Source organism: Rhea pennata, chromosome 7, assembly GCF_028389875.1.
Source record: "Rhea pennata isolate bPtePen1 chromosome 7, bPtePen1.pri, whole genome shotgun sequence".
Taxonomy (NCBI): domain Eukaryota; kingdom Metazoa; phylum Chordata; class Aves; order Rheiformes; family Rheidae; genus Rhea; species Rhea pennata.
Genome location: NC_084669.1, coordinates 17,317,005 through 17,454,079, shown reverse-complemented (window position 1 = coordinate 17,454,079; position 137,075 = coordinate 17,317,005). Strand labels below are relative to the sequence as shown.

The 137,075-nt window shown below is 39.9% G+C and overlaps 2 protein-coding genes and 1 long non-coding RNA gene across 7 annotated transcripts; 2 read left to right on the top strand and 1 right to left on the bottom strand.

Moving 5' to 3' along the window:
- The first annotated feature begins 23,048 nt into the window (after nucleotides 1–23,048).
- Nucleotides 23,049–59,940, top strand: ZNF518A (zinc finger protein 518A). Of its 3 annotated transcripts, XR_009958897.1 has the most exons (6): nucleotides 23,049–23,102; nucleotides 24,659–24,783; nucleotides 27,179–31,048; nucleotides 34,600–34,678; nucleotides 36,948–37,170; nucleotides 59,886–59,940. XR_009958897.1 is itself a non-coding variant. In XM_062579645.1 (3 exons), exon 3 carries the CDS (start codon nucleotides 27,295–27,297, stop codon nucleotides 31,972–31,974), a length of 4,680 nt encoding a protein of 1,559 aa, XP_062435629.1. In that variant the 5' UTR covers nucleotides 23,049–23,102; nucleotides 24,659–24,783; nucleotides 27,179–27,294; the 3' UTR covers nucleotides 31,975–32,841. The 3 variants fall into 3 exon arrangements, 2 of the variants coding, with proteins under 2 accessions (XP_062435629.1, XP_062435630.1); XM_062579645.1 differs by lacking the exons at nucleotides 34,600–34,678; nucleotides 36,948–37,170; nucleotides 59,886–59,940 and having other exon boundaries at nucleotides 27,179–32,841; XM_062579646.1 differs by lacking the exons at nucleotides 23,049–23,102; nucleotides 34,600–34,678; nucleotides 36,948–37,170; nucleotides 59,886–59,940 and adding an exon at nucleotides 23,545–23,791 and having other exon boundaries at nucleotides 27,179–32,841.
- BLNK (B cell linker) lies at nucleotides 37,573–136,100 on the bottom strand. 3 transcript variants are annotated; one of them, XM_062579647.1, is made up of 25 exons: nucleotides 136,085–136,100; nucleotides 127,296–127,358; nucleotides 103,797–103,843; nucleotides 67,753–67,818; nucleotides 62,157–62,213; nucleotides 60,153–60,202; nucleotides 59,170–59,210; nucleotides 58,107–58,263; nucleotides 56,774–56,943; nucleotides 56,170–56,251; nucleotides 55,410–55,493; nucleotides 54,008–54,033; nucleotides 53,448–53,476; nucleotides 53,077–53,163; nucleotides 52,240–52,282; nucleotides 50,357–50,384; nucleotides 49,966–50,038; nucleotides 49,359–49,389; nucleotides 48,263–48,305; nucleotides 47,477–47,555; nucleotides 47,011–47,042; nucleotides 44,199–44,278; nucleotides 40,745–40,828; nucleotides 39,559–39,714; nucleotides 37,573–38,237 (listed from the first exon to the last, which is right to left on the bottom strand). In XM_062579647.1, the coding sequence occupies exons 1-25, from the start codon at nucleotides 136,085–136,087 to the stop codon at nucleotides 38,118–38,120; spliced, it is 1,731 nt and encodes a 576-aa protein (XP_062435631.1). In that variant the 5' UTR covers nucleotides 136,088–136,100; the 3' UTR covers nucleotides 37,573–38,117. The 3 variants fall into 3 exon arrangements, with proteins under 3 accessions (XP_062435631.1, XP_062435632.1, XP_062435633.1); XM_062579648.1 differs by lacking the exon at nucleotides 136,085–136,100 and adding an exon at nucleotides 132,535–132,602; XM_062579649.1 differs by lacking the exons at nucleotides 103,797–103,843; nucleotides 127,296–127,358; nucleotides 136,085–136,100 and adding an exon at nucleotides 81,255–81,348.
- On the top strand, nucleotides 92,567–101,323 carry LOC134142517 (uncharacterized). The gene is made up of 4 exons (XR_009958898.1): nucleotides 92,567–92,730; nucleotides 97,559–97,637; nucleotides 98,217–98,344; nucleotides 98,938–101,323. It is a non-coding gene; the product is annotated as an uncharacterized LOC134142517 (long non-coding RNA).
- Nucleotides 136,101–137,075: the final 975 nt, after the last annotated feature.

The window sequence follows — 137,075 nt, the reverse complement described above, 5'->3', positions numbered from 1 at the left end:
ATACATACGTTTTTTTTATTATTAACAGAGATGGATATCTTTGCATGCAGTTAAATTTAAGTTGGATGATATAAAAAAGCCCACAAACATTGATATTGTCAAGTTTTGCTTATTCAGATAACTACTTTTAAAAGTGTTTTTAATTTTCTCTTCAATGTTTGAAAATCAAAACGTGAATGGTAGGGGAGGAAGAGAGAGGGAAATGTTTGCAAAATGAAAGAGACATCAAATATAAGCATTCTTAGTGTATTGAAAATTCTTCAGACTAGGGGTTTAAGGAGCTGGGAATAAGAGTCAGCGCTAGAGTCTATCCTCAGTTAATAGGTATGTTAAGTTGGTACAAACCGATGCATATTGTACCCTTATAATTTGCAGTAGATAAATCTCAATCTAAGACCTCTTTGGATGCATGCCAGTGCCTCAGAACTCATCCTCCTATTTTAGTTTGCCAATCTAGAAGGGATGTTTAGGAATAAGTAGGTATGGAAACTGAATTACTTTTTTACCTCTAGAGGGACCACCAGGATCAGAGATGAAGCCTGCTAGTAGGCTGGGAATGGGAGCTCAGACCATTTCTGTCTCTTTTTTACACTCTCTGCCAGAAGAAAGAGAACTTCAGGTTTTACCAGATCAATAATAATGACATAGTGAAGGGAGAGGAATTGCAAGAAGTGAAATTTTGACCAGAAATATACTGGCAGTATGCTGCCTGCAAACTCTGTGGAGCTGCAGTCAAGGGGCTGCACTCAGAGCAGCCAGAAATCACTCCCCACCATGCTCTTCCACATCGCCTGCTCTAAGAGGAAAGCACAGACAGGCCATTGAACTCCTGCCTTAGGGTTATTACTATGCATCATTGTGCTGCAGCAGTTCAAACCACTTTGAACTGCTGACCTTCTCCAGTCTGACCTATTCTACCACAGCAGAAGCAGAGTGAGCCCTTATGAAATTGTGAATTGCATGGTGTTTGGAGATTCCTGTACAATTTTTGTGTCTGTGTCTCAATGCTAAACACTTGCTCTGTGAAATTTCCACTATGATCAGTTAGAGGAGAAAACAGCATTTTCACTAAAAATGAGAAATTACTGGCTGGCTTCTTGTTAGGCATAAATCAAGGTCAATACAATCTCCTTGATTCCATATCTTCAAGCTAGTCTGGACTTGCTCCTCAGCACAACTGCACTCCTTCAAGCGAAGTTCTGCATAGTTTCCTTCTACTTGTAACCAAATGTGTCTTAAGTTCTTGATTTATTTACTTTTAATGAACCACTCAGTCTGAAATGCTTTGACTACATTTTCAACTTTTTGATCCTAAACATCCATAATGGGGAAGAAAAGGTTTAGGTACGCAAAGTAGGGATACGTGTAAAACGTCCATATTTGAACAGTCTGTAGCTAGTTAAAAGATTAAGTCAAATGAAATGTGCAGTGAACAGAGACCTTCCTTGTCAGCTCAAAGCTCCTGGTCATGGCTGGATGACTGTGCAATGTAAATTGTTTGGAATTATGTTCTGCTTGTTGACACAGTTGCAAGCTATCTGAGATGACTTAGTGTTATAGTTACTGATATTTAGAGAGCTGAAATTTGTTTTCTGTACATTTGGAAAGTGTAGGTTAGATATTCTTTAAATTTATATTGAAATATATATCTATGAGTTCTCATGTTAGTTTTTTTTTTCACCTCAGCTCTCCGCAGCACACTGTAGAAGAGAGAGGGGATACTGTGGAAGAGTGAAGAAACCTTTTACAGTTCACACAGATGAACATTGCCATGTTAATCAGGTATTGGACTGGTAAGTTGATGATTTGTTAGCTTTGCAAAATATCATTTACCTGACTATGGGCAGGTCATTTAATCTCTTTAAGGCTCTATTTATCACCATTGCAATGAAAGTAATAATGCTCAATTTCTGCCTAGTCTACTTAGGCTTTTAGGGTGCTGGTTGTCTGAGGTTGGTTAAACCTTGAGCTAGTATAGTCCTGCAGGCACGGCTGGGCTCTCAGGCCAGCCCTGTTCTGCATGCTTTGGCTATGCCTGAGGAGGAGAATGGAAAGTCATGAGAAAGTGTGACTTCCTGGCATGTTTTTATTCCCATTTCCTCACTGGATGACTAAATTTGTGCAGCAAAAGACTAATGCAACAAGTGGGCTGTTGAAGGCAGTTGCCTGTAGCAGGAGACTGGTTACCACTTGGTGGTGAAAAAAATGGATGAGCAGAAACAAACCAACCACAAAACACACAAGACCTACATTAAATTTAGGGGGCTTTCTGGGTTTTGTTGTGTGAATTATGAAGCCCAGCAAGTGCTCCAACATCTGTGAGTCTCTCCTGAGAGGGAAGCTAATATGTTTTTGCCAGCTTGGCTCACATCACTATGAAAACTTTCTTGCAGGTCTTTTAGGGGAATAGGCTGTGGGCTTGATCAGACACTCCTCAGCTGATCTCCAGAGGCAGGGGGCAAAAAGGGGGAGAGGGGGTAGTTACAAGGAGTAGAGGGGTGGCTCAGGTTGCAGGAAGGAGTTGACATCATCACCCTTTTTGCCTGCTTTGAGTTTTCTGCTTGGGCAATAAACTGAGGTCTGAGAGAGAATCATATTCAGGCAGTACGTATTCACAGTGGCAGTCCTTTTTGAGCAGAGAAATGAGCAAGCAGTTTACACATTCCTATGGCCTTATTTTTCAGAATGCTACCAGTAGTTATTCAGTGTTCCTGAAAACTAAACTAGTCATTCAGTCGTTCACTCTACAACCATCCAGACTGAACAGCCATTTTGTCTCCCTATAGGTATTAGATAATAATAATACAGTTCTGTTGTCTTTGTATTTTCTGTCTGTTGGAGTTCTTTTTGCAATACTTGCCATAGTCATGAGGCACTTGCTTTTCTTCAAGGCAGAGCCTGGAAATTGAAAATGCAGCTCAGTGATTAGTTGATGATGACAGGAGGAATTCCTACAGTCCTCCAAGAACAAAAGGAATCTTTAACATGGAAGTAACAACCCACCAGAAATGAAAATGTTGCATTTAGATCTCCGTGCATTTATTGTAACTGTCTGCAAGATTAGAAATGTTGTATGAATGCATGGAGAATGAAAGAGGTAAGTCTGCTTGAGAACTGTAGAACAGCAATTGTCTTGTAACAGTAAACCATTCACAATAGGGATTATTTAGTGCAATTTCCTAGGTATTGGTAAACAGGAATGAAAAGGCTGTGATGCTGAAGAAAAATATGTAGAAGGCGCATAAGTGATTAAAGAGCAGTTTAGGCTGCTTTTTCTGATAGGAAAATCAGTATATGTGAGGAAGTACTAAGACCTTGTGAGGACAAATGCAAAGTTTTTTTTGCACTTCTGAAAATCTTGTGCAAGTAGGTATTAAAGCACGCTGAAAGCTCCATTTGTAGCTTGTTTCATAGCTCATTTTTACTGCTCTTCACAATAGATTATTAACGTTTCTGTATCTGTTTTCTTCTGATTGGCTTTTATCTTCAGTAATGGCTGCTTCCAGTTCATAGTTATAGTGAAGGGTACACTGCCATGGCAAAATCTTTAAGTCTTGTAATGGTTTCTGTTCATTTGCAAATCTGAGCCCCATGTCCATGTATAATTGGTCTGCTACTAGTTTATCTTTTGTACCTCTGCTGATATCTGAATCCATAAAGAGTAAAAGCTTCGTTGTGTCCCATGCTAGTAAGGGGAGAGCCTCTTTTCTGTTCCTGCCTTGGCTTGCTCAGATTGACCGCTGCCTTTGAAAGGATCTGGGGAACACTCCTCTCTTTTGGCAACACATTTTGCAGCACTAACAGAACAGGAGGTTTTGCAAAATAATCTCTCCCTTTTTTGTCTGTCTCCAAAGCTGTTCATCTGGACTGTAGTATTGAATTGCATGAAATAAACCTTGTAAGGGGACCTAAAGAAAAAAGATTTTTCACTTAAAGGTAATGGGCTTTGCATAATGGTTCAATCTGCCCTTGCCCCTCTGGGTATCTGTGCTGTACACATGGAGTAGAGAAATACCAGACTCCTGAAATTCTCTGGGTAGTGTAACTTGACATCCAGCTAGTTCAGAACAGCTAGCAAGTTTCAAAATGGACAGAACTTTTTTAGTTTTCCTTATTTCATAAAACCTCTTTCACACAATGGGGGCTTTTTACTGACCACCTTGCTGATCTGTGATGCCATTTCAAACAGGGAATGATGCAGCTCAGCCTCTCTGCATGGCTAAGCGGTTTGCAGTTGCTCTCCAGTGAAACATGCCATGAGGTTATGAGATTTATTTTCCAGAAAATATCCAAAAATTGGTTAATTCCTTCTGTGAATTGTTTGGTGCTCTCTCTCTCTCTCTCTTTTTTTTTCTTAATTCTGGTCATAATTCCCAAGGGACTTCTTATTTTTGCAAGCATGTGTATTTCCCCTCCCACACTCATTTATAGTAACAGCTTAAGATTTTCTTGCTTGAGAACTGCATCTTCCCTTCCCTGCACTACCTCTTCATGTTCTAACAGTTAACTTGTAGACAGGGTGTTGCAGGTTCTCCCTCTTAGGAGAAGACAGTGGTGATGAAGGCTGTTGGGTGTTTTTTTTGTTTGTTTGTTTTTTGTTTTGGGTTTTTTTGGTGCAGTCCTGTTCTTGCATCCTGTAGATATAAAGTAACCAAACAACAGGGAATAGTTTCATGGCAACAATTACGCCTGTTTTGAGGTGATGCTTTGATATGAAAAGAAAGCGTCAGGGAAATTGCGCAGACAGCCTCTTGTAATAGCTTTGCTGTTCTGTTGGTGTACTCCTTGGGTGCATCTCTTGTTTTTATTTTTCATCCAATGGTGTCCTGCTATATAAAGCAGTCTTTCACTTCTCTCACCTATGTTAGACCCCTGGACAATACCCCACACAGCATAATTGTCCAGGTTTGCCAGTGACTTCCTCTGGGTTTTCCATTGTTTCAACTATTTTTAAGCAAAGGAGCCAGTACTCTCATTTAGCTGAGTGCAATGCAGGGGTCTCACCCAGAAGCTTCACAGAGGTGATATGATGGCATTGTTGCACATCTATCAAAATAGAACTGATATCAGTGTTGCCTAAATAACCTGCTTACTACTCTAGAGGGCTGAGATGTTCATTATCATGCACTGAATTTGCTGCCTGCATTGCTGAACATGCAGTTCATACAAGCTTTTACTTGTCTGAGTCAAGAACACTCCTATAAGCTTCTGCAGGAATGTGTTCTAAATCAGCTATATGTTCACAAAGACACGATTTCGCATTGTTACTGCAAAAGAAAAACATAGTCACTTCTGAGTGCTTTGAATTTTATTTGTTCTCATATTTAATGCTCTTATTTTGTGATCTTTCAGGCAAGATATCCAGACTGTGGTTTTTTTTTAATTTTACTTTTTATTTTTTTAAATTATTATTATTTTTTGTAATTTTCTTGCTACAAAACACTGCATGGAAGTTAATTTTCCTGCTGGGGTTTCTCAGCTCTAAGCTGCCAAAAATCATTGCTTACAAGAACTACCTATTTTATATTGATCTTCCATCTTTAGTACTTTTGCTGCTCTGGATACACAGACATCTCTAGAGGGATTAGAGAATTCTTAATGTATTTTTTATCCTATCTCCTCCTTTTTGCACTTCTATTAATTTTTCTGTACAAATCTAGATATATTTTTAATTCAAAGTACAAGTACAAAAGTACCTGAAAACTAGATTTCCCCATCTCCCCATCTGAGATAAGAAAATCTCTTACTACGCTGAAGAAGTCTCTTCATGTTACATTATTGCGCAGGATAAAGTCTTCCATAATTTATTCTTGTTCTAATAAGGCTGGCCTTACTTCTTGCCAGCAGGTTGGCAGAAATTTACCCTCCAAAGGCATCCTTACATCCTCTGCCTCTGAAATTGGAAGCAATGTTTATCAGGCTGCCTTGTATTGCACATCCCCATGATCAGACCTGTTTTTTTTCTTCCTCTGCAGAAATGCTACAAGATGGTACCGAATCAGCATACTTAACTGCTTCTTGGCTTCTGCTCTGAAAAGTTGTATGTTTAGAACTTATCTGAATGCTGCCAGTCTCAAACATTTTATCTCCGTTGTTGGTAAAAACTGTATTTTTTAGCACGTTCCCTTTCTTCTGCTCTTCCTGTCCATCAAACTCAAAAAAGGAAGCAGGACTGAATTCTAGAGGATTTAGCTGGCAGATTGAAAAATGCAGTCCAAATAGCTCTAGAGTAAATGAAAAGTAGTGCACTCAGTTCTGAACAGAAATGGTAAATATCAATTATCAGTCAACCTACAGAAATGTAGTAACTTGTCTCAGGGATCTCAACAGCTGCTGCTGCTCTATAATTTGGGAGGTCTGTAACATTTCTGGTTGCTGTATGAGATCACTGGTGAAACTACATTATATTTAAATGTGTGGCATTCCTAGAGCTGAGGGCCATCTGTTTGGGACTCTGAAGTATACTCATAACTCATAAAAATCCTCTGGTATGAGCAGTGCTGTGTCAGTGGTGTGTTTCAGTGATCTTGAGTTTTCACTGCTTTTCACCTTCTACAGACATTAACACTGGTAATCAAAATTCACTAATTTACATCAACACCTTTAAATTACTTTATACTCTTTGTACTTGCTGAGGGATAAATGTAATCTAGTATGTTTAGTATCCTGTAACACAAATGTTTGCATGATGTTAGATTGTGTTATGGTTGCTGATTTTCTTTTTCACAAAGAGGAGAGTATTTAGGTTGAATTATGGTGATTTTGTGTCCATTTTTTTTAAAATCCAATATGCAAAAGTAGATTGGGACTTAAAACTGGGCCTAGTGACTGTGGTGCTTATGTTCACAACTATAAAGTTATGTATATGTTTTATTGCAAGTGAAATTAATGGGTCATAGTCCGAAACATGGTATAATATTTAATATTCAGACTTAAGGCATAGACACACCTTTACTTCAAAAGTTGCTGCCATGCCTTACTGTTTACAGCTTTTCACTACTGCTCCCTTCCTACAGGGTATCACCTCTAAAACCAAAGTGCCAGAATGTACTGATGCAGATGAGTGTCAATCATCAGGTCTAGTTGTTCAGCCTGGGGGGGGGGAACAGTCCTTCCAGCAGGAGGGATTGGGGCTTACACTCTTCCAGTTAACTTTGCAGGGGGAAATCTAACTATACCCCTAAATTTTTGAGCCACTTTCATGCACTGTAAAATTTGACTCTATATTTTTAATTTAGGTTTTGGACAAGCTCACTATTTTGTTGTTGTTTATTATTTGTAACAGAGCATTGCCATGACAGGCTATGTAAGCTACAGAGCAGGATGCCATTATGCTAGGTACTGTGTAGATACAGGCTTGTTTGAAGTGTTATGATAAATTTATTTTTCCATTCTTGTAATTTAATCAAGTTATATCTTTACAAATAGAGAATGCCTGAAATCTGTAAAAAGCAAACTTTTCAAGGAAAAGGAGAGGAACTCTACAGCCTAAAATTTTCTCTTTTTATATAAAGCTAATGAAGTTAATGCAAATATATTTTCCATAGAGGAAGGTAGATTTACTTGATGTTTCCTGCTGGCTCTGTTTTCACATTGTTCCTGGTGCCCCTGTGCTTGTTTTCCATCTACTGCCTGCAGACTCCCCACTTAGGTTCTCAGATCAGCTTTTCTTTTGACAATTACATTGAAAGCAGTAGTCAAAACTTCAAGGTGAAAAGCATATATTGGGGGGTGAAAATGGAAGTGAACTGTATCTGGCAGAGGAACTTCAGGACACAAGCATCTGGATAAAAAAAGTAACTAGGATAAGGAGTGAATGTTAACTGTAATTAAAATGTCTGCTTTCCAGGTAGGTTCGAAGCAGATGATTTCTAGGTTTGACTATCAGGGGACAGCATCAATTTCTTTAATAGGTCCTAAAGGCAGCTGGGAACAGACCTCAGAGGAATAACACACATGTCCCTTTTCTCCAATTATATCACAGTAAGCAGGAGTGGTACCAAGTCAGTATATCAGCTTTATCCTGTCCAAGAGTTACGCTTGTAAAACATGAATTCCCACTTTACTGGCTAAGTCAGTTTTGTTCTTTTGTGCACTCATATCATAGCTTGTGAAAATGCATGAGAATTTGTACTGTGTGGAGTTGCTGGGTGATATTTCTAGTGCTGGAGAATCAGAGTAGAAGAAATGCAAGAAACATGGATCTGGAGAAGGAAACTCGCAATTTGTTGTGACTTACGAACCATCAGTCTTAATTTCTCCTATGTTTTTTTTTCCTTCAGTTAACTAATTTTCTGTAAGTGCTTTTTCCCTTGGTGCCCCTTGCATACTGGTGGAGCATCTAACTTCTTAAAACTCCCACACTGTCCTTCAAACAATGTCTGTGTACTATCTCTAGCCAACAGAACTAAGCAATTGGCATGTTATAACTACAGCTTACTCCCCTTGTGACTCTTTCTTTGTAACATTGTGCTTTCCCATGCAATATTTTTCCCTGCTTTGTTTTGTCATAGACTTAGGGTAAGTGTTCAGGGAAAGGGACCATCTTTCTGTTAGGTCTACAGGGGCTTAGAACAATGCCTATTGATGCAGTACTGCAACAGAAATAATGCACATTGAATGACAGAATGGTTGTAATCATAATGATGGGAAAGTACAGAACAGGAGAGGATCCTGAAGAATAAACAAACAAAACGAGGAAGCTCAAGAACCAGAATAAATAGAAAAAAAGAATACTGAAAAGGAAGAAAAAAAAATCTAAGAACACAATAGTAACAAGAACAGATGAGAAGTAATAAAATAAAAAGGAAGGGAAATTTTGCAGAAAAGTTGTAATGGCAGGAGAAAGAGCAAGAAAAATGCTTGAAGATTGGAACAACAACAAAAAGGAGATTCTGACACTTCCTACTCATGCAAAATTTACTGCTGTATTTCCTGTGAAAGATTAAGAGCCTGACTTTGAACTCTTCATACAGACCAAAGTAAAAAATTTCAGCTGAGGAGGGTAAATGCATGCAACAAGCACTGTTAATCTTTGGGGAATTTTTAGCATTAGTATTAAAAACAAAATTTTGTTTGTTTCTATGTGTATGTTTATGCACTTAACATGCTACTTCAAAACAATGTGTGAGGTTGCAAAGTCATGTTCTCTGAAGTTAGGAAATACCAGCTTTATAGCTGAATTTTCAAAAGACAGTCAGAAAGGTCCCTTACTAAAGCCTTTTAAAGGATATTGAGGTATCTGTACACAAAGATCTCATGCTGTTGGGTGACATGATAAAATGATGGCTGAAATTCATCAAAGACAAATGGAATGTAATGCATATGGAGAAAAACAATCTTAGCTTTAAATACAGTGGTGGATAGTGAGCGAGCTATTACTATTCAGAAAGTCTAAAAGGCAAGCTCATAAAAATGCAGACTTAACATTGAGTAGCCACTAAAAAGGAGTTAGAATTATTAAAGAAATACTGAAGAAGAAAATCGGAGGACATAGTTTTCCTGGTAGAAATTAGTGCATCAACATCTGGATGACTACTGGATGCAGTTCAGTTGTCCCCTCTCAAAGAAGAACAGAGAATGGTGACAAAGATGATCAAATGTATGGGATAGTTTGTATATGAGGAATAATTAAAGGCTGAGGCTATGATAATGACATTAGTCACACAGAAGAAGAGAAAATGATTGTTCTTGTCCAACAGGTAGGTGGCATCAAATAAAACTAGCAAATGATACATTCAGAACAAAACGAACGAGGTAGTTGTTTTCTGATAATGTGTAGTTAGGCTAAAACTATCCAATTTCAAGCAGTGATTGGAAAAATTGAATATTTTCATGGAATATGATAAAGCCTGTACTTAACTGCATGATCTCTGTCAGGGTATGCCAGCAGATAGACAGCGGTTTACACTAAATGATTGTGTTGGGAAGGTAAAATGAATCTTGTCTGGAAAAAGAAACACTGATGGCTGAAGAAGTGTGTAACAGAGGGATTAACAAGTGTAATGGTCAGCGTAGACCTGCCCATGGAATGGGCCACCGAAGTGGTGGAGGACAGGATCGGGGGCCACCAGCCAGTGAGAGGAAGATGTATTTCACGTCACTGCAAAGCTCCCTTGCCCTTGCAGCTGGGGAGATGCAGTGTGTGCCACCAGTGCCAAAGCCACTTTTTTACAGGGATGATTATCCTTGCAGGGCTGCCTGTTGATGTGAAGTGCCCTGTTGTGTGCATGCTGTACTGCCTCTTGATGGGCACAGTGGTGCTGGCAAAATTGGGATGTCAGATTGTAGCTCCTCTAACTCCTCACTGGTCATACTCAGCTCTGCTGGGGCCCTATATGTGGCCAGCCCACCTGGAGGGGCCAGTCAGGTTCGATGGGAGAAAGCTGGAGTGGGGCAGAGCTTCTTGTGCTATTACCCTTACAAGGAGGAATACTCAGGTATGCAACACTGGCCTGGGGGTAAAAATAACAAGGTAATAGTATAAGACACTGTTGGTATTGCAGACAGAGAAAGGAGAAAAGTAATGGGCTAACCCAGGACTAAACTAATTACAAGCTAATGGGAAAAACTACCAGACAAAAGATGTGAAAATGGAGTGTGGAGAACTTGTCTTGGTGAAAATTTGTTAAAGATAGTGGCAGGGATGTGCTGACTGAGACTGAAATAGCCAAGTAATGGCATCAAGTTAGCAAAATGGAGACCAATAGGGAAAGAGTAAAACATGGGAGGTTGTTTATTTAGAGCATAGAGAGAAATACATATAAAGTAACCTGATTGCCATGACCTTTCAAGGATAATCGAGAGTGGCTGCACAATGACATCCACCAGCTCCCTCAGCACTTTTGGGCATCCCATCAGGTCCCATGGACTTGTGTATTACGTTTAGATGTTCCCTAACCTGATTCTCATTTCCCAAAACATTCCGCCAAAGGCTGAAGCCTTCGTATCAAATGTGGATTGGCAAGTTATAACCAACTGAAATCTGGTATGATGGAAACTAGCTTGTAATAAGTGATGTTATCAGCATATAACAGGGTGGTAGGGGTGTGTGTATGTGTGTATTACAGTACTTTTAATCTATTAAAGGTAGGATTCAGCCCATGTACCTTTAGCTATCTACTGGTTAAATATATAATAAAAAATAGTTTACATTCCTTCTCTAGTTAATGGAGAGATAGGCATCTCCAGCTGATGACTCATTCCATTTATTTTGGATTAATTCTACCCTTGGTTTTCTGTAGCATGACAATTTAGTATTTTTAAATCTTCTAAATTTTATTACATGTCCTGAAAGGTCAATTCTACCCACTTAAACTTCAAGGACAGCATTTTATTTGGTTTTAATGACAGCAAGATCTCAGCATGCATGTTTTATTTTTCCAGCTATATTGTCAAAGGTTCAAATTCTTCTTTGTTTTAATCAGAGACATTGATTATGAATAAGGCACAAGTTCTTTCTGAGATTTTCTCATTCAGGTGTGGAATGAAGTGGAAAAACATGTATTTGAAAGGTGGAATAAATGCAGTCACAACTTAATAGATAGTAGTTGCACCTTTACTGACAAAAACAGTGTAATGCATGTTGAAATTTGGAATTTGCTGTGAACTGCATCATGACAATTATACAGTGAAGAATAGGGACTTTTAAAAGATGGGCTTTAGTTTGTTTTATTACCTTGGGTAAGTTCTGCTGGGACTTCTACATTTCAAAAATGGGAGATTATCCATGTTCCTGCTAGAGATCCTATGTTTGTAACTGCCCTTTCTCCATCGTGCCCTCCTCCCCCCAGGTCTTTCAGAAAGAAGTGGGAATATGCCAACACATTTTCTGTCTAAGATGATGCTATGTTGAGGTGCCAAACCTATAGCTGATGTGTGTTTTTCTGCAGAGCTGATCCTTGTAAAATTTTTTAGCAGACCCATCTAACTTGAGTAGTCATGGCATACAGCAAAGACTGATGATGCATAAGCTATACCAACTCCAGAAAAACTCTTATCAGACTGAACTTCTGGACATAATTTCTTCCCTACTTTGTTGGTGTAGCATTTTCAGCTGTATTACACCTGCAGCGTATTTAGATATCCTACATGTTGGCTAAACTGGCCAACACACAGAGAAGGAAAAGGTGAGGTCTTACGTGGTCCTGCATGATCCTTTAGAGATGTCCTCTTTGCCCATCTTCTAAGCTAAAAGAAATGATGTAGATGTTTAGCTTATATAGCTTTGTGTTTAGCCCAGATAACTATTTTAGCTACAGTTCTACTTAGAGAATGTTTTATCTTTTGCAGGGAATGAGGCAGATTTTATGTGATAATACAGAGCTGTTTCAGTTTTTGGATTTTCAAGTTGCTTTCATGGTGATGTTTCAGGCAGCTGATGTTCTTTCATTCACACTTGCATTAAACCACATCAGCCCTATAGTGGCAATAATGTATGAACGCACCCTTCTTTCTGTCTTCCTTTCAGTGAATTGTGAAGTCTAAGGATTATGTGGGATTCCATCATTTTATTGCCAAAGCGACTAAATGCTGAGCATTTCTCCACTACACTCCTTACATTTGTGGGTTTTGGTAAATAATACAACAAATGTTGATAGAAGAAAATTATCTAGACTCAAGTCAGCAAAATCCTCTAGCTGCACAAAAGGACTTAAGGATAAACTTGACATGAGGAATCCCTCTTAAGGATATAAAGCTACTGGCATAGAATCATGGCCAGGTGTGTTTGGGGTGAATGTGGCTAGAATCATACTTTATCCTAGGGATTGCCAACTGGGGGACTTGCCCTTTCCAGTTAGTGTAGAACTGACTCTGTATTAACAATCTGCAGCCAGTTCATCATGGATGCAGCTGCGATCTGGCCCTATAAATGTAATCTTTCTAAGCAGATAATCTGATAAATGTCCTTGCTGGAAGTGCAAGAGAATGCTGGGTGGAAAAGAACAGCTGGAATCCTTTTTATGTCTAATTGCCTCATGTGTGCTATCATTTTCTTTTATGATGTAGCCAAGAATTGGACATGAAGTGTAGTGCAGAGTCCATCTTTCAATATCGGTTTAGCTCTGCCAGGAAAGGGGAGGAGGTTCATTAATCCTTGACTATATTCATGTGTCTAACTCCCCACAATCATACTGCAAGCCAGCTCACCATTATTCTAGCATTTCTTAATTGAGAGGAGTTCAGCAGACATGTCTGGTATTCTCAGAGGTCCAGCTGGCATCCAATTTCCAGCAGAGTTTACTGAGAAAACACGAAGGTCAAGTAACTTCCCCAAGGTTGCACCATAAGTGGCTCAGCTGGGATTAGGACCCAGATTCTTCTTGCTCCTAATCTTTTGCCTTACTAATCATTGCAGCCTCTTTCTACAAATACATTACAAGTTCATATTTGTAGGCATACAAACACAAACCTAACTTAAATTTTGGGAAAAGATTTTGTGAGAAGGCAGTTAGTGAGATTGTTTTTTGTTTATATTTTAATTACAAGTTAACTTTGCTAACACTATCTTAATTATTTTATGGGAGCTGTCTTTTAATGGCAATATTGTTTCTCCTCTTGATTGCTCATTTCTTAGAGTTGTACCCATTTGACCACTCTCTCTCATCATTTTTCCCCTTTAGTATATATGCTATTGAGGAGAATGACATTTCCTGAACTCTCCAGAGTCTTTATTTACATTTATTTACCTTTATTTTATCTCCAAGAAATTGGCTTATTGGCTTTGCAGAAAGAAGCAGTAACAAGGAAGCTGTCACCTGCTGTTTGTCCTTAAGTAAAGCTCTCCTTGATATATATATGTATATATACACTATAGTGTTAAGGATTGTAAGATTGTTACAGTGTAGTTGTTCTACCCATCTCTTATGTGAGACTGAGTCCTCTATTTTTAAGAGGAAAACCAACAATGGGGTTTTTAGGTAGGAAGAGGAAATCCCCTCATTTTACATATCTTCAACTGAAAACCAAGATCAGTTTTATAGGGCATGAAACAGTTTACAGTACCAGCTGGTTTTAATTAAAGGCTTATTTTTCCCAATACAAAGTCACTTCAATACAAACGGACAAACATGTTAACACCATAGCAGTCGGCTCTGTTTCTGTAAACAGGAATTGGTACAATATGCATGTCTGGAAAACTGCTTGGAAAGCATTGTAAGGCACAAAACTAAAATAATAGCTAACACATCTCTCGTGGATTAAGGAGCCAGAAAAACAAAAATGTCTTTATTTAGCCTGTTGTTAAACTAAGTCAACATAGTGTAACTGATCTGCCACTAGGCAGTGAAATCTAAGCCACGGGGCACAATTAAAAGGCAACCTGGCACCTGCTGCATCTAATATCTTTTGAAATAGCTAGAAAAGGACTGTGCAGTTTATCAAGGGATTGAAACTAGTTTATGAAGGGGTTTCTGTTGTATGTTCCTACTTCAAATTTAGCCCAGTATTAAAGAGCCCAGAAATTACTGTGCGCGCCTTGTTCTGGTCCTATATAGAAAGAGTTTGATCTCTATCCTCACAGTTCAAAAGTTACTGCTTGATAATAGTAATCTCAGCAAAAGTGCTGAAGATGAATGAACATGGAAGTGGGATACTTTTGCAGCGTGAATGCAGATGATTGAATGCAATGACATAGTTGTGAGGCTATGCGGGGAAACTTTATTCTGTTGCTGCCTTTGCAAGACTTGAATTGCAGATAGAGGATTAGCTAAAAATTCAAAATGGCTCAAAGTCTGAGTTTTTGACTATGTCAAAAAAAAAAAAAGCTAACAAATTATTAGCTTTCACTCTAAGAATAATGTGTTAAATTCCGTGTGAAATCTTTTAGGGAGTCAATGAAACATAAAAACTGGGTAAAATAGAAAAGCAGAGACTTTTGTCATATCTAACTTTACTGTGGTATGTTGACGAGATGTTGGAACAGCAAGAGACTTTTTCAGAAGAAGTTCTAGAAGACCCAGCTAAAATTCAGCATGTGGAGATACAACAAATGTACAAAAAAGTACAAAGATATCTGAGTAAAAGAAGAGAATCTAGGCAGACTCTATTTTCCTATTACATTAACGGTTTGTAGGAATTTCATTAGATGAGTTTTATCAGAAGTGACTGGAATGAAAGTGTTCAAGTTGCAGAAAGAAAAAAGCAGTGTCCAACTTTGCGTAATGATACTTGCATTATTTCCACAGAATTCAACAGAGAGCAAACACTCATACCTGAATATTTTTTAGCACTCCCATTAGATTTTACTCTGTGCTTTGAAGAGTATGTATGTAGCTCATGGTAAAATAAGGGGAGTTATGTTGAGATTCATGTGAAACCCTTTTTATATTAGGAATGTCACCCAGTTCTTGAAAAAGACATTCTAGAAGTTCCTGATAAATATCAAGGAAGATACAAAATTGTGGTTTGCGGAGTAAGACGAGGAAATACTTTCACCTAATACAACAGCGTTCACTGTAGAATGAATTAGTTCTTTTAGCACCCTCATGAGTGTTCACCATGACTCCAACAGATGGATAAATTGATGCAGATAGGTTAAATTGAGGTATGCAGGTATGTACACATGTGCCTACTATTAGTACGTTAGTATCTGCCTAGATGGTGATAACATATGAGAAGGCGCTACTCACATATGATCACAACTGATAGAAATGCAGAAATGCATTGCAAAAATACACCGAATTTATGGTATTATAGAATATATAATGACATGGCTTATGTCATGGCTTAGAACAACTTGGTGATTTTAAACAGTCCAGTTTGTATATATGTAACTTCCAGAAGGAGAAATCAGCCCTCTTTGCTAAAGAAAACAAGACTAGCATGCAGGATGTATTTTGTAATGTTGCATCAGAAAGACAGTATGCGCAATGGTGTGTGGTTTCTGGTTTGTTTGCCCACCAAGAGTAAGATCTTCCCCATTTTGAGAATGGGTTGAAGATCGCCTTGTTCTCTCAGTGTCTCTATGCATTAACAGATTAATACAATTCATTTTGCTTCACACTTTTCATGTTTTGCCAGTTCTTAAGTCTCATCAGGGAAATTGAACTCCAACTTGCCACTTAAGTATGGCTTCATTACTGGTAAAAAGTCCCTTGGGCTCCTCCGTTAATACTTGCTGCTAGAGAAGGTGCTCTAGTGTCACGCAACAAACCGTGCTAGCTCAGCTCAGTGTTGCTGAAAGCTGCAGAGTCAAGATGTCTCCCACAGTCAGTTCCTGCATCTCTCTCTCAGTCATCTGGCCTTAAATAGTTTTTCAAAGGGTAATGGACTCATCTCTGAGCCAGTTGGGTAGTGTAACCCATCTCAATGTATGGGAGATGCAAAGAGGGGCTCTGGGTGTCTTAGTACCTTTTAGTTGTAATTGTGATCCAAGCTCCTGGTCTTGAATGTTGGATCCTGTCCCTACCTAAAGTTATGTTCCTCTTTCCGGCTTTCTAAACCTGTTCTTAGTTACTCTTTCTACTTAGTGCTGATTCCTAATCCTGCCTGGATTCCTCGCTCTTGCCTCTTTCTTTTCCAGCCCTGATTTCTGCTTCGAGTTGGCTCTCCTGAGCTCGTTTCAGCTATACCTGCTCCTGAAGATATTTGCATACACAGAGCCTAAAATTACAATGAGCCAAACGTCGTCTTCACTTAACCTTGCAATCTCTTTGGTTTTCCTGAGATTGAAACTTAAGTGAGGACAGAATACTGTTCAGTGGGTATAGTGTATCCTAATGAAGAAATGTGGAAATTCTAGTTCTGATACCAAGGCGAGCTATCCATGGAGGTGAATGTCATCTTTGAGTAGATTATTATGGATAAAGTTACAGAATTATATGTGGGAAATATATAAATACAGCAAGAAACTTTTTTAAAAAGTGTTCTACACATAAGAATGTACATCAGAACATAAGAATGTCTCTTCCATATGTTCAGAAAAAAAGGTAGATATATAATAAAAATCTTTTACTCATTTGAGAAAATGGGAAGGCAGAGATGCTCCCTCCAAAATTTTAGAAAACACAGTAGCTTCCTAAGAAATCTTCTCTCATTGCAGAATCTTCATATGCAAGTGATCAAAAATTGTATTTGAGAAAGCTGTATCAGAATAAGTGCATGTCGGATATTCAGTTATAATAGGGCCTCTTAGCCAGATGTGTCTGTCTGGTGGATGAATTAAAATAAGCAACAAGGGGGACTGAGTCTATTTAGCAAAGTGTCATCTGGCCAAAAGCAGATTCCAGCAGAACTGGAGAAGACTAGGGCAAATGCTTTGTGGTATTTTTCCAGTTTGCTCTCCCAGTGTGCAGCAATCTGAGACAGGGACGTTTTGATTCAGAGGTGGTGTCTTTCTTTTTAGTAGTTAAGATTCATCTGTGAATTTGTCTCATGGCTTTTCAAACTCATGTGAATTTTTGATATCTAAAACTTGTGAAAATATGTTCCTTGGCTTAACTATGAACTGTACATAGCACTCCTTTTATTTGTTTTGAACTTTCCTCTTGATAACTTCATTTTATTCTTTTACTGTGAGAAACTGTGAGCAGTCATCCTTTGCTCACCTCCTGTGTATCACTTCTACCATATTCCTTCTTAAGTTATCCTTTCTCAAGGCTGAGAAGTCTGAGTTTCTTTGTTCTTGTGCTAAAGAGATTCCCTGCATTTGCATTCCTTCTTTGTAACCCTCTGGTTCTGTTACAGCCTGCCTGAGAGACGGAAAGCAGAACTGCATATAGTATGGAGGATACATGCATCACGAGGATTTATGTAGTGGCTACATGATGTTTACAGTTATCCTTTTCTAGTGATTCTTAACGTTCTATTCACGTTTATTACTTTTACGTTATTACTGAGCTCCCAACACTGTTTTCATGTCTGTGTCTATTACACCTCAAAAATATTTTTTCAGGGTGGTATTAGCCATTTCAGAGCGAATCATTTTCTATAGAAAATTACTGTTGCTTTTCCCTATGCATTTTACATTAGTTTTGAATTTCATCTTCCAATTTCTTACCCAGTCCCTCAGTACTGTGAACCCTTTTTGCAGCTCTTTGCAGAAAACTATGAATTGAAAAGCTTATTGTCATCATCTGACTTTTTCACTGTGGTATTTCATCCTTCCTGTCCATTTTTATATATAATATACTGAAGAGCACTGGCCTTAACAGAGATTTTTGTGGGACTCTCTGGAAGCTTCCAAGAAAATGGAATTAAAATTCCTATAATTTGTTTTCTGTCTACTATCTATACCCGCCTCTTCTCACCAAGACAGCTAACTCCTTTAGAAGCCTTTGTGGAAAGACCTTGTCAAAAGTTCTTTAAAAATCTAATTGATAATATTAGTCAGCAAACTCTTCCCTGTCTTCAGACATAGAGGCCAGCTCAAAGAAAGCCAAAATACTTGTGGAACAAGTCACAAAACCTGTGTTTAATAATCAAAAAAAAAAAAAAAAATCCCGTATTTATAAATATTTATAAATCCATGGATCCTACACTTTGCTAACAGTTTCTGTCAGTTTGTCCAGTATGCATATCTGACTTACTAGTTATTAGCTATTTGGCTCTCCCCACTAATCCTGTCCATATGCCATCTTCAATTCTTTCGGCTCCAAATCAGTTTTAACTGAAGAGGTTCACATCACACGCAATCACGTAGTTATTTCATTCTGTATTCCTTTAAAGCTCTTGGTTCTGGTCTTAGCAATTTTGTTAGTTTGTTTTGCTGATTTGTTCTTGAACCTTTTCTAATAACACTTAATTTGAGACAGATTCTCTTACACATATTCCATAAAGAAGAGTTCTAATGCAGAAACTTCCACAAGCTCTGTATTTACATCTGTAAGGACAGATGCAAATAATTCATTCTGTTTTTCTTCTGTGGTTTGGTGTTTTGAGTGCTCATTTCATACATCATTCATCTATTGGCTGTACAGGTTTTCTGGGAGACTTCTTATTTCTGATATTTTTCTTATGACATGGGCTAAATTGTTCCTTATTTATAATGGATACAATTCTGAATCACTTTGCTGTTTTTAGTAACAGCAAATACAACTTAATCTCATAAATTTGCCTATTTCCTCATTCAATATGTTTATTAAATATATATTTTACAAAATTTATTTCACTATTATTTCTTTCCTGGCTTGTCTCTAATGAGATTATAAACAATATTCTTCTATATTACTTCACAGTAAGGACTATTTGTTTTTCCAAAAGGTGGCAAGTTCTGAATATGTTGATGATAAGTACCACAAGAGTATGTCTCTACATGGCTACAACTGGGTGTGCAATATCACACGTAGCAGAGCCTGAACCTGGTAGAAGGAACCATGGACTAACCATTCTGAGATGAAGGAAAACTATGTTTAGAAATTGACAGATCTTGCTTAGCATTCATTGGCCAAGTGTCTAGGAAGACAATCTTTAAACTCAGAGCAAAAAAAACCTGAGGTGTGTCTGCTATTTCTTTTAAGAATATCTGGTTCATAGGAGTTAGAAAAGAACTGTTGTGATACCAACAAAAAGTCTGAGCCAAGCAATCTTAATGCAAGATGGTTGTTTCTAATTCTTGCAAAGACCTACAAAGCAAAAGTGTAATGTTACATGTAAACAACATAATGTAGAGTTCAAAGAAGATTACATTTATTCTGCTTTAGACTAGTTCCATTACAAATATCTTAAAAAATGCCAATTTGCTACCAAATTTGGTTGTATACATTCTGGAGACAATAGCCAGTGCTCCAAAAACAAAACAAAACAAATAAAAATCCCTACAGATGTCTGAGCAATTTCTTGCTGAAAAGTGAGAACTGCTATGGCAAAATTCATGTTTAAACAGGACATTACATGGACTGTCTTGCAGTTGAAAATCTGTTTCTCACATTGTAAAGTTGACAAAATTCAATTTAACTTTGGAAAAAAGAATGAAAGAGTGAAGGAACTTTACATGGATTTAACTCTTGCTTTTTAAGAATTTGTGAATTTAACAGTGATGCTTATATATCGTGCCTATCCAGATATACTATGAGTGATCCCTATCTTAGGGCAAAAGAATACTAAGATATTCTGTTTTTTACGCGGCATTCATTGATCCTTAAGATATGACAGTGCTTAATGCTACCTTAAAGAAATCCGATTCTGAAGATAACATAAAACTACTTAGAAGATATCCAAATTTGCATTCATGCACTGAGTCACAAGGCGAGCCTGATATCACATGAGGTTCTGCTGTCAGCATCAGTATATTTAAAAAAAAGTCTGCTCTCCTGTTCTGATGTTCAGTTCTGAAGCACTTGAGACTAAGACTTTTGTCTCATTTGAATTTCCTTGACAGCTTCCATTTTCATTTCTAATCTGAGTGTGAGGTGATGGCACTTGCTGCATTCCATGAGCGAATACATTCAAAAAGATCTCTGAGGCAGCCTTGGATGTCATAGTTTATCAGATGTTTTCAGTACTCCTGCAAAATGGGAAGGCGGTAGGCTACTCCTTAGTTATTACTTTGGGAAGTGTTTTGGGGGATACTGACTCACATGATAAAGAGCTCTAATAGTTATTTTGGGAGGAGCTTTCCATAATGTCAGTCTTTTTGGTGGGTTTGGTCATTTTTGTCATTTTTCACCAAACTGTCACCTTTTTTTTCCTATGTGAATCTTAATCCCAATGTAAATTTATTAAGTGTGTGTCTTGATGATGTCTTTTATGATTACTCCCAATGTATATGGCAAATTAGACAGTAATCTTTCCCCCCCCCCCACCTTGTTGGAGTAATCTCTATGTTGCAGGTTTTCTTTTTCTCGTGTCCTTGACATTCATATGTTTTCTAAATTTGAATTATAAAATGATATACTGCAAATAAAATATTTTCTTCTATATTTAATCTGTTGGGATAGATAGTTGACAATGAAATGTATTTTTTATCCCTGTATTGAGAAGTATTCTAACAGAAACTTCATACTGTAGCTGAAAGCTAGACTGATGATTTCTATGGATAATTCTTTTCTCTTTATCTTTTCTGACTTTGAGGCTGTAGCCAGAACTACCTATATATATGGGTGTATTTTTGTTCTTTAGTTGTAGCAAGCTTGCAGATCCAAAACACTATGGGTGTATTTTGTACTCATCACTTCTGAGCATTTATGAAAATATAATGAATTAGAGGCCAGAAGAATGATCTCAAAATTTGCATGTAAAATGCCAATATATTTCTCTACTTGCTTTTGGCACAGATACTGTTTCATTTGGGCGTAGCAGAACCATCAATGATATAATTTTATTCCTCAAGATATTCTTTTGGGCCAAAAAAATAGAAATTCACAATGGCTTCTCTCTTACAGTGAAGGACCCAAGGGAAATCAATGATGTCAGTGTCAATGAGGAATGAAAAATATGTTCATTTAAAATGGATCCTTATTATATGTGGATACACGCTCAGTGACAGCAACAGTCCTCCTTGTTCTTAAATCCAATCCTTAGTAAACAGTGTTTTTTTTTAAGCTTTGTTAGAATTAGAAAGATGTGACAAGATTTCTGGAGAAAAAATTAGCTGATTGCTCAGTCAAATTGCTCAGAAGTTGGTTTGAGCTTCTTCCTTTGGGAACACGAACCTTTCTACTCTTGCTTTGATTTTGGATGCTATTTCATAAGCCTAGAAAGGTTTTCCTTTTCAATGCCCTCTTCGTTCAGAAGTCATCTTTATTGCCTATTTCTGCCATGACTGTTTGCTCCTTTTGGCCATGTTATGTCTGAATTTCGTATTTCATGTGTGTCTTCATGTTCTGTGTGATCTTATCTTTCCACGTGCTTTAAAACAGCACTTATCTTTACAGCACCCTATTACTATCAAGTGTAGTTTATCCTTCTAAGGAATAATACTGTCTTACTAACAAAGCAAAACTTTCTTTTGTAGTAATTTCAGATTTGAACATATGAATATATACCAGCTAATCTAATTCATTTATAATGTCCCAAATACTCTCACTGCTGTGAACTTCTATGGATATCCACTGTATTTTGTGCAGCTCATCCATCTTTTGTCTACCCTGTACCAAAACTGTGTTGTGTACCTTTCCTTCTTGATGTTTTCTGGTGGCATGTCAGCTCTCCCTGCCCAGTGGTAACTGCAATGGGTTTCACGCATGCTTGTGCAGAAGGAAGTGTAAAACCATTAAAAAGTAATGAGTGAAGAACAGGGGGACAAGTCTCTCGCTTCCTTCGAAACACTTACAACTCAGGCTCTTGGTACATGTTGTGGGAGAAGCAAAATGTGGCAGGTTGGTGCCCATCTCCTCTGCCGGCAGCTGCGCCGCTGCGGCGGGCTCTGTAAGCCTCGTGGCTGCGTGCGCGTCGGGGTGGCGTGGCCGTGCCTGTGTCCGGGCTGCGCGGTGGGGTTGTGCGCGTGGGCAGGTGCGTGCATGGGCGGGTTGTGTGCGTGGCCGTACAGTGCGGCGGTGCTGCGGGCCTGGCAGGGTTGGGTGCGTGGTGCTGGCGTCCGCGTGGCGTGGTGGAGCTGCGCGCTGAGGTTGGGTGCGCAGCAGCAGGCAGCGTGCCGGGGCCGCGTGCCTGGCGGTGCTGGGTGCGTGGCTGTTGCCGTTCCGGGGTTGCGTGCGCGGTGGGGTAGTATGCACCATGTGTGGTGCGTTTTGTGCGTGCCGGTGGTAGATGCCTGGTGGGGTAGTGAGCACGGCTGTGCAGCCTGTTGGTGCTGCGTGCAGGCCGGTGCTGCGTGCAGGCTGGTGCTGCGCACACGGCCGTGCTGCAGGGCGAGCGTGGCCCGGCGCGGTGCGGCGGGAAAGGGTGCGGAGGCCGCGGCGCTCCCGCCGGGCGGCCCCGCGCGGCGTTTCCGCGCCGCCCCCGCGGCCTCACCCGCGGAGGGGGCGGCGGCGGCCCCGCGCGCAGCCCGGCCTCGGGGCGCCGGCTCGCCCCCCCCCCCCCTCCCGCCGCAAACGCTCCCCGTCGTGGGCCTCGTCGGCCTCCGTCCGCCGCCGCCAGGTGAAGCGCGTATCCCTCCGCCGCGGCCGCCCCCACCCCCCGCCGTCGGGCTCGGCAGCGCCGCAGTGCCCGGATGGAAACTGTTATGGCCGCCAACGGCGACTCGCGGGGCTACGAAGACGCGCGAGGTAACGCGGCAGCGGGCGCAGCGGGCGGGGAGGGGGCCCGGCGCGGCGGGAGGGGGCCCGGCGCGGCCCTGCCCGCGGGCGCCCAGGCGGGAGGTGCGATCCCGCGGCAGGGCAGGAGGGCGCCGGGGCTGCGCCGTTAAGTAGTCCGGCGCCCTCCGCCGCGCGCGGCCCGGCCGGGCGAGCGAGCGAGCGAGCCGCGGCCGCACCCGGCTGTGCCGCGTCGCATGGCCGCGGCGGCCGCCGTATCCCTCCGCCGGGCGGCGCGGGGCGGCCGGGGACAGCCCGGGGGGTCCCTCGAGGCGGCCCCAGACGCGCCGCTCCCCCCCCCCCCCCCCCCCGCCATGTCGTCGCCGCGGCGCTGTCCGGGCGGCGGCGGGTGCGCGGGGCGCTGCGCGAAGGCGCCGGCGGGAGGTGCGGGGCGGCCGCAGGTGCGCTGCGGCGGCGTCGGCCTCGCTGGCCCGGGGGCCGCTTGGGCGGCCGCTGCCGTGAAACGAGCGTTTCGGCGTGTCGGAGAGGTGGTGCCCGAGCATCGGAGCCGCGCAGCTCCGCGAGTCCCTGAAGAGCTGCTGTAACTTCCTGCATGTGTCCATGTTTTCGTGGAGATGGAGCCACCGCTTAACATTTGCAGGCGCATACAGCACTGGACCAAGGGTGGGAAACGGTGTTTGTGCTGTGAACTTGAAGTGAGCGTAAGCAGCTTTTGCAGAAAACTTGAAAACGCCAACTGCTTGTGAATGTATTTTGACCTTTTTTTATTCTAAATGGAGAAGCTAAAAAAGGCACCGAAGTTAGGAGCGTCTTATTTATGAGTTCTCACTAGATGAAACTACGTAACTGAAACTTTTTTCCTCTGTCTCTCTCTCTCTCTTTTTTTTTTTTTTTTTTTTTTTGGCAGAACGCGTAGGGGACACCCTATGACAGGGCAGCACCCCTGGGGTGAAAAAAAGAAAGGCTTAGAAATGACTTACCCTTACCTTTTTTTTGTGTGTGTGTTTGCATGAGTTAACTTTAGCACGTGTTTATATATTTTTTCTGTTTTACAGTTTATTTACTTGTTTGAAATATTTTGAATGTACTATCTTTTCCCATTCGATTGTGCAAAAATCTCTGGAAAATTACAACTACCTTTGGTACACTTATTACAGTTTTTTACAATTGTTGTTCAAGAAGTATTTTTGTGGCTTGTTATTTGTCTCATTCCAAAGACAAGTTTCTGTTTGGTTCAGGTTAAAATTTGATGGGCTGAGGTACCAATTACTGCTTTCTGTCTTCTTTTTAAAAGTTATTTTGCATTCATATTTACCACAGTTAAGAATGCCTGTGAAGCACTTGCAAAGTGAAGATTAATACCTGATTAGGAGGAGTTTAATTGCTATCTTTTAGCATGATTTTAGAATTTGTATTGTGTTCAATGGTGTTCTCTGGTGGGAAAGAAGGTACTACATATTTACAAGTTTTTTTCTTTACTGTTTTAAAAAAGGATACAATATAAGATTGAAGGATTTCAGTCATGCTTTTATTTATACCTTTTACAATATCTGTCCTTTTGTTTCCAGACCTTTTTTTCAGTATTCCTCCTGACTGTGGCCTTTTCAGAGTTTTGCATATTTACCTCTTCTATATGAGTGGAAAAATGTTAAAAAGGCTGTTGAAGAATTGAAGTCTAGTCTATTCTTAATGAGTAAGTTTGACTGCTTCTTTGCTAAAGTATACTTAAAAGATCCTTGGGATTTTTTTAATAACATTTGTTAATAGTTTTATTTATTATGCTGAAGGTGTTTGTAGATAGGAGCGTGTTACCCATAATAACAAAGTTTAATTGTAATTAATGTGGTTAATTAGTTAAAGATCTGAAAACGGTTTGGATATATCCAACTGAGACACTTTGTAAAACACTTGTTTTTTTATCTGATTAATAAAAGGATGCCCAGCTGAGGACCACATCAGCCCCACATTAAAAGCTTGAGGTTTGTTCTCTGCAGCATTGTGCATTCACTTTTGTTTTTTATAGTGTTAGTTGTGTAAATGTTTCAGGTTTCGATATCTGACAGTATTCTCTTTTAATTTGAACAACATGCTGCTATTATTGGGATGATGTACTATATAATGCAGCCTGTAAACTTCATATGTGTCATCTCTGTATTTGGAAAAGTTCTTCAGTCAACACTCCCGAGTCATATTTTGGTCACTTATTCTTTATGTTAGAGTTAGCTTGCTCCTGTTCAACCTTACGGGATTTGCCATTGACAGGAGAGAGCATTATAATGCAGTATTTTTTTGGTGCAAATGGAGTGGAATACATATGAACTGTTCTGTTCTTAAGGCTCAAAGTAGAGTAATATCACACATATTAATCTCCAGTAGAGAAGGCGGGAAATGTATTCTCGTTTAATTAAAAAAAAAAAGTTTAGTTGTAATTTTGAGAGATTCTCATTGTGGTGTGGTTTCTTTTAGTTGTTTGTTTTGAATATCTAATGTGTAGTTGAAACGTTTGACGTCTCATAATTGAAAAACACAATTAATTGAATTGTAATTATTATGAAGTCTGTATAAAAGAGATGTTTATTATTTTCAAGAACTGTGTAGAATTGCTAATCTCTTTTTCTAAGGAATATAATAAAACATACACTAAAAATGTGTTTTGCTTTTCTTGCTACTGAGATACGTAAACATGGCTTTGAAAATATTTCAGTTGCAATTTTTTTTCTGTTGAGTATTTATATGTTTAATACTAGATACCTCTGTCTCACAGAGTTATGGGAAAGTATTTGGAAGACCTTAGTGGTGGTGCTTATAATGGCTTTTAGCTCTTGTGCTTCAACGCTATGAGGAGAGGATGTGATTATTCTTTCAGTTTAAATGTGATTAAGTAGTATGGTCTAATGACTTCCAAGTCTGCATTGCTTCAGGATGGGCAACAGAATAATGGAGAGAGCACTGCTGATCAGATTTCAGCCAATGCTTTACTAACTTCTGTTACCGAAGAAAGTGATGCTGTAGCTTTTCCATTATGGAAAAAATATTTAGCAAAAAAATATTTTATACTAGGAAAGAATGAATGGAGTATGATTTTTTGTTTCCTTTCAGTCTCACTTTTTGAAATGGAAATGATTTTCTATGCTATTCCATTTCTTATGACTTATGCTGACATGTGGGAGTGTTGTTTGAGCGTAGACTTAAGCATAAATTTTCAGTGCAGCCTCTTTGAAGAATCACTGACATTAAGTCTGTAGAAAGAGAATGATACTGATCATACCTGTTTGAGCCTTGTAATCCATAGAGAATTACTGTTGATAGTCATGCTGGTGTTCTGGAAAAAAAAAAAAAAACACTATACACAGGAATGTATGGTGAGAAACAAAATTAAACTTCTATCTATTGACTGCTTTTTTCTACCTTCTACTAGTACACTTTCATTATATACTAAAAGTGGCCTCGTGAAACATTCATTGTGAATAAATTGGTTTGGCCTTGTGTGTGTGTATGTGTCTGTATAAAGGTCATTTTTCCATTAGTGAAGAAAATCTTTTTGTTCAGGATTTTTTTTCTTTTTAAGAACAATGGTTAGCTACTGGGGGGAGTAATAGTCTTTATTATTATTTTTAATAATAAAAAAACCCTTCTGTTGAGTTTGACTTGTTTTTACAACTTCAGATAGGCACAATTAATGATCTATGTCACAGAGGAGGTATTGAGTTTATATTTGCACGAAAACCTGGTTTTATCAGATCCTAAGTAAGTTCTAAATTCGTTTAAAAGAGACAATCTCAAAAGTTCTGATGCTTACAAGATGTCATAGTGGGACAAAAGTTGATGGCATATAGTATCAAAATGTTTTCCTCTTTTTTTTCAGTAGATGTCCCTTAAAGCTTATTTTCCCCAACTTATTAAATATTTTGTTTTTAAAAATAAAGTTATAATACCATGCCTCTTTTTTTTGCCTCATGCTTTTTCCTCTCAAATGGTATTATAGCAATGACTTCAAAGATTGTTGTGTTCATTAATTAATTGTAGTGAGTGTTCTAATTGCATTAGCTTTAAAAATAATATTTGCTATGTTTGTTTTCTAATTTCAGGAGAATAAAATGGGGAAGTTCTAGAACCTTGAGAATAATTCAGCACAATAATTTGCTGCAGGAACTAAGATTAATCTCAATAATTCACTAAAAAAAGAGAAGGAATACTTAAAATCATGCCGTCTGAAAAGGAACAGATATTTTATGATAAAAAGCAAATTAATTTGTTAAACCACAATGCTGCAAAGAAACTTTCTATGGATGCTACTTTGGGAGAAGCACTGGTGAATGATACTTTAAGTATGATGCCTCAACCAGCAATTGTAGATGTCAATCTTTCTTACGAACTGAAAACTGTGAAAATTGATTTACCCAAGGTGAACATTCCAAATGAAGTACTAATGAAACATGAAGTTGATAGATTTAGAAAACTATTTCAGTGTAAACAGCAAACTGCAAGGAAGTCTTTAAATCTAGAGAAAATAAATGGAAGCAATCCCAATTGTTCAGAGGGAAGCCATTTGCAAAACAAACCAGAAGTGCAATTTGAGGAAGGGTTGAAAACAACAGCAAAGATACTTAATTTCACTTGTACAAAGTGCAAGGATAATATTCGATACAGCCCGAATGATCTACAGAAACATTTTCAGCTGTTACACTATGGCGAGTTGCCTTTGTATCCTTGCGAAATGTGTAACTTCTCAGCTAATGACTTTCAGTCATTTAAACAGCATAGACGCACCCATCGCAGCACTTTAGTAAAATGTGAGCTCTGTAATGATGAGCATATGTACACTTTGTTGGATTTGACAAAACATTTCACAGCAAAGCATTGTGTAAACGGTCACTTTCAATGTGAAAAATGCGGGTTTTCTACCCAGGATGTGGGCACATTTGTTCAGCACATTCACAGACATAATGAGATTCCATATAAATGTGGAAAATGCCATCACATAAGCTTTACAAAAGAAGAGTTCCAGAAACATCTTCTTGTCCATACTGGTACGTTTCCTTTTGGTTGTCAGTACTGCAGTTACAGCACGCCACGGAAAGATTATCTTTTAAAACACATTATAGCTTTGCATAGAGACCACCTGTATGCAAAAGAAAAACTGGAAAAGGATAAATGCGAGAAAAGAATAGTGAAGACATCAACAGGATTAAAGCTTGTGTTAAGAAGATATAAAACAGGAACATCAAAGAAAGCACTCTGGAGACGGAAAAAAATAAGCAGTGGAAGTGACAATACTGAAGAAACAGATTCACAAATATTAAGAACTATGAATAAAATCCACCTGAAGCCTGAGGAGCTGAACCAGTTTGTAAGAGATGTGGAGGTAAATGAAGAAAAAGATGAAATTATGTATACTGAAAAGCATAATTTTGCAGGTGGAATGCTGTCTGCTACTACTGCACATTATAATAAAGCAGATGATGGAACAAGCAATGGCCTGGGATTACTGAGGAATGCTGTCCATGGGCCCACAGTATTGATGGTCAAAAACAATAAAATATCTGTTCCAGCAAATTACAGTGCTAAATTTATGGGATTTAAAATGGTAGATGGAAAGCAACATATTGTTATAAAACTATTACCTACAAGTAAGCAAAACTCGCATTTGTTGGGTCAGAAAGCTGATCTGATTAAAGATGGCTCTACATCTTTGCTACAGACTGCTGATCCTTGTAGCTTGTCTTCAGGTGCTCTATCACATGTGACTGATCAGACAACCTTGAAGAACAGTTCTGTTCACCCATTAAACTCTACTCCATTTTCTTTTTCTGCTTCTCATCTAGGAAAAACAAAAGTGGAAAAACAAAATAACTCTTTATTGTATGGTAGAAGTGTTTCCCAAACTGTAGCACCTTCTAATGTAGCTGTGGGAAAAAGTTCAAATCATTTGCAAATGAAATTGAGCTCAACTATTCCTGCATGTGATGAGGTGACAAAAGTTGGAACTCGAAGTAATATCTCATGGGGAAACTATAGTCCTCCAAGTCACCCTCAGGTATTACCACCTGCTATTACAAATACGCTTCATTATGACCCTGTGAAAACACCGTTCTTCCCTGAACTGAAAAAGCAAAATGGTGGCCTGAACAATAGTAATGGAGCTAATAGTGTGTATTATTCACCTTCAGTTGATTCTTCTAATGAAGGGTTGCTTTCTTTTCATAATTATTCTAAAATGGACACTTCAGATAACCAGTGTAGCATTTGGATGTCAGCAGATGACAAAAATAAAGAATTTATGTCCAGCAAAACACTTTCTTTTCAAAACAGTAGGAGAGGTGAATCTGCATCTTCATATTCAGAGTCACTGAAAGGCATAAAACCAGAAAAAATTATATCATCTCAGTCAAATATTAATAAAACTTATGGACACATAAACACTAAGAATAACTGTATATCTTCTAAAAGCCAACCTAAATGTGTTATTGACAGAGAGTGTTTTATGGAAGACCAGTGTAGCAATGGCCAGCGGTATTTGGACACTAACATAAATCAAGGCTTTGAGAATGTAGCAGAGAAGTTTCAAGAAAATGCCTCTGATTGTGTTAACTCAGCCTTAATGCCTAAAATCACATCAGTTTTCTCATTACAGAGTGAACAGGCAGCTAATTATTTGTCACCTGAAATAAACCAGTTATTGCAAGATGTGTTAAAAGTCAAATCAACTACTCAGCAAGAATCCCATAGCAAGTCAAATAACTGTGTAAAACTTTGTTCTGAGAAGTTGCTTCCCAGTCATGAGACAGGAAATAAAACCTTTATGCATTTAAAGAACTCGGCAACTGCATGTGAGTTTCAGAGGCCTCCTGCTAATGTAGGCTTTCATTTTTATAAGCGGGAGTTGAACTCAAGATGTAGCACAAAGGAAGGTACACATTGTGGGAAAGAAAAAAAGATACCCAGAGCATCATTTGATTCACAGGGAGTGGATAAATTATCCAGAGCTGCAGGTGTTGGTACGTTGCTTAAAACCCATACAGATGCAATCGTAACGCAGCAGTTAGTGAAAGATAAAACGTGGTCTACAACCCAAAATCCTAGTAGCTTTTCACCAGTACATCAAGAACAGAAGAAAACCCTTCTAGTTCAGTCACCACCATCAGGATTTTTTGTACCTTTGCACCTCGCTAACCAGCCCGGACTACAGGTTGTTTCAGGAAAATCTCTTCCATCCACCAGCTGCTCAGATGGTCATTTGACTAAAGGTGTACCTGCATCTTTTGTTTTAAATAAAGGACCTGGAATGTTTTTGACTTTTAGTGGGGCAATTGGAACAGTTGCAAATGTCCCTAGTGATAGTTCTCAGGTTTTAGGAAGAGTTGCATCCAGAGAATATGGTAAAATAACCATACCAGCTTCAAGAACAGATGTGAAAAATGACAGTTTTAGAAGCATAAGAAGTTCCAGTAGTAGGAGAGCATGTAGTACAGCAAATGACTCATCAAGTAGCATGCCATTCAAAGGACCTCTTGTAATTACAAACTCATCTAAGTCATCTATGAAAGGAATTTCTTCTGTGAAAGTGTTAACAGAGCATCAGGATGCTGTCTTTGGTTCCTTGGAGTCAGTAAAAGAACAGGAAATTCATCAGAAGCAACATGTTTATGCGCTTTTGCCTGATGGAAAGCAGGCAGTTTTTCTGAAATGTATGACACCAAACAGGCCTCTAGTACGTAAACATAGTGTTTTTCATGATAATACTTATTATCAAAATTGTCAACCAAAGAAAGCTGGAGCCATGCAACAAAAGCTTTTGGTGAAAATTAAGACTTCTACTTCAGAGACACTGGCTGATGCAAATCGGTCAGTAAGCAGCTCAGTGCCCTCACTACAGTTGGATAACGTGCAGTCCCTTACTCCTGCACTAGCACAGAAACAAGCTAATCTTACTTCTAGTGATGCCTTAATCTTACCAGGTAGGTTATTGCCAGCAAATGCTTCTGTGGCAAACTCTAATCCAGCATGTTGTATTCATCCTGTAGAACCTGTGCATTCTGCCAAACCTGCAGGGACACGGTTGCAAAAAAGTTCTGCCGAGAGTACGCAAGTAATAACAGTTAACAGTAGGAATAGCTTTGGTAGTCAGAAGTCCACGTGGAGCACCAGAAACAGAATCACAAAAGTAAAACCTCGTTTAAAACAAACTGGGCCTAAAAGTTCAGAAGCTATGGTTTTGCAAAGAAACAAGAATTTCAAACGAAAAAGGAAGGATAATTACTCAGAACCTCCCAGAAAGAAAGTAACATTGCACAGAAAGTGTAAGGAAAAGAATCAAACTGGAGTTGTTGGTGAATCAGGTGGCCCTTACAAACCAAGAGCATCAAAAGAAACTGTGAGGACTTTGAAACTACTTCCTTTTAATTCTAAGCAACTTGTGAAATGCCCTCGGAGAAATCAACCAGTTGTTGTGCTTAACCATCCTGATGCTGATGTTCCAGAAGTTGTAAATGTAATGAAAACTATTGCTAAATTTAAAGGACATGTTCTTAAGGTTTCATTGTCAAAAAGAACTATTGAAGCTCTTCTGGAGCCAGCTTTCTGCAATCCTTTGGACCTAACTACTGATGATCTTTCTCAAAAGAGGCACAGGACGATAAAACCTATTAGCCCTGTAAAAGAAAGATTTGTGTTAAAATTGACACTGAAAAAGACTAGCAAAAACAATTATCAGATTGTAAAAACTACCTCTGATAACACCTTGAAAGCTAAGTTTAGCTGCTGGTTTTGTGGTAGAATATTTGACAATCAGGATAATTGGGTAGGACATGGACAGAGGCATCTAATGGAGGCTACTCGAGATTGGAATTTATTAATGATGACTAGTGAAGAAAATAAATCTTAAATACCATGCAGTACACCTTTTAAAAAGAGAATCTAGTTGAATTATGACATACAGGTCATTTTGTTTTGTATTTCAGTATTGTAATTGATAATGCAAAATGGTTGTATTTTAAAAGGAAGAACAGATTCTCTCTTGGCATCAAGGTTTTGAGATCGATCGAGGAGCTTTGTGATTTAGATAACTTGTAACTAATTAAAAATACAATTCCATAAAATATATATTATTTTTTGTTACTACTATCATGTCCTATATTTTTATTCTATAGAATGAGTCTTCAGGGCTTTTGTTCTGTACATATTTAAGAAACCTAAACATGTAAATATTTTTATACTTTTCAGTTATTTGGTATAATTTTTTGCACAGAAGTTATTCCTTCCCCCTCTTATTTTTTCAGTTCTGTGCATGCACTACTAAAACCAATTTAATTTTTTTTTCCAACTACACACAGCTGTCATCCTGGGATTTTTTTTTTTTCACTTGTTAGGTCTTGATTTTGTTTTTCAGGGATTGAACACTATTGTTAGCAAGTGCCTAAAAGATGTGAAGCAGTTTACATTATGTCAACTGTGTAACCATAGGTCCAAATAGGGCCAATTCCCCAATAGGTTCATTTAAACAAAGCCATATGTGAATGCTTTAAGCTATATTGCTATGCACATGACACTTGTACTATTTCTGTGCAGTTTGTCTACTTTCTTAGTGAAGTATTTTTCATATAAATTAATAAAACATGTTATGATTGTGTTTAATACAGTGAGCCTGAGAATGGAATCAGTTGAAAATATACAGTATATATATTCATAATGTATATGGTGTTTAAGAATGGTGAACATTCCTAATCTGTATTGACTCTTGTCACTATTAAATTTGATATAACTTGTGTTTACAGAATACGACTATGAGCATTTATAGAAAATACTTGTTTTGTTTTATACTATGTCTGACACAAACGCTATAGGAGGGGCAGCATATAATTAAGTGTAAAGCAACATTTCAGGCCGAAAGCTGGATAATAGTTTTCTTCGAGGTGGAAGTAATGTATCCTCATAATGACTACATAGTATATTTTACTGTTGCATACTCGGATTAACTGCTTTTTAGGGCAAAACCTAGGCTTCAGTTATTGCTCCTTCATTTTAATGGTCAGTAGGGTAATATTCCCAGGAACCTGCTTGCCTCCTGTTTGTTACTTTAAGGGTAATCAGCAAAGGAGAATGGCCTTCACGTTGCTTAATGTGAATAGGAGGGTATGCGAACAAAGGCCCTTATCTGATCCATAGTGATGGTAGAGTCTTTGTGCTCCAGTTTCTTAATGAATCCAGAAGCTAGATCGAGCCTTCAGTGGGAGTGCCCTTAGTGTAGAGGTGAGGCAGTGTACAGTTCACGTCTTCTGTTGTAGCTGATGGTGTCACCCTTCATGAAGCTCATGAGACATGTTCATGGAAGAGCTTGAATAACTTTTTTACGGATATCGTCACTGCAAGGTCAAATGGGAGATCTTGAGGTTGCAGAGTGCTGGGACCTGTCTGCACTAGTCAAGTAAGCGTGCCAGGAAATGTGCTCTTATTTACCCAGTGCACTCTAAATTTTCTCTTATTGAAGAATGCAGGTAAGGTGTTCTCAAAGCCAGCTTTACGGATGTTCTGCAGGCAGTGGAGTTGGCAGTGAGTGTTCTGGGTTTGCAGCCACATGCTGTGCTATGCAACAGCATAGGTGTCGTTGTAGAGTTTTGCCTAAGTACTGGAAGATTACATCTTACGTGTACAGCTTCCAAAAGCATTGATGGAAAAAAAATGTCAGAATTGAGTACTGGACCTGGAAAAGGCTGGGGCATTTAAATCACCGAGATTTTAAATTATATGCAAGTCCAGTGGTAGTTCTGCGTGACTTTTTCTACAATGTGAAAGTGGAGCTTGACCTGCTATCAGTGAAGTAACTAGAAGTCCCTTAGGGCCTAGGAATGTCACTTGGAACAGAATTAGAATCATGTTAATTAAAAAAAAAAAAAAATCACAGTGAAAACGATTGAAAGCAAAACCTTTAGTACTTAGGCATTTTTTCTTGATGTGTCCATGGGCAGGGAGATGCATACTAGCTCTGTAGCTAGAGAGCTACATATAGGAATCAGTTTAAGTACCTGAGCCAGTGAAGACAGCATAGTTTGGGGTGAATTAATATGCAGTTGGAGTGCTTTATATATCAAAACTGGGTCATTTTGTGAGCTACAAAGTGTACGTGATCTCTGACATAAGTTCTGACGGGAACGTCAAAGACGACTTGTGCAGTGATGAGGAATTTTGTTAGGAAAAGCGTTATGAAGAAGCATTAACCTTTTTGGGTTGAAAGGATCTATCGGCTACCTTGGCTTTCTCTCCTATAAATTCAGAAATTGAATGCCTGATTCTTGGACATTGTAGTTGCCTTTTCTGGCAGAAATATCTGTGAATTTTGTTGCTAAAACTTAGCAGCTTGGTGTTGGTTTACTAAGGATGACAGATTTTTGTTACCAGTTACTTAACACAGAGGTAGAAGTCTCGCTGTGGAGTTAAGGGGGTTTTCTCTGTATTGATGAATCGTGAGGGCATTTATGTACTATCGTTTCATCTTTTTTTTTTCTCCCACCAGTCTGTGTTCCTATGAATTTGGGAGCCTTATGCAATACCATGAAGAAGAACACTGTAAATTGAAGAAATCCTGAAATAAGGTTGCTTTATATGATCTTACTTCATTGTCGTGTGTCACTTTATCCATGGATGTCTCTCTCATTCAGTACAGAAACCTGTTGCTCGCTAACGAGCAGTGATTTAATATTTTGTTTCCCCACTCTTAACTGTGTTCCTGTATTCTTTAATGCACATTCCTCAAGTATTGTTCTGAATATAGAATTCTATTTTTTATTTTTTTTTGTATAATGCTTCATTTGAAGTCTGAGGAGTTTGGTAGTGCTGAAGATCAGATTCCAAGGAATTGCAGGTCAGAATTCCATTAAATTAGGTATTAAAGATCACAGTTACAGATCATCAGTAGAAAGTTAGGCTTAAACAAACTGACCAGCATCACAGTGGATGTGTAAATGGTGCAGGGATGATACACAGTTCTTGAAGGAGATGTTCAACTATATGAAGCTACTTTTCTACAAGTAGACTCCTGCAATGTTTCTTTACACCTTTCTCAGCTTCTTCAGTAAGTGGGCAAGGTACCCTATAAACAACAGTCTGTCATTACACAACTATGATTTATCCGCAAAGTATCACTTCTGAGCTAAATGAAATATATAAATCTATATGGAAAAATAGTAAATGATCATATATTTAATGCCTGTGTTTTAGTAGATACTGCTGATGTGACAAATCGAGGTTGCACAGGTTTCTTTTGAATGCTTGACTTATTTGCAAATGTAACATTTTAAGATAGCTTGTAATGTGCAGACAGCAAAATAGAATTTTAACTTGGCTGTTGTGTTTGGGGACATACAGAAGTAGATGCAAGAGCAGAGTCAGCAAGAAAAACTTTCTATGAGAAAAGTGTGAACACAGATGTGGCCTACTCCTTATTTGTACAGTGTTTGTGTGTTTCTGACTGTAAAGTGGCCTTAAAGGAGGCCTAAAATCTAGCCCATTGTGTATTCTTTATAACATCAGTAACTCATTTTTTTCTACTTCAATAATTCCAACATTTTAACAAAAAACGTGTGTTTAACATTTGTTCCAGGGCTGTTGTCATGTGAGACTTTTTTTTTTTTTTTTTTTAAAAAAAAAAAAAACATTTCCTAAGAATCTGCCTGCTGCTGGTGATTTAGACTGAAGGAAGAATGTAGTTTTGTAACTTGCATGTCTGAACACTTGAATTTTTGAGAATGCAAGTTCTTACTCCTTTCACAGAACAACATTGACAGGAATAATTTGCAGTACTCATTGTACTCTCATTTCCGTATCAGGTAGGCAGAAAAGACTATCTCCTATGTACCTTAGTAAATGTGCTAGTTTGAGAATTTAGGGCAAACAAGAAAAAAAAAATCTGTTTTAAAGCCAAATTTTTAGTTCTATTACTTATTTTACTTTTTCCTTTGTAGCTCTTCAGTTAATAACAGTTATCCAGATGATAAATGTATATAATAATAACAAAGCAATATGGGGGGAGAGGTGTTGCTCTATCTGTCAGAGATCAAATTAAAATACCTGTTGCCTGCTGAAGACACCTCACAGCTTTAGTGGTAAATGCTGGCACTGCAGCAGCTGTAACAAAGTTTCAGGTATAGTATCATCAAGTTACCATTCCTTAGGTTCAGTATTGGCTGTTGAATCAACATAGCCAGTGTTTTAACATGACATGCCCAGCCTTAGTACTAGTATATTTGAGGTTCTTGGAAAATGCAGATCTTTTGCTCCTCCCACACCCAAAACTTCCTTCTTTGCAGCTTAGCTCTTGTTTCAGAATACGTCTACACTGCAGACCGCCCAGCTCAGTTATAAAACTGTGACTGGATATTGGAAGCAAAGTAACCAGTTTGCTTCCTGTGCAACACCATGAGCATACAAAAATGCGTAATTACATACTGCTGTGCATGTATGTTTGCATGAGGCCTCACTTTGTGCCTAAGATGTTCTCATCTCAGGATGAATGGATTGTTTTGTGAAAGAAGGTATTGGTCATAAATTCTATGATTCTAAGGTATTGCCTGTTAAATCCATGCCTCATTTTGTTGATGAAATTGTAAGGTACCCATATAATAGGGCAGAGAACTGCTAAAAGGAAAAGGGTTTTGGGATGAATGTTTATCTGGAGCATATTACGGTATTTTTAGGTCAGCCTCAAAGTAATGTGCTTAGAGCTGAAGGTCAGTGGCTGCAGTGTCCTGAGTACATGAAGTGATCAGTATTGCTAATTACTTTGAAAAGTCTGACACTTAGTCTCACAAATGGAAGCCCACAGCTACACCTCAGTTTCACTTTTCCATGCCTTTTTCTCCCCAGTTGTAGAACGACGGTGACACCATACCTTCACTTCAGAGAAAATATATATGAAGAACGTAGATACTTCTGTGAGGAGCATCGTATAAAGACCAACAGGAAACAGTTGTCTTAAGAACAAAGGTTAAATGCTGTGGAGTATATGACTGAATAAGGCAAGGACTGCACGTGAATGGGAAGAAAGCTAAATATGAAGTGGCTGCTTATTCATGGAATATTGTCCATTGTGAGTATTGCTTGAAATGGTCAAGAGATGTTTGATATAATTAAAACGGATTCTGCAAGAATTAAATTAGTTTAGCAATGAAGCAGTTTGCTTAGGCCTTCAGTACTAGCAATTTGAAGACAACAGATTTTAAGAACTACTAAGCCAAATGTGTATGCTAAAGATAGAAAAAAGATAGGTTTTGTAATAACAGTTTATGAATGAGCTTATACAACTGTATACATTAAAGACAAATCAGAGGTAGTGAATTGGACCCTTCCTTGCTGGAAAGATGCTAACAAGTGTCAGCCTGCAACACTTCCATACATTACTGACTTTATAATATTTTTATTTGCACACTGAAAATACAAACAAATATTAATGAAGCATCGAGAATAAAGCTGACGAAAAGGACAATGCATGTTCAGTAATCTCAGAAATTCAGGCAGCTTTATTGCCACTAATCACAAGAAATACAGTCCCTGTTTTCAGTTTATACACAGTGATACCTTAGGTTTAGATGCTCTAACTTCTGGAGCTGTGCACTTTACAAGGAAATTTCTGAAAGCTGTGGTCTGTGGTAAGTTTAACAAGTGGAATGAGCAGTTCCATTTGAGTTAAATTTGAGTATTCTCACTTTTAAAATGAGAATGTCCTACAGGAACTCTAAATAGCAGTCAAGGAACCAGGCTGCAGTATGCAGTTGTTGTTGACATGATTTTGAATACCCATGTTGTCATAGATGCACAGATAAGACTATATCTGCATTGGCTTCTTCTGTTAAATATGAATTTTCTGATAAAATGATACTGGTTGAAGTTTATGAACTGCATCTCTTACTATTCAGTGGATGTTCTTAAAGAATATTCTCCATAGTTTTGGATGATCTTCTTTAATACTTGTTCCACAAATTTTAGGATGTTGCAGGAGGTGATTAAGAAAATCTCGATCTTAGCAGTTCAGTTTGATTATGAAACTCTTACAATATGTTTCAGTTTTGTTGAGTCTTTTGTGTTGTTTTGGCTGTCAATTAGAACGAGGGATGTGCGCTGATGATTCTCTACTATTTCAGCAACACTGTCAAAGCGCTGGATAGAGAAAACGAAAATTAATTAGTAGTGTTTGTTCCCTTTAATGCTCTAGCATTGACAATAATTACTGTATTATCTTTTTCTCTTTGATTCTCTCTTCACTGAAGATGGTGGAATTGAGACTCTCATTATCAAGTGAGATGCTCTGCCTTTTAGTAAGAGCACTAGTCCTGTACTTCGTCTTGATTCTAATCACACATTAAATTTGAACAGTGAAAGAGATTACTGCCACTAGTTGTCTCATCTCATGCTCCGTTCCCTTTGTGGTTGCTGCCTGCACTAACTGAACTGTACAATTTATAACTTGGCATATTAAACTGACACCGCTTTCAGCTTAGCTTAATATACCAAGCTGCCAACTGTGGCAGTTTGGGATCTGCATGATTTGTGGTTCTGCTACCTGATAGAAGGCTAGTAATCGCTGAGAGTGAGATGGTACAAACAGCTAGCAATGATAATTGTTTCAGCTATGCAATTTTAATCCATTTGTCAATGTGAATTAATACCCTGAATCTCCAAGGTCTATTGCTCTTCCTTTCAGTTTTCATCCAAATACATATATGGGACTGCATCTTTCACTTTTTCCCTGAGGTCATTTTTGACCCTTTGTTGAAGGCCAGATGAGGTCCGGGATATTATTTGTTCTGTAGCCTCAAAATGTTGCCTGGGAGGCAGATAATTAGGGTCAGGGAAGCCTTTCACTTCCCTGAAGAGTCTACTCTGTGAAGTGATAAAACCCAATTTTTATTAGTATTTGTGTTCCAGATCTTTGTGCAGCTGTCAGAGTCATTATCTGTGTGGTATAATAGCCAAGGAGTGATTTTTACGCTCTGGAACTAGAGTTTAACATTTTTTTTAATCCTGTTTTCACATAAAGTGCACTTACTCTCTTTTTTTGATAGAGTTTGAGAGAAGGAGCAGTGATGACCTTTTTTTTGACTTGTTTTTTTGAAAAATTATTGGCATATAGCTGTTCTTCCTTTATACTTTTCCAAGAAACTTAATTGAAGCTTAGGTAAAAGGTGAATAGAGGACTAGAAATGGCTGGAGAATTTATATCAGAACTGCAGTTCGGATCCTCATAACTGCACAAAATGGTTATATGAGCATGTTTTAAATGAGATCTGTGGTTTTAATTAGTTACAATGTGCAGTAGCTGATGTTACACTAGTTTAATTAGCTTGATAAATCAGTTATAGGGCATAGTTTTATCCTGATGCATAAAGAATCCTTTTGGTCATAGTGTAACATACCTTAATCTTTGCTTATAAAGCTATATAACTGAAAAAAAGTAAATATGGAAAAACCACCCTCTCACCTCTTCACCATTTTTTTCTCTGCCCAGTGCATATTGTCTTGTTGATTCAATAAATCGTACAGGGATGTTGTATACTCTTCTGTTATAAAACACAACCAGTGTGTATGGTTGCCTTGAATCCTGTCCAGAACTCTTTCTTATTAGGAAAGATCCATCCTAAAGAAAGAAGAGAAAATAAATGAGAATATTTAATTTATTTCTTCCAACAGCTTAGTCTGTTTTTAGTTTCATTTTTGTATTAGCATTAAACTCTTTTCTCCCATTAGGGAAACTTCATAGAAGGAGATAGGAAGTAGCATGTATTCCTGTTGTCCAAGATTAGCTTACAAACATGTCGTTTAAGAGCCACTTTTTCTGCTGCTTCTGTCTGTTTTCTCTCAAAAATAAACATGCAGTATCAGCAGTCTGTTGGGGTCCACAGATGATTAGTAAATTAAATTACTATCAGTGGCAGTCGTTAGGCAAGAAAGCAGTGAGGTAGAAATAGTTTCTGCAGACCTGTAAAAAGTGCCTTGATCAAGATCAGCGCCTAGTGTCACTGACAATGTAGCCCAGTGCTCTCTAGCTAACAGTAGCCTATACTGGTGATAACCCCAGGGCTCTGCCCGTCTCTTCTGCTTTGTGGAGTGATACAGAAGAGAGCTCTCAAGAAGGGAAATGTACCTCATGCTGAGGATGCAGCGCTGCCTGTGACTATTCCCTTTTGTGACATTAGTTTCATGTAGACAGACAAAATAGTTAAAATTCTCCAAATATCTAAATGCCCACTGTTGCTATTTCAAAATGTGTAGCAGCATCAGCCTTTCCAAACCGTAACTGTTTTTACACAAACCATTGGACACCAGTGGTTAATACTTGGAATGGAGGTAATTTAAAAGCCATGGGACTGCCTTTCATTTTAGAGAACGCATATGAACTATCAGGTCTTCCTAACTCTCAACTTTCTCTCGCGTGCACTGATCTTTGCTCTGAGTTACACTGATACAACTTTGATTGTCTTGAGATGGAAAACAGCAGTTAAGAGTTTCACCACAGTAATTTCTTGTTTGACAGCATTTGTATGGGATAATATTCTGACCTGTTCAGCATACAACTCACATTCTTAAAATATATCTAGTTGTCTTTCCTTTTTTTTTTTAATTTGAAATTTTTCTTAAAACAGACATTCTTGAAAAGTCAGATATACCTTATTTGATCGGTACAATGCATCTTCTGCTGTTTTTCGATCACAGGCAGCAGCATACCATGCTTTACTATGAACACCAGCATCCTAGAGAGAGAAAGAAGAAGTGTTACTTGTGTGACATCATTGGATATTACTATCAACACCTGTAAAATAAAATAATAATAATGGAACTTGGCCTTAGGGAAGTTACAACTAAATAATGATGACTGAAGAACTCAAATGCAGAACACTTTGGGAAACACAGAATTCAGACAAGTCTTTTCATGGTTTTCACTGGCTAGAGGCAGTACAGAGAAAAACTAGTGTGTCAGAACAGTGGTAATGGATGAATAATAGAAGCCTGATATATGATAGGAGAAAGATATCCTGAGGAAACCCCCTCAGGTACAGCTAGAGAGTAGTTTGGCATTTTTAAAGCAAAAGGCAATTCCAGTAGCATTTAAGGAGGGCTTTCAGGAAATGCTGAGGAGTAGTATGACCATTCACAATTTAAATGCTGTTCAGTTGTGTCTTAGCTCATAAAATATCCAGATTTGGTAGGTATCTAAGGTTTTGTGAAGGAAATTTTCCATATGCTTAATGCTAGTTGTGAACATGACCAAGACAGCCTACCTCCAGATGGAGGCAAAGTGTGTCTTTGGTTCTCTTTTTTGTTATTAAATGAGGACAAATGGATGATGTCCCACAAAACACAGGAAGCATTAAATGTCTTCCCCCTACTTACCCAGCAATTCAGCACACTGTACTTTCATCTAAGACATATGAGATTTGGATTCAGCTGAGGTTCTCTTATTGGAATGAGTCTGAATATATCTTCACATTTAAAACAGTGTTCCTGACTAAAAGGCATAAGCTATCTTGTGTTTACCATGGGTGCCATAGACAAAGATTACATCTGTGACAGAATGCAGAGGGGCTGATACCTTATAACGTACCTCTTGGGTACTTCATTTCTGTGTGGTGTACCCCGTCAACACCTCACCAAGATTACCCTTCTCTCCATTTATTGCATGTTTGGCAAGGCTCTGTACAGTGACTGGACTTGTCCAGTAGCTGCCCCTCCAGGGAAAAACGCTGGACAAAGAACTTCATCATGGGGACACAGGGTTGGAAAAAGATACACAGGAGGAAGACTGGGAACCCAAAGATGGTTGGATTCTGTTTTAGAAGATAAAAAGTCTAGTAGCATAAGAAGGGTAAAGATAGAGATGGAAGGAGGTGACGGAAATGGGAGTGAGTGTGGTAACTGATTATGATTTGGGTATAATAGGATGTGCTAGAAAACTGGGCAGTAAGTTTCATGATTTTTTGGGTGTACATAATGAATACATCTGGGTACTAGCCGCCTTGCTCATTCAAATGGTTTGCTCCAACTCTGTAACAGAAAGCTTAGGATAAAATTCCTTTTCACAGAAGGTTTACGAAACCAGTCTGTCACCTTTGTACAAAACAGATTAAGGATGAACCTGTGTATTATGACCGAGCTGGTCTAGCTGGCTCATGGCGGCCAAAAAAGGAAGGTCTTGGCCTTTCCCTTATGCTCATTCTGTTGCTCCTCTGACCCCAGGATGAGATAGTTCTCTTTGGTAATTGCAGAAAAGCACGTTACCTTTTCTTTATTTTCCTTGTTTCGTGTTTTGACTGCCACGTTGGTTTACTGTCAGTTTAATGATTTGGCTCAGCTCACTGCAGGCTCAGAAGACTACCACATAAGCATGTGGCTGGGAGCAGGGAGGCAGTGAGGAGAAAGCAGAACCTACTTTTTGTGGACATGAAATTCTCGGATTAGCTCAAGCCATATCATGTAACCTTACCTCCAGTGTCCTTCAATGTGTCTCTCCTGTTGCACTATTTATCGGAAAAGGACAGGATGAGAGAAGTTGCAAGTATGCAAGGTACTTAAGCCACTGTGGGAATGTATGCAGTAAACCCACCTTTATTCAACCAAACAGGAAGGAATTGACTGTCCCAAAGCCTTCTTTCTTCCTAGCACTACCTGTAGGGTGTACTCTGGGAGCAGAGAGCTGTTGCCAGTGTTTGGATGGGAGCCAAACAGGTAATGAACTTATAGTGGCATGAATCAGGTCTGTGAGCACTTGCATAGTACGGCAAATGGTAGTACTGCTGTACATTATAATTGGTGGGAAATAACACCAACTTCAGTAGTTAATTTTCATTTTTTAACAAAATGGATGTTCTAAGGCTTCAGTTTTGCTTGTGGGTGTTGCATAAAAGCTGTAAATCTAATTATTACAAGCCATTTATTTTAGTGTCTATTGGATTGTTTATTTGAAACTGATTTTTATAAAAATATCCGGTGTGACATACTGCTAAAATTGTTCCAGAACTTTGAGTCCTTTGTGTTTCTCACTGTTGTATTATCTTTTTCATGGCAGCCTTTTAGAACATATGGCGTTACTGGCTCTGCATAATAGAGCCTTTGTTTTGCACTCAACAGAACTATTTTTACCTTATTTGTGACTACTAGGCTAATAGGAATGGCTTCCTGCATTTTGTGGTCTCCCTTCATCCAAAAGGAGACTAAGGAGTATAGTATGGAAATGAAAATAGCTTTGTGTTTGCTCCGATGACTAATCTTAATGCTTAATGTTGGAACAAAGCAGGAAAAAAAAGGTCATAAAACTACCTTAGTATTAACTGTAATGAGAGGGGTCTGTTTAAGGGAGCAGAAAGGAGTAGATCAGTGTAGGGAGAGGCATCACAGAGTCCACAGAGAAAGGTAGCAGCAGCTTCTTTCTCTGTCTCTACAAGTTTTACTGAAACCCCAAACTATACTAAACCAGGCAGTGTTCATAATGGCATTCTGCTGTGTTGGGCTATTCAGCAGAGCTGCTTCCTTTTTCTCCTGTAAGTTTCTGCAATTTTTTAGCACATCAGTGCATACTAATGCTATAGCTACAGATGGCTTCATTGGATCTGCTTGGTGCATTTTTTTTTCCAGAACCCTAACAGGTAAAAGTATAGCTACAGATAGAAAAAGGCAATTAAAAGCTCTTTACGATCATCTGTTATTAAGGGCTAAACTAAATACTCTATCATTTGATACAGGGAAACCTGTTGTGTAGTGTATTATGAACTGGAGATTTAGGAAGACCTGAAACTTAACTAAACAGAGAAGCTTTTCAGGTTTTGTTTAAAATAACTGGTAGAGTGCTAAGGTTTGGTGTAATACTGTTTAAGCATTTTTCTGTGGTTTTTTGGAGCTCTCCTGAGCTATGTGTTCTAAACATTTTGGATGAAAGCAGACATTTAGATTACTTGTGCCATAAATAAAATTTTCACTGCAGATGGGGCCAAAGTCCTTATATAAAGGGAAAATTGAATGTGTGGCCTCAGCAAAGGAGCTTGACTTAGGAATAGGAAATACTACTCTAAGTAAACTAAAGGATTAGTGGACTTCTTGAACTTGAATTGTCTTTAGCTAGTGTTATACCTGGTCTGCAATACTTGAAACTGATGAAAAACTGCTGCGAGGGGAAGCACCCAGAGAACGGTTTGCAGCTTCTGGCACTTCTAGAAAAGACAGAGAACAACGTATTTAAGTTTCTAAAGTACATTTTGTTTTGTTATACATAATTATTTGCTGTGAGAATTTTGGAAGATCTGGAAATGCTTGACCTGTGATATCATTCAGAAAAGAGAGTGCCTTGTCTGCTCACAAGAGGATCCTTGTATATAAAAATAGAGAAACAATTTGAAAATAACATGGTTAATAGCTAAAGCTGTATTTAATATGCAAAGAAAAAACAATCCTAAGCAAATCAGAATATAGCAACAAGTAAAGAAAAATCAGGAAGACAATGTGAAAAGTACTCAATCTAATGTGAGATGCAGTCATACAGGTGAGGGAGTCGTCAAAACTCATGTAGTTCAGAGATCATCTTTCACTTATTTCATCCAAGTGAATTATTTGCACATGTGTGCAAAGAGCTTAGGCATCAAAAGAGAGGCAGAACTAGTAGGAAGGACTATGAAGTTTGAAAATAATAGAGCACAGTAGAAAACGTGATATCTTGTGAATGGAGAGCATAGCAGAAAATCATGGCTGAAAGACAGATGTTGAAGAATCTCAGAAATCCAGAAATTAAGAGGAAAAGGTTTGAGTACTGTTGCATGCTAATGATGTGATAGAAATATGGGAAATAAATGTCGATAAATATAAATATGATAGTGATTGTGCGATGATTCAGAGAACTGGAGAATACAGTTGGACTGGAGAGCTCAAAAGACCTCTGTGTGACATAAATTTAGATTTTCTTTATAGTGAAGAGGCAGTTATCTGGAAGCTGCATTCCAAGTAGGCGTGTGGGGCAAAAGTTGTAAGGAGCAGTTCCAGCTCTCAGTGAATGAATAATTACCTGAAGAAGGCTATTGAAGATTAAGAATTGTTTTCCTGTCAAATTTTGACTGACTGGTTGCAAAAGCTGTAGCTGATGATTCCATTGTATGAATGAAAAATTGCCAGAATTAGACTTTACAAAGGAAATGAAATAAATAAGAGGTTCCTTAACCACGCAAAAAAAGAAAAAGAAAAGAGAGAATGGGACTGTCTGCAGAAAGAACTGCATTGAGTTTAAAGATAATCTAGGTACTAAATAGGAGTTCTGGTGCAGGAATCGAAATTTCCATAACCAAGTTAGAAGCAAAATTGTGGAAGCTTAGTACATTTGAACTGGCAGGCCTAGATAATCTTTATCCCATAAGTCTGAAAAACTGGCACATGAAATTACAGGGCTGGTAGCAATTATTGTAAATAAATTTCAAGTCAGGGTGGTACTGTATTACTGAAGAATACCAAACATAATAGTTATATTTAACAAAATGGAAAAAGTGACCTGAGCAGCTATAGACCTTTTTGTCTGACTCAACAGAACACAAGGTCCTAGAAGAGAATCTGAAGGAAAGAGTATTTTAAAATGTGGAGACAAAGGGGAAAAAAAATTCAGGATAAAATCTGGCATTTACTCAACTAGATGAAATCAGACTAACATTATAGCTCTTTCATAAAATAACTAATTTATTTGAAAAGGGAATATGGTACTCTACTCACCGTGGACTTTGGTAGAGCATTTGATAATGTGCCATGTGGGAAATTAGTGCTTTTAAAGAAGAAAATGAATGTTAGTGCAAGACTTTTGTAGTGATAAGGAAGAGACAGAAGGTTGTGCTGAAAGGACATTTTAGATTGGGACCAATTGCACCTGTGATAGAGTTGCTAGGGACCTGGCACAAAATGAGAGTGTGTTAATGAAATTTGCTTATCAGAGCCTTGTTTAGAACAGAGTAACAGATATAGTACAAAATGTAATATTCCACTGGTTACACTTAAGAGATGAGCAGGAATTTATGCTACAGGTTGGAGCAAATAGTTGCATGTGACAGGAGCAGACAAGCTTAGGAGCATCAGTCCATCACAAGAACATGAACTATTACTATGATTCTGCAGTGTAAAAGGAGATGCAATTGCAACATACATCAAGCAAACATTTCCAGGAAATATAGGGGAGTACTAATAACAGTGTACAAAGTATAAGCTAGACCACATTCAGACTGCTATGTGCAATTCTCATCAGCCGTGCACATTATAAAAGGAATGTGCAGACAGAAACGCATACAGAAAAGGGCTGATAGGAAGGTCAGACAAATGTCTGTCTGCTAAGAAGAGACTAGAGATTTCTCTATGAAAGTGAGTTCATATACAAATTACTTGATTTGTTTTTAACTGTGAACTGAAACTTTCCTAAGTGCCTCTTTGAAAGTATTACTTACAGAAGAGCTTTAGCATTTGCCATTATAAAAATACCATTTTTTCCCTATAGAAAAAGAATAAATGGCTGAGAGCAATAAAAAAAATCTATCTAGCTTCCAGGCAAAAGAAGCTTGCAACAGCCCAGAAGAAATTATATTTGGAGTTTTTCTGTGGCAAGGAAGATGTATGGAATCTTTATTTTGATGAAAATTGACCCAAACAAACTGCCTTTCATAAAAATTTCTAATAGTCATAAATGGGAGTGAGGCACATAATTCCCATCTATTTACACAATAATCCTAGTCTACTCCCTTAATTTTACTACCTGTTACATAGCCTCTTGGATATTTAATGTCCTATTTGTATGTATTACAGAGACAAATGTTAATTCCAAACTAACAAATACACATGACATCTGAAAAATAATCTTAATTGAAAGATTATTTTGAATTTACAGATTAATCACATTTTAATTCAAAATCTGAACTATACTTACTTGGCAGAGTTGAGGGCTTTTGGAGCAAAGTCCTGAAATATATAGCAAGAAATTATAAAAAATGTCTGTAGAGATCTACACATTAGAATTGTGTATTTGGAAGCATGCAAGGGTAGGACATGCTTCTCACCCATTAGCCCACTGAGAGAAAGAACCAGATACAGGTATTTTTTAGAATAAGTTCCCACTAGTACTGGCAATTAGGAATTTGAACATTTGGCTTAAATCTTCTCCATCACCTACTTAGAGGCCATATCCACCCATGCTTTTTGGTGGTAGTTTTATAGTATTTGGCTACATTTGCTAGGTTTAATTTTTGCTACTGTGAGGCTTTAAGAAATGTGACTTTTAAAAAAACCAGCAGGCTACAGAGAAAACAGTGCTTCCCTTTGAACCTCCCACACCTGTGTCCAGATTGTGCGGTAGAGCACTGAACTATTCACAAGAGGAGGAAAAGGGATTTTACTTTTGGGCACCACTTGGAAAGGGTGGAAGAGGAAGCTCTTGACTGGCACCTCGCCGTCGTTCTGCTGCTGTAGGTTTCTCTGTAATTTGGGGAAACAAATTTTAGAGTCAAGACTTCAGAAATATATTGTCTCTACTATAAGAGTCCCAGTCCTTGAAGGATTTTTTTTTGTATTTTTTTAAAAACATGGCAGCGTGCCATCCAGCTGCTTGCTTTATTGACTGGTGGCATGCCACCAAATCTGTAGGCAACTAGCTGTGCTCCGAGTGCTGTGAGGAATTCAGCGGGAGATGGTGCCCTCCGAGAGGGGAGCTACGAGACCCAGGAGGACCTGCGGGAACTCAGCCGGAGGAGCTGCGGCCGCCCGGCTGCCTCTCGCCCGCGTGTTAGACGGCGGCTCCCGCTGAGCGCTTGCCTCGGGCAGCTGCTGCCTTGCGCCGAGCAAGCCGCGTTTTGTGCCTGGGCGAGGGACTGTCTCTGGCCAGGAGGCGCGTGTGTGCGCAGCGGCTTCTGCCGAGCTCGGGATGATGCGCTCGCACTTCCCCTCCCTTCCTTCCCCGCTTTATGGCATGTTGCCGATACGTTATGTTCTACGTTACCCTGCCAGTAGCCTCAGACGTTCAGTGCCACTATGGCTGGCCAGAGGCAGTGCTATACTGCTAAAACCAAAACCCTTCAAAAACCTAGAATAAATTGAATGTGATGTTGTTTGTTTTACATTTTTAATGAGAGAAAATTAAATTCTGATGAAAGCCAACATTTTCCACAGTAATGGAGATAATTTACCTTCATTTACAGTTAAGGCCTCTTTGCATGGTAAACTTGGTTTCTGCAATAAAAGAAAAGGAAATCAAATATTATATGGCATATTATTTGTACAGAATATGTATTTTTAATAGTTTTTTTTTAACCCTTTTACATTTAGAATTGACAGCATCGCAGAAGTATTAGGAGATAGGGACATGACCATTCTGTGACTATCCTCTAGTTGTATGATCCCAAAGCTTTGGATTTTGCAAAATAGATTTGGAAAGAATCTCTGTTTATATATGTAAACAAGATGGACAAGGGTAAAATCTAGATATGAATGCTTAATAAGATGAGTGCATGGAATCCCCCGAGGAATAAGTTTATGTTTTAATAGATGATTCATCCTGGTCTCAAGACATCCAAAGATGAAAAGTCCATCTCAAATACCTATGAATCAAAATTTGAATATTCTTGACTTGGTCAAGCTATGCTCACTAAAGGTCTGAACGCTTCCCTTTATTGAAGTTTAAATTCAGTTTAGCTGACAGTAAAAACTGTCTCAGCCTTTCGGTTTCTTTTATTTTGAAAAAAATTAGAATAAATTGACAGTTTTAAAATATTTTTTCAAATGAATTTATTTGAAAATTTAAACTAGTTCTCCCACAAGAGGTTTTTGGGACATTGTTTTTCTTATGATGAAATATTTATTGCAGATCTTCTGACTATTTATGGTAAAAGCCTACATCTTCCTTGAGCTATCATTCTTACAATATATCCATGTTCTCCATTTGCAGTCCCTGTAGATTTCAGCTGATACTTCTGAATGGCCCATGCTCCCATTTGTTTCTCATTTTATTTAGTCTTTGCACTGTGCATTTATTGTTGATATCCTAGAGTATCATATCCAAACATCAATTTAATCTACATTCTTCTACTTGAGCTTTCTTACTGCTGCTTCATTCAAATAACTAGACCCAAATGCTTGTAATTAATGTTCTTTATTTCACTCCTTTTTCCCTGTTCTTTTCATGCCTTTATGTTGTGCCCAAATTTATGATCAAATTGTCTTGCAAGAAAATTAAAAATTACCTCTAAAATTATCACATAATTACACAATTATAAGTCAACTTACTGCTGGATTTACTGCATTAGAAGTTTTCTTTCTGCAGTTTGGAAAAAAAAAGTATGGTTACTTAACAGATGCATGGAATTGATACCCAAGATATTTTTGGCCAAGGTGACATGCAGCTCTTTACTGGATAGCGGTAGCAGCAGTAAAAAAGATGAAGGGTATCTGATGTAATGTGGCTTCTCAGTAAAGGTACCTATGATATGCAAGGAAGCTATGCTCTGTCCAGGGCCTAAGATGGCAACTTGGGTGGGTCAGAAAAGTTTCAAGAAACAGAAAAAAATCCAACTATATCTACATTTATAAGCATGCGCATGCCATGGCTGCGGTATGTGACTAAATTAAGCAAACCAGCTAGCATCTGCCATCAGTTGGAGGCAGTGAAGGGCAATGGCACTGCCATACAAACAGTATTGCAGAAATAATGAAGGATGGCATGAGAGCAGTGATCCTGGCTTGCTTTTATCTAGTCAGGTTATGTTTCATGAAAAGCAATAGAAATTTCTCCTGAATTCTAGTTGCCACAGGCAAGGATAGGATTCTGCTCCTAATACAGCTAGCAATTTACCCCATCCCCCTCCAAGTAGAGATTGTATTGCTTTTTACTCACATGACCCTAGGTAATGGAGAAGGAGCTGCTCCAGTGGGAAATCTGGATTCCTGAGTACTATTGAAACTATGATCTAGAAATGCATATGATATATTTAGTATACAAGATCAGCAATATCTGAACAGTGGGCTTTATAAAGGTCCATATTGCAATAGTACAGCCATTTCAGCGTGAGTAATAAAAGTACAAAAAAGTATGCTTTGGTTTAAGTTCTTTCTTGATATGTTTTCAAGCTGATTAAACTAGAGAAGAGTTCAGTAGTCTTCCTCATTGCTGATTGATAAGGATAAAACTTACACTGACACACTCTACTGCATGGTATATTAAGGTCACCAATAACACTACAATGAATCCCTCCCATGTCACCATGTCTTCAAAACAGAATACTTACTTTCCTCATTATCGTTTGCTTCGCGGTCCTGTAATGGAAAAAAAAATGTTAGATCTCACAAGGAGCAATTAAAATATAAATTATTATCTAATGGGAGGTGCATAAATAATCTGTTCTTGGCAAACTGCACTAATGTTTAAAAAGTATTGGTACAGAATGCATATAATATTCAACATCCTTTTTATCAACTTTCATCAGGAAATTAAAAATATTTTAGCACACAAATTATTTTTGGACGTTATGATAAGCTTGGGATTCATGTAGCATAGAGAAAAGCTGCCCAAAATTTTGCAGCAGGATCTTTTGGTGCGTGTTTAAGTTCCGAGCTGGAATGCAGAAATTTTGCGGAAGTTTGGAGTAGGCTGGATAATTCCTTCGTAGGGTGGCTCTTGTGCTGAACTGCATAACCGCAAATACGCAGGGGCTGATTACACCTCTTGTACAGATGAGAGTTTGCTTGGAAGCCCCATCCTTTGCTGGGTGACTAATCAGCATGTGGCCCTGGCAAAATGTTCGTCTCTCTTGATTCTCTGCCTGCAAAGCTACAATACCCATTTCAGAGGTACGCTGCGAGAGCGATCTAATGAGACGTTGCAGGTGCAAAACGGTAATAGAGCATTTTGAAGTGGGAGTATTCGTGTTAGCACTGATCAGAGTGGATTTGCTGTCCAATGTTCTCCCTTCAGATGGATTTTTTTTTTAACCTTATACTGGTAAGAAAAGCTGAGAAATCAAACCATTTCATAAAAGAAGTCCTGGATTTGGCACCATTCAGGAACCATTCAGCATCTTACAGGATATAGATCAAATCAATTGGAAGAATGTTGTGATCAAGTGCAAGGGAAACTAAAATGCTACTGCTGTTGTATTTAGTGGTGTGAAAAAAGAAATCAGAAGTACTTGGCATATCTAGAAATTTAGACTGAAAGTGAGACTATAAGATGTTCTTAAGCCATCTGCATTATGTTGTTACCTTAGCATCCAACTTAGGTATGATCCCAAACTCCTAAATTTAAAAGCCTAATTTATTTGTGTAGTTGTTACTAGAAAACGGTATTTCTTAAGGACAGTTCAGAGCACTGGGCTGGGACAGAGTTCAATGCACATAACTTTTGGCATTGATGCTGATGCGGTTACTGTCACCTTGATTCTTGGTGGTTTGTTCCTGATGTGCGTGCTCTCTCTTGTGCTGGCGCAAATGTTAGTGAAGCTATAGTGCAGAACATTCTGCACTAATGAACTAATGTGGCAGGAAAAGAACCTTCTCTGTATTTGCTTTTGCCCATTTGCTGCTTGGTTAAATACATTTCCAAGTTGTTTGCTTCATAAAGCCTTTGTTCTTGCGTACTGAAGGAGATGGACTAGGGTAGAGGTAAAAAAAGAGATGATGAACCCAGACATAGTAAATCCAAAGCTTATAATTATTGCTTTGTGGACTGTATTTTCAAGTGATACTGGTTACTCAGACTACCCAGTCTGAGATGTCACAGGAAGACTCCATTTTCCAGAAAATATTAATCCTTTGTTATCTGAATATGGATGAGGCTAAAAGAAGGTGCTTCAGGTTGGGCAGAATCATGCATTGTTACTGAAAATAAGGTTCTTGGAGTGGCACTGGCATTTTTTAGTAGAAAAGGTTATTATTGTGGACTTAGACTTATCCTTTAAACCCCTTAAAATTTTTCATAAACCAATACAGATGTCAAGTATGCATCTTCTGTCCAAAAGATTAAAGAACACAATTACAATATTAGGTCAATCTGAAATTCAAAAAGTTATCTGTTCCTGTTATCTAATCCAGATAATAAAAAGCATCCATATATAACACAGATACTGGGAAAGCTTAACAGATTTTTTTTTATAGCAGCACATTAGTTACTCACTGCTTTTGGATGAAGACGATTTCTGGGAAGAGGCACAATATTTCTGGAAAATAAACAAAATAGGTTAAACTAAAAAGTTTTTTTTTTTTTTTTTTTTTTTTTTTTTTTTAATTGCTTGGCTCAGATACATGTTTCAAGATCTAGAGGGAATGAGGTCTGCAGTAAATGGATGTAGTCACAGCTAGATACACTTGTGATGACTCTTTGCCTGTAGTGTGGAACTGTTGTAGCAGAGCCTCTGTCCTGGACCTTGGGTCCCCCGTGACCCTCCCCAGGGCCTCCCTGAACAGCCTGACAGATACCACGTTATGGATGCCACCTGCTCTTCCTGGGGCACGTGCCCTATTTTGTACAGTGATCTCCTAGAGATGAGACAGCGTCTTGGTTACCTAGTCGCTACACTTCTTCTGAAGTGAAATAGGCTGCATACTCCCACTTCCTTTGCCTCTCCCTCCTGAAAGCTGGAATATAAATTGGTAATTTACCACCTGTTACCACTTTACCAGCTGTCCTGTGCCTTATCCCCTGCAAGGGAGCAGGGGTTGTCTGCAAGGGGGCAGAGACTGACAACTGGACTTGAGATTGGCTTGCAGAGAGGTTTTACTCCTGCAATGCACCCCTAAAGGTACATTCAAGAAAATAGCATTGATTTGGCAAAGTGACTTGAGTACGGAAGTTGACAAGGAAGCTGAAAATTTCATTTTTAACTTCTCCCAAAATCTCTAGCTTGTTCTGTGTGTGTCCTGACGTTTGTTCGTTGTCTGAAGGGTACACAGTAGAACAGAAGAGTTTGTCTCCATTAATATTTGTTATTTACGTAAGCTGCTTTTGATTCACCTGGAAGCATCCGACTTAGGTGACATGTTGTGCACGTGGGAGTGCTCTGAATTTTGAGCAGGCGCAGAAGGAAGTGGCTTAGTGAACCTAGCAAGAAAACATGAATTCAGAAAGGAAAATTTTATTTTAAAATAATGAATAAAAAAAGCATTTCTCCTCCCCATCCTTTCAAAATCCTAAAAATGCCTTTAAGAGAGATTTATTTTTCATATATATTACTCTGGTGTTATTAAAAGTATCAGAGAAATGAGTTAATTATTTTTGTGAAGCTATTCTGAAGACAGATAATTAAATGTATAGCTATCAAGAAGAAAAAATGTGTTTTCTGACAAATTTCAAGTAATGCACAAATATTCATAGCAATGGATTACCTGGTTACTGGTGATGGTGTTGGTTTTTCCTTTAAGAGAAAACGCACTGAATTATTTGATTATCTTTAGATTTCATAAAATACATCTGTATAATCATATTTTTGTTATGATAGCAATAACTCAGATTTACTAGAGCTGACTTTCTGCCTATCCCATCTCGGTGCAGATTACTAGGCAGAGTTGTAGAAATCTATACCTCAACACAAAAACGTGAGGCCTTAAGTATGCTGCTAGGCCACATGTCATGGCAGTAGTGGCAAGTAGGAGGAAAATGACTGTGTCAGAAATGTCATCATTCCTTCTGCTGCACTTGTTCTTCTAGAAAGCATTCGCGTAGGCTGCTGCTTCCCAGGCTGACCACTATCTCACAGGACTGGGAAGCATCAAACCTTCCTCAATTTATTCTGTTCTGCCATTAAGTTCTAGGTGCACACAGATTTGTTCCCATTTTTCCCCTTTGAAAAGCTTGTAATCTTCTCCCCTGCTCCCCCGGTCACATTTATTTATTTTTCCTCATGGACAGAGAGCAACATGAGTGATAAAATTCATAATGGCCTTACCTCTTCTTCAGGAACCTCATAGACTTCTATAGGATAGGGAGGGAAAAACATATTCTTTAGTTAGTAAAAATGCAGCACAGGTTGCCTTAGCAGAAAAAAAAAATGGTTAGGATTGTACTTCTGCTTCTGGAAAAATAATTTGAAGAAGTCCCTTAGAGCTTGCATAAACAGTCACTGTGTAAGTGAAACTTCCTGTCCATCCTCCCCACCCCCACCTTTTTCTTTTTCTTTTTCTTTTTTTTTTTGCCTTTTTTTTTTTTTTTTTTTTTTGCAGAAAGGGAGATGAATGCTTGTGGTAACATTTAGCCTTCCCTTGACACTAGAAGAGGTAAAGATTAGGTGAATCATAAATCCAAACCAACTCATTTGTGTTGTTTCATCTGAGCTCTGTCCCACATTGTATTTGAATTCACAGATATTAAAAGCCAAAAATCACTAGCATCTTATTTATGTCTAGTTTCTTCAATGAAAATTGAACTACATTTCAATAAATTTAATGTCAGACTTTGTTGCCTTTACTGTGCTGAAAAGTGTTTAGGTACCCACTAGGGGGAGTTATTTTATTTTTTTAGTGACAAATCTGTCCAGAGATGGTTGTTGGTCAAAAACTAATTTACAGAAAGGCCAGGATTGAAAGGGCATTAAAAATGCCTTAAAAATGTGACAAAACTTTAAGTCAATGAGAAAAAACTTTGTAGTTTATGACTTGAAGGTTTAACACATTACTAATGAATATGCAGTCTTTTAAAGAACTGTGTTAGCAGTTTGTAAAGGTTACTTTCCAAGAAATTAGTATCATGATGAGGAAACAAAACAGCTCAGAGCTAGCACAGCTAAGGGAGATTAAGCAATTATAACTGCACTTTCAAAAGCAAATGTGATCCCTCTCTTATTTGCTTCTGCTTTTTTTTTTTTTTTTTTTATTCCTTTTTCCAAATAACAGCTTTTTACAGAACATACAAACCGGAACACTGTATCACAGGGTACGTAAAACATCAGTTTATATAAAAATTCATAAAGATTGAATCTTGATGTGATTTTAAAATACTGAGTCTTGGTCCCTATAGAGTAATGAGATTAATAACATGCTGAGTCTTGTAACTATTTTAGTTGTATTGATCCACTTGAGTTCTACTGGAGCAGAAGACTAAAAATAAGTTAGTTGGGGGCAAATAGCTTGTTCCAGTTTTATTCATTCTTAGAACAGATTTACTATTAAAACTAGGCAAAAAAAAAAACACAAAAAACACAAAAAACTACAAAACAGAAATACCTGAGGGGTAGCATACTTTTATTTTGCAGAAGTATGCCATATGGTTTATATTTTGAATACTTCAAGTGTCATTTAATATCATTCACTGTTTGGTTATACTATTTTATCAGTGATACAAAATCCACATACCTTGCATGTCAGAAGTAAGAGAAGGCGTTGCAGAAGTGGGGAAGGCTGACTTTGTTGTTGGCTTCATAAATCTGTTCACAGGAGCTAAAAACAGATAAACATATGTGTGTGTATATCCATCCATCCATATGTACGTACATATGTGTGTATGTTAAAAAAGTAACATTTATACAGTAAAAATAAACATTAAAAAGGTACTAGTGATAGGCTGCTGTCTTCTTGTGTGACCTTGAACAAGTCAACCAAGACAGAAAGAAGCTCTCATTTCAGAAGGGAAACATTATTCACAGTGTTCATGCCTTGCTGAATAGGTCTGATGCTGTCAGTAATGTCAGAGAACAGAACTACACACTCTTCTCTGTTTACTTTTCACCTTAGGACTGCATTTTCATTCTCCTGCTAAATGTACTTCAGCTAGTGAGGTTAAAAAAATAAAGTTTGTATTTACTGAAAGCCTAAAAAGGCTCAGAAAACAATCTGATGCCATGACATGCTTTCTGGATATACCTGGGCTGCACTTTGAAATAGCTGAATGGGAGAGAGAGGAATTAAACGTGGCTTCCAAAATACATAAAGATAATTTGCCTTGGCCTTGTCATGGCCAAAGGAGACAACCGCTTCTTGGCGCACTGTATTCTCTATCAGCTGCACCTCCTCTCTTTCAACCATAGAAATAGAAATTAATTCAATCTGTTTTTTTTCACTGATGTTCCTAACAAGGTAGTAAACAGTTCTCATCTTAATCTTGACTAAAACTCACATCTTGTAGGTAGTGACGTGCTGCTTTCCGTGGGTTCGATATAGTTGTCGTCGTCATTGTCCACTGGAACGATGTAATTGTCCTACGAGGAAGGCAGGGCAGAAACCTACCGGTTAAATCTGCATCACTTCAAAGAACTGTTGGGAACGAAGTCCTAGCAGCAGCTCACAGTAGTTGCCATTTCACAGTGACTGCTATTTCAGACATTTATCAAACTATATGGATGGGATTCCCCGAGACTGTAAACCCTTCATTAAGTAACTCCAACTACAGACTAGTGGATAACCCCCCCCCCCCTTCCCCTTGTTTCTCTGTAACATTCAAGGTTGCTCGCTCTCTATTGCCTGCAGCCTGTTATGGGTGAGCAGAAACTATTCTGTGCTCTAAATGGCTTCCACGGATACTTGAAGTAAGCAGATAGCCACTAGGAATTAGCCTGGTACTCGCAGATCATTGCTTGTGATGCACAGAATGATTTGAACTATATAGAGAGAGGCTGGTATGGAGACCAGCACCTAGAACTGCTGTGTGTGATCTACCTCGTGATTGCTGTAGGGCCATCATTCATTTAAACAATCCAAACAAGCGTATCTATGAACATTACCTCATCGTCACTGCACTCCTTAGGCTTTGGCGGTACTTTTGGTTTTGGAGCAGTAGATGGCAATGGCAGAGATGGCTTAGATGGTTTCTTTGGTCTGGATGCAGCTGGACTGGGCATGGTTGGGAGAGGTTTGTTGATGGAAGGAGGCTGCTGGTGACTGGTGCGATTGTCTTTTAATGAAAAAAAAAGAGAAAAAACAATTTTGGTAAAAATTAACCTGTGACACTAAGCAAACAAATCTCTACTGCGGCTGCAACTTAGGTCAAAAAGCAGACCTGAGTGCCTGCAGGTCCTGATTTTGAGACATGTCTGCAAACTAGTCCTACATCATCATTCAGGGTAGCAACCCAGTCCTTTCTGTCAGGCCACAGAGGCTGCCTAGACACTTATGTGAACAACTGTATCTTTACTCCTCTGGAAGAAGATGGTGGCCGGATGAGGCAGTCTGTTAATTAGCATGCTCTGTGCCATCTGTGTCATCCTTGACAATGGGGAGTGAAAAATAATATATGTCATGTGGAAAAATAACTGTATTAGCACAAAAGGTGGGATTGAAATACAAATTATGGCAGATGTCATTTTAAAAACTCTTTGCCCATTCAAAAGACATGTAGATATGTGTTTACGAGCTCCTGTGAGTACACGTGTGGCATTATAGCACTTTAGCAGCTATTCTATAGTCAACAGTTATGTAAAAATAGCTGGCATCATGCTGTTGTTTCTCTTCCCAAAGGCCTAAATCTTCATCTAAATGAAGCTAACTTGCCAAAAAGAATCAATGCAGGAAGAAAGAAGGCCTTTCTGTTGGACTGAAGTAAAAACATTTCTCCTGTCCTGTTTTTCAATGTATTTATTATACTCATTACCAATTTTGAATTGGACATAATGGATGTTTGGGCTGCTTTGGCCTCTGCTTTGGTGCTTTTGAAGTAACAATTTGAGCTACAAACATGATTAAGACAGGACTCTTCAGAGTCTAGTCTTGTGTGCTTAACCTTCAGTATGAACCCCTCATTAAAATATGCGGATGAGTCTAGGGCTAGGTCAGTGATATTTCCCCATACCTTTGCTTGAATTTTATAGTTTCTGGATGACTGTCGTAAAGTCTGTAGGCCTTACAATTACATTAAAACTCTAAGCATTGCTAGCAGCAATGGTAACCTGTTTCGTGCTTTACTAACAAATCCTACCCCAGAAAGTTGAGAACCTGATTGTCAGAATTAAAAGCAAACTCTTGAGGAAGGGACAGGTTAGTCCATTTGAGGCCATTTCTCTTTTGATACTGATAAATAAGCAGGTATCAGGCTGACATAACTGATTATTCCATATCTACCTGCATATTCACCCCTAGAGATAGGGAATGCTGAAGGAATCTTCTTTTTCTCCTGCTCACTTGGAGGCGGTTCATAGCTGTCATCACCATTGTCTTCACTTGGGACCACATACATCTCAGAGTCAGAGTGGTCGTCTGGATTTTCATAATCACTGTCCTAGAAAGACAGAACTTTCCATTTCTCACTTCATAACACACTTAGAGCTTCACAGCAGGTTATGACATTCAAATATTCTTGCAGGAGTACAATTAATAAAATTACAAAAATAGCTTGGAACAATTAATAAAATTACAAAAATACATTGGAAAGACAAGCAATGCTCCTCCTCAGTGTTCCCTCTCCAAACAAGTGGGAACTCTCCCTCTGTCCCCTTCCCTTCTGTTCCAGGTCCCTTCCTGGTACCCTTCTCCTTGGCACCTCCAAGGATTCTTTGTCATACTAAAAGCTCAGCCTTTGAATTATGGACCAACAGTTCTTTTCTTCTTCATAGGACATGTCCTTTCTTGCTCCAAGCAAGGCTCTTGATAGCTCCTGGCACTTCTTCCTTTCCTATTACAGGAAGCTGAAGAGCTAACTCCTGAAGAGAACAGGTCACTGCAGGGTGATAGGTTGTATAGTGTGGCAATGAATTAACTGTGGAAGGCAGCTGGCCATGACTTGCTTCATTCTAATGTCTAGAATCTGATCAGAACTTTTCCATTTTTAAAAAGAAATGTCTTTTTCTCCCCTAAACAGAAGAACTTCCTTGTTTCTGAAATTACTGTTCAGTTTAAGTCATCCCTCAAATTGAGGCCATATATTTGCTTGTCCAAAAGGCTTAGCATTCCTGGCTGCCATCAACAGTGCTTCTCATGTGCACCTCTAAGTTGAATGTAGAAAAACCTGAGGTTCCTAAAAATTAGTGGCAACTTGTAAATAATGTCAGTGTCACAAACCAGATACGATTTCAGTGGTATAAGCTCAACCACAAGCAGGTGAATCAAAAATAAACATTCATTGTTATTGTTTGAGCTGAACTTGTTGCTACAGTAACTTCCTACTACCCCCAAAAAATATACTTACAAAATCATCTGACCATTGTTCCTCTTCATTGTCTGCATGTTCTAAACCAAACATTAGAGTTATTTAAGGAGATGAAATAGCAGAAATGTGTATCTTAAGCATAGATTCAAAAAAACTCCTATCATATTCAGTTAAAAAGTAAAAATAGTGAAATTTTCTTAAACGGGAGACAAACACATCTGGTTTTGACTGAATAGTAAGCTCCCCTTCCGCTTATTTGTTTTTCATAAATTGTTACAGAACTGTTATAAAAACAGTAAAAAATGGTAAATTGTATCTGATCTGAACAGTAGAGTGTGCAGTTTACCCAAGTGTTGTGCTAATGGATCTTGTTTCTAAATAGAGGTAGCAATTTCTACATAACGAGATCTTCCAGCTATACAGTTTCTTTTTTCTGTGTTAAAAGTCCCAGGGTAGGAGGCTAATGAAGAAATGTGAGAATAAGCATTGAACTGATAACTGGCTGATAACTTCCAGAAAGTGCCCTCTTGTGCTTCACTATTTCACATTGTTTCCTTAACAAAACAACTGTTAATGTATAAAGATGGGCATAAACAAATTCCTGCACCGTGCAGTATGTAGTTCTACCTATACTTTAATATAATTCATGATGCTGTCATTATTATGTTAATAGTATCGAGTAAGCCTGACTTCTGTGGTATGGTGATTAATTTATTCAACTTCTTCCCATATTTACTTTCACTTTCATTTCACAGTTTCTGGCAGAAAGGGATAAGATATAAATTCTACTCCATCTTCACAGCAGCCTTCATGTAGCACCCTGGTAAATATTGATTCCAAAGGAGCAGCTGCTTGCTACTGTTTGTTCATGGTGAGAGAACTTGCCATGGTTTTCTGGCTTCACGTTTCGTAAGTGAGAGTTATCTTTAGAGTTGTTGGTTGAATAGCTGAGCTACTGCTATACATACAGGCATGAAATACATACTGGCATATAATTTAAATTTCTATTAATCCAGTCTTACCTGAAGCATAATCCCTTTGTGGTACATTTGGTGGTGGTTTTTTTTTTAGCCTGTAAACAATAATTATTAAATTTATGATCTACTATGTAATAATAGCTAGAAGGAAGCATTAGCCACATAAAACACTGATGACAAAAGATATCTGCAGCTGAAGAAATGCAGATTATCATTGCAGATGCTTAGCAAATAGCTGCGAGAGAATGCTTTGAAAAGCTGGAAACACACAGGAAATTAGAATCTAATCTGAGGGTTTTTTTTTTACTAAGAATATATTTTAAAAGAACAGCTTCCTTACCCACCCTCCTTTTCACTTTCAATACAGAATCTGATGATATAGGTGTCAAAGATAAATACACATCCTTCTTAAGAAGAAAATCTGTTCGAGCTTAAGAGGTTTTCCTAAATCTGTAGCAAGAGAAAAGACTGTGCTGTTTTATAACTATTATTTTGCATGCACTTTATTTTCAGATTAATGTTTAAATGTATAACAGATTATCAGATTCTGTTTCCACTGTCTATTATTTTATAGTATTATATCCTTTTTTGGGCAAGTACTATTATAATAGCATTTTTAGTATTGAGTGAATCAAAAGATTACTTGTAGAAGCACTGAAAGGATCTTTGCAGCTGTCTTCAATTGTAGCTTCCTGTGCTATATCTAGATTGTGAATATATATATATATATATTTTTCTGCTTGCTAAATTCAAACTGTCCAGAGAACATACTGAATTATGTAGTCAGTTGTTGTATTTTTTCATTAATGTTCTAACATTATCTTGTAAAAAAAGATACAAATTTGTGTGTAAAGTCAAACCAAATAGTGCATCTGTGACATTGCATGAGACTGATGCATCTGAAGACAAGAAAACTTCGTTTTTTGTAGCAATATAAAATATTAATACAGTTTACATTAGAATGACTCTTTAAAGAGAGTTTTAAACACCATCTGACAGTTTCCCTGTAGCACTGATGGGACCTCACCATGAATCTGAACTGCTGACCACCAAATTGATGGCTTCAATCATCCTTCAACCATGGAATTTCTTGGTGTTATTCATTTGCAAAAATGAGTAGATTTACAAAGAATATTGTTCATTGAGAATTTAAAATATTTTCTTGTGATTCTCTGAGCAATAGAGAGTCTACAAATTTTACGTTACAGAAAGAATTTGACACTTAAATATCAAGTCTTGAACATAATGCTTAGCTGTTATTGTTCAGATAATGATGTAACTGTGGGTGGTGGCACTCTGCCACTAACACATCAACATACAAATTTTTTCAAGCCTATTTTGAGAAAGGCTTTGGCTACTATTGAGTTGAATTTATGGAATTAGATTGCTCAGGTATTCACAGAATATAAACATGCATGAATGACTTAGTGAATGGAAAAGGCACTGCTAAAGCTCAAAAAAAAAAAAAAAAAAAAAAAAAAATCCAGGCACATTGTTTCAAAATATTTATCCAGCTTTGTTCATTACTAACAATACTAATGATGGAGAGCTGCATCTTTCTAGATTTTAATTCCTGCAGCATGAATATAACTTAGTGTACAAACAGTAAATTAATGAGCATTCTTAAATGCACTGCTGTTGAGTTCTGCCCAGGTTAGAACAGGCATATTAGGAAGAAAAACCCAGGGCCGCTGCCAGGACAGATAGCAGCCTGAGATGTTAGGTCTAGAGGGCAGACCAAAATCTATTCATGTACTTTGCAACATGTCTGTCCTGGGATGTCCAGAAACAGCAGAGACTTGGAAAACTGGACTGAGGCAAGAGTGAAACAGCCTCTGGATCACAGGGAAAACATGTGTCCTAGCCCACGTTACACATTTCCAAAGTGCTAAACAGAAGATTTCAGCACTTTGTCCCAGGCCCTGTAAATCCTGGCAGTGGCCCTGACAGAAAGCATAAATATGTTACAACAAAAGCATAGGAAGCACAGAACAGAGCTCTGTGTCTAAGCAACCTATCATGCCATTGTGCAGCTCTGAAGTAGCGTACCGATCCCAAGTATCTTTCCCAGTTTTGCAAATTAAGGCCACTTGTTCATTTTGGAACCTGAATATCAAGGAAAAAAAAAAGAAAAAAAAAAGAAAAAAAGAAATCATGTTTCCATCAGAGAGCTGAAACAGTTTATAGTCACATCTATATTTGTCAGAATCTCTTCAAATACTTATTCTAAAATTTAAATCCACTTAAAGATGATCTTGCTGTAATGGCACGATTTATTGAGTGCCAGAACTGAAATTCAAGCTCTTTTGAAGTCAACTGGAGCTTTGCTTTTCACTTTGCTGGAGACAGAATTTTACCCTCTGTGCAAACTGCAATGCAAGCTCAGAAGACCTGATCCCTATGCCAAGTAGTTATTATCTAGCTGTTTCAGATCTTAGTGTAATTATACACGTAGATGCTTGCAGTGTGACAATTGACTCATTCCTTTTCCCCTGAAATTAATGACAGAGAGAGGACTGAAAGAATCAAATCTCATCCAATTGAGGATACATATTTAAGTGGAAGACAAAATGATTTTTTTGTAACTTATCTTTTAACTGAGTTATATAAAATTATAGCAAATGTAATTTCCAAGCAAAATAGTCTAGTAGTACTCAGTTCTGGATTTAAATGAAAGCTGGTGAAATATCTCTATTTTAACTTTATCAGAAAAAAAAATCAAATAATTCAAGTTTCCATTAACTTTAATAGGATCAACATTTTTCTAAAATTTAATAGAAAATTTCTGGAGATTTTCAAATATCTCAGAAAAATGTAAGTTAAAGGACTCATCCATCAAACCCAAATACGTTTTGGCGAGTATATTTACATATTTTTCAAAGCAGTGTAACACATCTTACTACATCATTAGTTTTTATAAATAACCAGTTAACATTTGAGGCATTTCATATAACAGAGCCTCTTGTTGCTCACGCAAGAACACAACGCACCATAAGGAAATACAAAATAACCTTTAGAAGAATAAATCATTTATATTTATTTATATTCTGAAATTTTCCCTCTACAGCATGCTGCATTTGATCCAGCAAAGCATTTAGGAATGTGCTTAACTTTGGTCAGCTAACAAGTCCTACAGGAATTAAAGTATGCTTAAAGTTATGCTTGAAGTTAGTATCATATATATGTGTTTTCCTGAACTATTTGGAGAAGTTGTAATGAACTGCACCAGAGGTCTGGGTTTTCTGTTCTAGCAATACTTACTTTTATCAAACTTTACCCAGAAAAGCAGTTCCATAATAGTGACCCTTTGGGTGTAGCACTTAATTCTTCTCAGATGCAATTCCTCATTAGTGTTTTTTCTCTCTCCCCAGCTTTTAAGATATGGCTAAAATCTCTTCATTTTCAAGAGCCCATCTGCTTAAAAAATATTTTTACTTAATAGGATTTGCAAAAACTATGTTGACATCCTTACTGAGTTGAATATTTATAGTACATACTACTCTTAAGTGCACCAGATCATCAACTTGTGATTAAAAGATGAATTAATTGAACTTTGTCCAAAAGCTTTTCAGAATTCCATGTGCAATCTAGCTGGCAGATAAACTTTTTGAGCTGTGTTCTCATGACTCAGTGGAATAGTTTGTTATAGCTTTGGAATTGCACAAAATCGGTGATTTTGGGGGTAAAATTTGGTGATTGCACAAAATAAATTTGCAGCTGCTACCCTTTTACACATCTTCTTTACAATGTGCTATAGCATTCAAATGGAATATAGTTGATTTTTGATGTGTTCTTTTGTTTGTTTTTCTTTGATGAAATACTGTTCTACTAACAGAAATCTTCAGATGAAACATAAAGACAGTCGTACCGTACTAGTCAGCTACATGTGGAAATATTTCTTCAGAATACAGTCAAAACTTAGTTATTACACTTTCTCCTAATTTCTTTGCCTAAGTGTTCTACAGCTTGATTTTAATACTTTGTTCTCATTAGTTAGTGCATAAAGTACCACTTCTCCCTCTGCCAAGGGTTTGATCACAGATACCTTGTTGTTGCAGCTATGCAGACCGAAGAGACATTTAGTGACACAACTGCCTGAAGTTACTCCCCGCTCCGAGGTGCCAGCAGAGTGGGACTGTGTGAGCATTCCAGGCAAAGTGACCTGGGGTGATAACGCTCTATTTAAATTGCCTAAGCAAGTCACATTACATGAGCAAATCAGCCAGCAGACTGGAGTGGGAGTAGGTTACAAATATTTGGGAAGTGATGGGGGATTATATCTTCTTAAGCTGGCCCAGCTCTGGATGGTCCGGTCAAGTTAGAAGTAGTACAGAAAAATGGACTAGACAAATCTGAAGTCTATGAGTTAGGTAAAGGAGATGAGATGAAGATGTATCTTCTTTCCATTTTTCAGGTCACGTGGCAATATTATTTCAAGAAACGGACACATTTTGATTGCGTGTAGTTGAATAACTACATGCATGTAATTTCAGCTGCTTGATGGCTTTGCAAACAGAGTTTCAGTAGGATGTGATATTGCAATAAGGTAAGTAACATGAACTCCTAGTTTCTTATCCAGCACCATAAGTCAGCACGTACCAAAACTTCAGAGTGAAATCCTGACTTTGCTTTATATGCAATATAAATATTAGCATTGACTTCAGTGGAGCTATGAGTCCTCTGAACAAAGCCTTGAGGCTTAAAGCTTGTGATATACAAATCAGTGCTATGTCCTTACAGTAGGTTTCAAACACAGGCAGCCATCCTGAAAAGTGAAAATGATAATTTCTTTTCCCAATTCCCCTGTTTTGTATTACCAAGAGTCTACACTTGGTGGAGGGTGGACCGCCTCCCCCCACGCACCCGTCTGATTGTTTATACAACTTTGGCTATACCTATTGCTTCTCTTACACCTGAATGCTTAATCCTCTTTGAAATCATGATCTTCATAGCAGCTGGGACACCAGTGTTGTAGACAATTATGCATGTGGTTAAGTGCAAGCAAGTGAATGTTAGCCTGGAGTAGGCAATAGTTTACAGAGAATTTTGAGCGAGGTTTTAAAGGCCTTTAAGTAATGAAGAAACCAGCTCTAAATTTATTTCCTGTTACCACCAGTACTCAGGCTGTTTCCACAGAACTTTAAAAGCTATGTCTGTGTTAGACATACATACACACCCTCAAAGATCAGCTAGCTTGGAGAGTGAGACACTTGATGCAGAAACTTTTCTTACTATTCTCTGTGGTTAAGAGCCTATCCAGATTTTAGAAACATCTTAACAAATATTGGTAATAAATCAAATGTCATGATCATGATCATTCTTTCAATTTCAGGCTTACAGTATACATGTTATTTGTGACAAATTAAGCCCTAGAATAAGCAAGTAAATTATTTGTCTTCTAAGATGATTTTACTTATAGTAGGTTTGAATCTGAGCCAAATGATTTAAATCAACTGGATGCCCCAAAAGGGCAAATTCAGTGGAATACAGACAGTTCTAATTTTGCAAAGCTTAGTATCTATTGTATATATCCTTCTTAAGATTATCAACTCCTGATTTTATTGCAAGACTTATTATATTGTGGGCTAAAGACTGAGTTTATTTTTTTTTTCTCCTTCATCTCATAATTTGTACTCTGATTTCATAGCTGGGGGAGGTAGAATGTGAGCTTTGTGCTGTAGTCAATCATTAAGAAAGTTTTTATAAGCTTGCTCGTTCCATAGATTATTTTTTTTAATCTTGGGAGAATTAAATAATTGCAGCATTATAGCAGCTATCTTGCACCTGACATGTAATGATGGCACCTCTGACCTTCCCAGCGTCAGCTACATTTAGTTTCTGTTATTTTTGCTTTGCTTATCCTTCCTTTTACTCTCAGGGAAGGGCACACAGTAAGAGCAAGCCGCATTAACAGCAGACCTCCTGTCCAGGCAATCCTGGAAGACAATTTGTTGCCTCAGGTTATAAACTTGAAATGCCTCTGTTGTTTCTGCCATCTGGCTTCCTCTCTGAGGCATTTGCACTGGACCCATTAAAACATTACTAACATTAACTGCACTTAAATTACTCTGAAGTAGAAAGCCAAAATAGAAAAGAAAAAAACCCCTTCACCTCCCACACCCATCCCCAAACTGTCTCCACTCAAAGCCTTGATTCTAGAGGCTAGTCCCTGTGAGCAGGTCCCAAGTGAAACAGAGTTTTTGGCAGCTAGACATCTGTCCGAACAGAGTGATCTATATACATACACACAGTGTTAAAACCAAAAGTGTGTTTAAATTATATTAAAGATATAAATAGTTGAAATATGGTCACTTTAAGGGAAATTTTGCTTTTAAGCTTGTGTGGAAATAACAAACATATATAACATGTGACTATGATTTACTGTAAATTGCAAATTGCCTGCTTAAAATTTATGGACAGAAATGGAGCTGTGATAAAGATGCCACAAAAGAGCTCTTGCCCTGCTTGGGGAACGCCAGAGATGCAGGGGTGGCTGCTGCCTCTGGAAATGTTTTCCCCCCTCTGCCCATGACGGCAGCTGCCCAAAGACACCAGCCCCACCGGGCTGGCAGGGGCACTAGGAGCTGCAGCCTGCCTGGGTTGCCAGAGCTCTTTCATCGCCACACTAGGCAGAGCCTTACTGCTGCTCCAACCAGCCTACTGACTGCTTCATAGATACCTAGCATTGGCTCTTGTTAAAATCATCCTTTTCTTTCCTGCACTGAGCCATCAAGGTCACACTTGTTTAAAAACGGTTTTAAAAATGTTTCCATACATCTTATATGTACGAGAGCTGTGTTTGTAGAGTTATTCAGTATGTTCATCCTGGAAACACAGTAGATTCTGTCTACTAATTGACTGTTAAGAGTACTTAGTACTTTAGTAGGCAATGACCCGTATGTAAAGAAAGGCATCTGAATGAGGGAATCACATCCAAATGCAAATTCAATGTAAATGAGCTATTTCATTAAAAAAACAAAACAAACAAAAAAAACCAATGCACTAAATGGCTAAATGGCTTATCACTTTAAATAGGCTTTTGACTAGGAACAGCAAATAGTGTATTCATTTGAGAAGGCTGTAGAACCGCTGGAGTTTCACTCCATGTATAAATATAAATTATGGTTACTTTGTGATACTCATATGTATGTATCATCAATATTTATGCTGTTTTTACTTCATACTGGAATAAGCATATTCAATAACACTGGGTTTTGTTTTATGGAGCTGAAACACAGGAGGATTTAGCACTTTTATGGGAGTTCTGACTAGCATGTCTGACCAGTTGGTTCAAGGTAGGGTTCAAATTAAAATTTAATTGCAGCACGTAGTCTAAACAGCAGCCTGAGGAAAAAGGCACACGCTCAAACAGCAGGCGATAATCATTGCCAAAGAATACGTAAGAAGGCATTTTACCCAAACAGCGTTTTCCAGTGCTCTAACCCAACTCCCCTTTGCAGTCCAGTTCTGTAGCTACTTTGCAAGACTCATTATTGATGATAGTTCAGCATGCCACAGTCTGGACTGAAGCTCTTAATATACACTGAAGTACATCCTTCTTGATGACATGGTTCTATTTTTAAAATGCTATACCTTGTATTAGCATCTGAGCTTTAAAAAAATAGGATTGATATTTCAAACTTACCTTTTGAACTTGTTTATTATCCCAGTTTCATTTTTCTTGATGTCATGCACCATCTTTTGAAGCTTCCTGTAAGATATTAAAGCAGGATTAGAATTACCTTGTGATTAAACACTCATTTTATATAAATTAAGAAAAATACAGGAAATGTATATAGTTGTTTCCCTTCCATAGTAAACACAAAAACCATACGGTAAGCAGTTTTAATAAGTAGTTTGATTGCTAAAATCATTTCTTTATAAAGTTTCCCTCCCTTTCTAACAGAGCTCTTTGGCATGATTTGTTTTACCCTTCTCTGTACTACAACTCAGTTTAAAAAATTAAGTTCCAGTGCATGAAGAAAGAACTTAATTGCCTAAATTAATAGTTTAGAATATTTTAATATTAAACATTTTTTTCAGAACTGACTTTACAACATCTCGCAGCTGGAGCGGGAATGTTATCTAATTTCTGACTTTGTGTGAGTCATTCGATCAGTAGACCGTTTACCTCATTCCTGTAGTGTCTGCAGTTATTATGGCGGGGTAGGGATGGGCACAGGAATGATACATTCCTGTCCTACTGTGCCCAGGCCATCAGAGAAACCATTAGAGGATCTGTGACTCTGAGCTGTAAAAACTCATCATTTTGGGACTCCAGTTAGATGGACTGATAGCTGAAACAAAAGCCTGTTCTTACATTCCAGTTAGTTGTTCTGTTCTTATTAAAAATATACTTGTCATCAAGGCAATTTAAGTTGAGTAACACATTCTTTAGTCAGGAAGTATCATTTTAGAATCCCACTTCCCTTCAAACTTGAAAACCCCCACCAAAATCAAATCAGTTTCAGGAACACAGATATAACATTACAAAAATACTGATTTATAACAAACATTGTTAGAAGTCTGGTCTTAATAGAAATGCCAATAGATTGCATATTTCTTTTAGTTTCTTCCCACAGTTTGTATTCTTTCTATACACCTATATGAAACATGCTGTGTTAGACCTGAGCTGAAGATTTTATCTAAACTAATAGAGGAAATGATTTTTAAAAATAGGATTTTAAAAATTCTGCCTTGCATTTCTCATTATAAATTGCCTGTGTCATTTCATGTTTTAGTCTTGCCTATCTTATCGCTGAAGCAAGATCAGACTACTAAAAGACTTTTTGAAGCTTTCCTTATGAAGACCAGTACAAAAGTTGAAGTATTCTTTTCCTTTTTAAAGGTTTCTTTAAACTTGCTACCATAATATGCAGGTGGTTGAGTAACGTGCAAAGCTTTGCTAAAAAGAAACATATCTTCCAAACATTTAAATAACTTTTTCAAAGAAATTTGGAATTAAATGAGCATCAAATAACCAAAATTGGGAAATAACTGCACTAACATTATGTGTCTATTTGTCTGTGATCCATGAATCAGACTGAGCAGCCATTCTAGGCATCAGATAGTGATAGAATATTATGCTTATGCTGAGAAGGATCTTCCTACTTTCTTGTGGGATCTAGTGTGATTTTGGTAATGACAATCCTTACTTTGAGACTTGCTTAAAAAGAAGACAGCTGACTACTGTAAGTTTCTAGAATCCTGAAATAAAGAACAAAACTTATTTTTCATCTTAACACTGTTTATTAGCATAGCAATCTGATCTTTTCACAGAATGGCTGAGGTTGGAAGGGGCCTCTGGAGATCATCTAGATCCAAGGAAAGAGTCTCCACAACCTCTCTGGACAGCCTGTTCCAGTGCTCGGTCACTCACAGTAACGAAGTTTTTCCTCGTGTTCAGCCAGGCCTTACCGTGTTTCAGTTTGTGCTCGCTGCCTCTCATCCCATTGCTGGGCACCACTGAGCGGAGTCTGTCCCATCCTCTCTATACCCTCCCCTCAAATACTAATACACACTGATAACATCTCCCCTCAATCTTCTCCAGGCTGAACAGTTCCACCCCTCAGCCTTCCCTCATAAGAGAGATGCTCCAGTCCCTTAATCATCGTAGTAGCCCTTTTCATTATGTCAGCTAGAATTGAAGGGTATTCCTCACTTTCAGCAGCCCTTTCACTTATCAGTCCTCCTCTGTCAAAATAGGTCATGGGTCTGATACATAAGGACTATTTGCAGAGCCTAAATTTTTGCCCGAATTTCCTTAGAAACATTTTTAGGTTCTCCACTAAGCAAAGAAATCATGAGAAATAACCCTCTGACAAATAATTCACAAGCAGATGTTTAACTGTTGTTCAAACCTCATACTGTTAATTTGCAGCAAAATGGTATAATGTAAACTGCTGACACTAAATAAAGAAGGTTTACTTATAGACATGAGAAACAAGTGAAAAAAAATGCTTAGAGATTTGCTGCAACAATGGACTACATCTATGAGGAAAGTTTTATCTAAACTAACCAGATCCATTAAATCTACAAATCTGGGGTCAAGATCTCAAAGGAACTTCTGCTTTTATGAATTTTTCTAAAACATTCAGTTTCTGGTTATGCTTGAAAGATCATAAATAGCCATCTTTTGCACTTTACTGTTTCTGTTTTGTGCCCCAGCTGGCACCTGGCAGTACTTATAAATGAAAAGTAATAAGGAATCAGAAGAATTGGAGGAGAATTAAACGGCTTAGTTCTAGCATGGTGGAGAATGGTTGTGTGTAAGCATTTGCATCCTTTCCAAAAAGGCTTGCCAGCCTTTAATTAAAACTGCATGTGAGCATTAGCTATTTTTGCTCCAGTATTGATTTATTGTTAGAGAAGGGGACCAAAGCTAAATCCAGCTTTGGATTTAGATCTGAATGTTGCACATAGCCCCTCTCTAGCATTCATGTATCTTTAAAATGGTATGGCTCTGTTTTGAAAAAGTTGTTTCATTTTTCACATGACTGATTTTAGTTTAGATTGCCACTTTGGTTCAGGTGGGCAGAGGCGGGGGCTTATACAAGTTCCAGAACAAGTTGCTTTTCGTCTGACCATACTTAGGTGAATTGATTAGACTGTCACTCTGATGCTTCACGTACATTGAATAAGACTGTAATTTAAAACAGTATTTTAATTCAGATTTCTATTAAGAATAAATGGATGCATTTAAATTAGAGATAATTGCATGTGTTGCTGCAGATGCAGTCATTTTTCCTGTGCAGATGGACTGAAACCAAGATATTTCCGTTTTTGCATAATCGGATTTTGTAAAAATCTTTGCCTGGTTTTTTTCCTCATTCTTTTTCTGGACCCATTTCTTTTTATAATTACAAACTGTGATCAGTTGGTGAGCATCTAATATGCATTTATGAATTTCTTCACTTTGAATGTTAAATTGTTGCGGTAGCTCTTGTATTAGTCGCTAGAATACCCAATTTGTTGCCTGGAGACTGCTTATCTTGCAGCAAGCCTGTACCAGTAGACAAGTAACCAGTGTGTTGTGTAGTGGTGGGACTACTGCAGTCAGCAGCCATAGGTGATCTCCAGGACGAGTGAAATCCCCTTTGACCCATGAAGTTTAACAAGCTGTAAAAACCAGTCTGTCCAGTTAGCTAACAAAGACTAAGATTTCTTCAGATATCACCCGATAAAATGGGCTACAAGGGATAAGTTTAACAAAGGCCTCTCTGCCTGATTTTAGAGAGAAGGCAGAAAAGACAAAGAGCAGATAGCAAAGCTGGCCAAGACAGCGACTCTGCAGATCCCAGGGGGCCCTGACCCAAGCCCAGAGGCCCTTCGAGAGTGATGAGCAAGCTGAAGCACGTTCATACACTTAATGTTTTGCCTGGACCTGTGTATCTTATGTCTGGCTCTAAAATACTTTCTTGATTTAAGACAATCTCCTCAGACCTCCTATGTAGAGAGGATTTTTTGTGGGAAGAACTAAACAGAGCAGCAGCCTTGAGAGCATCTAGGAGCTGGAGTCTGCCATGGTCCATGTGGACACTTACTGCTTCAGACACTTAACCTTCCTCCTTCACAAGGGTGTGGAGTCAAGACCTTGCTACTGACTACTGTTTATTCTCTTGGAATGAACAGATAGTGAGAACATTCAGGGCCTTCAATTGGCTAATACCATAAATGAAAATAAACAAAGTATTGCTAGTTTTATCTCGAGTTGCAGTTAAAGATAATTAAGAAGTCAAACCCAGGAGCTGTTTCTTAAGCACCAACTCTTCTTTCAACTTTGGTTGAGAATTGTTTGTTTGTTTTTTTGTAGTCCAAAACCAGGCTTGCAGGTGAATGCATAGCCTGTGTTACTGTTAATCCTTGAAAACACTTTCAGCAAGATACCTATTCTGGGATACAGGCCCCCCCCCCAAAAAAAAAAAAAAAGTAGTCACTGGTTAATATGAGACCTAAGTGAAAGACAGCCCTAAGAAGCTAACCAGATTTGTTTCTGAATTCCCTACAGACCAAATTGCTACATGTGTGATTTTATCCCACCTAGCTAAAGCAATGAAAATGCTGAAGAAGAAAGATTATTTTACTAGACAATGATCCAGCTTGGAGATAAGATCAGGAAAGAATGAATCTAGTGAGCTAGAAAGTGTACCTGGGAGAAGGAGAAAGAAGGACATATTCCCTTGCGGTCCAAAGATAACTTAAAAAAAAAAAAGTCTTTTTGCTCTGTGTTGCCTATTTTCTGTATTTTCACCTTTGACCTCCAGCAATTCAAGATTATCTGATCTATTGGAAAATGAGGTCACTAGCTGTGACACATATGTAAAGAAAGTTGCAAAGATTTATCACTGCAAATACAGTATACCTTGAAACGAGGACTTGCTGTGTCACAAAATGCCTGGCTGTGCTCAAGGACTGGCAGAGCTGCCTTGAGATTAAGCAAAATGAAACAAAACCACCCTTCTCTTTGATCTGGTCACAACTCAGCATATGAGGAATGTAGGTAAATTGAAGGAGAATGATTACTTAGGGAAAATGCTAGCCTATGACTCAAAGATCAGCTGGAAACTTCCGACTTCTTTGTGTACAAAATATCTCACAAAAGTTTTCCATAGTTAAAAATAGTAAAAAAGAAAATACAAATAATAATAAGAAGAAAGTGTGTAATAAGCTTTCAGCTCAGACGTGAGCTGAGGTACAGAGTCCACAGAATGGAGAGAGATCTGATTTACTTTCACATAGTTCTGCGTAATAAGGAATTCCCTCACCAGTTAAATGAGTTACTGAGAAACAGTATCTATTAGTACTATAAATCTGTGAAGACATTGAGAAATATATTATATAGCTGGAAAGAGAGTAGGGTTGGTATCTGTTTCCTGGAATTCTTCGTCAGGGAATCCCCTGCTTACGCACTGAGTTAATTCTGGCCTTTGGTACCCGGATCACGTTTAGACCACCAAGATCATTCACACAGTCCGAAGTCTGCTTTGGGCACTCACTCCTGCAGGAGGGGACCTGAAGGGCCCTTGGTGTGACATGCGCTCTGGAAAAGCAACCGCCGCTGGCATTCCTCGTCCGGTCTTCAGCCCGCTCCCAACGAGGCCGCAGGGGAGAGGGCGGCTGACAGCAGTCGGCACGAGTTGCTGCTCAGCGGCCGCTGCCTCCCAGCGCTCCTGGGAGCGCAGACCCATCTGTGTGCAAGCGCAGTATGTTTTAATGTATTTGTGCGCAGTGCACCCAGTACTTTGCACCATCGTCGCCCGCACTGGTTCACAGTACTGCAGCTGTGCAGCTGGCTCAGGCGCGTGGCAAGGCCAGGCCCATGGCAGATGATACCCCTCTGCTGTAGGGAGATGTTTATTCGGGCTCCTGGCTGGGAGCACAGATGTGTGCAGAGCCGGGAGTGGTACTGATCGTGCTTTTGGAAACAGTGCTGACTGCAGAGCAGTAGGGAGTGGTAGCAAACAAAAACCAGTTTTAAATGATTCACAGGAAGCTTTCTGCATAACAAGTTACTTCTGTTTACCTGGAGCACTTAAAATTTTAACTCTTTTAACAGAAGGTTAAAAATTACCACAGCTGCTTCTGTTCTTGAAAATGTGAAATTGTAAAGAAGGAACAGCATGCCCAGCCCCCTCTTTTACTGCTCCTCATAGCACAGTTATTCTAGCTACTTCTAATCCCAGCTGGTCTTTATTTTGTGTTTCTATTAGCCTTTAGTTTTATATACAGGTGTGCAGGTGACAAAATTAAGAAAGAAGGTTATTGTTTCTGGACAAAGGGGAAGAATCATACTTGCTGGGGCGGGGAGGGGGGGGCACGTACTCATCAAGTAAGGGATTTGTAAAAGTGCCACTTGAGATTTTGAAAAGCTTGAAGCTCTTGAATATCTTCCCAAACTAAGTTAACGAACAAGATCTCCACCACCATAGGTGCAACAGGCTTCCATCAGTACAGTAATCCTGACTTGCTTTTTGTGCAAGAATACCAATTTCACTGAACTGGGTGAGACTACCTTCACAGGATGTAGCTTTGTGATACTTGTGCATCTAGAACAACCCAATTAATTATTTAACACATTTCCCTCCCTGTTCCAGTTGCTTGGTAGAAGGCAAAATGAAATCCCCAAATTTGGATGGCATCCAATTCCTTTCTTTGGGCCTACTATAGGTGCTTCAAAGCTCCCCACAAGTGCACTGCTGTACGATATTCTACCTGGAGCAGTGAGAAGAGAAGTGCAAACTGGCATCACGGTGTGAGTTTTCTGTGACTGGTAAATAATGCAGATGTACAAAGCTGGATCCTTAAGGTGCAGTCAGAAACTGTTTCAGTTGCGGTTGGTTGAGATGGGAGGTTGCTGCCCCTCATGCTCTCTGGGGGCTTATGGCAGCCCACCCCCTGCGACACTTTTTGTGGTGGGAAGGGAGGAAGTTTGGAACTAGAGGTGGTAACTTGTGGCACCAAACCATCAGTTCATTGTAATGAGCCTTTGATCTTTATCTGTAAAAGCTATCTCAAAGCTGTGGAAAAAAAACTTGAAAGAGGCTTGCTTATGGGGAGCAATCAATTACAGATGCCTATCTCAGAGGAAGCAGGCACAACAAATTGTCTTCTGCTGCGTTCATGAGATACACAAGAGGAGGTGACTATAAATATTTTAGTTTTGTCAAGAATGTTGATTGTTTCCTTAAAGCCTGAATAGCATTTTCAATCATCCACTATTCTGTCTAGGGGCAAAAACCATAATTGGAGCAGGTGTGTGTTTACATGGTATACACAGAGGCCCAGAAAGGCAAAATATTGATTATACGTTTCATCTTCATATGCCCTCTAGGTAATCTTGACAAGCAGTCAATCTCTCTTTTTCTAGTAATAGTAGAAGAACAGAATAAATGAAAGTATGTAGCATGTAAAGACATATTATATTGTCGGCACAAATTAGTCCTAACATGAAATTAAATAGTAAAAGGAACTTAGTTTGAAGTGATTGGGAATTACACAAATTAAAGACTCTTTCATTTTTATTTGATCTTGACTTAGCCAAGGAGTCCTTATCCTTGGCTAAGATTCATAAGTAATATGAATAATTATTAATTATATGACCTGAATAGACATATGCAGATTTATGAATAGAGCTAAGACAACCGAAGCCCTATCAATGACATTGACTATTTGGTGCAATCTTCCCTCATTTTAGATGAGGGCTGAGGCTCATTCTGAATATGCATGAGTGGTATATTAATATCAAAGACTTCCCCTGTTTAATGTTATTGTTGTTTTTTTAATTTATTTTTTCTCTGATTTAGAAGATAGTAGTAGATCTGGTTTTTGTTAGCTGTCTTTACTACTTGTGGAGCCTTCACATCTTTGCATATCCAAAGACCAGTGATGGCCAGGCACTTTTTAGTATAGCCTTTTAAAATAGAAATACTTAATACATTTCTGAGGGTATTTTGGGTATGGACACCACTTCCTCTTTAACCAACTTGTTCTCCCATTTATCTCATAAAGGAGATGCCAAAAATGTCATCCTTATCCTTAACTGGATAATGATCATGCTGCAAGCAGGACAAAGAAGAATTAGCTATCATGATAGGCTAAGTGAATATTGCAAGTCATCTACGGACACAGTAAGTATGGAGATACCTTGTGTTCTGCAACCGACTTGCTCTGTTCTGACTTTTCTTGTTTAACTGATCCCTTGTATGCTCTGGTTGTCTAGATACCGGCTGATGCATATAAAAAGAAATCCCCACACATGCAGAAGCTATATACCATTCTTCTGAAAGGCTTGCAAGCAGCAGAGGGAAACTAAATGTATTAAGTTACTCTAATACTATTCAAATTAAAACTCACTGAGCTCCATGCCTCCCTGAAAGGCTAGTACTCTACAGTCCTGTAGGTTATAGCTGAGCAAGGACAGAATTTTAGAAAGTAGTGTTTTTTATACTTCACCAAAAAGAGGAAGTGCAAAGTCATTGCAGGGAAGTGAATAGGGACTGAACTTGGTATGGACACAGAAAATGTCCATCTGTCAATGGTAGCATTAGTTCTAGTTATAATTCTACCAGTATTTTTGAAAGGTGAGGTAACATCTGCCACTCCTGCAGGCATGCAGGTGAAAGCACAATTGCATAAAGTGAAAGTGAATGGAAAAGTAAGAAAATGGAGGAAAACACCACCTAAAAATGTGAATGAACTGAAAATAGAGGAAAATTTATCTTTCATTTGGGTTTGGAATAGAGTGAATTAATTTGTTTTTCCTCCTCTTTTACCTCTTCCACACACTTCAGATCTGCCATTTTAGTTCTGGCCACCTATTGAAGGATAACTGGAAAAAAAAATACGTAATAATGTGTGACCAAGATATAGCCAGATATTTAAGCACATGTCTGACTTCAACAGCCTTAAAATTATGTACTGAAATTTAACCTGTTTCTAGAGACAAAATAACCCCAGATTAACTTAATGCTACCCAGTATTTGCAGGTCACTGATACTAGTTCCAATGGAAAGCTCTTAAGTAAATAAGTGTTAGACACTCTGCAAGAAGAAGATGCAAGAAATTATCCAAAAATCTTAAAATTAGGTAATTTATTAAAGTTGTATTGCTTTTTGTAGAGGCAAGATTTGTCTCAAAGGAAGAAGCAGTACGGTAAAAACTGTACAAGCAGCACCATGATTTAATGTGACTTTACATTCAGCTTACATTTCGTTGGGTTAAAATGCCAGTGTGCCACAGCAGCTGCTGTCGTGAAAGACTATTACTCAGTAGGGAAAGCTGGCTGGAGAAGCTGGAGGCAGGAGCCCTGTGGGGGAAGGCCCAGAGGACCTCCACTGCTGTTACTGCCTTTGGGCCGCAGGTTGGAGGCGGCTGAAAACAGAGCGGGTAGAACAGCAGACGCGAAGGGGCCGCGACTTGGGCGGAAGAGGCAGCGATGAGCAACGAGAAGGGATCACACTGATAATCTCGTAACGAACGGGGAACGAACGTTTCCTCTGATTTGGGCCCCCCGGCCATAGAGCAGTGTAGAGGCAGTTGTGTGCATTTGCACATCCTTTCCTCTGAAGGCTATAAGTAAAAGGGGGGGGGGATGTTAAAGCTGGAGGTGGATTCTGGTGCCTGATTCTATAGTGGGGAGCATTCTCTAACTTTGAAACTCAAGTTTCTGTCCTGTCTGTGTTTGTTTTATTTATTTTTGTCTTGTTCGTTGCTGGGTTTTTATTCCGATTCTGAAATACAGTGTGTTAAAATTTGAGTTTAAAAAACTAGATTTTGTGGCTACTATTTGCTATTAACTGGAAAAAGTTAGTAAGATTAGTATAACAAAAATCCCTTACAGCACAAAACTAATGTTCAATTTTTCCCAGATCATTTTCTCAAAGAGAAAGTAATCCCTATAATGAAAAATTCTATATAGAGAAGTCATCAGTTTACAGCTAAGTGAACTTATTTTCTGCTTATGCACTTTCAAGAGGAATGCCTTTGCAAAACAGAGGGGCAAAACTGTGTTGAAATGCAGTTGATATCAGAACTCAAAGAATTCTTAGACCAAATTTCCACTCTAAAGTTTTGTCATTAAAGTTATATTGGTTGAAGTTAGGGGAGATGTATTGTTAAAGTGCCCTAGAAGAGATGTAAGAAGAAAAGACCTAATAGCTACAGTCAAGCTATCTCTATCAGCAGAAAATTAGTGAGGACCATAAATGCCTTCAAATTTGATAGACATCTAGCTGACATTCAGGTCTTAGGGAAACTCCACTTGATTTTAACAAAATGAGGATTTAAACCTTCCTGTTTAGCAGGGGATATTAAAACAAAAGGATTTGCATTGAACTGCAAATAAACTCACACACTTGTCCACCTTGAGTAAAAAAGAAAAGTTAGTTGCTTTTCATAGATACAGAAGTTACAGTTGGAGGCAGTGATTAAGAAGGCTTCTTTAGGAAAAAAATTGCAACGAGTTAATGAAGTCAGCTGCAGTGGACATGAAACTGTATTCTTCAGAGGTAGAAAAGGGACCTGTTTGTAATCTGAAGTTGTCATCTTTATGACCTTAGACAAATTAAAGCTTTTGCTAAACTTCTGGTTCATGCCACGGTTTGTCTGTCCCTGCAGTGGTGATGGTAATGATGCCTTTGAAAATGGCTTTGTGATACACAGCTGAAAACAACTAAAAGGAAGTGGTCATTACTTAGGTTTGTGGCCATTAGAAAAAATGCAGCAAGTCTGAAGAGATATTACAGGAGTTGTACACAGCAGCTTAAAATTATTTAAAGGGTAGGAATCATAAAATCTTAGTTTAAGGAAGCTGAACCACAAAACATTCTGTAAGTTTGGTGCTGTATCTTTTGAGTTGCTAATGTCATGTTACCTTTGCCAGCTATCCTCCTTGATTACAAGTGCATCTATTTACGTATATATTTGTCTGAAGCATAAAATTATTTTCTGAAAGTTCAAGCTGAAAGTGAAGCACACCAAAGCTTTCCATGTTAGCACGGCTATTGCTCGTGTATTTCACTCCACATTTCAGAAAAATATTCTTTAAAAAGTACCTGTGAATACTTTGTATGCGCTGCTAATTAATTTATCTCCTAATAAATTAGCCTAGCCTTGGAATTCATGCTTTCCTGACTACATGGAAGCAATTAGAATACATAGCATACTTGGAGGGAATATTTGTATAATACCGTGCATACCTTATCACACTACCTAAAAATAATTCTGGAATTCCATGAAGTCCCAGCATTCCTATCTGATATTCAAGTTGTATGACTTAACTGCAACTGCAAACCACAAGATGGTAGTTAAAGCAGCACATAAAACCACTTTTAGTTCTTATTGTTGAGATGAATAAAAGAGTTGAATATGTTAATAATTCAGATCTGATACAAGACTTGCTAACGTAACAGAAAGCTAGGTCTGGTAGATTCAAATATACCCAGAGAGAATGGTGAGAGAAAGATTGATATGAGATCATCAAAACCATTTAATACCTAGTTTTTCAGATCTGCACTTGGGGATGTGTGTGGTGGGGGGTGAAGCAAAAAACAAAACCTCAAAAGCTCTAGGCTCAGACACCAACTCAACAGCAATGCTTGTCTTTAGAAAAATGCTTGAACTAGAGTTATATCAAGTGAAATTGTTTTGAAGGAATACATCTTAGCATACGGAGAAAATTGTAACCTTTTCATACACACATTATTCAGTACAAACTCTGAACCAACTAGGCATCTCCTGTACACATACTATGAAATCAGCTGCACTGTCAACAAGCCATGTAGCATAAGCAGGAATATGATTGTTTCAAAGAACAAAGCAATGGCTGCTGCCATGTTACGCTAGTCTCTTACTGTATTTGCACATCTCTTAAATTTATACTCTCAATGTATACTCATAGTATGTATTATAATATATTTTTAAAATCCTGATATTGTTGTAAGATCATGTAGCCAGCTAGATCTGTGTCTAATAATGTATTCAGACATGCTCAAGTTGAAGCACACATGCAGGTCCACTGCGCGCAGTGAGAATGCTCACAAGTCTGAGCAATAAACCTACTTCCTTGCAGAACCACAGTTAACTGGCAGAGAGGAGAAGAGAAGAAGTATCCTTTGATAACTTCAAGATAACAGAGCAAAGTAGAGCTACCTCCTCCTCTTCCTTATTTTGCAACAATATTAAAACTTCAATCAAGATGAAGTGTCAGCCAACCTAAAAATGCAGCAGGGATGCAGTGGCTTCCCTTTCCATTTTAGAGATTTTGAATCAGTACACAAACAAGTTGCAGACCGTTATAACTCTGGCATATAGAGCCTCCTCTACGTATCGGAAAGTAGTCCTGTTTTAACTACTTGCTGTGCTGCATCACCTGCATTCTGGCTACCATCTTATCACAGAGGAGAGTGGAGGAGACTGTGTGTTTTTATTTCTCTCCATATATATCAGTAACTGTCTTGATGGCATCAAGTTTTCCATCACATCATTTGCTCCTCAACTTGAGATAACTAGTTTATCCTAATACTGAGGCTTGACACCATTTGGAAAGTACAAGGTGATACATTAGAGGCAGTGAAGATATTGACTATATACTTTTCCCAGCGTGTCCCTATCCATTGACTCCAGAGAGTCCCTCAGAGGGATGTGGGATGCAGTTCACTAGCCTGTGTTCAGTATGCTGAACACATACATGTGCTGGGGAGCAGACAGCCCAGTGCAGCGCTTCAGGTACCCTTCCCCTTATCCCCCAGCATTTCAACAGTATGGAAAGGGTAGATGTCAAGAAAGGCTATTCCAAGCTTTACAAGGGCATATTCCATGAAAGTTTCTGGGTAGAGGGAAGGAGGCTGATAAAGGTTTATAAATTAGTGGTGAGTGTTCAAATATAGGTTATTTTAGAAGGTCTGTTTTTCAGTATTTCCTTTGTTTTTCCCTCGTGTGTGTGTGGGAGTTCTTATTTCACTGTTTTCTGAAATAAGACTGCTTTTCAACATTAAGAAAAAAAATCATATGATGAAAAAAAGCCTTTGGTTGCCAATTCCAGTGTACCAGCCACACTAAAAATACTTCAGTAATGGTCAGCTTCTGCTTTTTCCTCTCAAACACTATATTCAAGATCGTTCTCTTTCACTTAGGAAGATTTCCCATTTTCCAGTTCCCTGTATTCTATCAGTTCTTTTGAAGACTGGGAAATACTAAGGAACTAAAGAGCTAAGGAAAGCTAAAGAACTTAGGAAAGCCATCTTTGCAGGACACCAAGATGTGTGAGCAAACCATTAAGGAATTAATTCAGTTTTTCTAATTTACATATGGCTCATTCCCCTTAGCGAGTCAAAGGTTTTTCTCTTACAGAAACAGACCCGTGTCCACTCCTGCTTTTCACTGCAGGAGAAGCGGGACACACTTCGCTTTGAAACCAGATATATCTGATTATTCGCTACAGGCCCGTATTTATCTTTCTGCACCTGCCTGTGCCGCCCGGCGAGCAGGTAACAGCTCTGTTTTACACTAAAACTTCTGCCAGGTTCCTGGCGGTTCCTCCCAGCCTCTCCCCAGGGCGCTGCCGGAGGGCTCGTCCCCCCGCAGCGACCCTCCCGGCCCGCCGCGCCGGCAGCAGGTGCCGCCGCCCGGCCCGGCCCGGCCGGCACCTACCTGAGCTTCTCCCCGGCCGGCACGGCCAGCTTGTTCAGCCTCTCCATGCTCCGCGCTGCCGGCCCCGCCGCTGCCCGCCGGGCCGCGGGTGGCCCGGCCCGGCCCCGCGCCCGCCGCCTCTCCGCCCCTTCGGGGCGCCCGAGCGGCTCCTCCGCCACCTGCCGCCGCCGCCCGGCTGCAGCCAGGTGGCCGGGCGGGGAAATGCGCGGCGCGGCACGGCACGGCACGGCACGGCACGGCACGGCACGGCTCGGCAGCCCCCTCTCCGCAAATAAAGCCTCCCGCGGCGCTACCTCGAGGGCGCTGCAGCTGCCGCGCCGCGGGTGTCGCAGCCTCGCTCGTTCCCCGCCGGCGCCCAGAGGAGGGACCCGGTGCTCGAGTCCGGCCCGGCCCGGCCCGGCCCGGCCCCTCGCGGCGCGGGGGCGGCGGCAGCGGCGGCCCCGCGGCCCGGGAGCCGCGGTTAATCGTTTCGCAATGGAAAAAAAAAACGAGTCCAAAAGTTCAGACCCGCAGCCCGGCCCCTCTCCGTCCTTCGGAGCCCCCGGGAGAGGCAGTCCCCGGCGGAGGGGCGCTCCTGCCTCGGGGGCTGTGGCAGGGCCAGGTACCAGCCCGGGTGGGCGCGGTGGCCCTGTGCTGGGCACGGTGGCTCTGCTTCTCCCCCAGCCAGGATGGGCTGGCTCCCAGCGCGCTGCCGTGGGCACTTTCCCCTTCCCAAAGAGTCTCCAGCAAAAAAGTAGGGAAAACTCCCACTGTCCCCATCCTTCTGGATATCACTGTCAGAAACAGAAACGTTTCCTCACCCTCTTAAACTAAGGCAGGAGCAAAACCTGACTCAGCCTGGGCAAGGCCGTTCCCACCCAAGATGCAGGTACCAGATCGGTGTTTAATGGCTCTCGTATGCCCGAGCCTGGGATTTTTTGTATAGTCTGGGGCTCAGCCTTTTCTTTTCTCTCTCTCTCCCCCCCCCCCTTTTTCCCAGGTTGGTCTCTGTAGACAGCTGTTTTTTTCCTGAGGGGTGAAAAGCAGGTATTCATATTCTGCCTTTATCCTGAACTACAGACTAGCATGCTTTTTGAATTCGGTGGCTTTTGCTCTCTCTTTCCATATCTTCCTGTATCTTTCACTTGTCTGTGGCTTAGTTTATAAAGTAAGGCCGCTCTAGGTGAGAAATCTTTATTTATTTATTTATTTATTTTATATATATATATATATATATATATATAAAAATGTATATCTGAATCATGATAATAACCTTTTGGTAAGTGCAATGTGTTTTGAGGGCCTCAGAAGGTATTTCTTGGGGAGATTCTCCAGCCACTTGGACTAGATTTCCAGCTAGGTGAGTTTCCTCCCTAGAATGTGCTGATTATAATTGTTTCTTTGTGAAGATGTAGCGGCAAAACATGCTTCCCTGGTTAGTGGGGAGACAGAGAGGGTGCCACAAGATTTGCAACTTTTAGTAACAGTATTGCTCTGATTGTGGCATGGCCAATGATTTTTATCTCTGAGCTTTCAACATGGAAGTCACTGTATTTCCATACAGCATTTCTCTAGGGATGGCCAGTATTGAGCAATTTGTACTATCTGGTGTATCTTACAAAGTTCATGGATTTTAAGGAATAACATAATAATATCATTTACTACACACACTTCTGGAATTCCACCTTGGTTTATGAACTGGACGCCTGTGCAAGCTTATTCTGTAAAAGTTATTTTGAAAATTAAGGTTGCACTCTTGCAGTGTAAAGAAGTGGGTGTAAGTAATTTGCAGTGTCACTTAACTTTTTGCTTGTATAATCTTCTTGCCATATCTAAATCTATATCAGAATCTGAGATTCGATCAGCAGGCCCATGCAATGATTTCTCTTAGACAAAACCTGGCTGTTGCCTGAGTAGCAGAGAAATCCCAAGTTGTTTCTCTCTGAGATCTGGGATGGTAGAGTGTCATTCCCACTGCATACTGCTTTCACCTCGCTTGTCCCTGACTCCACAACTGAGGGGTTTTAATGCTGGGCAGTCCATGGTGCAGAGGGCTTTCGCGGGCTTTCGTGGGCTTTCGCTCTGCTCTGCAGCGCGCTGCCACCTCGTCCTTGGGCTCTGCTCCCAGAAGGGCGTCCCCACGGATGCCCTCTTCCTGGGGCACTTCCTGAGGCTGGACTTGGCCTTGCTCGGTGCTTGTAGCAGCACAGCTTCAGCCGGTTCCCTCCTCCCCGAGCACTGCAGAGCCTGGTGATCTGCTGGCTCCCGTGTCCATGTAGCTGTGCAGTGAAATAGGCTGGGAAGGGAATCCACCACAAACGGTCTGGCACTGGGTAACCAGAAGTAACAAAAAAGGAAGTTTTAACTGGCAGGGTTCTTCGATTTGGTTCAGTGCACAAATGCTTGTGAGAGTGCAGCACTAGGGGTGGGAGGAATAGGCTGTGTAACTGCTTAAACTGGTACTGCTGCCTAAAGGTCACTCCTGAGAAAGTTCCCATTGCGCAAGGCTTACTCATGAGATCTTGTGGCACCTGCCACAAGGCCTTTCACTGCTCATATCTCAACCTGCTTGTTTCTTCCGCGCACACATGTGGCCCAACACACAGTCCTCCCTCACTTTAATATCCGTTAGCCTCTTGTAGCAAAAAAAGCTTTTCCCACTACTCCTGCAGGGCTTGTTTGTACCTAACCCTGGAAAACTGTACAGGCAGAGGAGATAAGCACTTGTCCTCACAGCTTGCATACTCTGACTGCTTACACAGAGCACATGTTATTTCCCCTTATTTCCACCCCCATCAAGATACTCTGACTCTTTTTTAGAGAGGAAAGGAGGCCTGGGCTAGAATTAACAGGGGGCGCTAGTACAGGGGTTGGCTCTCTCCGCTCATGCAGAGCGTGGACAAAGAATAAGTCAACCCCCAGAAAGAACAGCAAATGCAGGGCCCAGTGTCCCTCAGTTATCTTAAATCTAAAAGCATGCGATGGAGAGTTTCTCCTGACCATCTTAGCATATGCTGAAACTGGGAGTCAAGTGCAGTGTGTCTAAGTCCTGAAATTAAGAAAAGGAACCCTTCATCTCCCAAACCAGATGATGCCAACCAAAGCCTCTCTGGTTATGATCCCATAGTGAAAGCCCTTCTCTTCCCAGTTTAAATGTATGCCTGCACCTGGAGCATTTGGATCTAAACAATGTAGCCTCATCAAAAAAGATTACAGCCTCTTAGCACTTTCTGTTCCACCTCCAAATCTGCATACATAGCCACCTATCCCGCTATTGACCAAGCTTAACTGGGTAGGACAACATAGGACAACCACTTAGCCTTAAATAAGGAACACACAAATCCCTCCAAATGGCCTGAGGCCTCTACTTTTCCTAGCAGATGGTTTCAGAATCAAATTTCTGGCACACATTGGGACTGATCCTATCTGTGGTCAAGAAGATTTTTATGTAGTCCAAATTTGGCCTGTAAAAGCCTTTAATCAAGCCTTATGTGAGGAACGCAGAAAGACGAGCTATGCTAGTCATCCGGCTGATGCACTGAACCAGTGATTTGAGGTAGAAAGGGGGCAGCCACAGTTTCTGTGGAGAAGGAGCCCTGAAGACCAGCAAAAGTGCAGGTAGGCAAAAGGACTTCCTCTCTCTTTGCCTTTATTTTACCCCAGAAGTGGCATGTCTGTGGCCCCGGGCAGAAGAGATGGGGCAGGGCATCACTAAGCTCGACTCCCAGCAACGACTTTCCTTCCTCTTTAGGAGGACTGGGACGGTCTAGAGGCAGTTATGGTGTCATCCTATTTTTGTAGTTGTTGTCACCCTGGCAACTGCCCCTCTCAGACTTCATGCACTCATATGGAGAATGGCAAAGAGGAACCGGGATCCAGTTTACTGAGTGGGTGGCGTCTTGGCTGCAACCTTGGTTCATGCGAAACTTTCCCAGCCACGAGCACCACTCCTGATGGGGTGGGGTGGGGGAGGATTGGTTTCGAGGAATGTGTCACCAGTGCCACCTCCGCACACCTTGGCACGTCCTGCAAGCGCGGCCGCTCGCTGAGCCCTGGTGCTGCGGCCGGGGCAGCTGCGCTGCCCGGCGCAGGGCAGGGCGGCAGGTCCCGGGGAGAGCAGCTGCCGCTGGGGCCTGGCAGGGATCTGCAGTGCTGGAGTGAGCGTGCTGGGCACCACGGGGACACGTTGCTGGCCACCCTGTGGGGGCTGGCATGTCCCACAAGGCGGTGGCCCAGGGGAATGTATTTTCATGCCTTGAGTGAGGCTTTGTGCAGGGACATTCCTGCAGTCCCAGTTTTCTAGAGCATGACCATTCAGGCTCTATATCTAAAGAGTATTTGCTTATCTAACTTTTTAAGAATCATGTGGAATCTGCTTTTTTTGTGATAAGGTGGGTAGCTGGTAACTTTATTTTCCTGCATGTGGCTATGACAGATACAGGATAAATTCCTGGCCCCATTACATAATGCAAATGATGAGGTGCTTCCAGTTTGTCCAGAATTGTTCACAGAGTATTCATGATCTTTTATTTGTGCTACTCAAAATGCTATTGAAATTTTTGGCCTTATTAATACTTTGACAGAATATCTAAATGCTATTCAGTTTTTGCAACATCATTTCCTCATCACTGCACATGCTGTGGCTCAGTCTGAACTGTCTCCCCGACCCTCTCTCAGTACGTCTGTGTAGTTCTCTTATGCTCATAAATAAAAAGATTTTGAAAAGATTTTTCTTTATCTTGCATATTCCAAAACTAAAATTATAGTTACCCCTCTGGTATTATCTGATATTTATTCCCCCCCGGCTCATTCCTTGTACATGCTTCCTCACTCTGGTGACTTGTCTTGTTTCTACTGAAGAGTTGTGAAATAGTCAAGGCATGATCAAAACAAGACTTTGTGCAACGAACTTCGTCTGAAGCTGTTGGTATCTTATCTTCATTAGGTCAAAATTTGTTGCAAATTATTGCCAAATATTTCCTGTTTACTTAGGGATCCGTTTTTCTATACCCTATTGTTAAGATCATTAGTGATTTGACTTTGCTTCCTCTAGTAAATAGACAGCTCTTGTAATACAGAAACAAGATATCAGAAGACCTATCTGAAGGTGATATAGTCCTCAGTAAACAGTGTCCCTAGATCAGAACAAGTATCTTCATACAGAGGCATCATTAAAGAGAAATCAAAAATCCAGAGTTTGATTACTACCAGGGACAAATCTGATGTTTTTTCTTGATTACAGGTTTTTGTCTAACTCCTTTGATGACTGCTTTTTCCAGTGAAATTAATGCTGTGCAGTTTAATAGGGTTAATAGTTTAATACCTTGCAGTGTATAGGTTGTGTGATGATTTGGGGTTTGTCAGGGATTCCTGCTGAAGCTGCTAATATTACTAATATTCATATTACAATGTTAAATATTACATAAAATATCAGTAGTACACATCTTCCTTTTAAACCCACAAACTTTAACGTTAGTGGCTTTTTATGGAAACCATTCACGTCACAGTTTTAATGTGGATTATGGGTTTGAGCTATGTTTATTCTAGGGGACCTGGGAGACATCTGAGTTCCTGCCCTGGGTCTGCAGCCCAAGCCACGTCCCAGCCACGCAACAGGAGGAGGCTCAGTGGTGCATCAGCATCGCCCCATAGCCTCATCTGCCGACCAGAAAACCTAGGGACATGTCCCAGGCAGTAGAAACAGGGCAAGTGGGGAGCCAGGCTGCAGTAGATATTATGATAAATCCAAGCCAGTATGTAGATGCAGCCTTGGCTTTCAGTTGTCATTTATGAACATCTAAGATTCTGCACAGCTAAAATAAAAAGTGAGAATTGTGGACTGTATCATGTAGCATAAAAACTTAGTGATGAGGAGGTGAATAAAAAGAACTGCAAATGGATTAATGTAAAACATTATCGATTTATACTAAATCTTTCTAATGTTCTATTTTTAATGCTTTAAGGAGACAGTGCTGCATCAAAGAATCTCAATGAACTATGCATGGCTATTTCAAGAGGAAGCTATTTTTTACAGATTACATTAATGCTCATAGCCACAGTCTAGTGCCTTTGATATACATAAAGCAGCTGAGAAACTTGATTTGAAGTAAGCAATCACTTTGATAACAAGATTTCAATTTTATTTATGATATAAGCATGTAAAGCTTGCTTTTTTTTCTCAGTTGTGTTAGAAAACCCAATTCTTAATCCCTTATCAATTACTAAAGTTTTGTTTTCAACATTAACAGAGAAGATTGAGCCAAAAAATGTTCTGAGAAATACTCAAGAGTGAAGAATGCAACTGTTCTTTATAGGAAAGAATTCTTGAAATGGATTTCATGTAAAAACTGTCTTGCTGAGTAGCTAGTGTATTTATTGTATTAGTTATATTCTGGGGAATTTGGGGAAATGGAAGATGAATGTTTTACTTTTAAAGGACAGCTTCATGAGCTTTTGCTTGCCTTTTTCTTCCAAGTCATGACGAAAGAGCAGAAAATAAGCTTTCCTGAGTAATACCTAAAATGATTGAAAATTCACTTCAAAATATCTGTCTGATCTTGCTCTCTTGAAGTCATCGTATTTCACCTAATTCAGAGGTAAATCTCTCTACCTATCTCTACATGCAGTCTTAATTCTCTCTCGGACACCGGTAATTGCTTCAGAAAGGTATTTATTCCTATGTAAAGGTCTCCAAAATTTGAATCTACTGCTTGCGTTCCCACTTGCTGCTGCTGCTGCAGGGATAGCATTAGAGGTGAGAGCTCTAGCCACTGACGGAGTATAATGTGGATGCAAATGTAGCCAGGCAGCAGAAGGAATATGGCTTGATCAGTCTGTGTTCACGTGAATGTCAGAAGATAGCTACGGCAGTTCTCAAGGCTGTGGAAATTCAGTGTTTGAAAATAGCAAAAAATGATACCACCCGAGTCTGAAATGGAATCTGTAAGAATATTGCAGGCCTTAATTTTTGCTAAAGCTGTATTATTTTAAGGTATTTTGTGTCTATTTGATCTCTTCTGCTTTCAGAATATCCTCAGGAAGACATGTCAGCAATACGCTGCGGCAATGAAGAGAGGAGGGGAAATGGATAGTTACCACTAGACTGTCACATGCTGCCGGGATGGGTTTAGTGCATGGCAATGTGGGTCTGAATGCAAATCGGTAGTGCTCGATACCATGGCAAAAGACAGCTCGAACTCAGTTGTTTCAAACTGTGTCAATTTGGGCACAGTTTTGTTTCCCCTCTATTTCTATTTCAGTTGATGCACTGCCTACTTAACTTGCCGCTCAGTGTCTCTTCTCTGGTATTTGGAAACCATGAATTTATGGAATGTGATCCTCATAACATTATATGTATTTATTACTTACTAATTGCTATAAACAGGCAAAACACTACTGTATTTGTTCTTTAAAATAACACATCATTTTTAACAGAAAAAGTTGTATGTGGGCACTCAGTTGTGTCTCTGCAGATGAGAGGAAGATACTCTGTTATTGCCTGTTCTGTGCTAAGTATTTTAAAGTAATACTTATTTTCAAACATTTTAGTCTCATCATTGAGACTTGTCAAATAGTTTAACGTCACAGTGTTAATTTTGGAAGACTCCTAGCAACTGCCTTAGGAATCTTAAAGCTTTATTTTGTTACCACTTCAGACACTAAATATCTCATTTGAAGTAATAGTAGACAGAAGATGCATTTGAAAATACAACTCTGGATTTAATTGAATGGGATTTGGGTTTGTTTCTAGCTCACTGCAGGAAGCAGGCAGTACATGTAGGCAGCAAATTAAACTATGGGGTAGGCAGAGATGTGAAAGCAGTAAATTTAGTAGGATTTTCTCATGAAGGGGCTTCTGAACAAACTCATTTTAGCACCTGCACAGAAAACGTGGTTTATTTCCCTGGGGACAAACCCACTGTGTAAAAAGCTGCACTTCTGCTTTTCAGCCTTGCCGTCATCTGTTCCACGTGCACACAGAGACACAAAATTTGCTCCTTCAGACAGCGTAATTATTTAGTGCTTAAGCTGAAAGCGCTTGAGGCCACATTGCCTTGGAGGCAGTGATCTGTGTGGAGCCAGCAGACAGGGACCGGGGAGAGACGAGGCTGCTGCACTGCTCTGCAGCACAGTGCTGCTGCACGACGCGCAAGTCTCGTCCCCTCCTAGCAGGAAAGAGGCACCGTAACACGGAGGTTCACATCTGGCCAGCTGTAACCTCCCTACCAACCGAACCGACAAAAGCGAAGGCACGGGCTTCCTCGCAGCCTGCCGAGCCAGCCTGGCGTCTAACATTCCTCTGGGGCTTGTGCACCTTCGTCCCTGGTTGCTAGAGCCCGCTGTATTAAATCTTGGGCAAATTTGCCTCTCTGTGCTGCAATCAGTCCTCCTGTTTGTGATGCAGACCTACCCTGGAGAGACCCCAAGAGACTTAGCAGAAGTGCTTAGGAGAGTGCGTTATTTGGCCCTGGCACTAAGACTTGCAGAAAGACAGAGGAGGATGTGGGAAGAGAAGGTGTTTTTGGTCCTTCTTTTCTGTGTGTGCCTACTCAAGCATCAGTCCGAGTTCAGACATACATCTTTAATGGTCTAAACAGGGTTGTATCTCTGCTGACAAAATCACTGTGTATACTCACACTAAAAAGAAATTGCACTAATTTTCCAGATTTCCAAATGGAAGGGATGTCCTAAAACAAGGTTATTTTTATGTAGCGCCAATTCTGTTTACACTCATCATGGTGCTGTTGGCACCTGGAAGCAGCAGGAAAACCAACAGCAGTTAAAGCACTTCTCTCCTGCACTGGTCCATAACGCAGCCAAGGAAAAGATGGTTGGTTTTATCTTTTCTCCAGAATGACCTGGTAATCTGAACTGCCTCGGTGACCATAATAATTCCTCTCTGAGCACACTGAGGAACAAAAAAACTACTTTTGTCCATAGTCTTTCTTGTTTTCAGGCTTTTTTGCCTTCTTCTGCCTGCGCTGTTCTGTTTCTTGGAGAAGGGGAATCGCCTGACCCTGTCTCCAGGGAGTGGGAATAGCTGCAAAGAAGCTCCCAAGGTCCTTCTCACCCCAAAGTACAGCGGATTTGAAATATTGCCTTGAAAAACAGGCAGTGCGGTGACCAGGGAGAGGAGGGAATTTTGAAAAGAAAAAAAAGTCTCATTAAAACTAAAAGTAGCAAACTGCTGTGTGAAATCATAACAAGAGTTTAATAAATGAAAGTTCTGTATTGATATGGCTAGATATAAAATAAATACATGTAATACACTCTTCTGTGGAGAAAAATAATTCAGACTTGTAACTACAGCCATGAAATTTGTCTGTTATCTTGGGCTGCAAACTTTGTGAATTGTTGCAAATATTATGTTTACAGTTGCTAACTTTAATTGCATTAAGACTACAAAACTGTAGCAAATGAATAGGAGTGCCATACAATATCAAAGTGTGTTATTATTTTTATGTATCCTATTTTGAAGCATTCATTGTTGTAGTACAGCATTTAAAGTTATTTCATAAAGAGTTATTTCATAAGTCAGAGGTCATCAAAGCCGGCATCTTTTTACTCTCAGGGTTTGGTAGGAGAAGAAAAATCTACATTTAGTAGCAAACCCTGGGATTCAGAATACCTATTTCTACTTCTGGGTCATCTCTTCAGATTTCAAATATAAAAAGTACCTAGGGAGAAGTGAAGGAAGGAAGACAATTTGATAGAAGCCTACATTTAAGGAAAGTGCTTATATGTGAATTTTAATGTTCACTGCTTTGCGGTAGCACATAGTAGTCTCATTCATAAATGATGATTCCTGCCTTGAGGAAGTTACAATACAAAAAAGTTTTGGGTTTAAAGGAAGTTGCTCTCTGGTAGGTTAGAAATACATACCCAGTTTCTTCCCAATATCTGGAGCATGGACTTGGACACTTAAACCTCCTCTATGTTGTAGAGATCTGATTGGGGTTTACGGATGTTGCATGTTTGAAGTTGTCCTGTCTGTTATTGCCACAATATTTTTGAGTCAAGAATATGTTTATAAACAGACTCGTGACTGAAAACTAGTCCTATGAATTTTGTAGAGTTTGTAATTTGAAACTGTTGGAAAGGTTTATATTTTCGTACAGCTTTTGCCATAAAATGTTTGCATTGATTAGCAAAGAGTTTTCCAGAGTAACAGAATGTTCTATGTGGAAATTACAGATTTTTAAGGTATCTTTTCCTTAAGGGTTGTGGTTTCCTTCAAGCCTTACTCTTGGTCAGCTAGTTAACTTTCATCCCTCAGTTCTCTGAGGAATTTCCCTTTTTAGGAAAAAAAAAAAAATAACAAACCTCAAAGTATCATGAGTTTCTAAAGAAGCTTTAGAAACTTTTTTCTTCTTGGTGGAACTGACACCACTAACGTGGCCCTGACTATTCGTCTGGAGGTTCAATCTGTTTGCTCCAGCGCTGTCCGAAGGGGCAGCTGGCGAGGTTCGCACGGCGGCAGGAGCGCGCGCGGGCGCCGGGCCCCAGCCGCAGCCCCGGGGGCTCCTGCCAGAGCTGTCGCGGGACCCGCACGGACCTTTCTTGGCTCTGCCCCGGCATTGCTTCACTTTAAATGGAAGTAAAGCGCCACTGAAGAATATTAAGGTAGAAAGAAATGCGGTATCGCAACGCTTCCAGATCGTGCGTTCACCGCAGCAGCCCCTGGCGCTGCGCCCGGTTCGAAACGGTCTTGGCGCGGGGTTGTGGCGGAGCAGCGTTTCGCGGCTGGGCAGAAAGCGAAGCTTTCACAGAAACTCGTTCTCTATCCTGTGGACTCTGCGAGTTGCCTAATAGGAACAGATACATGCTAATATGCTGGTTTTTTACATAGGCTGGTTTTGGGCCATTTAGATCTTTAAACCTGAAGACTCTATTCCTAATTTTTCTTTGCTATTAATGAAGGATCTGATACTATATCCACCTTGCTGAGGATGGAGAAGTATTGCTGGAAAGGCATCATCTGCCAGGGCTCTGGTCTGTCCTTTGAAATTGGCTACATTTGTTATTTCCCACTGTTTTCTTAGGCTCAGTTGGTTTCCCTGAAGAAAGCTAAGAATCAGCAGCAGCAGTGGAACGGTGCTGTATCATGCGTATTCAGTACAGCTTTTGATTAAAAGCTGAAAGAGTTGAAATTTTGGTTTCATCTGTAGTAACTGGAAAGGGATTAGCTGGCAGAGAATACCTGGAAGACTGTATGTGTGCACTGAACTTGTCTTTTATTAAAAAGATAAAATAGTGAAAGTAATTATTTGACTTTGCCATTTTTTTCAGAGTATGTAACAGTCCTGTTACGTCTGCGATCTTGAACGGCAGTATCTACTCATCAGAGCAATGGCCTGGACGTGCCCTACACTTCCTCACATTTCTTCAGAATATTATTGTTCGAAGGCAGAGGAATGAGATAAGGAATATACTGATAAGAGTAATTAACTGTGTCGGATAGATCTCGGATTTAGAAGCAGATCTGATGTACAGTAAGGTAATGAAACAGTAAGGTGTTTTTAGGTTATTCTCAATACCCTGAGACATTGTCATAAAATAATAAAAAGCAGTGAAACTGGACAGTAAGGAACTAAATAGGAGAAATGACAGAGCTGTGGTAGCAGGTGTTTGGGGAAACTGAAACATCAGAAATGTGAAGAAGAAACCAATACTTAAAGCTCCATCAAGGATATCACCGGCAGCTACCTAAAACGTGGCTGTAGCACAAGGTGGAGGAGAACAGAAAGTGAGAGAGCTAGTATAGAAACTGTCAGAAACTTAAAATCTCTCCCCCCCCCCCCGAACTCTTGACTATCAGGAACAGCAGGAGGTTGTCAGAATGAGTTGTGGAAGGACAAAATGAAATGTTTTAAAAAGCAGAGTCGGGCAGTACAGCTCTACTGTCATTTAACAAGTCCTCTCAGCCCAGACCGAGAGAGCTCTGGGCAGGGGGATGAGCTGCCTCCCGTGCTGGCCAGCGTCCTTTCATCCTTCCACTTCCAGACCGTTGAGAAAATAACCCGAGAGCGACCTGAGAGGGAGGCTTAGGCTGCTACCCGCGGGGCCAGATGCTGGCCACAGTCCGCCCTTAAGTCGTTTCACCTCTTCAACATTTTTCAGCATATCTGAATTTTTTGCTTCTAAGAACTGTAAACCAACGTCAAGTTTTTAAAGGCGCCGTGTGTTTAGGCTGTGCAGCGGAGCGTGGTGCCGAGAGCCGGTAACGCCCGAGCGGTCTCTGGGCGATAGTGGAGGAGCTGCACCACGGGACAAGGCGTTTTAGCTGCGGTGCAGCGTGCCGCACCGCTACTCTCCTGCCTTTGGCGGCTGAGCGACAGCTCTGCAACGCTGAAAGCTAGTGAAAGCGTGCATCGAAGTTGCCTGTGAATCTTAATTTGACTGCCATAAATATGTGCATTAATTTAGGTGGTTACAGTCTTTGCACAGAGGCCCTCTGATGTTATGAATCAAGTGTTGCAGGAGCACTAATATCATCCTTTGCGTAGGTGAGCACAAGTGCCATCACGTCAGTGCCAGGGGTTGTTAATTCCCCACACTAGCACTGCTATGGGAAAGGGAGCCTTAGGAGGCAGGCGCTGCTAAACTGGTATTCATTTGCATGATTAATGCAATGTCTGCCCTTGCTTGGGGCAAATCTCTCACATACATGTTTTTTGGGAAATGTAGCAATTCGCTGGGTTACCACCTGTAGCTGGGCAGCCCGCTGGGTTTCAGCTTGCGGATGCTGCTGCAGCCCTCGTGCACGGAGAGGGCTGCTGCCGCGCTCCTGGGTCCTCTGCCGGGCCAGCTGTGTCGAGCTGGCTCGCCCGAAACTGTTGCAAGCGACTGGTTGCTGCGGGCACCAACCGTCTGGGCAGCAGCTGCAGCAAGCCGTCCCACCACAGCCCCTTCACTTCTCTTTGCACCTCGTCTTCACGTGTTTCCTCCACGCTGCCTGGCTGGCCGACCCCGTTTTTAAGTATTGCTGGCATATCATGGCTTGGGTAGTTCTTGCTCTTCCAAACGTATCCTATCTCAACTTTTTACCTGTTTTCTTCTTGTTCTTGAAATCAGAAAGACCCTAATGAAAGAGTTTAATGCTTTCCTTTCTTGTCTTAGAAGTACTGAATAGATGACCTGACATCACAGCAAACGCGCAGGGACCAGTGAATGAAGCGCTGCGCACTTATATAAAAGCAGAACAGGGTTATGTTTTCCCCTGCTAGCACAGAGGCTGGTCTAAAGTGAGATGAATGAAATGTCTCTCCCGCAGAGAGCAGAAGTATGTGTTGATAACGCAGAGTAAATTAAATAGTGTATTTCTTTCAAAAAATGAGAGGACTCCAGTGCGGAGGGCTGGAGCAGAATGGTCTGTTTTCTGCACGGTGTGTGCTTGCACCGGGACACATGTGGAATTCAGCTAAAGTGAGCTTATAAATTAATAGTTTTCACACTTCATTGCTTGAACGAGCCAGAAGTTATTTTCTTCTGATTTTTGAGTCCCAGGTGCAGCACTTTCTGACTACCAAATGTGATTGTCTAAAAGGGAAGAAAGACCAGTGAATTGAAACTACAACAACCTGTTCTCTGTGGGCTGCACACAACCTTGTAATAGAGAAAAGCAAAGCAAATCAGCTAGCCGGGTGGAGGAAGAAGATCCTGTCCAGATATACGACGACGGTGGTGAAGAACTGGCTTGTGACTCAGGCAGCAGCTTCTATTCTCGATTCTGCTTCTGGCTTTGTGTGTAAATATATGCAGGTCATTTGAGCCTGTGTCCTAAAGAGGTGACCCCTAATTTTTTCTTTTCTTTTCAGTACCTAACCTGAGTCACCCTGGGGCTGATTTTCTGTTGATATTTAGGCTGCTCTACAGTACTAGAAATAAATATTTCTTTTTTCCACTAAAATTTAGTGAGATTAAGCTGACTGTTACAGACTTGGACTTTCCCTACAGCTGGACCAGCATATGGTTTTTCCTCAGAGGTTCATCTGCACTTACTCTTGAAGGAGGCTTAGTATATATCTAATATTATTCCGCACTAGTCTCTCATGCCAGGATCAATAAGAGCCTGTGATTTAGCTTTCTAAATGTCCCTAAAAGTGAGAATAATGCTTCCAATATTAAAGAGGAACTTATATAATTATACTGTCAAACCCACCTGGAATGGTGCTCCCGAAATGGCTGGGTAGAGCTAAGCTAACATGAAAGGAGCACGGTCAAGGTTGAGTCGGAGCCTAAAATTTCCTCATTTAGAGGTTGTCCTGAACAGCAGGAGGAGAAATGTACTCTGTGAAGGAACAGAAGCAAATCTGGAGACCTTGCTAATTTATATACTTTATATAGTTTATATTACTATTATATATACTATTATATATTATTTATACCGATGCGTGCCAGCTACCACTGCAGCTTCGTATCTTCACCTTTTTCTGTGTTTTCCTAACTGGTGCTAGGAGGATGAAATGTGCCATGGAAGATGCCCAGAGAACTTGGAACTCGTTTGTATTGAAGGCACTAACGGTACTGGGAGGAAGAACTGGGATTTCCTCCGACATCCGCAAATCCTATCAGTTCTTTGGCAAACTCCAGCTCATTCCACTTGCTATCAGTTAGATTATGTTTATTAATTTAATTGATTGAAAGTGGGATTATTTGCAGAAATAAAGGATGGGAAAAAAGACAAAATTATTTAATTTCATTAGACGTTTTGGATGTAATTTCCATTACAATGGGGAAAAAGCCAACCTTGACTTAAAATTAATACTTATTTCCTCCTTTGTATGTGGAATACTGTCTATGTCTGTAAGGCTGAGGCATTCCTTGTCACTGCAATAGTGATTATTCAGTATAATATTAGTATGTGCATAAGGAAAGCCTTTTCTTGTAGTTATATTCCATCTACACAGCTCAGAGGCAAAATATGGTCCCTGGAATGACAAAAACTAAAACATTGCTGAGGTAATTTTCACTTTAACCACTGCTTCAGTACTGCACCATACTAACGTTTGGTTTGCTTCCATATCTATTTGGAAAGTAATAATATCCCAGAAAATATTTGGATATCAGGATTCCATCAGAAAATACAAATTAGTGTATTCTCAAGTTTTGAAAAAACTGTATTGCAACTGACTGTACCTGTTTTTCAAGACTGAAGCACTATTTTATTTACAAATAGGCTTTGTAAATCTCTTGTGACTCCCAATGATTCATGTAGATAGGTACCTGTTTTCTGTCTGTCAAATGTAGTTTTTGCCTACATATTTATTTTGTTATCAAGTAAAGGCTTGTAATCATAGTCATTTCCGGTCAACTTTTAAAAATAGCTTTATACAACTGCAGTTGATGAAACTGTGTAGTAAGAAAGGCCACTGAAGGAGGCGCTTATTAATCATTGCGTTTGCTTAAAATGTTCTTCATATAAAATTTCTAAGGGATGCCACAGGAAACATGGAAGGTAAGGCTGCTGCCTAAGCGCTCAGCTCTAAGAGTTTGTCTTAACGGCGAACTGTAGCAGACGCTGAGCTGGCAGGGTGCGAATCTGTCATGGTCTAAAAGCCGTACAGGACGAGACTGAACGTGAGGCGATACGCATGGCTCCTCAGCTGCACCCGTTACTACCCGGCTGCCCCCAAGCTCCCCCAGCTCCAGTGGTGTCTGTGTTAGGGCTGGGATTTGCCCTGCCTGGAAAGCCATTTAGCTAATTCCAGCTTGCATCTCAAGGCATCACTAAGAAAGGAAACAGTTTTTCTGAAGGTTGCTTTCATGAGGTTGTAGTCACAGGAGAATGTGAAGTACAGAACTAATTTCTTCCATGTACAGTTTTCCTTCTACATTATTTTCAATATAAAAAGGAACCATAAAATACAAATTCTGTATTCATCTATGGAAAAGCATCACATGTCATTGGACTTAAATATGGAGAACAAATTTTGCCAAAATGGACTATCACAATTTTTGGGCGAATCTCAAAAAAAAAAAAAAAAAAAAAAAAAAAGTTAAACTTCTGCTGAAGAGGGTTTGGATTTAGTCTGTGCTAAGAAAAGCACCCAGTTACGGATTAACAGAACCGGAATTAACAGAAGTCTGTCTGTCTGCCTGTCTGTGTGTTCTCCTGACCAGATACTTTTCTCGACATAAACTGAGGAGCTGAGATAAGGGAGGTGCCATAACTGTGGTCCAGGTTCAAATCCATGCTGTCTTTAAGGGTGCCACGAGGCTTTTATGCCATGGTCTTACTCTCTACTTTCTTTCAGTGCTAAGTTTTGGTAAGATGCTTCTAAAATCATTTTAAAATAACAGTTTTGCCTGGCTTTGGATTCCAGATAGCATGGTGAACAGTCTGGCTGCAAGAGCAGAGGTGACCTTCCTAGAAGAGCCTGGGACAAAATGTGTGCTTAAATTGTGAGTAGGTCTTTCCTCCTCAAATAACTCATGTCGTGCAAAAATCTCAGTTGCTAGTGGCAGGGTGTGAGAGAAACTGATATAAAGAAAGTGTCTGTTGCCCCCTTTCTGCTGCAGGAGGAGTATAATTTCTCTGCTGCTTTAACAGGAGGCAAGCAGATATTGTTTTGCCAAGCAGATATTTCGTAGATCCTCCTGTGAACTGAGGAATAGCTCAAATTACTTGTAATCAGCAGGCAATGACTGTCTCTGTAAATATTTGATGCCTGAGCAGACTTTTCTCACAGATAGGGTATTTTGCCTTTTCCTGCTAAAAATGAGTAAATAATACATACGAATGTGTTTTAAAGCCAAATTCATATATATATATGAATTTTTTTATATATATATGCACATATATATATATCTATTTGGAGTGTTTATTGCGGCCAAGAAAGAGCCCTGTGGTATGTTTCTGTGACGTTAGAGTGGTTACATACTAGAAACCTCTTTAGGTCTCTAAAAGGTATCGTTTTTATTGCTTGGGAGGTTGTTGTGTTAAGAGAGTTTTTCTAAACTTGCTGCCCTGGCCTTTTTCAGGTTTCTGAATAGGTGGAGATTTCTAAAGTGGCATTTCAGCTATACCGAGAACTAAGAAAAGCAAGGAATAAAATCTGCATATTTAGGTTTATAAAACCATCTTCCTGAGTCAGCGCTGGTATTTAAAGGTAACAGGGTAATTTAAAATCCATTATGGAGTATCCCAATGAGAGGGATTGAAGACCTTTCCTGCCTGCTAAATAATGGGATAGACGTCATGTACTGCTATTGCTTTTCCAGCTTGAAGCCTTTGCTGGGGCAGAATGGCAAAGGATTTCGGTCCTGCTGCACCTCCCTGACAGAGACAGCAAAAGCTCTGGAGCAATCGTCTTGCTTGCTTGCTAAGGAACAAGACCGTGCAGAAATCTCATTGCTTTTAGTAGTACTAGTCCCTTGATGTTATACTCCTTGGTTAGAGAAAGTAGAGCACAGAAATAAAACAGAAAAGCCAGAAATTAAAATAATTCATAGTGAAACTGAAAGTGCCTTGTTGCATATCCCACACTTATTAACTAAGAGTACCTTTAATATTAAGAATGTCTATATAAACCCCTGGTTCCCAAAACAGGATGAGAAAACTCTCTACATGTGAAATTTTAATGACATTACAGTCTCTCAGCCTATTATTGTATTTCCTGACTTTTCCTTTGCTTGATTCTTCAGTTGAACTATTCCTTTAATGTTCGTGTGTTTAATTTTCTTGTCTGTTTAAATGTAACAGGTGACAACGCATCATGCTCGCAAGCACTTGGAACAACGATTCTACCTAGAAACCTGGATAAGGAGTTAGGAACAGGCGAAAGGATGTGCGTAAAGGCTGGAGCGGCCCCCGGCAGCCGCAGCAGCGGCGCCGTGGGCCGTTGCTTGGCCAGGAGTCACCACGATATTCTGCTCTCCTCCGTGCATGCATCTCCCATGTCCCTACGGCGTCAAAGCTCACGAGTGGGACCTTGGAAAGCGGCTTTAATCTATAGTGCGGTTTTACAGTTTTCTGTGTTATTTGGAAACAGGACTTCATAGCTTCTGTTGTGAACGGGGGAATACTGTTACTCCCATTCTGCAGATGGGAAAGGAAGCACGGCATGCTGCAATAATTTGCCCAAGTTCACTTGTGAAGTCTGTGGCAGAGCAAGGTGTCAACTGGACCTTCATCAGATCAATGTAGTGACTATTAGACACCTTCACTCCAAAATATTTGGGCTTAAGAATTCTCCCCTGGCCAGCTGCAAAGGTGCTAAGAGGTTTCCAGTCCTTAGCACCTGAGATATTGGCCCGGAGTAAGGGTGAATAACTTGTTTGTGGCATTTAAATGTTGCTAGCTGTAGAAATGCTGAAGAGCGAGTTTTCCAGATTAGGTTGTTTGCCTTCCTTAAGGAAGGAGTAAAAGAAAAAGGCAGATGGAGGGGGAATGATGAAAAATAAGTTAATGTATCTGTTTGTAGCTCTAGCAGTTCTGAATTATGCGAGTGCATACATTTCAAGTGGAACATCTCACCATTACGAAGATACTTTTCTGATAATGAAATGGCTCTTACAATTCAGAATTTATTCATATGTCTCAGGAAAAGCAATCTCTGTTGCTTGGAAGACAAGAATGAAAAATTTCAACCTAGATTTATTTCATTAAAAAATTACGAACAAGTGAAAAATAGATGCTAGAAAGTAATCTGGAAATCAATCTTAACTACACAACAGTTACTTGATTTATGAATAGCAATTTTTTTCCTGCATATACAATAAATTCTTGGCAGAATAAAATTGTGGTATTTTTCACAGCAGCAAAAAGTGATAGATGTTTATTTCAAGACAAGGACTTCAAATGCTGCCCACACCATAATTAAGCAAAGCTCGTAATTACAGAGTCCTGTCACTGTTCACCTATTATCTAGGATCTTCCGGAACTTCATGTTGCCATGTACAAGTGCCAGATGCAAAGTCTGACACTTCACGTCTGATCTGTGGGTGCAGATTTCCTGTTACCGTGACAGTCTGACACAGCTAGAGCAGGCTTCTGGCTTTGCACGTATGATAAAAAGAAGTGACCTGGTAGTGAAAGTTTCCTGCATTCATCTTGGAAAAGTGTCCCTAGAGCACAGAGGCCAAGAGCAAAATTTATTTCCAGTTTGGTTTGGGATGCATTTCTCATTGTATTAGATATAAAGAAGGCCTTTTAATTTCACGGTCCCTGGGAAAGGGAAACTCGAGTAAGCTGAAAATATTGTGAAATAATTTCTGCATAAACATCTGATACTAAAGTCTTGAACTACTGATGCTGACGAGATTGAGCTGTAATTATATTTCTTTCTCAGGATGTGCTTCCAAATCCTGAGTGTATATCATTTGATTATAGTTTATGTGTCAGGTTTGTTGCATAGCGTTATAAATTCCAGTCTTATTTGCACGGTGTAGTAAAGTGTTAAGTAAAGATACTGAGAGAGCATGTGTGGAAAGCACCTAAGTTCCAGTATTTGAAATACCTGTGGTATGAGGCTGACTTTGATATCTGCTCCCTCTTAAAGAGTGCTCCTGAATTTCATGTATTGTTCTAGATATTTTTCTTCCTGGAAAAAATGTCAACACTGAGTAAATCGGCCCATGGCTAATTTAAGTGAGATGTTTGAGACTTCTCCAGTGGGAAATACTTGGGAAGGTCTGTTGTGCTGCAGTTCTTGTTCAGTGTTCGGGGGGTTTTGGATGACCCCAGGCTGTTAGGGGAAGAGTGTTTCAACCCAGTCTGATGTGCAGAGCGAAAAATAGAAAAGTGCCTCTGCAGGCACCTAGGAAGGACTTCTAAGCAAAACTCAAGATTTCAGCATGGGGTCAGGGCTACTGGAAACTTAGGAGAGAGTGAGAGCAGTTTGTTGCATGATTCTGGCAGACAGAGGATGAATTTTGAGGTTTGCCCCTCAGGACGCTGCTCTCTCTTGTTCGACAGCAGCGCTTGTTCTCTTCTAGTGTTATTTTGGAAAGTGTGGAGGGAAGTCTTTTGTTATTGCATCTCGCTGGAAGGCCACGAGAAAGAGGTTGGTCACTGGTCATTTCACTACTGTATTGGCTAGCTGCTCGAAGCAGTCCGGATAGCGCTGTGGCTTTAGGTGTAGATGAGAAGTTGTTTATTTTCGGCTGTCATTAGACTGTCAAAGCCAGTGCTAATTGAATTAAAGAATATAATAAACTTTTCTTAAAAAGTCTAGCGTGAAAAAAAGATTATTTCAGACTATTTCAGAATTACTGCAAGAAACGCTTCCCAGGGAAAACATTTTTCCTTTTTTTTTGCTTCTGTTAGCCTGTGCCACTAGGGAGTCAGTTCGGTACGGAGCCAGAAGGAAAAGTGCCTTCCGCGGGGTGTTTGGGCATATTTAGTGCAGGAGTCAGGGAGGTACACCCATACCTGGCTGCAGCTTGCTCCTGGCACATCTGTGGGATCTTCTAGCAGAAGGTAGAATAACTGCCTGTTTTAGTTCACAAAGTATTTACAGCCTTCCACACTCAAAATCCTTCTAGCGGATAAGTAACGTAGCGTTTCACTGCTGAGAACCAGACTGGGAAAGGCAAAGAGCTTTTGAGGGAGGTGCTTCAGGGTAACCAGCTCCCATCTAAGGAGATGCCCAAAGAAACGTTTGCAACAGGCAGGGGACCTTGCACCTTTCCTGGAGCACTGGCCACTGCCAGGAGACAGTGTCCGAAGAGGCAGTTGCTCTCACCTTTTCTGGCAATTGCCATGTTCCTGTTTATTTATCCTTCATGCTTTGATCCAGTGTGGACTACTGGCTGTATATACGTGCCTATACCTAGGCCTGTTCATCAGGCCTAGGTGGATTAATGTAAGCCTTCTCCAGTTAAACCACGCAAACCGAGTGCTAGACACCTGGGCATTTTTTCCAACAGCAAGTAGTAAGATGCAATAGAAACAGCCCTTAGAGTGGCGCAGTAGGTGCTGGGGACCTGATGTCCCCAATATGCATTTTAGGAATTTATTGCTGCGGACTGGCTCTAGTCTGGCTTTTTGTTTTCTGCTCGACAACAGAATTCCTCTTACAGAATTACAGAATTCCTATTACAGAATTACAGAATTCTTATTAGAAAACATCTTTTGCTCTTCCAATTTACCATGTGAGAATTCAAGGACTAAATGATCACATGAGCAGAAGCCCAACACTTGGTCTCAGAGCAGTAGACTTCTGTTGGCCCTAATTGTGTACTAGGTCAGATTCATATATATGACAGAAACAGAAGTCACATCCCTGCTTAACTTCATATTCATGCTCTCTACATTTCCTGTCAAAATGATGTCCCATTAGACTTAATTACTTTGCAAGAAAGTCCTTTGGCATTTGACTTATTCATCTAGTTAATGACTAAAACGAACCCAGGATAATATTAACTTACACTCTGATCACATTCTTATCAATAGGAATATAATTTTGATGTGTAAAATGGCCCTCAAGTTCCTCCAGCTTCTTATGAATAGAGTGGGATTTGTGAAAAAAAAAAATCTGTTGTGGTAAATAGATTTCAAGTATTCCCTGCTAGGAAAAACAATCTTACATGGAATAATAAAAGCTGCTAGGTGAAGCAGAGCAACTCACTCCATACTAAACTGAATTCTTCCTGATTTTATTGTCTCACAGAGAAAATTCCTTGGTATTATTTTCTGTGAATACAAGCAGAATAATACACCTGAACATTAAGGCTATCTTTTACATGAACTTGAATGCCACGAAATGTATGAATACATTTCCTGTTATACCTGAAGTTGCTTATTCAGTTCTATTTAACTGAGAATGGGATGCATTTCTAATGCTATTTGCCTATAAATACAGTAGCAATTGGAATACATCACTCACATACATACAGACCCTTCACTCAGTTCACATCAGGGATCAGTAGCAATAGCTTTTGGTCATCAGCATCTGCCTTTGGGATGACCTAGACTTTTTAAACCTTATTACTGAAATTTTGAGCCAGCTAGTATTAGAGAAGGTATTTTGAATTGTCAGCAGAGACCTCAGTGGTTTGGGGTTAGACTCTGATCTTTTTTAACTGCATGGGGTCGGAAGGGTTCTGGGTAAGCAGTTCGAGTTTTAGCTCTGCTCTGTAATATGGGATGATCTGCAACGCCCTTTCTGCGATATTTCACTGGGCTGATTTTTACCTCTCAAAAGCCCCGACATCCAGTGTTTTCACAATAACATTTACGTCCAGATATTCAACATAGCACTTTGATAATCTGATCACTTAAATTGGACCCTAAGCAGCAGCTGAACCAATTCTGAATGTTTGGCCCCCAACATGGTTCAGCAGAAGAGCTTTTACGTTCCAGAAAAAATCTGAGCTTGTGCTTTTCCTGACTGCGCTGGGGCTGGGACAGAAGAGACTTTCTTGTCTCCTGACCTCAACCACGGTTCTTGAAAAGCTGCCAGGGTCTCTGTCCTGAGAAAGTCCCACCCCAGCCAGTCAACGTCCTTAGCACAACAGGTTACAAATCCCTTCCGTGCTTAGTTATTAACAGAGAAACTGGCAGCGTACAACAGAGCATGAGTCATTTTGTGGGGATGCAGAAAAGAATGAGAAACTTACGGCTGATGCATTATTTTGAATCGGTTCAGCTCGTACTCTGATATATTCTGGAAAGAGAGAAAACAGGTTTTGTTATTTTAAATTAAGAGCAATTAAATTGAGATGAATGCATTAAGTGAAGTACATGACAGTTTTAATAGTGAACTAAGCAAAGACCTACAACCAGTTTTTATTTTATAGTCTCATCTTGGTTAGTGTTTAACTTATTACTGGCATTTTGTAACATTTCTGGAAGGCAGGGAGCACATGCTGCGTTGTTGAACTGGAATTTAACCTGGCATGTGACATATTAAATTATGCTGGTTAATGAATCATTCAAAAAGTGATAAGCAAGCCACTTCATATGGACTCTTTCCAGCTCACAACAGAATTTCTTTGGGGGTTTTTACTAAAATCAGTGGAAGATCAGTGTAACAGTGGTTAAATGGAAGATTAGTTTAACAGCGGTTAGGGACACTATTAATATTAAGTCACAGTTTGGTCTGTTACTGTGCTAGGCTTTTGCAAACCCATGAAAGACTGGGGATGAGGAAAGAAGATACAGAATTTTTAGTGTATTGTCTTGGCACATATGATAACGTAGAGACACATCTTTGTGCCAAGCAAGCTAATTCTGGTACTGGGAACAGTTTAGCCAAATCATCTAAAAAATCCTAGTAGCTCAATATACCTTTCATCTTTGCACGCCTAATTAGTCCGTGGATTGCACTAAAGCAGGAGAAATAATACTTCTGTGTTCAAACTAGTGCTGTACCTTGCAGCCAAACTGCTTGAGTCAGTCTTGTAAGCTAGTCTAAATTAAAATTGTATTTGCTGTTGATTGCCAAGGAATTTTCTTTCAGTGCAGAATTTCCAGTAAAATCTCTGCAGGTCGTACGCAGACCAAGGTGTATCTATATAGGTAATTGCCTGGCTTTAGTCCAGAAACCCAAATGCCCTCTTTGTCCCCACGGATCGCGACAGGGACGGGCCAAGTAGCAGACTGAACTCTCTTTCTAGCTTTGTGTCAGGAGGAAAAAAATAGTCCTCTTGTTTCCTGAGACTTCCTAGGCACAGCTATAGTGGATGTGAACTCTCTGAAACTGGTATTTTTCCGTGATTTGAGCCATGCTGAGCTAATTGCAATGTGGCCGCTTTAGTCCGGCTCTGTCTGTTTTTCTGAATAACACCCCACGCACCAGTCCCCTTCCAAACTGTTTCGCCTTTTCTCTCACCCTCCCATCAACGTGATAGGTGAGTTTGTCGCAGGCATGCAAAACGAGACACTGACAACGCGGCTATGAGAGGGGCAGACCAAGTGGGGAACATGTAAGATCTCAAAGAAAACATTTGCTCAGCCTATATTTAAATTCAAGTGAATCTTTGCATTTATTTAAGTTCTTCTATATTTTTGTTGTGAAAATATGTGATTTCAGACACCAGAGATCCCCCTCTACGTAATACTTAGCTTGTCCTACTGCAACAAAAAGCAGCTGTATATCTATATGTAGTGTGAATGATAATTAGCAGCTCATCTGGCAGATCTAAAAATCACCAAATTCCTGAGAAAATTTAAAAACTCTATTGAGCTTTATGAGTATTATATGGCCTTTCTGGGCTCGTTCAGGCTTCATCACCAAAATGCTACTGCAGTCAATATCAGGATGACCTCTGTTAGTTGTCTACTAAATAAGAAGAGGAAGTTTTGCCTTTTATTGTAAGGACTTGATTCTTGTTCACTCCCTTTTCTTTGCGAAATAGGATCTGTAAACATTTACTTGTTTATATTAAGATTGCAAAGGCATATTTGCTCAGTGATCGCAATAAAATAACTTATGTAATTCTTGCTCTGTTCCACACTGGTAGTCCCTGGCATGCATTTCCTGAGCAGTGTCCTTCTGTAGGTATCCCTTTGGCATAGGCATGTACTACGCACACAGCCAGATCAGATATTTTATTGTTTTTTTCTGCTGGCAGTTCGTTTAGCAGAGGAGGAAACTATGGACTCAAACTTTCCCTGGACTGGTGAATATTTTAGATACAGAGTTTTATCTTGCTTCCTTTTTTAGAGAGTATTTAATACTAGAATTAAATTGTGAGTTTTCCTAAGTTTGAGGAGATTATGGGTCCAGTATTTCTTATTTAGTATTTTCATTTTTGCAGAGAATTGTACCATTGATTTTAACTAGGAGCTGCTGCTGCTTTTTAGCAACAAAATTCTGGTCTTAGGAAAGAGTAAAATTTTATCATGCAAACTCAACATTTATGAAATTACATAGTAGTTTCTGGGGGAAGACGAGTAATTCTCCAAGTTTTCATTATCCCCTGTTCCTGTTGTTGCTTATGACATACACTGCTGGTGATTCATATTGGCAAGAGTGGGATGTATTGCAAATGAACATGTATGATAAAGAAGAAGTTAAAACAGTTTCTTTCCTTGAGGGATCAGAACTGCAGAACATAAAAAGAGGAACCAAAGGGACAGATTTGAGATGTTTTTTGTATTTATGGTTTCATGTTAGAGTGCATTTCAGTAAGTATATAAAAAATTATGTTCTCTTCAAACCAGCTGCTTATTTCCTATCCCTTACTGGCCGCTTCACCCTCCTGACATCAGCTTTCTTAGCAGCTCACGTAGCTGCAGCAACCAAACCCCGTAGCTGGCGGATGGAGGCAGCCGGCTGCGTTCGGCAGGTCGAGTCGCGGCCGGGGGGCAGCGCTGCGGGGGTCTGAGCGCGTCGCACTCCCGCCCTTGCGCGGGCACGTCCTGGAGCTGAGCCTGTCCCGCTTGTCAGCGCGGGTGCCGAGCAGTGGGAAGCTTCACACCAAGGGCAAAGAGCAGCAGCAGGTCTGGCCAGCCTGGAGCTGCGGAGCCGGGAGCCGTAAGCAGGGCTGATGCGTGGTCGTCAGGAAAGGCCGGGACACACTCCTGCCGGGTGCACGTGCGGTGGGTGCACAGCGAAGCGAGGTGCCGAGGTGCTTCCGAAACGGCCAGCACACGTGCGCGCGGCTACGGGCCTTGCAGCGGGGGGACCTGCTGCCTCTAGGGCCCGGGGTCGTGCCGACAGCGACTGGGGAGTGGGGAACAGTCGGCATGGGAATAGTCAGCGGCGTCCTGGTTTGAAGAAATGGGAGTTGTGGTAGGAAGGTGAGGGCAATGCAGTTCTTAAACGTGATAAAATGTTGTAACACCGTGTATAGCGTAGGGGAGTTTTCCCCTCCCCAGGCTTGACACATGCTCCCTCTAGTTGTTGGAAATAGGAATACATTTCATTAAGGAAGGCTTCCAAGTGGTAAAGCTAGTCAGAAGTCATGTTTTGGCCTCCACATTCGTTCCAGAGCTTTTGCCACGGTTTCACACTTCCTAGCTGAGACCATGCTAAGGGATATTTTTAATACAGCCATTGCCTCAAAAAAGTTATCAGATGTCTTTGAAGAAGGGTTTTGGTATCGATGGTTGTATGACTTCCTTTGATTTTGTATGACACGACTATATTTCGAAGTACATACAGGCTCTTCTCTTTCCCTTTCCTAACTTTTCAACCCGTCCTTGTAGGAAAGCACCTGCGTAACGCGGTCATGACTGCAGCCGCACAAAACACTCTGGACGACGCGGGAGGGCCCTGAAGGATCGCTGGGTCACAGCAGATGTTGATGTGGATGAGGCTGGAGGGGTTCAGCTGCCTTTCTGGTAAACAAACGTGCCGTGTCGCTAGGTGAGCTGTCAACGTCTGGGCACTAACGCTCCACGGACGCTGGCGGTGAGACAACAACGTGAGATGTAATGTAATAACGGCCAATACTGAGTCACATTCTGCAGCAATGCTAGTCCTGCGTGTGAATTAGTTTGGAGAGGTTTGCTGAGAAATAAGCTTGCAGTTTTCTTCTATATATAACTATTCATGTATGTGAATATGCTATAGTATGTAGAATTTCCTTCCTCCTTATTTTCTTCTTCTAGGGAGGTAAAGCCCCAGACTGGTTTGATGTAAAGCAATTGGATGTTGTTTTGGCAAAGTAAATACAAAATATATTATAAAGGCTCTGTATTCAGTATGATGAACTTGGTTATGTTAAGACCATGATGGAATCCAATTGATAGTGACAAAAAGACCTGCAAGTGTCCAGAACCAGGAGGAATGTATTTGTTGAACACTTATATTTTTCTTTTCTGAGAGGTAGAAACTTAGAGTGTAAATAGAACTGAGCTATATTCAGGGAGTCAGTGCAAGTAAAAATCTGCAAATCATAGAATTATAATAAGTCATGTTCATTATATCCCCTATTACTGGCAGTGTGGATTGTCCATAATTGGTCAGAGGAGATTTTACAATTTTTAGTAAAACTGTCCTTATATAGAAATACCTTTAAGGAATATGAATATATATCAGTGCTGTTCTCTAGGAATACCATCTGAACTATAAAGCTTTGCCAGTGATATCTGGCAAAAACTGTCAGGGTATCTTAGACTGACTAAATCATGAAATAAAATGTACAGTGGAAATTCTTTAGGACTTTTCTTAGCTAAAGGAAAACTTAGCACAACACAGGCAAAATGGCAAGAGAGAAGAATGAAAAAAACCATGTCGTCCTTAAAAATAAAACTTAGTCCAACAAGCATGACATAGTTCATATTGTGAATACGGTAGAATTACTGGTTTTGGAGTATTTATCCATTTTAAAGTGTATAAAACTGACATCTAGTGGTAGCAAGAGCACTTTGTGTGTGACATAGCTTAATAGCAATACAAGTTTACATAACAGATTAACCGGCTGTAATGCTGTCACGGGAAATTGCAGTCTCAATTAGCCTAATTCAAATGGTGTTTCTTTCTGTTACAGAGCCTTTTGAAGTAAATCTGCCTCCTTTAGTAATATATTACTTATGCGAAGCAAGTTGGTGGTGTCTGTTCATCTTGAGGTATGCAGAGAGTCCTATCACGTAAGTTTTGTCATACCAATGACAATTTTATTAGACAGGAAAAGGTTGGAAGAGATGTCAGGACTGAAATATTCCCATCCAAAAAAGTGAGATAAGGGTTGAAGAGTATCAGCAGGGAAGCTAGAGGAGCTTGTTCTGCAGCTATCAATTTTAGACCTGCTATGAATAACCTGGAAAACTGAGGCTTCAAAGCTGTGATGCATTTCTCAAGTGTGACATTACAATAAGGCTTTAAATTTAGCTCTGCCTCCAGTGCTATTGTATACATAATGGATAAATGGCTAATAATCAAAAAAAAAAAAAAAAAAAAAAAAAAAAAAAGAACAGAATGATGTAAGAATGAATTATTTAAAATATTAACTATTTCAAAATTGCCCTTATGAGTGCAATATCTATAGTCAAAGGATGCAATTTGAACGGAACGTAGAAGAATTTATAAGCATCAATCAAATCTGTTGAATCTGTCTTCCAGATAATAAAATGAAAGTGATCATCAGCAGAAGACTGGGACAAATTTGAAGGAAGAATGAAAGGAAACTTTCTGCCATGGAAATGTAATTAGGAGTGGGCAAAATAAAAAATCATAGTTTTTTTTTTTTTTTTCTCCAGAATTGGAAGTTTGTGGCAATAATTGTCAAAATATAGTGGTGAAAATTTGTCAATATAAATCTTTATTTTAAACTCTTCTCAGTTCACAATGCTAGCTTTTGCAAGTATTTCAGAAGTAAAAAATGCTGGTAGCATAACTCTAGCGAAACATGGTTTTGCTCGGTTTCAAGGCTGAGGTGAATCATGTTATGCTGCTGCTGCACTTTATCTCTGTGGTACTTTCAAAACACGGCAAATCAGATTTGTTGAACACTAATGTTGATATTCTGCAATACAAAGGCACATTGCTGGCTCATGATTAACTTGTCCACTGGGACTCCCAGGTCCTTCTCTGCAGAGCTGCTTTCCAGCAGGTCAGCCCCCAGCCTGTACTGGGGCATGGGGTTATAGCTCCCGAGGTGCAGGACCCTGAACTTGCTCGTTGAACCTCATGAGGTTCCTCTCTGCCCAACTCTCCAGCCTGTCAGGTCTCTCTGAATGGCAGTACTGTACTCTGTATTCACCTCTGGAGGACACCACTAGCTGCAAGCCTCCAGCTAGACTCTGCGCCACTGAGCACAGCTCTCTGAGCTCCGCCTTTCAGCCAGTTCTCAATCCACCTCACCATCTCGTGCTTCCTGGGCTTGCCTACGAGGATGTTGTGGGAGACAGTGTCAAAAGCCTTCTTGGAGTCAAGGCAGACAAGATCCACCGCTCTCCCCTCATCTACCCACCTAGCCATCCCATCACAGAAGGCATCAAGTTGGTTAAGCATGATTTCCCCTTGGTGAATCCATGCTGGAAAGTTCATGCTGTTTTTCCAGAGCACGGGTGCCCTCGTTAGCCTTAGGCTGACCAGTCAGATAGATGGGAGAGATAGTCCAAATTTTTTTCAAAATTTTACCCTCCCTGATAGCATGATATTCTGTAGGCTGAGCTCTATATTTGCATGTCCTTATTTAAAGGGTGCTTACTGGAACACAGAAAATAAAACCACTTCCCATGTCTTTATAATAACACACCGCTATATGCTTAGGCAAATTGAAATGGGTTTTGGTGTTGAAAAAGGAAACAAGTTGCCACATACAGAAATAGCAACTATGACCGATGGGAGTGCAGCCTCAGGGGAAAGAAAAAAAAAAAAAAAAGCAGTGTGTGCTGCTGATGTGGACTGCAAGATTAGGGAGTCCTAATTTTTAAGAAAGAGACTTGAGAAAGTCAGCTGAAAGTCTTCTAGCAAAGCCATTTATCTCTAAAAATGTATCAATTAAAACAAGTTGTTTTGCAGGACTGCCCATTTCATCAAAGATTAAGAATATAGAAAAGCTTTTTGGCAAAGTCAAACCACTTTGTTTTAATCCTTTTAATATAAAAGGCCAAAATTAAGCATTTCAATGCTACTGCTTTAGTGGTTCCGAACCATTTTTACTTCTATGGGAAATCTGCAGCTATGCGTTCTGATTCAGAACAAAGGAAAATATTGAAATGTCAGGATTTTCCAAAGAACAGAGGTTCCCTTTTGGGCCAGCTCTGAGAGTTAAAGGCTTGGAAAAATATCTCCAATCAGTAGTCTAAAGGCCAGCAACTCGAGATCCCCGTGAAGCAGGACACACTGCAGCAACATCCTAAGCATGGGACTCTGCTGGGAGCAGCACTAGCATCTCAGGAAGCGACCATTCCCGTATCGAACCGGGACACCAGCTAGTGTGGCGAGGTGCTATTCTGCTGACAAGTTTGGGACCCAGTTTAATAGTGGCATCTCACAAGATTTCCACTGTTAGCTTCTTTTTCTGATCTTACCCTTCAGCAGGGCCGGATCTGAGGCCAGTTGCAGCCTCCTGCTACCAAAGTCTCTTTCCAGTAACCTCAGCCAGATTATCTGAGCCAAGCAGTGCCCTCTTCTTTGGGTCTAGCTTATTAAAACAGTACAATGATGTAGTTGTCAAAGCAAGGCTTTGCCTGTGTACGGGCAGCTCCTTTCTACCTCATCTTTTCTTAATTAAACAATCTAGTTTTGCTACTTGGTATTTCCTTAAATTAGACCTCTTCACTGTGGCTAGGTCTACCTCATTCCTTCTCAGGCAGTACAGAGACTCATCCAGGAACCACCCCACCTCTGAGAAAGTCCTGCCCATAGATAACCTGAACTAGCTTACTTTTAATTACCTCAACTCCATACTTGGGCAGGTGCTTGACAAAACACAGCTAGTACTGAGCTCATCTGTTGCTTATTCCCTGATTCCAGCTGGATTCATGGAGGGAAGCTTAAGGGAAAGCCTTACAAGGCAGCTGGACTAATAGTAGCAGTAGTAGCAGCAGCAGCAGCCGCCGCCGCCGCCGCCGCCGCCGCCGCCGCCGCCGCCGCCGCCGCCGCCGCCGCCGCCCCTCTCCCCTTCACCTCTTTCCCCCCCCGGGCTGAAGTTATATTTCCCATCCTTACACCAACTTCAGGGCTCCCCTGACCTGTTTGTGAGCTGAACCAGCTGCAAGTTATTAGGGCTTTTGATGAACTGTTTTTCTGATGGCTAAATGAGTTGAAGCTGCTTGCCAATAGTTCAGGTGGGCAAGAGAAGCCTCTGGCTATAAAAAGAGTGGGGGAAACAGGAAGATCTGAGTTGGTTGTGGGATTAGTATTGCTGCTGGTGGCTGTGGTTGCTTATGATGTGCTGTCTTCTATGGACTCTCACTCTGTGACTGTGTTTCCACTGTTGTTTCAAACCTCTCAAAAAGGTATGTTCTCTCCTGCCTCCTCTATGCTGCTGCTAGTAATTATGTGGCAAATTGGATTAGGGAAGTTGAGAAATAACCCTATAAAGGAAGAGAAGTTTCCCTCTGGATGAATGCAGCTCCTTTATGGTCAGGTGAGGGGGAGCATTGGCCTACTAAGCAGCTATGCAAGTGCCCTTCAGATAATCTTATTTTTCTATTGAGGAAGACAAGACTAAGCTGGTAGTGGTGTTGGTATTTAAGTATTTGAATATTGACTTAGTTGGAAGAGCACTGTCTGGGAGAACATCAGCAGAGGCATGTTGTGGTGGAAGATGCTGTGTGCACTGTGTTTAAAAAAAGTTCTCTCTATTTTTCTGAGTATTAATACTTTCCATCATGCTCTCATGAGGGAGGCTGAAAATGCTAACAGGAAATAGCATGGCAGGAATGAACTCTCAGGTCACTGATAGGTGGGGCTGGTGAGGACCTCTGTAACTTGGGGAAAGCTAAACTAATCCTACCAAAATGTTGCTATGTAGGACAAATAACTGACTAGAGGGCTGCCATAGGTGCCTGAGACTGTTTGGGTCAATCTTGGAGGACTGCAGAAAGCAGGGGACCTCTGGCTCCTCCCTCATGTGGCCAGCCTCTGCTGGTCAAGGGCCTGGGAACTGTGCAGAAATGCTCCCTGCTGACACTGCCGGCAAAGCAGCTGCCTTCCCCCTTCCTGTGTCTGGGTGAGAATAACTATAACAAGAAATGCTGGGAAATAGTTTAGCTTGAAAAAAAAAAAGCTGCACTGAAAGCATGAGAATTGTCTCACCTCTTAAAGGAAACAATGGCAGAAGTGGTCAGTGATCTTAAAACTGCAGCAGCAGTATGAAAACTGAAACTTATATCCATGCGAGCTGCCTTGAAAGATTAAGAAAGACCAGATGCATTGCTGCAAGTACATCAAAATTCACTGAGGGGAACTAGAAGCAGCTAAACGTATTTGGAATAAATGCCCTTGCAGAACTGAACTGAGTGGTGACTCTGCTCCTGTTTGGCAGCTCCAAACACTCCAATAGCTGTCCGCCTTTGGTTTGGAAATAAACTATGTTATAAGCTCCTTACAGGATTATATTAAACTAAACTTTTTATGCCCAGGCCCAAATCTAGAATGCTTTAATTTTTAAAGCACTCTTCTGGATAGTGGGATAGATTTGCCACATCTTCCATGTCATCTTCCATGCAGTCTTATACTCCTGATGTGATTTAGTTCCACGGTTTGGCTTGATTTTTAAACCTCTCTTTGCCCCAATTTGGAAACTGGAAAGAGCCTGTAAACTTAACACCTGCCCTGCCCAGGGCTGCTGTTAGATTTGTTAGTATACTTAAATGCTTTAATTAAAATCTCTTCTGGTTTAATGTAATAAACCATGTCTCTTATCAATGCAATGTGCCTGATGCTGCTGCCGGCTGCTAGGTTGTTATGGGGGTAGCTGCAAAGAAGAGTGACTGAGGAGAGGTGTAGTTCCCTTGTGCTTTAGGTACTGGTATGCTAGGAAGATAATGGCAGAAGCAAAAAGCTGCTCTGAGAATTTCTAATCTTATCCGATGTGGAAACTTAACGGTACGATGACCTGTTTGTCACTGTCAATTTAGCATGTGTTAAGCTATTGGTTGCACTTCAGTAGCAAAAGAGGTCAAGTTTTGGCAAAGGGACTCAAATTAGGCTAAACAAAGTTCCTGTGTTCATGGGCATATTTTGTTTCTGTAAAATACTATTGCAAAACTATATTATATCTGTCCTTCTATATTGTTACTTGATCTTTAAACTTGTATGTTTATTCATTTGAAATTTATGCTGAATCTGAGTACTTATTCAAAGTCTTGGGGCACCCCAATGTATTTCTCATTCCCCTCTCTCTCAATATTATGAACCTTAAAATGTAAATATTGGTCTTTCTCTTCAACCCTTCATGTCAGTCTGTATAAACTTCTGAATTTCTCAAAGCACTCAAATATTCAGGCTATACAAGCCCAATTCTCATGTGCTCTGAGACGATCTTGGTGTTAGATACTGTTTGGGAGGGGACATCAAGCAGATGTTTTCTACTGTTTTTGAAATGACCTGTTATCTGTGAACAGGGCAAAAAAGTAATTTTTTTGGGGGGGAAGTTGTTCTAGTATGTAGTGGTATATATAAACCTATATAAGTTTCATATATGAAACATACAGATCTCCTAGAAAAACTATTTCTAGTAATTTGCCTAGCTGACCAAATTACAGTAGTTAGCAAGTATGCTTCTTGCCATGAAGAAAATAGTGTGTGTATACAAAACATCTAAAACTATGTGCATTTCAAGGTTTTACAAGTAGATGGTCCAACAAGCTGCTGACAACTACGATTAAATCCAAAATTTCCAGTGATGTACAGAAATTGTTTTGTGTCCTGGCAGATTGTGAACATTAAGGTTTAAATTTCAATTGGGCATCATTTGACCACTTAGGAATAGTGTATCTTTAAATCTGTTGTCCAGTTTGCGCTGAGCTTGGGAGTTTGGCGTGGGAGGGGAAGGAATGGAGATGTGCATGTTTAAGTTGAGTTTTGAAAGCTATTGAAATTCTGGAATGCTGGAAGACAAATCACCGAGACTCATGGGGGAAGAGCCAGAGGAGAGGTCAAAACTGTACATACAAATGTTCTTTCATGTGCTAGCAGCTTTTAGATTTACATGGCAAAAAAGCTCATTTCAAGAATACAATGTGCATACTTGAGATCAGTTCAAATATGTTCTGTTATGATGGTATCTGAAAGCCAGTGATGAGACTTATGCTAGCACAAAAGAGACTATTTGCATGTCCATGTTAAAGTAGGCTCCAGCCTCAGCTGTCCTGTGGGAGTGATCCCTTTGCGGAGGGGAAAGTGATTGCTTGTTGACATTTCTCTGCCTTTCTCACCCACCAACTCCTGACTAATATTGAGATTTACAGTAAGTATCTTTGGTTTTGCTTGTGTTACATCATAAATCCTTTAATCAAGGGTTTAAAGCAACTTAAAGTGCAAATTGACTGTCATGTTCTATTATCTACATGCAGAAGCAAACTAAGAATTGAATGAAAACTGAGCGCTATGATAAAAATCATATGCTGTATTCTCAATGATGTATAGATCTCAAATCAAGAGGCAGTAACAGGCAATGTATGATCATATGTATTAGCTGCCCTTATGACCAGGTACACACTTCTAAAGTAGAGGAAAAAGAACAGAAAAAGAGGAAAAACATTTTAACTCTTGATTTAAGTGAGCATCTATATTAAAGTTAATCTACCACTGAGTTAAAAGTGCTGCTAATGGCTCTCATATCAAATCAAGCTGTGTCTCTTCAGGTGACCACGAGCAAGATAAAATCTCCTTGGTGGATAAGCCAGTCAATCTTAATTGCATCAGCTACCTTGTATTCTGACAAAAGTGGCAAGTACTATTTGCCATAAGCTTTCTCACATTAATTCCAGCAGCTAAAGATACCAGCAGTGGTTGTATCACTTCAGTTACAGACTCCAGCTACTTGGAGCTGTTCCTGGTGCAACTGATATAAAAATCTAAACAAAGAACATCATCTACTGGCCCAACTTCTTAAATCAGTAAATAGGCCCATCTCACTGATAAATTAAGATGGCTGTAGAATGGGACTTAAATTTTGTTTTATGTTCACTTATTTTTCTCAGTACTTAGGGGGAGAGGGGAATGCAAGTTTTATTTTCATATGCACAGACTTAGGTAAATCTATTTCCAATTTTCTCATTAAATCATGAAATAAAACCCATAATAATGAGCACCTTCTGTATAAAGCTGGACAAAACTACTATATTTCTATAGCAAAAAAATAAAATTTTAAATACTCAGAATTAAAATTTCCTGTAGTACACTAACTCTGCTTTCAATGTGTGACTCTTAATTCCCTAACTGTGAAGATACCTGTATATTAAGGTGAGATGCCTCCTAAAGTAATTAAGTATGTAACTTTATTTTTTTCTATCTGCCAGATAAAAGATCATGGTGTTTTCCTTATGTTTGTAAAATGAGCACTGCTTCCCCCTGCTACATAGGAGGGAGAGTTGAAATGCTGCATGCTCATATGTGAGCATGTGCAGATGTGTTGTGTTGACTGTCTCCCTGGTCATGGTTATGGGGGAGCAATCCAGATCTGTGGACTTGGATTCAATTCAGTGTGACAAAAGTGGCTCTATTTGGCTCTTACCAACAATTTTCATTTTTCATGGATATGGCTGGCTTCAAACTGAAACTCAAAGGTGAAAATGTTCAAGAAACTCTTGGCTTCTGAGCCATATTTCACACTTCTGTTATGAAAAATACAGCTATTGTCTGTAAATGTCTGATTTCTACTTGTTTTATCTGTGCTGCCCAAATGGCTATTTCTCCTATTTGGAATCAAATAGTGTTTTGGATTATGGTGAAGAATACAGGAAAACTCTAAAAAACCTCCAATGACCTAATTGCTGAGTTTCTCAGTTTCTCATCGCTCCTGAATTTATTCATGAGCATAGTTGCACAAATCCTTCAAGACCCAACAGAAAATGTAGCACTACACTGTAAAATTCAAGAATACTTAATTGGACAGGGAAAAGGAAGAAATGAGAACACCATAAATAATGCATGGCAAATGTGCAGAAAAGACACAAAGTTTGTTGGTAGAGGACTTTCTGGTTGGGATGTGCCTGTGTCAAGAATGAGCACAGCCTGAAGCTTTGGGTACCATACCCTCATGCTTGCAGACTCTGTGTAATGTCTTTCCTCTTATTGCCTCTTTAAAATTCAGTGCCCTGCTTGCACAGATGCACTGCAGGTGCTCTGTGTACCAGCTGCATGGAAAACATTGCAGTGAGTAAGAGACTGAGGGGTTTTTGGTTTGCTTTTGGAAGAACACTCAAGAGTCTTCCTTGCTCAGTGTGGTGCTGGCATGTGCAGACCCTTCTCTGATCTGCTGCTTATATACTGCAGGGGCTGAGCAACCTACTGTGCAAATGAACTGTGGCAATATATACTTCCTTCTTTACAGGGAACTGGAGATTCAGGGCAAGCCACTGAAAATGGTGACAATGTCAACATCTTTCATGGATATGAGTAAAGTAAGCTGTCAGCTGTAAATATCGAATGTACATTTGTAATCTGTTATCTGTACCATCTATTCTTACATTTTCATATATTCAGGTGGTTAAGCACACTGGGTACTTATGCTGATCAAATCTTGTCTTAGTATACAGAGATTAAATGGAAAATTGAGTTTTTAATCTATGATCAGGGCCATACCATGGCCTTGTAGCTGCCCTGAAATTTTTAATAGCCATCAATCTTACCCTTTTCATCCTTGTCATGCTTATATTGCAATGGGTACAGAAAATGATATTTTTTAAAAAATGTAGATTTCCTTCAAGTATTAAGAGAAAAAGCAGTCAAACTGTTAAGCCAAAAAACTCAACTGCATAGGAACTGTGCTGGAAATGAGGAGAAAAGCACAGCAGCTAAATAAAAATATTCTGCAGCTGGTCTCATGGATATTAACTAATAATTTTAAATACCTGCAGTGGGATTTCTGAAGTTTCTTCTCAAGCCAAACACAAACACTCTAGGTGGTATTACCTAGAGGAAACCAAGGTACCAACCATCATACTCCATGATGTATGAGATGTTTTCACATTTGTTGCAATGGGGAATTTGTGTAGATTTTTATTCTTTGGTATTCCAGGGGCCTAAAAATGTATGAAATGATTCAAATCCTTTTTCTTCTAAGGGCTGGTTTTATTGGTACTCTGGGAATTATAATTTCCAGCGTGCCTCTCCGAGCCTGTGTATGATGTGGTTTTTTAGCAATGCAATCAATGTCAAGCCAGATTCTCCAATACTGAAGTCTATGCTTATGCGCAGGAATTGGCACTGGGAACACTCGCTAATGAAAGATCTCTCCAATTGTTTTCATATACTTTTTTTTAATGTGGGCAAATTCCATGGGTTTTTAGATATGGATAGATAAATACTTTATTAAACTGCTGAGCCATTCTAGGAATGGCTGCAGGCTTGTGTTGCAGTGTGTTGATAACTGACAGGCTGTGCAAGCCATCTCCTGCTGATTTCCTTTAAATTAAAGGAAAAACTATGTTGAAACTAAGCAGCCACTAAACTTGTAGCAATCTCAAAAGTTCCTGTTTTCTCTGCATCTTTTGGGCTATATGCTTATTCAGAGCAGCTGATGCAATGTTGAGGGAGGAACCCAGGATGGCTCCCTTTTACTAAGGGGAAAACCCCTGACACTTGGTAATCTGGTTTTGATCTGCCTTTGAGGATTTTTTTTTCTTTTCTTTTTTTTTTTTTTTTGTAATTCTGCACTGCCAAGTTCATAGATTTTTCACTTTAGCTATGTTAAACACTTTAATGCAGCCATAAAAGCTCAGTCAGCATTAGTGAAATGTGCTCAGGTTACTGTGGCTACATCCAGCTCTTAGGCTACAAGCATGTCTATAAGAAACCTATCAGCAGACCTGTACTGGCATAATCATCCTCATGTAACTACCCATGTGGGTGTTGTCTTGGGAATAACAGTATATATTTTTTGCTTTAGTTTGTCACTTTACATTTAGTAATTTTGTAGTAACAGACAGCATTCAGACAGTTTTGGAAGGTGTTCCAGCAAAAATGTACTTTTTTTTTGGAAAAATTAAGTTTTCATTTTTATTCTTTATGGCTATTTCTGACTTCTGCAATCAGGCATCCAATTAGTCCTGTTCTGAGTCAATGGGCATAGCCACTCAACATACATCTCCTTGGAAATTCATCTCTTACTGGTGGTGCTAGTGCCAGAATCCTATCAATATTAGGGGCCTTTCCAGATTCCCTCTGTTTGGAATAAAAATGTTATGCTAAAGTTAGTTATATTTGATGCAATCTTGTATTTACACAGAAAAATCATAGTTGTCTTTTGCTGGGCACAGTGGAAATAACTCAGACTTGAGTGCCTCTGCTCTGTTCCCAAGGAGCCATTGCTCTCTGCTACTCTGGTTCTCTCATGACTTCTAGTTTTCAGTGGAGTTGCATGCATGCAGCTTTCCCAGCCAAATGAAGCCCTGAGAGCTTTTCCTGTCTGGAGAAAGATCTCCTTTACAGCACTGGTTTAACCTTGTTCATACTTCATATGAATCAATAGTATTCTGGTGGCCTTTGCTGCAGAAAAGTGTTTCATCAGAAACCTTTAGAAACATCTTTCGGGCAAAGGGCACCACGGCCCTCCTTCAATGAGACGAATCAATGGGACTGTGTATCCTTTAAGCGTTTGATCTGATTGAGCACTGTGTACTTGAACTGTGTTGCTCAACTTCCTTTCCTTTTCGTGATGCCAAGGAGCCAGAGCTTCACCTGGTTGGCGAGATGGCTATGTGCGTAACCTGGTGTCTCCACTGCTGCTCTTCCACTGCACAGTTAATAGACTCTTGGTATTTCTTTTTAATCTTGAAGTACTACTTAGAGAAACTCTCCAGTCATCATAAATTAATATTGAGAGTAAATTAAACTTTAATATACCAGAATCTTTAATAAAATTTCTGAGGAAGAAATTAGATGCCCTAATGAACACAAGTTCTTTACCATTTCCATGATTGTGTCAAAGAATTTGAGAAAATTAAAATGAAATGGTCTCAGGCTTTCTTCCCTGCAGACACACCTGTTAGCTACTGATTTATTTTCAGCTTTCAGTTCTCTAATTCCTATGATTATTGTTGTAACACACCCTTTCACAAAACCAGCATGCACTTTGATTAAACAGCTTGTATACTTAACTGCTGGGGATGTGCAGTGTGAACAGAAGTTTTTTGTCTTTGATTCTCTAATCCAGTCATTTTAGGTTGACAAAGCAATGTGTTTAAAAGGATATGTAACTTAGGAGTTGATTAGTATTTCCTCTAGTTAGTTCACTTTTTTCGTTCTTCTGTAAAAACTCAACTTATGAAAGCCAATTGCTTCTGCAAAACTTGTGCTCATGAGCACTTTTTTTCCCCACTCCTGCCAGAAGGGTTGAATACCCATCCTGTACATGTGTCCTTATCTAAATATGTATCTTTAGGAAGTTCTCGCTGGTTGTTCCAATCTAGTTCTTCATTAGTAGAAAAGCACAAAGTATCACTTCCTTAAATGCTTCTACAACAAGCTGTGATCTGCTAGTGCTTCCCAACTACTTTCTCTTGAGTGAGATTCAGGCAACCATAAGCATGGTTTAGTTGTCTGGTTTGGTAGCTTTGCAGTGCTAAAGATGCAGAACAATCAATTTATAATGATGCATCTGGTCCATATATATATATATATGTACACACACGAAATGGGTTGAAAGAAAAGAGAACCTATCTGCTCTGCTTGAGATGTTTTGACTTCCTGTGGAACTTGCTCACTGAAATCTAAAACTAATTAAATAGTCTTTATGCAGCTTACAATGTCATTGCTTAGTGATAGTTTTCTGTCTTTTTAATGTAAGATCAGAGTCTTGTACAGAGAGAAATAATGAAAAAAGGAACTTGTCACTTTAGTATCAGCTTTCCACATTCATCTGCCTCAAGCATAAAAGGAAGAAGAGAGAATTAGGAATTTATAGCCCTGCATTGGAAGCAGCTAAAGGAAAGTAGGAGGACTGAATTGTGACATTTTAAGGACTCTAGGAGAAAACATCTGTAATAGCAGCTGCTAACTAACAATGAGGGAGCGATTACAGTTTCTGGTGAGACTAAGTGACTAATGGCTTTGGGCATTACGAAGTTCAACTTGTATTGTAAAAGCTCCTTTTTTTTTTTTTTTCCCAGGAAGGAGTGAGTACCAGGGCACTAAAAATGAAGATTCTTCAAATTATATTGTCTCTAAAGAGGAGAAGCTGATGTTTTTGCTAAAATGAGCTCTGAGGGGGGTGCATTTATGTAATTGGGATGTTTGAAGGAAGTTCAAGTTTGGAAATCCTGAGACTCTGTGGTGTTTTTCCATTTCTCAGCTCAGGGCTTACAAAGTCAAGGCTGGAAACTATGACAGAATGGCTTAAACTTCCCCACTTCTCATGTTCCTTCTTAGGTTCTTGGAATTTGAAAGGTCCACAAAACTTGAAGGATTATTTCTATAACATTGAAAATTATCAGTAAACTCTAAGAACAAAGAACTCTGCATCAAAAGATTCCTTTAATCTATATTTAATATAATTATGAATAATTTGACATTTAGAATTTGACTGTTTTGTGATAGAGCTTTAAGGACTGGAAAGTAGACAAGTGCACTCACAGCTACTGCATAAAACAAATTTATGTTCAAATCACCTCTGGCAGCAACATTTGGAATATGAATAGAAATGTGTTTCTGTTTCAGTAAAACTTAAGGACCTAGTCCTGCAATGAATACTCTTGCATTGGCTCAGGACTTTTTTACAGCTGGATTGCATTTCTAGATCATGGTATTGGACAGTTAAATTACTCATGAGATATTTGAAAATACTTAGCAGGAAAATGAATCAAAATGACTGCAATTTGATTTCTAAACTTTCATAGGCTTGTGGCGGTAACAGTGCTTGTAGGCTCTGTACTTGAGCCTGAAATTGAGTGTTTCCTTTACTAATTTAATATTAATAAATTGATGGCTAAAGTTGTTATGTGGCTGAGATAATGATGCATAATTTCATGGTGCCATACACTTCAGAAATCTTATCTACATTCAGTAACCTATCTGCATTTCCTCTTTTTGATGAATAAGGAGGACTATGCAGTTCTTGCTTTTGCTTTACAGATGCCTTATGCTTTGTTGAAAGCAGATAAATAGTCCAGACAAGGGCAATACATATTCAGCTGAAGATGACTGATAGTGGCAGATGCACTCAGCAGTAAAATGTCTCCCTTTTAGCCCTGATCTTAAGATCTCCTTAAAGTTATTCTTTGTTTCTGGTTACTTTGTTTAGCAACACTTTGGGTTTTTTTAAAGAGGTTTTTCTTACTGTTTTCCTCTTCTTGAAATTACCATGATTCTGCTTTTAGCTTCCTGCTTAAGACCTTGAAGCAGAAACAACCCCCCTCTTGCATACCAGATGGTGATGTTCAGAATGACCTAGAAAGCAGTCAGGAGTTCAAGCTCTTCTTGGGGCTCCTGGCTCCTATCAATGTCTGGGCTTGCCATTGAAAAGGTGAGCCCAGAGCCTGAAGGAATTCCTGGAAATGGAAGCATTTCTGAGAGAATACCTGCCATATCTGAGCCCTTCTGCTGCCTCTAATGGGTGGCATCTGTATCCAAGAAGGACAGAAAGGAGGAAAACCGATGAGGCAGCAAATCACTGAGCAATATCACCAGGAGAAACTTCCCTTTTCTTCTCCATTAGCTCCTATGGAGCAGAGAGGGAAGGAAGAATCTGGTCTAGCACAAAGCAGAAGCAAAGCTCTAGATGTCTGGAAAGCATGTGAGGGTAGGGGAGAGGGCAGGGCTCAGCACAGGCCAAGTATGCTAGGAGAGAGGGGAGGATGTGTGAGACAGTAGCTATTTGTGAATGGGAGAAAAGCGTCAGAATAGAAACTGCAAAAAGTCAAACTTAACACACTTAGATGGCCTTTGCCTTAGGACCTTGCATGCTTCCCAAAGGCAGGAAGGATGCTAAGATCACTTACGTTTGCACCCAGCACTTGGGTACCTTGAAACTCTGATACTGAGGCTTTGTGTGATGGGGGAAAAGTTTGCAAAGCTTTATTTTCAATGACTGCAATAAGCAGGGTGCAGTTAACACTGGCTGTGGAATTACAGCATTTAGCTGTTGTGAGTCAGCCTGATAGTTTGTTTCACCAGAAATAGTGCAGACACTGAGGATACCATGGCAACTTTTGTTATGTTTCTCTGGATCTCACCTGTATGCAGGCTTTCTATACTGACCTGTACTGCAGCCTCCACCTGAGTCTTGGACTTAGCAGGCATTTTCTACAGGCTTGGTGCCTGGGGAAAACACTACAAGAGTTTCTCAGTCCTTGCTTGGGGCATTGGGTCATGACTAGGTAGTTGGAAAGCTTCTAAAGTTTTGTGTTTTGGTTGCTTAGGTAGGACCCTGCATAGCATTGCTTTCCTCAGGAAACCCAGGATCCATGTTTTATTTCCAAAGCTAAGTGTGCAGGGTTGCACATCAGATCCAATTGAACAGTACTTGAGGCTAGTTAGCTCTTTTCTGGTAGATATCCAAGCAGCCCAAAGCCACTTCAATCTGTCCTCCTGACCATCCCTCCTCCATGCCACTAAAATATCGCTCCTGGTTGTGTGCCTGTGGGGAGGGGATACTGTCTTTACTGAAACTGCAGAAGTGGTTTAGGCCTCGGGACTCTGACATTCAAGTGCCTGCGGAGGAGCTACAGGTCTGGTCTTTTCAGTCACTCTGGCCACTTGAGAAAGGAGGTGTCGTTCTTGCTCCCTTCCTGTCTGTTGCTGCTTCCCTGCAGGGGAGGGGAAAAACACCCAAGCCAGGCAATCATTGCCTTTTCTCAGGATTGATGCTGACCTGAATGGAAGTCAGGTTCAGTCCTTTAAAGATCACTCCACCACAAACCACTAACACATTGGTGAAGAAAATGGGCTGGTGCTCCCCATATTCCAGCTATGCTGTTGGAAATACCTTTTGAAAAAGCAAAATGGTTGGACATTGATTGTAAATAATCTTTGTGTTTCTCTTAGTTCAAGCTTCTTTTAGCATATATTTATGCAAATATCCAATAAACTTACTGTGTTTTGGTTCAAGTTCAGATCAAAATGTTTTTAGTGTCACTGGAAATATAAAAAAGTGAATGAAAACATGAAACTAGCAACTCTTGGAGAACAGGAAAAGCAGAGTGCAGCAAATTCAAACCTTAAAAAGCATGAGGGAATATAACATGCTGTGTGCAGTGCAGCTGTGGCTAAATGCTGATTTGCACATTAGGACCAGATTAGTATTATTCAATATGCAGGTCACATTTGACTAACTACCACAACTATAGTACTATTGATAAAGCATACCATGCAGTTTCATTTTCCTTCTTTAGATCTAATGCACCATCCTTTGCATCTCTAGCTTCTGTAGAAGTGTAAAGGAAGAGGTACTTCTAAGTTCATGTAAAATGCATGTAATCTTTTATAAGGAAAAATCAGCCTGAAACTGAACTCAGTATGTTTATATATCAAAAAAAAAAAGTGTAATATTACTGTAGAAGTGATTGTCTTTGGTTAAAGGACAAGAAGTCTTCAGAGAGCTATTAAATGTTGATTCTCAATTTCTATTCTGAAACAAGTCAAAACTGATTGAAGGTGCTGTGGCCATCTGGCCACATATTACGTGGCGCTATACTGCATGCATGTCTTGACTGAACATCTTAAACTTCAAGAAGACCTTAGTATTAGCGAATCCATCTGACTTATTTTTCCCATAATGAAACTTGCATTGGATATGAAGTACATCTTACATAGGAAGCCCTCTCTAGGAAGTTTACGCTAGTTATGTGGTAAGCATTAGGATAACTATTTATTGCAGCATTTCCTGAACTTCTGAAAGCATTCTTTCTCTAGAAAATTTTGGATTGTGCTCTCTGAAGCAGTGCAGGAAGCAGAAGCACAGCTGCTGTTAGTGTTATATGCTGTGATAAGTGCATCACACATGAGTGCTGGAAGGTGCAGTTCCTGGAAAGCAAGGCCCACCAGGAGGCTTGTGCAATGCCAGCCCCACTGGAGTCTCTCTGATCCTGGCACGTCCCACAGCTGCAGAAGGCCTAGGCAGCAGATGCTGAAGATACCAATGCCACAACAGGGAAGTAAAGTTTTGGGGCAGGCAAAAGGGGTTTTGTGGTGGGAACAAGGGACTTGGCTAGTCTGCTAAGCCCCATCAAGGATGCAAGAGTGAAATGTGCACAGTGCTGTCTTCTATCCACCAAAGTGAATCTAAGCCTGCCCTTCTTGGGGTGACTGCGCTGGTTCCCTGCAGATGTGCAAAAGCTTGTGAACAGTGTTGGCTTTTACCACAAAGGAGGAGGTCTTTAATGAATGTAGATGCAATGGAGGGCAATGCACAGGTCTGTCTATACCCCCTGGACTAACAACTGGCTCTTTACTGAGCTGTGTGCCTAAAACCTTGGGAAATGCAAATTTCACCTGCTCCCTTCTGCCTTAACTGCAATGCTGCTACACAGGTCTGACAGAGCTGTGCGAGTTTTCATAATCCTGTTTGGGAGAATCATGCTATTGCCTACCGAAGGCTCATTTGAGGATCGTACAGGGCTACTCGTAGGCATTTAGGGAGCTCTTGTTTCAGCAAGCTCTCTTGTGCACTTTCCCCCAGCCTTTGCAGGCAGTTTAATATGCTTTCTGTAACAGCAGCAAAGGAGGATGGCTTTTCAAACCATGCGAAGGCAAAGTAGAAGGCTGCATCTCTCAGTGCACGCTGGGGAGATGATCATTAAATTTGTCTGGAAGATGCCACAGGTAGCTGCCATCTGCCTGCCTGATTGAGAGAATCATCTGTCTGGTAGTGTCTAAGCACTAAATACCAGTCAAGCACTGGGCAGGTGCATGGTTTGTATGTCACATCGGTCTCTATGCCCACATGTGCAATAGCCAGAGTGCAGTGAAGTGAATCATAGTCCTTTCCTACTGGATGATAGGCTGAGGTGTAAAAGCAAAGCCCTTGTTAAAGGATACAAAGGCAATAAATCTGGAATTTTGGTTTTTTGGATTTTGATAACTATATGTGAGTCAGTAGATCCCTTACTACATATCAAGGTTCTTGTTTATTAGGAGTAGAAAAGTAGGCTATTGCTCTAATTACTTAAAAGTTAGCTTACATATTTGCTATTAATGATACCAAAAATACCCTGACAATGTAAGTTCCTGAATCATTCTCTTTTTTTAGTATTGTCATAATTAATTCTGTTTCAAGCACAGCTTGTTAGAGATATAGTGTGCTGACAATGCTACTCAAGAATTCAGTTACAGACTGCCTGAAAGCTGTAAGAATCTTACTTCTAGTGAGACCTGTCTCTTTTGTATAATATCATCGAAAGTGGATGTTGCTCACTGTACCACATGTACTGCCATGTTTTCTGCAGTGCAAAGTAATCTTTAAAGAAATGTTAAAGAGAAACAGTTCAGAGAGTGCACTAGGAAATGCTTTCATTTTTAAACATTCTGCTTTTAAATATCTCCTGTCACAAAGCATCTTATGAAGGTCATGCATGGTTCCTCTTTTGTTTTTTCACTTATGTTTTATTAGGTTACCACTAATGTCTGAAAACTTCTCATATCCTTTTCCACTGCTGTGGTATGGTGCGACTTACAGCAGGTACAAGGAGCCAACGCAAACACTCGTAGCTGTAACTTCACTCCCTCTCATCCAGCATCGAAGATGCTCTGACTACAGAGTCCTTAGCAGTATGATGCATGAACAGGACAGGAACTGGTCTAATTTCTGATAGCTTTGCTAGCCCCGAGGAAGGAGGAAGAGTTAGTAAACCCCAGTTTTACACTGTGGCCATGCAGCATTAAAAGCAAACCTGCATACACCTGAGTAACTGGGGTCTAATTAACCAGTTTGCAGGATGGAGGCCTCTGATGTAACCAGCCCATGTAACTCCTGCTGCACCCAGCAAACAGCTTTGAGTAACAAAGTGCCAAGCAAATGGTTTCTCTGCAGTTCATGGTTATATTGTAACAATTATTTCACCTTTAAGATAAGTCTTAGCGGTCTATTACTTCAATAGCTCCATGAATGATACTAGTGACAGAAAAATTGGCCCAGCACTAGGACTTACTCTGTTCCTTTCTACTAAGTTGAAATGAATTTAACCACATCGTTATGCAACCCCCCCTAGACTTCAATCGAAAGCAATCTCTCGATTCAGGACACTGAGTTTACAGACACAGGGAACAATGTAAAATTCATGTAGATTTCTGTATTAGTGTTTTTAATCATGTAAGCTTTATGCAACAGCTTTTCCATAAGGAACGGCTATAAAGCGTATAATTTCTTTTTTTAAAAAAATGCTGAAAGTCATTTTTCATGAGAGACTTTCCTTCCCACTTCCGTGAGCTAACAGACTAGTATCTGTGCCGGGGAGAGCGGGGCTGGCTGGGAAGCGCTATGTCGGAGGGGTCCCTCGAGTTGGGTGTAAGTAGCAATGCACTAGTATGTCTGCAAAGGAACATGTCAGACTATTTGCTGAAGCCTTGCACTGAAATATGAACGACTGCTACATCTTAGGAAGGATTTGCTTACCAAGAATTGAGATCCGTTCATGCCCAGTTTTTCTACAACCACTGCAGATTCAGACATTCCAAACTGAAGTGAGGAAAAAAAAAAACCCAGAATTAGTGAAAGAGTATGCAACTTGACTTTTGTTAATGAACTTATTAATTTTTCTATATGAAAAGACTTAAGGTTTCAGTAACTTTTACATATTGCATTTGGCACAGATTGCTAGGAAAAGAATATTGGACAGAGAAATGCTAGTGCTCAGAAATAGGTGGTAGCTTCCACATAAGATAAGACAGGATATTACTTCTCTTTGGAAGAGATTACAGGGGGTAACGGCTGATAAAATCATGAGTAGAGTAGACAAGGTGGGATTATGAAGCAGCAAGTGTAATGTAAATAGAGTGGTGAGCACAATGGGAAGAGATTGTGGAAATTTAATTGCCACTGAATAAGAGGGAGCTGGAATTTATAAACAGGTTGGAAAGGGAGCTGGGGAAACAGGTCTGCGGTGGCTGCGCCATCACCCTGGGGGTGCTACAGCACTGCCTGCTGGAAACCAAAGGCCATGTTCAGAGAAAGCCTGGTCTTCACATGCCCAGTCACCACCTCTGTGTTGGCTGCTGCCTGGTTTTAGGAGCAGATGTTTGGGCTAGGTGTGGTGTTGGTATGGAGGGTATGATAGGCCTTCAGGTCTTGTGATGGATGAGCTTTGCTGGAAAGCAACTCATGTTCAGAAACGGGATCTCTTCTCAGCAGTGTGACTACTTTTTTTTTCTAAGCAAGTTGGTGTTGATTATAAAGCAAAATGAAGTAAGAACGCCCAGAAGCAGTACTTTCTTATGACAAAAATTAAATAGTAACTGGGGAAAAAAGTGGATACAGTGGAATTCCTCTTTTCTTTCTTTTTTCTTTTTTTTAACCCCCTCAAAAAGTAGTAAGGAATAGAACTGGGCTGAAAAAGTCCTAGAAGTCTCACGGATTGCTGTGTGAAATGCTTTAGCCTGGCTTTTCAAAAAAAAATAGCACTGTTATGCACAGAAAGCAGAAAGAAAATCCAGAACTGTTTTCATTAAGAATGTACAAGTTTAGTATTCAGAATATTTAATCAAAGTATTCAGTCTGTTTCAGCTCCATTAACAAAGTGAATTTTAAAACCAGATGCTATAAATTCATTAGTTTAGATGTGAGCCACTGAGTTCTGGAAAATTATTAAACGTATGATCTTGGTGCTCGGAGCAGGTAGGTGCTTGCTTCCCACGGTTGTGTGAGATCTCCCTGCAATTTGTGAGAAGCTTAGACTGAGCATACAGATCTCTTCAGGACCGGATCAGTGAAGGTTTAAACACTTGTTTGTTCTAAGCAAATAAACTTAGAATTTAAAACAGAAACTAGTACATCCTGGAGGATAAACCATTGGGAAAATCTGTTACATTTGTCAGATATTTATCAGTCCTTGCTGACTGTCCCCTATATTACAGCTGTAAATTTCTGTAGCAGTAATGACTAACTTGGAGACTAACAGAGGGATGTTAGTGAAAATAAATCCTTCTCAGAAGTAATTATATGGATTTTTCTAAGGTATTTTTTTTCTAGAATACTTTTCTTAAAAGTGCCCTTAGAAATGTTCAAAATGAAGTATTTTATCTACTTGATTTGAACAGAAAATTCCAAGATATAAATCTGCTTGGCTTTTAATGTTAAGATTTATAAATTCTTCTTTTATTCTGTAGTTGGGGGAGGGCTGCTTGTTTACAGTTACGGCTTCAAGAGTCGATCACTGATGACATTACGTGTGAGAGGGTCATTGTGGGTGCTGCAGCTGTGGTTGTGGGGAGTGTTAATTTGCCACTAGCACAGTTATACTGCTGTTGGAAAGGAGAAAGATCAAGAAAACTCATACTATCTACTCTTGGCTTTCGCTCATCTGTCTCCAGTTACTGGCTCCAGTTAGCTCCTTTTCTCTTTTGCTCTATGCTATTAATCAAGCATGCAACTTTCATGAAAGGGAAAATTTGGCCCTTTTACACTGTTAGTTAGACAAGTAGATGACAAGCTGACGTCTCACTACTTGTGTTTAGTGATGGTCGCTGAACCGTCACCATTCCCATTGTGCTTCTAGAGGACTTGGTGTCAGAGTGCACAAAAGCTGATGTGACTTTCATGAACTGCTGTTCACTATACTGCAGTCTGTTCGGCGCTCCCTGCTTACCTGCTCTCTCGTGTACCCCACAGTGCCTCCTCCTGAACCCAGGACAGCTCTTCATTCTGAGCTGTTCCTTAGCCTGTTTTCTCATCTGAATGCTTTAGAAATGTTGGTTGTATTTCATCAGAACACCTTGTGGTAAATTGTAGTGATAAAGGGAGCTGAGGTGCGTGGGAAATACCCTCTAAAGTGTCCAGTGGTTTTAGAAGCCTAAAATATCTAGGACCTGTTCATACATGTGTGTGTATCTAAGAACTGCATAGACTCTCTTGTGTGTGCATGTGTGTATATATGTATACACACATAGGGGTGTGTGTATGTCATACTCAGAAATTTGGCATTTTTAGCCTCTGAGCAGAGCTCCTGCTGACTGTCGTTGCAATTCTCAGTTCTTATCACTTATGCAAATCAGAGTCTGGGATTTCATGTCGGGCATCCAGGCAATGGCAGGTTTTGTATGGTGACTTGCAGGGCCCCAAGAGTCCTGGGCTGGGGCAGTGGCAGCACGCAGTACGTCAAGGCGGAAACCAGCTGATGTTACCATGAGTTCCTCCTCTCTTCCAGCAAGCCCTGGCCTTGTGCACCTTACGATTTCTGTATCAGCCCAGAGTAGGACACAAAACATAGAGCTCTCTGCATGGACAGAGACTGTTTTTTTTGTGACTGGAAAAAAACAGTGCATGAAGAAGCAAGGACAGGCTGTTGCAATGTAATACACTTCATGCACTGTAAAAGGAGGCAAAGTCTGGTTATACAGATAAACCCAGTGCTGGTGCTTTTAACATCTGAGTACTTGGTCGTGCAACCTGAACAACGTTGGCTCATGCGTGCGGCAGCCCTGACTTTGGGGTGTGATGCTCACGGCCCCCGGCACGTGGGCCGATCGCGGAGCCTGTGGCCGTACCCGGCGGTCGGGTCAGGCTCCCTCCAGGCTGCTGCCAGCAGAGCTGCCCAGCGCTGTGCGAGCTGGTGGGGGTGAGCGGCTGCCAGCGCTGTGCCTTGAGGCCGAGCAGTGTTGGTTATGTTGTAGTCATATCACTTAGCTGCTTTAGTCAGTGATGTGAGCACAGATGCAGGTGTGAAGGACTTGATGTACATGTGGAAGAGTAAGGTTAGACTTCTGTTAAGAAGTATGAATTCAGTAGTTAACTACTTGCCTCCTGAAATTTCCCTGGAAGTTTGAGTTGTTGAACAACTGTTGTTAATTTTCTGTTTTATATTCTGGTGTGGAATTGCAGGGTACTTTAAAATTCTTATCTTCCACTAATTAATCTGATTTCCTTTAAGACTAAAGGCTTTAAGCTAATCAATCCTCTGAGTAACTTTACCATGGTAGTAATAGAGTTCACAGCTTAGCTGATACATTATGATTAACGTATGTATTAAATCTGTGGAGCAGGTTAACTTTTTCAGCCTAACACCTGTGGTCTGTCTGGGATCCATCTGCATTGTAAAACTGTTTTTTAAAATTACACAAGTGTGAGGATAGGCTACTCAGGCACAATGCAAAACTAGAAAATAGAAATAATACAGGGGTGTCTTGAAGTTTGGCTTGCTTTTTATGTAGTTATAAATGGAACCATGACACTTCATAACACTTTCCTCAAAAAAGGAAATGCTCCTTCAATTAAAAAGGAAGAGAAACCTTGATAATTAAATTCTCATGTTTGGTGAAAAGCAGGCACTCTCAAAGATTGTGTACCGCAGAATGTGTGCAGGTCAGTAAAATCCTAGATGTAAAAATACGTAGAGAAACTTGCAATGAAAAAACAAATGTAAAAATATTATATATAAAAAATGTTGTGAATAGAGTTATCTCTTACAGATATCAATCTTAGTAGGTATTTAGATTATAGGTATCTGTCCCTTGTAGGCATCTGTTACCTATCATATAGGTAAGCTGCAGTAAAGCTTGACTCATAATGTTCAGTAGGTTACAAGGGGGAAAATCTGATATCCAAAAAAGAACTGTATCTTGGAGGATATTCTTATTCAAGTAGCGAAAGGATGACTGAAGACCTGTTTGGAATATCTTGTGCCCTTCAAGTTATTGGCATATACTTTGCGTTGCAGAAATAGTAAAGGCTCAAGGAGACAAAAGAATGACTAAAAATACAAACCCTCAGGTACTTTAAGCTTAAGACTACATCTAGAAACTACTGTGGGTGTGTGTGCATCGAGAAGAAAAGATGAAAAGCAGATCGTTATTGACGAGCTGTAAACTTAAAGTGATGTTCAAATAAACCCTACACCCACTCCTAATGAAATGACTATTTCTTCCCGGAAAGAAAGTGGCATGAACTGTCTTTTCTATTCTAAGAAATATCCCTGCAAGCAAACCTTTCTATATGATTTGCCATGTAGGAGATCTTAGCTAGCAGAGTTAAATTTCTATAAAAACTGGAAGAACACCAAGAAACTCACAGAATGTTAATACAAAGGAGTTATTAGTCAGCAATTACCACCCCCCAATCTATCTTTGGTACCAGTTAATGTCTATGTTATGCTTAGGATAAGGATATCCAGCAAGAGTTTCTGCTAGCTGAATATAGATGAACATATATTGAATGTTACATATACTTTCAGTACCTGTCTTAGGAGATCTGCGACTTGAAAAGCTGTCCAGCTCTCGCATTCTTCTTGAGACGGTAGTTTTGTGGCCATGTTGCTATCCAGTGAGAAAGGCTTGATCTATCTGAATAATGCTAAACTGTTGCTTTACTGAGCTACTGTAGAAATCCTAAGAGGAAGTCTTTTTTGCAACTTTTTTCCTGTTTGCGCAGTTAAAGTGCACGCCTTCTAAAAGTGACTTAGGAAGTACCGATATTCTAAAGTCTAAAGAATTACAGAGTCTAAAGAATCTGTAAGTGTTGTTCTACATTAACATATGCAAACATTCGTCATTAATGAAGTTGGCTAAGAGGGTTCTGCTGAAAATCAGTGTATAAAATATTTGAGTCATTAACATCTGATTTATTTATAGGTGCAACCATGGTGTGACTATTTTTCATATCTATTATAAAGCCTCTTGGTGATAGCTAAACCTGGCTTGCCTACCTTGAACTCATCTGTGCAGTTGCTTGGATCCTCCTTCAGATTGTGTTTGACTCTGTCCTGGGTTTTGATGTACTGTGCTGTGGTGTTAAGACAGAAGAACCAGAGCTTAGCTACAGAAGTTGTGCTTCCATACAGTCATGTTAGTAAATGCCAGACTTCACATTGAGTCTGGGCACCATACTCTGGACCTCAAGAAAGTCAATAACTCAAAGGCAATGTATGTTCTAAAGAAGTTTGTTTCCCCCCTCTTAAGCTCTTAGTACTATTTAAAAACATATTATTTCCAATACTATGTCACCTTTTTAAAAAGGTAAGGCTAACATAACATGCGTGTTCTGGATCAGACTAGAAGTTTGTGTAGCCTACTATTTTGTTCTGACTGTGGCTGAAAGTGGGATACCTAGGAAAGGATATAGAAATGGGGCAAACCTCAAGGTTATTCCTATACTCTTTCAGTCCCAAACCTGCACTAGGGGATATCCTGGACCAGATGTGGGTCTGTGTGGGAAGGTGTGTTATCCCCTATGGAAGGAGGTGTGCAATGTCCTGGTCAGCGTGCAACTGGGAAGTGCTTCTGGCAGCAGGAGGAGGAACGAACACAGTGGTTTGGCAGAGGCTGGGGCTTGGATGGAGGTGAGATGAAAATAGTGCTGGAAAGGCTAAGGGTAGCACTCTTCCGCCCTTGCCACCACTGTCCAGCCATCTCCTCCAAGCTGAATCCCTTTCCCTATTTAACTCCAGCACAAAACATGTTCCTGATTTGAGATAAGCTGTGTACACAATTTTTAAATTGGAGAAGGGGTCAGCATACATTTTCTAAAGTGGGACAACAAGGGAAAGTCTGAGAGCTATTGCTTTATGCATCGGGCAACAAAATTGTCAAGATGCAGCTGCAGCTGCTGAAACAAACCCAGATTATTTTGCTCAGCAGTTCTGAGTCACCACAACAGGAGAAATAGGAAAGCTTCCATAAAAGGCTAGAGACCAACGAATGAATATTCTGCTTTCCAATTACTCTTCCTGTTTTATTTCTAAAGTAAAATGGATTTTGGGCACATTTTCAAAGATTAAAATGGACTCCAAATAAGTTAAAATGTCTCATCTGTTATCCTGCTTTAAATTTTCCTGCATGTAATTTTACTGTTAGCGACTGACAGGTCAGATATAGCTTATTGCCACCAAATACCCTTTACTATGCCAAGATTTTCCAGAACGTTGAACCCAGCAAAACTCAAATCCTGGAATTCCAGAAATGCAGGAATTAACACAGATGCCCTTTCAACTTAAACTTTGCCTTCTCAGTAATGAAAACAATCTAAGTGCCTGGCTGGGTATGTGGTAAGAAATAATATATTGAATTTTGTAGAGACTGGCCTCAAGTGTTCACAAGGGGGCAACATTCCTGTGGATGAGAGGAGGCAGCAATACCATTTTCCAGTGTGTGCAGAGGGGAGAGGTGAATGTATCCTGTAAGGGATCTGCTTGCCTTGCTTCAGCACAGGAATGAGGGTGTTAGCAGGCCCCTCCCTCGGTGGGAGATGTGTGTGGGTGATTTGATTGATGGCTAGGTACCAGATGCTATCAGGAGTGAAATGTGAGTAAAGTTAAGTTGCAATGCAGTTATTCCTGTGATGCAGGCTGTGTTTGGTTCTTAAGCAGGTGTAAGCCGTTCTGGTTCAGACATCTCAATGCAAGACTAAAAAGTGTTTTATGGGCACTTTCAGCAGTGTGTGTGATGCCAGCAGTATGGGCTCCCCTGCCTGCCATGGCCTGCTAGGCCAGTAGCATTTCTAGAAACCACTGGGTGCCTGAGGCTGCTCCTTGCTGCCTGTTGCCCTCCGCCGCTGTGCTCATGCAGGGTATGGGAGCAGGATCCAGCCCTGCCTGCACATCCCCCCTGCAGCCATGGCCTCCCTCTTCCCTGTGTGGGTGCTGGGTCATTGCTCTGTCTACTAACTTCTGGCTTAGTCCCCTGCTGTCACTTGGGTTGAAATCTCCTTAATTTTTGTGTCCCTGGTTTTGGGGAGAGGAGGGCCCTCCAGGGGCTGACAGGATGCAGCTAGCTGTTGAAGCAGGAGGTAATGAGGAAGGGTCCCCAGACCCAGGATTAGGATTCACCTCCCTCCACCAGGTGAGATGTGTTGCATGGACAGGTCATGCTTGGGTCTGTCTTCCTGGGGGGCTGAACCACAAGTGCTGTCTTATTAGAAACTGTTTACCTTAGGGGTTTTGGTCTGATTAGAGCATTGATCACAACAGAAATAGTTAAACCTGGGGATATGGGGCTGCTCACTTGGGATGCTGCAGCTGGTCTCCGATGCTGGTATTTATGCTAGCTTTCATCAGGGTTGTGGTTTTCTTTCCTCAAGCGCATGCAACAAACAGAGCTTGTTAGTATGTGTTTCCTCTTGCTTTTTGCTGCTTCCAAGGGGAGTTTTTGAAAAACATTTGCCTTGGAGGACCTGGGGCTTGATGACTAATTCTGCTTAGTACCCTCATACTCTAGCTGTACCTAGCTGACGTATGCCAAAGTTCACGGCAATCTGAGTAAATATGTGTCCTTAAACATGCGTTGGCTGTGGGGATGTGTGGACTGCAGGGGGAGAAGGCCTCCTGCATCCCCCAGATAAGCATGGATGAAGACACCGCATCTTTGCAGATAGCCAGGCCCTGGCGCAGCACCTGTTTGGGCAGGCTACAGTGACCTGAATGTGAACCAGCATCAGTCCTAAGCAGGTTGTGTATGTAGCTACTGCATATGCTCTGGAGCCTCTGAGATCTTGATCTGGCATGGAAACTGGCAGGTTAAAATATTTTGTGTGTTGAACCAGGGTCATTAAAAGTTTTCATTGGTGCTGTTCACTATTGTGCTCCCCTTAAAAGTGCATTGAAACTGGTGCTATGCCTCTTGTAGGGTAAATGTGAAATGCTTGGGACATCTTAGGAGAAGACTTGAGCCTCAGAGTCCCCCTCTTGAGAAGCACCAAATATTAGAGGAATCTTAGTTAACATGTTTTAGACACCAGATAATTTGACCTTTATATAGAAAGGAATTCTCATGTATAACTCCCATACATAAAGCAGGGTTAGCACACCATTATAGTATATATCAGAATGAAATTATTTCCTACAGTTTGGAATGTGGAAGTCACATACGAGACATGCTTTTACAGGCTACTGCTCCTTGGAGTTTCATAAAGTAAATCCTCAGTTTGTAATTTCATAGAAATCACTAATGAGTACAGGAACTGATTCCTAGATCATGCCATTAACAACATTTCTTACAAAATGGGGCTATATATTTTCATGAACATAGCCACTAAATGTGTTTAAACTTGCTTCAAAACTTTCAAGTTAAACTCTGCTTTGCAAAAAAGGAAAGGCAGCTGCATGCAACATTTTATTGGATATAACACCGGAATATTGCTCTCATTAGCAAAATATACTTAAGCAAACTTAGAGCTAAGATACTACTTTATACAGAATATGATCCATTGTCACTGATATTATGTCCATTTTATACAAAAATAACAAAAAGAACATGACTTACCATAGTCTCCTTGTTTTTCTTTTCCTAGGCGTGCATGTTGGAGTTGATTCCAAATGAGTTAAAGGAGCAGTTTCTCATGTCTGCTCTCTCCCCTTAAACTCTCCCATATGTGTTGTGTTGTTGTTAGTGTGATTGACAGGCTTGGCTTTCATGGTGGGTGGGGGAAAACATTCTTGGAGTAAAAAAAACGGAGTAAAGTGTCATAGTCTGAATAAGTTCACAGAGGACATTGGAGAATGAAGGCTTACTCATGACCGTCCAGAAGCTTGATGAAATTTTGCTGACTACTTTTGTCCTTTTTCATTTAGCAGCAAAACAAAATAACAAGCTCAAGTTGTAGGGCCTAGAAGGGAGATGTGGGCAGTAGAGAGGCAGGATCACAAATAACTAGAGCAAACTGACTCAGACTTGGAAGTCAGTTTGGTAACCCCTTTTTCTAACTGCAAGGTTCTGGGGTAGCACCAGACTTGCTGTATCTTAATGTGGACATGCTGTGAGGAGCAAATATAAATTCAGTGCTAGACTATTGGAGAAAGTGCCTCTTGACAAGGCTTGTGTTTTGCTACCCAGGCAGCCTGGAGCTTGACCCTTAGCCATCATTTGATCATGCTGTCCTCAGATATTTGTCCAACCTGATCTTAAAATTTCCACTGAAGGAGACTTTTATAACATCTCTTACATCCTGTTCCTATGTGTCACTGTCCTTATACATTTTTCTTTTCACTGCTCCCTAACTTAACTCTTTTTCTCTGAAAAGTAACTTGTTCTTTTGTTTCCTTTACCTGTTGAATCTGGTGATCACCCACAGTACTGCACCTTTGGAGTGTATTTATTTCTCATCTTTATATATACACATATATAGTATGTATGTAGGTTTGTGTGTGTAAATGTACTTTGTGTCCTCCCTTTCCTAAAGGGAAGAAACCCAGTTTCTTCAGCTTTTCTTCCTAGGCAGTGATTTATAGAGCTTTTTAGTATTATTATTATTATT

Bases quoted from the DNA above. Each gene is read 5' to 3' on its own strand.
- ZNF518A (XM_062579645.1), top strand. From the start codon at position 27,295: ATGCCGTCTGAAAAGGAACAGATATTTTATGATAAAAAGCAAATTAAT.
- BLNK (XM_062579647.1), bottom strand. The intron at 56,944-58,106 runs GTAGATATGGAA...TTTCATTAAAAG, and splicing joins CTCTAGGGGTGAATATGCAG to ACAATCGCACCAGTCACCAG. The intron at 50,039-50,356 runs GTAAGTATTCTG...ATGCATTTCTAG, and splicing joins AGCAAACGATAATGAGGAAA to ATCATAGTTTCAATAGTACT.